Source organism: Rhinatrema bivittatum, chromosome 14, assembly GCF_901001135.1.
Source record: "Rhinatrema bivittatum chromosome 14, aRhiBiv1.1, whole genome shotgun sequence".
In the NCBI taxonomy this organism is placed as follows: domain Eukaryota; kingdom Metazoa; phylum Chordata; class Amphibia; order Gymnophiona; family Rhinatrematidae; genus Rhinatrema; species Rhinatrema bivittatum.
The window spans coordinates 29276249-29420427 of record NC_042628.1 but is presented as its reverse complement, the minus strand read 5'-3'; positions in this window follow the sequence as shown (position 1 = coordinate 29420427).

Below are 144179 nucleotides of genomic sequence, written 5' to 3'. Positions count from 1 at the left end.
TTATTCACATACGCTCACCTTTTTTTTTTTTTTTTTTTTTAATCAGTCTGATGGTTAATTCTACTTTTGCATACATTTGACAGCCACATAGTACTAAGCTCTGCAAAAATGAGACCCAATTATGGAAGCTACAAAGACATGCAAGGGTAAGCAAAAAAAAAAAAAAAGGATTAAAGATCAAAAATAGTTATTCTGGAGAAGCAACATTAGGAGACATCAGGGAAGAACAACACATAAAAGACAATAAATTTCAGGAACAAAGTCTTTTAAAGCTTTTCTGAGCCAGAGAAAAGGAAATTATTTTTTTTTTTACATTCAGCGCTTCACTCGTAAATGAATTAAAATAAAACAGCGCATTTCATTTATGACTGGCAAATTAGCTGTTATTTTGTTTACTTATTTTAATTAAGAAAGCTACCTACGCTGGTTAAAATTCAGCCCTTGTTCATACACTTTCTGTATCTAGAGCTTATTTAGTAAAATACGGATTGTCCCTAAATCTGTGTGCGTACAGGTGTGTCCACATGTGTTTTGCCTTTAATATTCTGAAGCTAAGGTCCTCATTTTCTAAAGATTCGCAGACGTGCAATACTTTAGAAGATGAGGAGCGGGGGGCGGAAACGGGGGGCGGGCCTGCGCTAGCCGGCAGCGATCGCACCGTCGCGGTGCGATCGCTGCCGGTTTCGCACCCAATAGCGCCACCATAGGAGGTGTAGCTATTGGGAGCGACATAGGCAGCGAAAAGGCACCTAAGTTTTCGCTGTCTGCGGCATCGGCGCAGAGTCGGCCCCGGTGACGCCCCGACTCCTCCTCTTCCGGGGCCGACTCTGGCCCGACTCCGCCCCCATCCTGGTGTCGCACGCGATAAAGGACTTTTCGCGTGCGAGCGACTTGGAAAATGAGGCCCTAAGTTTGATAATTTCTTTCGGGGAGCCTAATTTTCAAACCTATCCACAGGACAACATTTGCATACATAAGTGGATAGATGGTGATTTCCTTTTATAACTATGCGGCAGGAACTGCACAGTTTATAAAATACTGCATTGTTCGGCACTAAAACTATGTTGCGTATGTGTTTCAGTCTGCACAAATATTTCAATGAAAGAAAGCACATATTTTTTCTACCTGGTTTATAACTGTATGCATGTACATTTTAGGCGAGTACAAAAATATAACATATATATGTAATAACCCCAATTTTATATGCAGAGGCCTATGCGTGCAAATGCCTCTTCTATCGCGTAAGTAGGGGGATTTTAATAGACGCGCCAATGCCATTACCAGTTTTCCCAGTTTGCCCAAGTAAGGGATAGGACTTCCAAATCCCTCTAGTTTAAAAACCTCCCCTGTCAGGCCCCGAACCTTTAACAACCCTGCTGATCTATTTGTCTTTATTTTATTACTTACACGGGATCCATAGCAGAAGTAAAGTTGCATGGCAGGGGACCCTGGTGGGAGTCTGTGCACTAATTTGAAGTTAAAAGCCCCTTTTTTTTTTGGAACTTTTCATTTGTGCATGCGGCAGGAGATAGGCGTGCAGTGGGGCAGCTTTTAAAAACCACTCAGCGTGTGCCGGCCTGACACATTCACATATCTCCCGATTTTGGTGCACATCGAGCTTTTAGAATGCACTTTTAGGCGTGTACTCTCGATGCTTATAAAGTAGTGTATCTGCAAGTTCATGTTACTTACACGCGTATATACTATTTTTAGGTGAAAACCCTTCGAATCCTTTCTCTTAAGTGATTCTGTATGTTCCATGAAGATGTGATTTGTATGCTAGTTGGTCTAACTGGTTGATTTTGCCTTCTTGCAGTGTGTTCATCTTTCCGTAAGCAATGCACATCAGATGAAAAATGTTTGTCTGCTCATTTTCTGAATGTGCAGTCAAAATCTAACCTCTATGAATGTTGATGAACTTGTATCAGCTGCGAAGAAATTAGTGGTGAAGGAAAACAAAATCTCCTTTAATCAGAATGTCTCTCTCTCATCTCCAGTGATTTTTTTTTCTTTTTTTAAATTCTTAATCCTAATTACCAGGGTAAAATCCGTTGTCCAGAAAACTCAACATCTCACATCAGTGGCTTTTAGTATACAGCCAACATTTGTAGTTACATTGTTTGTTTAATTGTAGTTGCCATCCAGCACAGAAAAGTTCTGACCATTTTTTGAATGCTCATTTTCACAGTAATAATATACATTCAATTTTACTGTGAAATGCTGCCCTCCCCCAATGTAGTGGGATTATTAGGGGGGGGGGCAGACCAAAGCTTGGAGCTGCTTTATAGTCAAGTGTCACTTTGTGGGCTAGGGGAGGTCCTCCTTGATAAATTGCCATCTTCTGAGGGAGAGGGGTCTAGTCCCTGTCCAAATCCCTCCTTTGCAAGATTCATTTGCCCTGCATGCTTCACAGTGATGGATTTAGGTTTTGCTACCCTAAGCACTGGTTGTGCTGTTGCATCCCCTCCCCTCCCCCACAAACAACCCCAAATAAAATCAGACAGCAGGGTGCAGAAGGTCTAATGCACAGCCCCCCCCCCCAGTTTTCAGCAGAGATACATTCTGGACAAAAATTAGAAAGTTCTGAAGATATTACAATTATTTCCACCTTTTATATTTCGTTAGGAAAATGAAATAGTTTTCCGGCCTTGCTTGTGTCTGTGTAATGATTTTTTTTTAAATTAGGTGAGGAAAAGAGATCTTGAGCCCCAGTAGATAGAGGAGAACTCAGGGCTGGGAACAGGAGGAGGGGGGTGAGAGGAACATAATGGAGAAAGAAGGGAAGAGGACTAGGAATGGGTTAAGGAGGAAGTGAGAGAATTGTGAATAGGGAAGAAGAGTGGGAGAATTAGAGGGCTGGTGACGGGGAGGGATCCGAGGATGGGAGATGGGCAAGTTCGCGGAAGGTGGAAAGATCAGGAATCTGGAATGGGGGAGGGAGAGGGAGCTTCTGGGATGGAGCAAGAAGGAGGGGAGGTTGGAGGTTGGGTTCCAGGATCTAGGGAGAAGAGACAATTAGGAAGAAAGGGAGGATGCAGTAGCTGGGGGTAATAATCCAAGATCAAGAGAGAGAGAGAATCTGAATTGCATTGCAGGGGATCCTTACTGTGCTTCGGTCCTGCTCCCCCTTGTATCCACTGTTTAGCTTCCCACCCAATCCTGCACACACACGCGTACACAATGCCCATTTCCCTTCTCTCTCATACGCAAGCGTCCCCCAGACTTTTTCTTCCCTCTCCCCCATGACACCCCAATCAGCCTCTCCTAACCTACCCAAGACCTTCTTTGCTCTGCACCAGGCTTTACCCCCTCCCATCCTGTTCCCTGCATGCAGCCTGGGAGGGGAGGAGCTGGAGCAGGACGCAGAGGGCTGTAATCTGCTGAGATTCAGCACAACCGGAAGGCAGCAAATCTCCATCCAGCCCACTGCCCCCAGATTTTTGCGACTCTAGACAAAGGCCTAGTGTACTTGTTTTCCACAGATGGTTCTATAAGCATTTTACATACACCCAACCTGCTGTGCTCACTTTGTTTGATAGGACTTGCTGACCCCCCTGCCCTAGACATTGGTGTCTTATATGTTGTCCCCTAAACCCTAAAGCAGTTCTTCTTTTAAAGTCTGTCCCTCTACTGTGGTGCTTTTTATTTTTTCTATCTGTCTGGGAGAAAGGAATTTTATGTCATAGTTACATGCTAACTGTCTCATGGTTGACCAGACTACTGCCACAGGGACAAGCAAAAGGGGTCAGATAAAGGAGCAAATGGCATTAGTATCATTGTTAATTGAGCAGTACAGACGAGAGTCAAAGATGACAGTGGCCAAGGAATACTAGGCTGGCAGCAGTGGCAATATTAGAGGAGGAAATACTTGCAACTGAAGAAGGCCCGCAGGAAAGAGATAGGCCTGAGGCAGGAAGCAGAGGAACATGAGTCAAAGACCCTCAGGGCAGACTGGGCGTGGGGGACATGTCCTGGCAGAAAGTGAAAGCATGTATTTTCATTTTCTTTTCTGTTTTAATGGGACAAAGCAAAACAAACATTAGCATACGGGACTTCTAGAAGCTCTCTCTTAGTGCTATTTTTAAATGAACATGATTTTTGTGCATTTTAGAAACTTTTTATTTTATACTGTTAATAAATTTCATGCCTCAGAAATGTATAAGCAAAACATACCATTTAAAGTATGTTTAAATAGAAATTAAAGCTCTTTTTTTTTTTTAATCAATAATTACATGTGATAGAGCTTGAAGCTAGGCCCTGTTTCACTAACCTTGGATTCAAAGTAGGGTAGTCCCTTGATCTCTTGTCTGGGGTTTGGCAAATGATTGAAAATTACTGAATACTTGATAGCTTCATGGTAAGGAACTGATAAGACAGTTACTTTGAACAGTCACCAGGTGGCATACAATATGGGAGAAGAACATGGTATTTGTTAACTAATTGGAAGGTTTTACAAGTTGGTATATTGTGGGGTTTGTAATGTGACTCCTTTAAGAAACTATGCAAGAGAATACTTTAGAGCAGTGCTTCTTAACCCAGTCAGGTTTTCAGGATATCTGCACTGAATATGCATGAGGGAGCTTTGCATGCACTGCCAAACTATATGCATATTCATCTCATACATGTTCATTGTAGATATCCTGAAAACCCAACTGGCTGGGGGTTATCCAGGATATCGCTGGTCGAGGGGTTAAAGGGGCACTTAGGGAACATAAGGCCATTGAGGAAAGATTAAATGATTTCTTTTCTTTGGTGTTTACTGAAGAGGATGCTGGGGAGATACCGCTTCCGGAGACGGTTTTCAAGGGTGATGATTCAGATGAACTGAACCAAATCATGGTGAACCTGGAAGATGTAGTAGACCAGATTGACAAACTGAAGAGTAGTAAATCATGTGGACTAGACTGCATACACCCCAGGGTTCTGAAATAACTAAAAAATGAAATTTCAGACCTATTTCAATTAATTTTTAACCTATTGTTAAAATCATCCATTGTACCTGAAGATTGGAAGTTAGGCAATGTAACCCCGATATTTAAAAAGGGCTCCAGGGGTAATCCAGGAAACTATAGACTTGTGAGCATGACTTCAGTCCTGGAAAAAAACATAGAAACCATTATAAAGAATAAAATCACAAAACATTTAGCTAGACATGGTTTAATGGGACACAGCCAGCATGGATTTACCCAAGGGAAGTCTTGCCTTACAAATCTCCTGCATTTTTTTGAAGGGTGAATAAACATGTGGACAAAGTTGAACCAGTAGATGTGTATTTGGATTTTCAGAAGGCGTTCGACAAAGTGTCACATGAGAGGCTTCTAAGAAAACTAAAAAGTCATGGGATAGAAAGTGATGTCATTTTGTGGATTGCAAACTGGTTAAAAGACAGGAAACAGAGAGTAAGATGAAATGGTCTGTTTTCACAGTGGAAAAAAGTAAACAGTGGAGTGCCTCAGGGATCTGTACTTGAACGTGTGCTTTTTAATTTATTTATAAATGTTCAGCAAAGGGTTATGATGAGTGAGGTGATCAAATTTATGGATGACACAAAATTATTCAGTAGTTAAATCTCAAGTGGATTGTGATAAATTGCAGGAGGACCTTGCGAGACTGGAAGATTGGGCTTCCAAATGGCAGATGAAATTTAACTTGGACAAGTGCAAAGTGATGTATATAAGGAAAAATAACCCTTGCTGTAGTTATACATTGTTAGGTTCTATCTTAAGAGTTAGCACCCAGGAAAGAGATCTAAGCGTCATAGTGGATGGATAATTCATTGAAATTGTCAGCTCAGTGAGAGGAACAGGAATGGTACTGTGGTGATCAAAAAAGCAAACAGAATGTTAGGAATCATTAAGAAGGGAATGGCAAATAAAATGATGGATGTCATAATGCCTCTGTATTGCTCCATGGTGAGACCGCATCTTGAATATTGTATGCAATTCTGGTCGCCGCATCTCAAAAAAGATATAGTTGCCCTGAAGAAAGTGCAGAGAAGGGCAAACAAAATGATAAGTGGCATGGAACGGCTGCCCTATGAGATAAGGCTAAGGAAGTTAGGGCTGTTCAGTTTGGAGAAGAGATGACTGAGGGGGGGGATGTGATAGAGGTCTACAAAATCATGAAAGGACTTGAAAAGGTTAATGTAAATAGTTTATTTACTCTCTCAGATAATAGAAGGACTAGGGGGCACTCCATGAAGTTAGCAAGTAGCTCATTTAAAATGAAGAAAATTCTTTTTCACTCAGCGCATAGGTAAGCTCTGGAATTCATTGCTAGAATATATGGTTACAGCATAGTGTAACTGGGTTTAAAAAAGGTTTGGATAAGTTCCTAGAGGAAAAATCCATAAACTGCTGTTAATTAATAAGCAATAGTAGCTTGAGATTTATTTAATGTTTGGGTACTTGCCAGGAACTTGTAACTTGAATTGGCCACCGTTGGAAACAGGATACTGGGCTTTATTGACCCTTGGTCTGACCCAGTTTGGCAATTCATATGTTCTTATGCTCTTATGGAAAATCCCAGAGAGTCTTAGTGTCCTTGGTCCTATAGCAGGGGGAAATCAGGGAACCCCTGCAGTTGGCTTAGGAAATGTTCCTGTGACCTCCAGGGAAGCTACTGAGTGGTCACAGGGTGGTAAGGAAGTCATGGTACATGTAAGAGAAATGTGATAATGTGACTATGCTTAAAAAGTATTTTGGGAGGAATGTGAGGTAACCTATCTTCCGAACATGAGAGTCGGGAGCTCTTTTTCCCTAATAACTTCACGACGTGAAAAAAGAAAGTTTTGTAGTTGTCTTTGTTGTTGCTACTCTTGCTTCAGCCTGTTATACAACCCAGTGATCACTGATCAAACCAGTGTCTTTTAAGGTTTTATGAACTTGACTCCTGCTTAATAGGGATGTGAATCGTTTTTCAACGATTAAAATTATCGTCCGATAATTTTAATATCGTCTTAAATCGTTATAGAACACAATACAATAGAAATTCTAACGATTTATCGTTAAAAATTGTTAAATCGTGTTAGTGCGCACTAACGGGAGTTAGTGCGCACTAACTCCCATTAGTGCGCACTAACAGAAAATGATACAAATTGACACTTTACAGGTCAGTAAAGGTCAGTTACGAATGAATATGTATTCCTATTGGCTGGCTGCCCTCTTATCTATTGATGTTACCCAGGTTCCCACTGAGGTGATGGTTGGGGGGATGGGAAATGGAAATGGAAACTCAGGAACACTAACAGAAAATGATACAAATTATTGACACTTTCCAGGTCAGTAAAGGTCAGTTAGGAATGAATATGTATTCCTATTGGCTGGCTTCCCTCTTATCTATTGATGTTACCAAGGTTCCAACTGAGGTGATGGTTGGGGGGATGGGAAATGGAAACTGTTGGTAGTTGACAAAAAAAGTAATGTGATCAGTCAATATGACTAGAACTTGTGCCCTATTTCTGATACCAGGGGGTGTTGTGATCTTCCTGCACTCAGTGTCCTATCCCTGATATCAGGGTTTTGTGATCTTCCTGCACACAGTGCCCTAACCCTGACACCAGGGGTGTTGTGATCTTCCAGCACACAGTGCCCTAACCCTGATACCAGGGGTGTTGTGATCTTCCTGCATGCAGTGCCCTATCCCGCCTGCATTACTAGTGAGAGGCTGGCTTCACAGACAGGGGGGAGCTGCCTGACCCTCACTCCTGACTTCCCCCATGTCCCAGCCAGTGAATGGTGTGTGGGTGAGGGGGGGGAGGATGGTGAAGTCTGAGACAGCTCCCTCCCTGCATTACTAGTGAGAGGCTGGCTTCACAGACAGGGGGGAGCTGCCTGACCCTCACTCCTGACTTCCCCCATGTCCCAGCCAGTGAATTGTGTGTGGGTGAGGGGGGAGGAGGATGGTGAAGTCTGAGACAGCTCCCTCCCTGCATTACTAGTGAGAGGCTGGCTTCACAGACAGGGGGGAGCTGCCTGACCCTCACTCCTCCGGGGTATTGTGATCTTCCTGCACACAGTGCCCTATCCCTGATACCAGGGGTGTTGTGATCTTCCTGCATGCAGTGCCCTATCCCTAATACCAGGGGTGTTGTGATCTTCCTGCACACAGTGCCCTATTCCTGATACCAGGAGTGTTGTGATCTTCCTGCATGCAGTGCCCTATCCCTGATACCGGGATGTGTGCAAGAAGATCACAACACCCCCGGTATCAGGAATAGGGCACTGTGTGCAAGAAGATCACAACACCCCCGGTATCAGGAATAGGGCACTGTGTGCAGGAAGATCACAACACCCCTGGTATTAGGGACAGGGCACTGTGTGCAGGAAGATCACAACACTCCTGGTATTAATAGGGATTGGGCACTGTGTACATGAAGATCACAACACCCCCGGTATCAGGAATAGGGCACTGTGTGCAGGAAGATCACAACACCCCTGGTATTAGGGACAGGGCACTGTGTGCAGGAAGATCACAACACTCCTGGTATTAATAGGGATTGGGCACTGTGTACATGAAGATCACAACACCCCTGGTGCCAGGGTTAGGGCACTGTGTGCAAGAAGATCACAACACTCCTGGTATTAATAGGGATAGGGCACTGTGTACATGAAGATCACAACACCCCTGGTGCCAGGGTTAGGGCACTGTGTGCAGGAAGATCACAACACCCCTGGTATCAGGGTTAGGGCACAAGTTCTAGTCACATTGACTGATCACATTACTTTTTTTGTCAAGCTACCAACTGTTTCCATTTCCCATCCCCCATATATTGTCAGAGGGAACCTTGGTAACATGAATAAATAAGAGGGCAGCCAATAGGAATACATATTCATTCCTAAACTGACCTTAACTGACCTGAAAAGTGTCTTGTCAAGCTACCAACTGTTTCCATTTCCCATCCCCCATATATTGTCAGAGGGAACCTTGGTAACATGAATAAATAAGAGGGCAGCCAATAGGAATACATATTCATTCCTAAACTGACCTTAACTGACCTGAAAAGTGTCAAATTGTATCATTTTCTGTTAGTGCGCACTAATCGGAAAAAACGATTTTTAACGATTTTTTAACTAAAAAATCGTGCCTAACACGATTTTCTTCTCCTGCCAGACGATTTCTATCGTTAAGACGATATGGCACACAATTCACATCCCTACTGCTTAAGCCCTAGAATTTATAATAAACATTTTTGCTCTTCAAAGTAAGTCTGGAGTAAATTTCCCTTATTAATTGGGGTAACATAGTAATGACAGCAGAAAAGGACTAAATGATCCATCGAGTCCACCCAGCAAGCTTCCCATGGTAGTATCTGCTGTGCAGGTTACCTGCATAGTTCTCTTAAGGGTTGTAACTGCTGCTCCGTGCAGTTCTCCCCAAGCCTTATGATAAGGGCAGAAATATTTACATTCAAAACCAAGCAACTGTCAAACCCATAAAAAATTACTGCTAGCAGGAGCCTTCTTAAAAATTCAGACCATGCTGCTTGAACATGCTTTGCTTTAGGACTTGGCCATAGAAGCAGTCCTGTGCTTTTCCCCTTACATCTGCATATCAGCACCCCAGACAGTATAAAAGTCTGGGCCTGTGTTGGTTGTCCTCTGAATCCAATTTCTCTTCTCCCCCCCCCCCCCCCCCCCATCATTGAAGTGTGCAGTCCTAGAGGTCACAGAGGAGAATAACTGTAGAAAAGGGGTTTCCTATTTCACCTGACATAATACAGCCCATGCCTCTGATATCCACCACCATCTGCTTGACCAGTATATTGTTTTATTTTGTGAACTATTCAGAGAACTAGTTTTTGCACTGAGTCATCCAAATTCTTTCTCTACTTTGTTTTACATTTGCTACTTTCAGCGAGTGTCCCCCTAGTTTTAGTATTTTTAAAAAAGGTAAATAACTCTCTCCTGTCCACCCCACGCCACCTCTATCATATCTTCTCTCAGCAGTTACCTCTTCTCCAGGCTGAAGAACCTTAACCTGTTTAACCTTCCTTCAGAAAGAGAACCATTCTGTTCCCTTTATCATTTTTGTTGCCTTTCTCTGTACCTTTTCAAGAATCTTTTGTGTTTGTTCCAAAGTATTTGATCATCTTAATTTCAAATGTTTTGCCTTCTTCTGTAGTTCAGAAAATTCCTTTAAATATCCTGATTGTGAGATCATTAAGGGAGTAGTCTTCCCTTGGGAAATATTTGTCTACTGAAATGTCACTTTGTTCTTCTTTGGAATGTGTTATTTTATGTCTGTGAAGGTTTATTCTTGTCCTTAATTACTGGCTTTATTTTCTTGATGCATCATACCTCTTCACATTTTTTGCACCATGACATAAAGAGTTCACATTCCTGCTCCTCAATGAATGCAGGCTGTATGATCTGGTGCATGGAACACAAAGCGGATGCCACACTGGGGAGAGATTATTTTAATGTAATTTAATATATTGCATGTATATAGCACTTTTACAGTGTGCCTGACCAAGGTGGCTTACAGACATCAGTATAAGCACACAGCTTATCAATTGCTGTTCACTGTTTTGGACTAAGTCCCTCCAACAGAGTGAGCTGGGAATTTTGATCAGATTGTATAACGTGAATAGAATAGATTCATATATAACATACTGTGACTTCTGATGTGTTAAATGGGGAGATTGGTTGGACTGTTTTATTTATTTTTTAACATTTCTTGAGTTGGTACTTTGCTTTATTTAAATCGTATTCCCACTTTTACTGCAGGGGTGGGATATAGCTGAAATACTTTTGAATGGATGATGTGTCTTTCCATTAGTTAATGATTGTTTCATTTGCCCCACGATAAAAAAAAATCATGCTGTGACATCGGCACGATATTTTGTCGCAGAAAGGCTAAATATCACGGGGACTCACGCCACGATGTTTTGCGCCTCCCATGATAAAATAACGCGGCGTAGTAACTGATCCTTTCCGTTAGTTACCTTGGCTACCACGTGTGCTGCCAGAGTTCCTTTACTGCTGCAGCTCCCAGCACTCACAGTGAGTCACATCTAGTGCTCAGTAAGCACTCTCTGTAGGTCTCCATCTCTCTCAGCCTGGAATAAGACAGAATCTAGAAAGTCCCGAAGGTGGATGCTCAGGAGGGAGACATGGAGGAGGTGCCACACACAGCAGGGTCAGCTATGCCGTGCATGTTGTTCATTAATGCCCACGCTCCAGAGCTCACGCTGTAGCTAGGAAGCAGAGGCATGTGTGCTCGGAAAGGAACTCCTGCATGTTTGAGTCATCACTGGTGTCTTTTGTTGCTGCAAGGTGCTGAGAGCAGAGTCCAGGTGATGGTCTGAAGCTGAGCATGAGGCAGTGGGGACTTTTCCATAGCAAAACCTAATCAGCTCTAATGCTACATCAGTGTGCCATGGCGCACTGGTTGGGAAATACTGATATATAAGGTGGTTTAGTTCCCGGGTTTGTATAAGACTTAGCAGCAGAGACATGGAGTTCAGAATAATTTGTTTCGTATTGCAGCAAAAATAGATTATGAGGAGTTTTGAAGGTACACCCCCGAGCCAGGTTCATGAATTCCAAAACTCTGCAAGTGTTGAGTTTATGCTGGTGGAGGTTTTTATGTTTATGTTTTAATGGTATAAAGATTATACCAAGTACTCATGCGCTAGAAAGCTATGTAACATGCTAGCACAAACTTAAATGATGCCAATATAGGAAATTTTCTAGTATAGTCTTTGAATAGATTAGGAAAGAAGATTATTAAATCATGGAAAATTTGGATTTTTGTAGACTGCTTGATGTGGTAGATACATATTGTTGTTTTTCTTTCATTCACTTTTTTATATTGAAATTACTGTATTATTGCCAACTTTATATTTTGCACAGGTACGGTAACTTTCAAACCGTTGTGCATTCACACATTTGCATGCATATGTCGGCCCGCGCCCAGGGAAATGACTGTTTTATAATATATGCAACACACCAGATCAATTAACAGATCATCAATGAAGGTTCAAAATATTCAATAAGTCAAATAAATGAACCTCGTATAAACTGATTTATAAATTTCACAGGGCAATTCCTTCTTTAAAATTATGTAAAGTGGAAAGTGGAGGTTTCATATATTATTTTGGTAGGAACCATCCAGGTTGTCCCATCCTTTTGTTTTAATCATCAACCAACCCTCCTTCCACCACTTTTTTTTTAGTGAATAGCGGGAAACACTGTGAAATGTATACGTTGTTAAAGGACACTTATAACGTGACAAAAATCTATTATTTTTTTCAATATTAAAAAACTGCCCAAAAGACTTTTCAATTTCTGTATACAGACCGCCGGAACAGAAACTTAGCTGGATTAAGATGCACTATTAATGCCGCTGCTTCATCAACCCCGACTTGCGCAAGTTTCGAAATCAATCCTTCTTCAGGAGTCAATGTTCTTATAACAAAACTTGTTCCCGTTTGAATCATCAAACTTCTTCCACTTCATCACTCCCTCAATTCCTATTCGGTCTGACTATCCGCCATCTTTCTCCACGTTATAAAGTCAGTTATTCAGACCGCCCCTGAATATGTTTGGTGAGGAGGCTTTTCTGCCCAAATAGGAACTGAGGGAGTGATGAAGTGGAAGAAGTTTGATGATTCAAATGGGAACAAGTTTTGTTATAAGAGCATTGACTCCTGAAGAAGGATTGATTTCGAAACTTGCGCAAGTCGGGGTTGATGAAGCAGCGGCATTAATAGTGCATCTTAATCCAGCTAAGTTTCTGTTCCGGCGGTCTGTATATAGAAATTGAAAAGTCTTTTGGGCAGTTTTTTAATATTGAAAAAAATAATAGATTTTTGTCACGTTATAAGTGTCCTTTAACAACGTATAAATTTCACAGTGTTTCCCGCTATTCACTAAAAAAAAAAGTGGTGGAAGGAGGGTTGGTTGATGATTAAAACAAAAGGATGGGACAACCTGGATGGTTCCTGCCAAAATAATATATGAAACCTCCACTTTCCACTTTACATAATTTTAAAGAAGGAATTGCCCTGTGAAATTTATAAATCAGTTTATACGAGGTTCCTTTTTTTAGACTTATAATATATGCATGCATGTTATAAAATAGCCTGGCCATGAGCACATGTGCCAAATTTTAAGTGGATGTGCACGTGCGCCCATATACTGCTTCTACCGCATAAAATTGGGGATTTTAAAAGAGGTGCATGCCGATGCTATTCCCAGTTTTACCAGTTCATCCCCAGTTCACCTAGTTAAGAGACAGTTCCTCCAAACCCTCCTAGTTTAATAGCCTTCATTCCCCATAGGTAGCACTAACCCTTAAAACCCCACATATCTCTCTAGCTTGTTTTCTTTCTTAATTTACATGTCATCCATAGAATAAGTTACGTGGCAGGGGGCTTCAGCATGAACCAGGTCTCGTCAGTATTAATGTGCACATTGTAGGTTCACACCCACGCGCCACCCATTTTTGAAAGCTTTCAAGATGTGCACGCTGTGGGGAGATACATACCTATCTCGGCGGCTTTTAAAATCTGCTCAGCATGCGCAAGCATGACTTCCTCGCACATCCTCTAATTAATACGTGCATCGAGCTTTTAAAATTCACCTCTAAATATTTACAATTTTAATCCCATTTTTATGATTTTTTTAATCTTTATAGAGGGTGAGGGAGTGGTCTGCTTTCTGGTCACACCTCTCCCTTTCTCAGTCTTCCCGGTCACTTTTGTCAGTAGCAGTGGTAGCTGAACATGCAGTTGCATCCAGCATGAACTGTCACATAGATGAAGAGTTCTGAGGGAAGCACTAGAGGATTTTGTAGGCATGTGCTTTTGTTGTTCCATTTGATTCGTTTTGGTGGTATGCACATATCTAACAAATAGATATTGCACACGCAGAAAGGAATAGTGTACATGTATGTATACACCGTTTGTTTCTGCGGGCACCTACTGTATGATATCAGTGTGTAAGTGTATGTGTATTTTTGTATGTGTAAATCAAATGTACCAGTGTATCCAGCATTCTCTTAATTGGTCAGGGACTATGATAGTCATAAACAAGTACTTTATAATTCAAAAATATTAACATGTAGCCTTCTTGCTACTTTACATAGCTAGAGTTAGATGTCTAAGAGATACGGTAATTGGCAGTGGTAGCAGCTGCAGCAGGCATTCATTGGTGATGCAAATGCATAAAAAAGAGGTTTTGCACAAAATGACAGTGTCAGCTGTGGGCAGGCAGGAGGTCAAGTCAGATGCAGGTATCAAATTTAGCATTTGGATGGCCATAAGCAATGGGTGGGGGGAGGGGAGCCTGCCCACCAGAAATTATCAGAGCAGTCCCTCTTCCCTCCTCCCAGATGGTTTCTACTCATAACCTCAACTCTCCCCTTGACCTCTTCCAGCTTCCCTCCTCACCTCAGAGTGCCTGAGCAGATGGTCTCTTGAGTGAGTCTGCAACAGTAACAATTCCTCAGTGAAAACTCAGCCCTTAGCTTGCAAGGCCATACACACTCACAGACCCTGCGGTGGTCATGCCTCGTTCTCTTGCGTGAGAGTCTATTCAAGGGGCAGGGATGCTGCAGACACTGTGAACATGCAGGGTCTTACAGGCCCCATGCTGAGTTATCTTCAACTTTTCAAGATGGCATTGAGACTGTGCCAGTCCTGGATGGTGGCATGGCATATGTGCCCTGGCACCAATGAAAATGTAGTATTGGAGGCAGTTGCCTGTGTCTAAATCTGGAACTGGTCAGTTGCAGTGCAAAATTGCAAAAGTTTGTAATTTGCAAAATTACAATCACATTATACTTTTAGCTATTAACCTATTTCTAATCTATTTATTTCTCCCCTATAAATCCATTCAGCATATATGCACTGTTTAAGACACACTGAACAAGTCTATGTTATTACAGACCAGGCAATTCAGAAATATAAGCAAATAAATGAATATTGCTATTTTTAGTACCTGTTGAGATTTTTCCTTCTCTTTATTCCTTTAAATATTGTGTGATAACTAAAGAAATTGTTTTTGTGCATCAAGTTATATATTGAGCTGCATAGTGACAAAATTTGCTTTCAAAGCCACACGATCTTCTAATTTTCCTAGGAAACACTCCAGAAAGTCTGCATAAAACTTGCTATGCCTTTATAATCTGAGTCTTCATTGTTCTTCAAAAATAGGATTACCCATACTCTGCTGAACACAATGCAATTCCTCATATGTGAAATATCTGATTACATTTCCTATACAGGGAAAACACTTTTAGAACTGGAAAAGCCCAAGAGAAATATGGAAATTTAAAAAAAAATATGATAACATTTTAAATATAAGAGAAAAAGCATTCAGAAGACAAGTGAGTATTCTGTAGGGACTAGAATTATACAGGCCATTGCAATTGAAAATCTCAATGATGTTGGCCATATATCTGACACTGCTTTGTTCTAAAAGATGCAGTGTGCCATACAGAAGCTTTTATCAATCTCAAAGTTGTTGGAGCAGATTTCTGCATAGCACTGACTTCAGTTCAAGGGACTCACTATGGGCCTGATTGTAAAAAGCATTTACATGCTTAAAGGTGAATTTTAAAATCTGGACATGTGCCAAAATTGGGCACACATCTAGGACATGTGTATGTCCACCCAATTTTATAAGCTGCCCATGTGCATGCACAAGTACTGATGTGTGAATATCTCACATCAGGAAAAAAGGTGGGGCCAAGAGATATGTGTGCAAGTAGCTATGTGCCTGGGTGTGTGCCCAGGTAGATCTCAGCTCAAAGTTACTTCTGCTTTGGGTTAACTGAGGGGAGTGCAGGCTAAAGAACCAGGGGGGTTTGGAGGATCTCGCTCTAGACTGGGCAAACTGGTGGAAGAACTTGTGAAACTGGTCGTGGCCTGGACATGCATCTGTTACAAAATTCCCTCACTTGTATGTCCCAAAGCCGGCTTATGCTGTGTGCGCACAATCTTACAATTAGGTGCACACATACATGCATAAGTATGTCACGCAGAATATAAAATTGCTGCGTATCTGGCCGGGCACCCATATACACATGTATATGTGCGCTCAATGCCCGTTTTAAATTTACCATCTTAAAATTGTATTTTGTGCTTGTAAATGCAATTTATGTGAATAAATGGCATATTAAAATTGCTACAATAGTATGTTACAGTTACACATGTGACTTCTTTCGAAATGACCTCCCCTGTTTAGGCTAGGGACCTTGGACACAGTCTTCAGAAGGAAAGTGAGGCTTGAAGGGATAGAGAATAAGACAGATGGTTTCCCACATATTTTCCCTTCAGCTCTTTCATATCTCATCTAACTATTAATTCATCTGTTTGGATGGATACATTTACACATGGGCCCAAGATGAATAATAATGAGATTTTTAATAATTCACTACATTTGCATTCCTACTAACTCTTTACATTGTTCTACCTGATTAAAATTGATCATTTCTGTAATTAACATATGGTTATAATGTTGGCTTTAATATGCTGATTATCTGAATACTGTTGTCTAGTCAATTGTATTCAAACTGTAACAAGTGGGAATAGTTTATTCCTATGAGGTCCAGTAAATATTTAGTATGGGGCATGATTAAAAATAGTATAACTGTCTAAGCATTTTTTTTAAATACTAGCTATGACCTTTTTGAGTCATCTTGAAAGAGTGTGTTCATCAACTCCAAAGCATTTACAGGACCCTGTCATCAGTTAGTTACAGTAGATATGTTTAATGATTAGCCCATGTAAAACAAAGCATTGATCTGATTATTAGAATCCCATTTCCTCATGTCTAATTGTTTTCTTTCATTCATTGAACTGAAGCAGAAAGTAATATTGAACATCTATTGATAAAACAATTGGCGCTATTTTAGATGCTCTTGATGTTTAACAGTCATTTAATGCATTCATTTTATTCGTACAGGTTCTCTGTACTTTCTTATGGCTCTGGCTACCATTTCAAAGAGTCAGGATATAAGAGATATATTTGTTTCTAACCCAGCTAACCAGTGCAACATTGATTGCTTAACACAGATGATATTAATGCCGTAAGGTAATTTATTTTCAATCTTACCATCCTCTGATTAGCTAACTTATATAACATGAAAGTATATTTGGAATTTGGGTAGTAAGTAGAGTCCTATACATTGACATTAAGCTTTTGGATACCAAAGCTTTCTGAACATTCATGAATATTTGACACAAGATTTCTGTTAATTGCAGCACTGTTGTCCACAATTAATCTGTGGTAGGCGTGATTAATTGTAAAGCGTCCTGACATTTATGCATAAAAGGCTTGAGGTCAAACTGAAATGGAGAAGAATGGTTGCTACCCCGTTGGTGAATGGAATACTAATGAAATTGGTCCCAATCTGAGAACAATGAAATCTTTGCATCAGAAGGGAAGGACTCTTGTTGCATAGGCTTAGCTCAATTGATTGGATCCTGGTCTTATTTCTTTGTTATTTTTTTTTTTGTAATCTCAATAATGGCAGCTGCTTTCAAGAAAATTATTAGCACTGCTTTAAAAATTGATCTTAGAAAATCAAAAGCATTTCTTTCTTCTTTTTTTTTTTTTTTTTACATGACAGTTTCTTCCTACTCTTCCAGCTTAGTTGGAATCATGGCTGACTTCTGTTGCTATGAGCATTCATTCACAAATATGTGTGGAAATTTGCCCTTTATTTTCTATCCCCTTCCAACTATTCAGTCACTGCTGCCACAGTCCTTTTCGGCAACTTCCAGAATCTTGGGCTTTATATCCAGCCACCAGGTATGGCTGTTGCACAGGGACTCCCTCCTCCACCTGGGGTCATGGATACTTGCTTAGCATCATCTCAATCTTGGCCCACCCTAGGGGGCAGAAGACTTGATCTGGGAATAAAATGCAGTTCCTTCCGTGTGGCCATTCACAGCCACTGAGCCACCAGCTCGGCCCTTCTAAAGCTATGCGGAAACCTGCACTAACAGCAAACCGTTTAGTTTAGAATTTAATAGGCATGTTAATTAGGTAAGATCATTATGAATTTGCTTTGCTCTTTCATTAATCAACCGTAACATAAATGTCTTAGTGTCTGTGTCCTGAAGAAGTGGACAGCATGACTGCATGGTCTCCAGTTTACCATATACAATTATAAAACACAAGTTTAGCATGTAGAGGAGTAGGACAAAGTGGCCAGAATTTGAGGGATGAAGTGTCTCCGTGACTTGAAAGCCATGCCGGTTATTTTAACATTTAATTAACTTGATCCTATATGCATATAAAACCACCCATGCAGTCTGATATTTCTAGATGAAAGGGTACACTTTATTGCTGTTGCATTAAAAATTTAAAATCTCTTAGAGTTTTATCCAGGGCGCACCCTGTTACATAATGGCTTTCTTTCATATGAGAACAAATATAGAAAACCTAAACGTAAATGAATACCTGAGCGCTTTCGATTGTACCTGCTAGAGAAACTTAGTACAAACCGGAACCCGAAGACTGTGCTCCATTTAATGCTTATCATTAAATAACACCAAAGAGAATGAGACAGAAACTCTGAAGCTCAGGATCAGTATGCATAGTGTGCAGCTTTAAAGAAATTATTCAACGGAGGTATGAAGGGGCAGTAACCGTCCTCGCCTTCCTTTTTTTTTTTTTTTTATTTATGATGCCATTAAAAAAAGGTTTTTAAGTGCTTATTGTATAACGAATAAATAATGCATGCTAAAATTTTCACCACGGCTGTAGCCACCACAATGGATGGTTTCTTCAAATGTTGCTCTACTGAATTACAGTGTATGTCTGGATAAGAATAATACGAGGAACATACACAGAGGCAGGATGCAGAGAGAGTGAGAGAGCGTGTAGGATTTACTTTCTACTTTAGACATAGCAACAGCAGTAATCGAAGGGTTTTCCAAGGTTATAGTAACATTTTACCTGCAAAAATGGGCACTTGATTGCCTACCCTGTATGGTAAAAGTATATTTTTTTTTTCAGCAACTTGCATACTTTTCCTGCATAGGGCATTCCTGGGGGCTGGGGGCAGGTGTTGGCTAGAAATTGGAGCAGCATGTGGAATTTTGATTATACCAAAGAAAGGAACCTGTCTCTAAAAGGTTTTCTCCCATTTTGTATCTATGGGAAAAATGATTAGTAAATAGGACCCTGAGGGGGTGATTTTCAAAAGGATTTACACGTAACTACCATAGTAGCAATTTTTAAGGGTCATTTACCCGTGTAAGGTGCACTTACACAGGTAAATCCTATGGACAATTCAATGGCCTATATTGTAGCAATTTTCAAAAGCCCACTTATACGGGTAAAGCACATTTACACATATAAAGCCCATCTTCAAGCGTGTAAATGCTCTTGAAAACCAGGCCCCTAAGTGTGTGGTTTTGTTTAAAAAAAAATTAGCTGCAAAGAAAACAGAAGCAAATCTTTGCAGGTAATTTTTTGTTGTAAGGCAATAATCAAAGCAAAACTGCCAGCATAGTTTTACTGTGATTATTCATGCGAATCCCACAGGTAAAAAGTACCAATGGCATTGCATCAATGCAGGCATGTTCAGTGCAAACTCCATATGTATGCGGATACATATGAATACTGTATAAGTATGTATACCCATAACATACACAATAGTTAGCATTGCAATCCAATGGCATGCCCATAAATAACACAAAAAGAAAATAATTTAGTATTAATTCCTAGGGTTATCTTTACTGTCGCCTAGTCTTAATTTAAATATGTTTTCAAAATGCTTGAGTACTTGATCACGCCAACTATCCATCTTTAAGAAAATAGGATTTTCATTAATTTGACTTTTCCAGAAACATGCAGTCAAGCTCTGTGTGTAAATGTTGTAAAGTTAATGCAAAAGAAAGGACTTCTTGATTGGAATACACAGGACACAATGAAATCTTTTTTTTTTCTTCAGACAAGGTGTTTCTTCCCCTTTGATTGTCCGTCTCAGTTGGAACGTTCCCTAGATAGGGCTGCAGCTCTGTGAGCCTTCCTTCACAGTTATCTATTTCCCTGTCCACCACCCATCATGTTTCACTCCATGTTCTTCAGTCAGATAGTGGACGAGCAATGCTTGGGATGCCTCTACACCATCCCTGACCTCTGCTGGGCTGGAAAATTCATTCTAACCTGGGTCTCCTACGCAGCAACGCGTGACGGCACGCCTACACTATCAGGCCAGCCCTACTAAATCTTTTAATGAATTTAAGAACCCAAATCATCATTAAAGTCCACTGTTTTTTAGAAGCCTGCTTCACATTATCTTTATTTCTATGAGACATGGGGAGGGAAAGACTTATCTGTGCTGGTCAGTCTGAGAGATGCTAGGAAAGTGAAATCCCATTGGCAGTGAAAGTGGTATAAATATTTTTTTTTTGCAGGGGTGGCCAACTCCAGTCCTCAAGAGTCACAAACCGGCCTGGTTTTCAGGATATCCACAAGGAATAAAATTGAGGTAGATTTGCATGCACCTCCTTCATCGTATGCAGATCTATCTCCTGCATATTCAACGTGGATTATCCTAGAAACATGGCCTGCTTGTGGTTCTTGGAGACTGGAGCTGGCCACCCCTGATTTATTGCTTTAATTTAGCATTTTAAAAATCTATTATATTATATAAATATTTGGGTTTCTTTCTTCTTCTGGTTCTTTTTTTTGTATGTCTAGGTTTTTTTCCCCAATACCTCCTTGTTTCATAATCTTGCCACCGTTCTTTGCCCTAGAATAAATTATCTCTTATCTGTTGTGCTGCATTTTCATGTAGAAACCAGCATAAGCAGTGGCTTGTCATCATGGATACAAGGGTCTGGAAGATGTTTGGTCATTTAGAAAATGCTATTAAAACAAACTGTGAGCAGCAGCTTTGAAAGGGGCTTCTGGGAGTGAATTAGAAAGTGAAATATGTTCTAACAGAGAATACTCTTCTTCACAGTTTTGCCTCTTGTAGGTGAAGGGGTCTCACTAACTGATGCAGCATTCTCTTAAGGCAGAATGGATAGTATTAATCTCCAGTTCCTTTGTAATAAATGCTGGACTGTGAACAAGAGATGGCCAAAAGTGAATGCCTGGGCAAACCTTAATCTTTAATAAGGTGCAGTGCTAGTCTATAACTGTCAAGGAATGACAGAAGAGCAGTGCTTTCTGCCTGCCTGGAATAGAAATAGGACCCTTTTGTAGCCAAGGAAGGCTACTTTGTTCTGTACTGGTTTGGAGGAGAGTGGCTTAAGTAATATGACTGTACTATTTAGTTACCTTAATGGATACAAAAAAGCATCTACTATAAATATTACATTCGTAATATTAACTGCTGTTTGGTCTAAGGATTGTCCTCTGATCGTTAAGATATATTTAGCAAATATGAACCATAATTGAGCTAAATATGTTAAATCCTAATTTACAAAGGCTCTTTGTGATAAAAGGCTGTTCATTTACTAGTTTTGCTCATAAAAGCACTTTAACACAATGCTCATGGACCCTGATTACTAAAGTATCCCCATATAGGTGTAAATCTTTGCTTACGTCCCAAGAGCACGTGTAATATGCTATCATCTCAACTAAGGCTGCAACAGGATAAAAATATGTTGCAGCCTTGTAAGCAAGGGTTATATATATTTTTTTTTTTACAGAGTAAATTGGAACTAATCAGAACAATTCAACATCGGATGAATAAAAATCAGCCAATTTCTCACCCTCCCATTTCTAGTTCAAACTCATTTGAGGGAAAAGTTGAATGAAGGCCTTACTTAAAACATGATTATAATCCTTTCATCATGGATGTAGAGTAGTGGAATACTAAGCCAGAGTTCTATTACATATTGAATGTTTTGGATGCTTCAGAGGACTATTATCCTACTGGTAAGGACATCTAAAGCACACAAAGTTAATAAATAACAATACGTTTCAGCTCCATTTTGATGTAAAATTCTGTTGAAAGCTTTATAACAGTTATAGTGTGCTCTTAGTTTAGGAATTTCTTGACACTAGTCTTTAATGATCTAGAAGAATAAAGATTCTAGGCTTTACCTCTCACTTCAGCATTTTCTGTCAGGAGACACCCTCCTTGTCATCCATTATTACTTAATTTTGTAGCTGGTAGACCTCAAGAACTCTGAGATATGTGTAGTGGTTCATTTTGAGAGCAATGTTTCCACTGTACAAGGAAACTTTTAGTACATGCACCTTGTAAGCACTGAACATTTCCTCAACTTTAGCCAGCTAAATGAATATTTGGGTACCTATCTGTCTAAATTCTGCTAATAAGTTAGGAGGCTAGAATTTAGCTAGATAAGTTAGAGGCATTCTGGGGGCATAACTGGGAGAAATTGAGTTAGCTGGCCAAGTTAACCAGCTAACTCTGATTTTCAGAGTTAACTGAATGTCTTAGCTGGCTAGGTCTGGTTGAGCCAAAGAGCTGTCCTAAAGTTAGCCAGCTATAGTTAGACAGCTAACTTTAAGACAGTGGCTATATTTAATTGTACAGCTGCACTATTGAAAATACCTCTAAAGTTAGCCCGATAAGTTTATCCAGCTAACTTTGGTATCCGGACTGTGTGTGAATATTTACCTCTAGGAATCTGAGCCAAGGGCAGAGTATTTTTGGAAAACTGGCCCCACAGGAGATTTCTTTTATAATAGCCTATATAAGTTAGGCAGCAGCAGTAGCCAAGAAAGCAAACAGAATGCTAGGAATTATCAGGAAAGGAATGGAGACTAAAACAGAGACTAACATAATGCCTCTATATCGCTCCATGGTGTGACTTCATCTTGAATAATGTATGCAGTTCTGGTTACCACATCTCAAAAAGATATATCAGAATTAGAAAAGGTTCAGAGAAGGGCAACCATAATGATAAAGGGGATGGAACGATTCCCATGTGAGGAAAGGCTAAAGAGGTTAGGACTCTTTAGCTTTCAGAAGAGATGGCTGAGGGGAGTTATGATAGAGGTCTATAAAATAATGAGTGGAATGGAACGAGTAAACGTTAATCAGTTGTTTACTCTTACAAAGAATACAAAGACCAGGGGACACACAATGAAGTTACTAGGTGATAGATTTAAAGCTAATAAGAGAAAATATTTTTTTATTCCATGCATAATTAAGCTCTGGAATTTCTTGCCAATGGATGTGGTGAAAGCTATTATTGTAGCTACTTTTAGAAAAAGGGTTTGGACAAGCTTCTGGAGAAAAAGTCAATAAAAAATTATGGACTTGGGGAAATGCACTGCTTATCCCTGGGATAAATAGCATGGAATCTATCTACCTCTTGGGATCCTGCCAAATACTTGTGACCTGGATTGGCCGCTGTTGGAAACAGGATACAGGGCTTGATGGACCTTTGATCTTACTCAGTGTGGCAAGTCTTATGTTTTTATGTTTTTAAATACATGCATAAGTAACACCAATTTTTCAACATGAACTTAATGCATATGAGTCCTTGTTGAAAATTACCCCACCAAATTTACTCACATACAATTGCACCTACTCTATGTGCTCAGAACATTTTCTTGATATTTTAAGTGCATATTTTTGAAAATACCAAAACTTGCATACAAGTGAAAACCCATCCCCAACTGTGTCCCCGGGAATGGCTTTGCTCAGTTCGGGTAAACTTACATTCATACATGACGTACACACGTAAGTTTACCTGCTTATCGATTGGGCATGTCATAATAGGTCATTTCTGTGGGTAACACACCATTTTACTAATACAAATGCCTTTGAAAATTATCCTCCCTACTATGATAAGCATTTGAATGAACATATCTGTTGAATTTGTATTTCTTGACTGGCCCATAGACCCATGCTTGTAGAATATTTAGCATTGCTCAGAATTTGTTAATCCATCCTAAATTACACCGTTTCTTTAATTGGTTCTTATTTCATGATTAGGGAACATTGTTTCAAATAAAGTCTTTCAATACTGAATAAGTTGGGGTCATTTACTATCATGTTAGAGATGTGTGTTTGTGGTTGGAACAACTTAGTAGACAACCTAATAGACGACCAAGCATGCTTTGCATTGCTAATGTATTATTATTAGTCACCCCCATACATTTAAAGTTTTGTAACAGTTATTTCAATCACTCATTCATTTGGGGGATTACAGCTTTTATTTGTAAATCAATCATTTATGAGGGTGAGGGACGTATGCAGTTATTAGCAAAGCAAGAATTCTAGAACCTTACAAAATAAGAGCTTTAGCAGAAAGGACTGTGGAATGCATCCACCATGATGGCAACCACTTAAATGTTTATTAAAGCTATGTGTGAGATTATTAAAGATATTGAGGCCAATATTTTAAATCCCCCCCCAAATAAACCTACTCCAATAACTTTAAAAGCTTTGTAGCCCATTGCCCATTCCCTGCCCAGTGAAACCAATGTTGGCCCTGCTGGACTGGAGAGCTCTTCCCATTTTTCCACTCTTGGAGGATCTGTATATCTGAATGCAAACTTAACTTCTCATGTTACTATTATAATGAAATAAACTGCTGCATAGCTGTTGTAGTTTCTAGGGATGTGAATCGTTTTAGGACGATTAAAATTATCGTCCGATAATTTTAATATCGTCTTAAACCATTATGGAACACAATACAATAGAGATTCTAACGATTTATCGTTATAAATCGTTAGAATCGTGAGCCGGCACACTAAAACCCGCTAAAACCCATCCCCGACCCTTTAAATTAAATCCCCCACCCTCCCGAACCCCCCCCCCCCAAATGACTTAAAGTACCTGGGGGTCCGGAACGGCAGCGGTCCGGAACGGGCTCCTGCTACTGAATCTTGTTGTCTTCGGCCGGCGCCATTTTCCAAAATGGCGCCGAAAAATGGCGGCGGCCATAGACCAACAGGATTCGACGGCAGGAGGTCCTTCCGGACCCCCGCTGGACTTTTGGCAAGTCTTGTGGGGGTCAGGAGGCCCCCCCCCAAGCTGGCCAAAAGTTCCTGGAGGTCCAGCGGGGGTCAGGGAGCGATTTCCCACCGCGAATCGTTTTCCGTATGGAAAATGGCGCCTGCAGGAGATCGACTGCAGGAGGTCGTTCAGCGAGGCGCCGGAACCTTCGCTGAACGACCTCCTGCAGTCGATCTCCTGCCGGCGCCATTTTCCGTACGGAAAACGATTCGCGGCGGGAAATCGCTCCCTGACCCCCGCTGGACCTCCAGGAACTTTTGGCCAGCTTGGGGGGGGGCCTCCTGACCCCCACAAGACTTGCCAAAAGTCCAGCGGGGGTCCGGAAGGACCTCCTGCCGTCGAATTCTGTTGGTCTATGGCCGCCGCCATTTTTCGGCGCCATTTTGGAAAATGGTGCCGGCCGAAGACAACAAGATTCAGTAGCAGGAGCCCGTTCCGGACCGCTGCCGTTCTGGACCGCCGCTGGACCACCAGGTAATTTAAGTCATTTGGGGGGGGTTCGGGAGGGTGGGGGATTTAATTTAAAGGGTCGGGGGTGGGTTTTAGCGGGTTTTAACGATTTTAACGATATATCACGATATTTTACCCCCCCAAACGGCAACAATACGATTCCCTCCCCCTCCCAGCCGAAATCGATCGTTAAGACAATCGAGGACACGATTCACATCTCTAGTAGTTTCTTCCTCTTCCCTGATTTTTATTCACCAAAACAATGTTATCATCAGTACTTGTCTGTTCGATCCTTACTATAAGTTTCAGGTGTGCTGATAGAAATATATTGCTGATATAACAATGTGAATGCCATTTTATTTGCTTGCTTTGAGTAAACAGTGAATAGTGTACAACTAGTTTATTCCTGTCCAAGTCGTGGATGTAGACTAACATCATAACCACACATCATTATTCTAAACCGAATGTATAGCCTTGTTAGACCGTATGAATGAAGACTTCATCCAGAGTTTCCTGCATTCCCTACCTGACAAGCATTGATAACCTTTGAACCATTCACGGCAGCTCGAACAGAACACAGCTGGAATGTGGATTATCATCTGCACAGAAAACAAGGCCATTCCAAAATTTCAAAAGAAGCCATGTAGAAAGATAATTAAAAACATCCTGAAGTTACCAATCCAAATCTGTAGCCAGCGTGAGATAGTCCAGTGATAATATTATTAAATCATATCTTCCTCACGATGAAGCAGTAATTGGAACACCTCCTACCAGCTGCATGTCTCGCAATTAAATGCTTTTCATTATCGTTCTAGCTACCTTTCTGTGCACTGCAGCCTTATTTTGGGGGTGGGTTTTAGCGGGTTTTAACGATTTTAACGATATTTTACCCCCCCAAACGGCAACAATACGATTCCCTCCCCCTCCCAGCCGAAATCGATCGTTAAGACGATCGAGGACACGATTCACATCTCTAGTAGTTTCTTCCTCTTCCCTGATTTTTATTCACCAAAACAATGTTATCATCAGTACTTGTCTGTTCGATCCTTACTATAAGTTTCAGGTGTGCTGATAGAAATATATTGCTGATATAACAATGTGAATGCCATTTTATTTGCTTGCTTTGAGTAAACAGTGAATAGTGTACAACTAGTTTATTCCTGTCCAAGTCGTGGATGTAGACTAACATCATAACCACACATCATTATTCTAAACCGAATGTATAGCCTTGTTAGACCGTATGAATGAAGACTTCATCCAGAGTTTCCTGCATTCCCTACCTGACAAGCATTGATAACCTTTGAACCATTCACGGCAGCTCGAACAGAACACAGCTGGAATGTGGATTATCATCTGCACAGAAAACAAGGCCATTCCAAAATTTCAAAAGAAGCCATGTAGAAAGATAATTAAAAACATCCTGAAGTTACCAATCCAAATCTGTAGCCAGCGTGAGATAGTCCAGTGATAATATTATTAAAATCATATCTTCCTCACGATGAAGCAGTAATTGGAACACCTCCTACCAGCTGCATGTCTCGCAATTAAATGCTTTTTATTATCATTCTAGCTACCTTTCTGTGCACTGCAGCCTTATTTTGGAGTTCTGGGGGTTCCTTCCTTTCTCTGTAGCTCAATCCTTTGAGTAAGGATTCTTCAGAGTACAGAGGCTTGAGCCAAATACATAAATTGTGCTGTGCAGAATGCAGGTATATGCAACATGAATTTGATTTCCAGACCCTGTTTTCTACTTGTGTATTGCACAAGGCATGATTAAAAGGGGAAGCGTAAGGAACAGCTGCTCAAGGACACCTGCTTGCTAGGGATCCTGCCACATGTTAAAATGGTAAATACCAATTTGGGGACAATTTTCAAGCTCCTCACAGTGCTGGAAAGTTCCCAGGTTCTTTTTCCCCAGCAGTTTTGGCACCAGCTTTTAAAGGGGCAGAACTTGATGGCTTTTGCTTTGAAAGGTGGGGATGAGCAAGGAATGCCCACAGATATTTGTACATGCTTTTCTGTGATACTTTTTCCATGGAAGGTAATGTGCATAGATTTGAAAATGCAATCTATGAAGGAAAGTTTCAAAGGAGTTGCATGTATAAAAGTAGCATATATGCATGTAAGTAGCTTGTACTCACGTACATGCTATTTTATAAGCATAAATTATCTGAACATATTTTTGGTTTTGCACATACATTTACCTGTGCAGAAAAGGCGCGGCATAGCACCATTCGAGGGTAGGTCTAAGAGAGAAGCTTAGAAATTGCTATTTTCTGAGATTTACTCGAAATCAGGCAAATGTGTGTATGGCCAGGGTATTTTATAAAATGTACACAAGTTATAAAATTGCCACGTCCCTGGGCATGCTCCAAAGCCGCTGATGTGCACACATCAATGTGTGTCCATGAACTGAGATTGTAGCAGATAAGAACAGGGGAATTTCAATGTGGTGCATTAGAATATTGGATTTCATGGATACATTTTGATTTCATTTGTTCAGTAAAGATGTTGTTTTAGATAATCTGCACCCAGTTCTGTCACAGACACATAAGAACATAAGATATGCCATATTGGGTCAGACCAAGGGACCATCAAGCCCGCATCCTGTTTTCAACAGTGGCCAATCCAGGACACAAGTACCTGGCAAGTACCCAAACATCAAATAGATTTGACGCTACTAATGCTGGCAGCAAACAGTGGCTATTACCCATTCATTAATGGCTTATTTTAAAAGGCCAGTGCACACCAATACTGGGAGATACACACGAGGCCGGGCCGCACACATTTTCAAAAGCACTAGGTGCTGTCCCGCTGAAGTGCCTTCCAGCAGCCAGCTGACCCGTGCAACTTACTGCTGTTCTGAAGAACAGATAAGTTGAAAAACAAAAAAAAGGATAGTTAAGGGGGGTTTTAGGGGTCAAGGAAGATAGGAGAAAAAGCAAGCAGGGTAGGTAGGGGGTTTAGGAAGTTCCCTGGGGAAAGGCCCTATCGCGTCACTGCGCGCTTCTTAAAAAATTCCCCCACCCGCACGCTCATGCGCACACTGATATAAAATCGAGCACGCATGTGTGTGCAGGTAGTGGATTTTATAAAATACATGCGTCAGCGCACGCATGTTGTAGAATCGGTATGGCCATAATAGCATTTATGGAGTTCTCCAGGAACTTAGTCAAACCTTTTTTAAACCCAGCTACACTAACTACCTTAACCACATCCTCTGGCAATAAATTCCAGAGTTTAATTGTGCATTGAGTGTAAAAGAATTTTCTCCAATTTGTTTTAAATGTGCTGCTTGTTAACTTCATGCCTCAGAGTCAATCCAGGCCCCTCACCCTGTTGTATTAAGCCTAAAAAGAGGTTTCTGCAGACTTATACATCATCAGGAGCAGCAGTAAATATACGCAGCTAACAAGCCACTGTGTGCTGTGACCACTAGTTCTACAATATGGATTTATGCATGTAACTGTTGGGCCTGCCCCAAAATTCTCCCAATATGCCCTAGCTCTGCCCCATTTTTGTAACTTGTGCTTGCATTTATAAACATGTAATTTCCAACTTTTAAAATGCGTGTTGCTTTCATGCAGCCCAGATATTCGCTTCCAATTAGGTCTTTTAGCATGAGCAACATTTTCAAATGAAACAGCTTGTTTTGTTGTTTTTCATTTCTTTTGAAAATAAATGCACATCCCTATTAAAAATGTAGCTAGTTGTGAGATCATTAGGGCAGATTTGAGAATCCCTGCAATATCTGGAGTAGATTATTATCTTAAGAGCATCAGAGAAATTATATTTGCATTTCTATAGTTCCCTAGATTAGGGCACCTTTCATTCAATTACATATAGGGTACAATGAGTTTGTAAAGGGCATCTAAACTAATCAGAGATAAAGTGACTTGCCCATAGTCCCAATGAAGTCCACATTCAAACCACCACTGAGCAGACAAAATAAATGGATAATTTTAGCTAGATATCTTTTAGGACAATTTTCAGCCTAATTAACCAGGTTTTTGATAAAGATTCCCCTAAATTTAGATGGATAAAACTTAGTGGCCTCGATTTAGGGAATTCAGTTATAGTTGCCTGAATTTAGCTGGCTAGTGCTGAAAATCACTTCTGGTTGGCTCTCCAGGAAGCCTTCTTGACTGCCCTGATCTCGCCATCCCTCTCAATGTGTCTGCTTATTCAACCAAAGTTGCCCTTTCTGAAACTCCTCTAGAGCCCTTCCCTACCAATCAATAGAAATACAAAGTAATGCTGCCCTAATCTCCTTCCTACAATGTTACAGCCAGGTCCTTTCAGCCTTTCTTCTTTTCTGAACCATCCCAGACTCCCTTCCTTTTAGTAGAGATGCCCTCCAGACTCCTGAAGGCCCTTGCCACGTTTCTCCAACCGCAAGGATACTTAACATTTCATCAATGCATCAAACAGACAATTCTCATTCAGCAAAGGGTGGAAGGGGAGAGGCATTAGGGAAGATCAGGGCAGTACCACTTTTTTTTAATCTTAGGATAGGAGGGGGGAGAGTGGAGGGGAGATCGGGGCAACACAATTTTGTATTAATATGGAGACCGGGTGGGAGGGAGATCTTAGGCTGCCAGGAGGGGTGGTGAGCTCAGGTCAGCCAAACATAGGACTTTTATTGCAGCGCCTAGATTCAACAGCCCAAATTAGGTGAAAGACACTGAAAATCAGCACTAGACATCTAACTTTCTTTTTGCTGCCATAATGCTGCCCCTAATCTCGCCTCAAATTTGACCTGTTTAATTTAGCTGCCTTGTGAAACTTAGGAAAAAATTTAGATGCTTAGTCAGATCGATTTTCAAAGGCTTTGGTCTAGCCAACTAAGTCCTTGCTTAGCCGGTTAGATCCTTTTGAATATTGACCTCAGTGAGCGTCTGTGACAGAAACAGGATCTTAACTCAGGACTTCTGGTTCTCACTTAACTCCTGGGTCAGAAACTGTCTTCTGCCTGTCATACACTGTCTCTGCTTGCAGTGGAAGAAATAGGACTGATACTGTCTGGTTTTGATTATCATCTGTTAACTCTTTTATTTCCTGAAGCAGGCAGCCAGATTTTGTAAACTCCTGATCAGTTGCTGAAATTCAAATAACAAGGTTAATTTGGCTTCTCACAGCATTAGAGCCAAAATTCATTCTTTAGCTCTTCAGCCTCATAAGCAACAGCTGGAAAGAGTTTTTGTTGTTTAATTGCACCAACATAAATGTAACATCTGGAATAAAAGATACAGTTTATGGCTCATTTGTTATTTTTCATCATAGAAAGATGAAACCATACAAGCTAAAGTATAATTTGATACATTCATAGAAAGCGATGCATTTCAGTATGGCTGGACTAATTACCTTCTTCTCTCTCTTAAGTGATAAAGGCCAATATATCATACTTAGTCACAATGAGAATTCCATTTCAGTAAACTAATTAAACTAATCCTGTCCCTTTTCATTATTCTCTATTTCAGCACACTAGATAGAATTTATATATTGGAATGTGCTATACTGCAGCAAAATAGCCACTGAAAGTAAAATATGAATTTGCCAAGATTTATTTGGAAATGTTTAAATTCCATAATTTAGGTCTTTTCCAACAAGTAATCTATCTTAATTTTTTTTATTAATTACTTTGAATGATATACAATTTTCATTAAAAAGGAGTGTTTTGCATGCTTGTTAACACATATTAAATGCTGGCAATCTTCCTCAAATAATATAATGTTAGGAAATGCAAGCTACATTTTCACTTGGTTAGTTTTGTGTTTAGTCTAAATCTGTTGTCTAACTTTGCAAAGTACAGTCCTAATTAATGTAGTTTCTAGTGAGAACATTTATCCTGCTGAATTTCTTAATTTGCTTCAAGTAGTGTGGCTGCCATTTAGTTCACTCGATATATAGAAATAAGGATCAACAAATGACTTGTAGGTGATACCTTTTTATTTGAGTTGCTACAAACCTTGTAGAAGGTTATTTGTATTGGAGAAAGTTTTATATGTGGAACAAATCCTTTTGCTTTTCAAGTTTTTCTTCAAAATTATCCACTTCAATTAAAATGACCATAAGAGATATTTGTGGATTTCTGCTTTAACAACCTACCCTTCTCCTTCCTTGATATTGCCTGTATACCTACGGTGTTTACTCCCAGCTCTTGTGGACTGCCAATAGGTCAGGTTATCAGGATATCTCTAATGAATATGTATGAGATAGATTTATATGCACCTACCTCCACTGTATGCAGATCTGTCTCATGGATATTCATTAAGGGCATCCTGATAACCCAACCCTCAAAGGCTGGGAGTGAATTGGCAGCCCTCATGGGCTGGGAGCAATTACTACTATACTAATAGCAGGCTCTGGTTTATGTATGTATGCCATTTTAGGGAACTTGCCTTTGATGTGGAGAGGTATCAGATTAAAGCATAGAACATGTGGTTTTGCTGATAGTTAAGACAAAAATGTCAGTTGTACTTCAGAAATGAACAAAATATCACTGGATGTTTGAGACTGAATGGGCTACATGCATAAACACAACTATAAATATTCCAGGAGGTTATTTTGTAACATTGTGCATAAGTTAATTGGCAAATGTGCACATAGGCTCCTCCAGTTTTTAAAGTTGATTTATGCACGTATGTCAACTTTGAAAATTATCCTGGATAAATTATGCATACAGTATTACACCTGCAGTTTGATGTGCATAGTTTTGCCAAAACAATTGACATATATATTTTTTAAAGTCAAAAAGTAGGTACATAAATCCCAGCCTCTTAGAAATTTCCTTATGGGCTGTTGCAAAAGTCCCTGGTTTGTGTGTAAATTATCAGCACAGACAGCAGCAGGCTGATAGCACAGAAACAAAGTGAAAGTGCATAGTCCTTATAGCTGGTCCTCATCATCTGCCCTTCTTCCTTTTGCCCCATATAACTCCTTCTTAAACAAAAAGATCATGCTGAGGAGAGGAGGATCAATTACATGGTCTGAAAGAATCCACTTTTATTATTTCCCTATACAGCTAACTTGCTGCCTTGTTCTATCTGCTGCTGGCTAGGATGACATCTATGCCCAGGAACCTTGTGTTCCATGTGCTGAGATCCATCACACCCAAGAACAGAAGTGAGTGTGCAGGACACCTCCTGACCTGCAACCCACACTTTTAGGAGATCTCACTAAGCTGGGCATCAACTCAAATGATGCTACTGTAACTTTCCAGTTAGAGTGGATAGTGGAAGGGTCATATAATGGAAGGCGTAGGTGGTAGTGGAGAAGGCAGTGGGAAGTGGGGGGAAGGAGGCAGGGAGTAAAGGGGCAGCAAGGGAGATCCAGAGGATCAGCTAATGGAAGGTAACCCAACAATTAATGCAAGTAATTAGGAGCAGTGAGGGAAAGTAAAATGAGTGGCCTGCATTTCATTGGCTGGTTTGAAAAGGCATTTACTAGGGATGTGCGTTCATTTAAACAAATGGGTGCTCAAAACAAATACAAGGGGTCCCACAAATTAAATAAACCCTATTTGTCCCATTCAATTAATTCCCAATTCATTTCTATGATCCATTAAAGTTTATGGGCCTTAGAAATCAATGGGGACCAGGTGTCAGTTAGTAATTTTAACTATATAGCAAGTTAGCAGCCAGTCCTACCCAGTGAATCATGTTTGAGACTGTGAGCTGTTTTCAATACACTTCAGAACAGAGAGAATATATCACAATGACCCAGTCTATCACTGCTCTCCGGATCCAGTGATGCTGATTTTGAAGAATAAGCATGAGATGCACTGTAAATTTCCTCTGTAGTCATTGTCTTGGGAGGATGCTGTTGCCTGTCATGCTCCTTATTCTACCATAGGGGACTTCCTGCCTCATGACTACCTGCCATACCCTTAATACCACCATAGGAGATTTGCTGCCACATGCCTATCTGCCATACCCCTAATATAATCATTTGGGTGGGGCTTGCCATCTCCTTCTACCATTTTCTATCATGGGGATTGCTTCTTCATGCCCATTATTCCACAAAAGGGGAATTTCTACCTCATGCCTGCCATATCCCTAATACTACTATAAGGGACATGTTGCCAAATGCCTATCTGCCTTAACCCAGAAAATCAAGAAGTGTAAGCCTGAGTTCAGTTACAAAATATGGAAAAAGCCCACAAAAATCCTCAGTTAGAAGGAAGAAATACAAGCACCCAAGAAAAGATGCCGAGGAGAAACCATTTTGAAGTTCAAAAAGTGGTAAAAGCTTCAATAGAGGGAGAAAACTCATTCAAAATCATAAACTCAAGAAATGGAATAATCTGAATTCAGCTACAGAATATGGGAAAAGTTTTCTAAGTAAAGCAAACCTCACAACTTATTAGGAAAACCATACTAATTAGAAAATGAAACAATATGCATTTTCTGAATGTGCTAAAAGTTTCATTTGAAAAGCCCATTTCACAAGAAACCTATAATTCCACCCAGTAAAAAGATCAAGCTCAAGTAGGGAATGAAATAAAAGCTCATGTCTCAAATAATACACTACAATAAAGTGCACACACGCAACCATGAAGGAATCAATACTTAAAAAATGGGAATCAGTATCAGAGTAAATGTGCTCTTATTAATGTAATCTACAGGCTCTTGCCCATATATATGAGCACTATGTTCACGTCATTTACTTCTTCCCAACCCTACAAAGTTCTCTTTTATTTTTCCATATAAAGTCCTCACAATTATCAAAAGTACTTATCTTCTATGAAATTACTTATATTTTTATTGCTCTAACATCAACTTGATATCTTCAGTGCCCTGCTTCTTCTATTACCCACTGTGGTACCTATATTCCAAAACCTGACGTTGCCAATGTTTCTTCAGGGGAACAATAAAACTAATCAAAAAAAAGAACACAGAGACAAAATTCAACCAAAATGTTTTTAACCTTATTTTTTAAAACAAACTAACACTGTGGAACATACCCTCATTCATGGCCAAACCAGCTCAATATCGCCAGTTTGCTTTGCACTAAGGGGGTCATTTTCCAAAGTGATTGCACGCGAAAAGGCACTTTTCACACATGATCACGAAATGGGGGCGGAGTTGGGGTGGCGTCAAGACTGGAACAGGAGGAGTTGGAGTGGCACCGGGACGGACGCCACGAAGACATCGTGAACAGCGAAAAGGTGAGAACCCTTTTCACTGCCAATTTCGCGCCCAATAGCACCACCTTTTATGATGGCACTATTGGGTGCAAAAACAGGCAGCGATTGCACCGCAGAGGTGCGATCGCTGCCGGCTTTCGCAGGCCCGCCCCCCTGTACCGTGCGATTCAAAGAGCCTGGCGGTATTAGAGAATCTAGGCCTAAATATGACAAGTGGCAAGAATTTCCACAGAAAGAAAAACATCTCCCAATGTACCCTGCCTTATTGTTATACCCCTCGTGCTATACCTTGAGAATCTCTATGCCACTCAGCCTTGCTGTCATACCCAGATTTTATACCTTGGGGTTCCTTCGATCACTCAGCCTTGCTGAGATGTCCCAGACTCTATGCCTAGAGATGTTTCCGCCACTTTATGAAGGCTACTTTGCACCTCTCATGTTGCTTTGGTGTGTTGATGCCACTCTGCATGCTGTTTTGCCCCTTTATCAGTGCCATAGGATTTTCCAGCCACCTTTTCTGCTTTGTTTTCCCGTTCATGGTGCATTTACTTTACTTTATTCCAAATTTGTTAATCACTTATGCCATAGCGCAAGGCAATTTACAATAAAACATACTTAAAACAATATAGATCAAATTAAAAATAAAATAAACTTGTTATAAAATCAGACATTTATTTGCAAAATAATATAAACATGACTTGAAAACATCATATAAAAACTAGAATATAAAATAAGAAAAAAATAGAGACCTGCCTTAAATACTGCCTAGTAAAATGCCTGCCTAAATAATACTGTTTTAAAAGAAGCCTGAAAGGATTTCGGGCATACCATCAGATGCATCTCAGCTAATAAGGAACTCCATAACTTTAGAGCTGCTACTTAAAAAAAATCTTTCCCCCCTTTCCATTAGTCTTGCATGCGTCACAGAAGGGACATCCAAATAGCCTCTCTGCTGTGAGTGTAATGATCAGGTGGGGTTATATATTTTAAACAGCACATGGAAGATTCTAATCTCAAAAGAGAATGTGTTAACAACAACATTTTATAATGAATTCAGAACTGAATTGGAAGCCATTGCAAGTCAGCTGTTGAGGGAGGGATGTGTTATCTTAATGATTTTCCAGAGATTAGATGTGCTGTTGAATTCTGCAATAATTCTGGAACCTTAATTGAGGTAGCAGGGAGGCCTAAATACACAGTATTGCACTAATCAATTAATAGAAGGATCAAGGCTGGAACAACCGATCTAAAATCGGAATGATTTTAAAAAGGTTTCAAGGATGCTGATGCGACGCTTGGTGCCACTTTTACTTCTTATGCTGTCTTCAAAGGTTTAGGTCACTGTTGTTGATGCCCTCTTTTGGAGCCTTGGGGTGTTCTTCCCCCTTTTGCTTTTTCTTTGCTCTTCTTATGATGCCTTGGAGAGCTCCTGCCACTGATGGTACCCCTTTGCCCCTTTACAGAGCCTTAGGCTATTCATGCCACACTTGGTGCCATTTTGCCACAGTCTAGGTACCTTGGCATTTTTTCCTCCTTTTGATGATTCCTTCCCACGAGTTTCCTGAGAAGTGATAAGAAAACATCTACATATTAAACACAGCATTATAATTCATTACCGGAAATAGCAGAAAGAGGTGAAAAGTAGTAGTATGTATGAAAAAAAAATGTTTTTTTTTTTTTATTTTGTGTTATTTTATTTACTTATTTTAGATTGTTTCATTCATTTATTTAATTTAATGTGCAATATCTGTAAAAGCATTCAGTGTGTGCTATGTGTAAATAGTGTGCATAAAATTTAAATCATTTTTCTCCCGTTATTTCATTTCAAAACAACATGAGACAACAGAAGAAATAATATTTTCTCTGTTATTTCAAATCATCCATAATGAAAGCTTTGAATAACTCAAATTGTAAGTAGTAGCAAATAACATTTTTTAAAGTATTTTGTTTTAAATGTATTATGGTGCAGAAAGTCCCCTTAACACAACTTAAATAGCTTATCTTAAACAAAGATCCTGACTCACTAAGGTGTTTTTGCTATTCTGTGTCTAATAGGAAAACGTATAGTGAATCCGGCCCAAAGACCTTGTATATCTGCTAGTAAATATGCATCTTCTTTCTGCCTAAGCTCCAGATTCAGAGGGCATAGTATCTGCTAATAGAAGCACTGTGGGGAATATATCAAGAAAAAATGCAGGAGTACCACTTCAGCCTGAATTGCAGCCCACTCACCGACCTGTAATGTAATTAAATCAAGTAGCTGTAAGCCTCCTAAATCTGGTGTTTGTGCTTCAGATAATGTGCTCTAGCAAAGAACCCTCCTGGCTGATAAAACAAAGGAGGCATTGGCAACGTATAACTGATTGGAAGGAATTTGTGCAATATTTTCATTTGTTCATGTGTCATTGAATATTTTAGTATCACATTGCTATATTTTAAATTCCATTAGGTTGCTGCCCTGAAATCTTTTTGGCCAGGTTTAGAAAAATATATCAGAATCTGTTGCAAGCTCCTTCTGATTGTTCCGTATTGCTTCTGATGACACTGTCCCAAATATGAATGTCCTCAAAATGTCAGATAAATGGAAGAGATGCATCTTCTTGAAGAATTTCAGAAATACTAAACACAGCATTTTCTAAATTGATACAAGGTGTGCATTAGCACTTGTCATCTGCTGAAAAAGCTGAACATAGTGGGTACCATTTTCTCTTAGGTAAGGTAAACAATAGGCTGAGAAATCACAAATCATCATCATGCTAATGAACCCCCGCTCAGTAAAAAGCCTCAAATTATGGTCAGATTTAATGTAACGTAAGTTTGCAAGTGGGCATGTTAGCCATGCAAAGTCAGGTTTGAGTCGTGCAGGTTCAGAATTTTATAACAGGTGCACCATAACCAGTTTCACCAGTTTATCTACCAGTTTTCCCAGCCTAGGGCTAAATCCTTCAAACCTCCCAGGTTCTTTGGCCTGTATTCCCCCCCTAAGTTAACCCAGATCCCTTAAACCCCTTACTCATGTCTTTTTCTGTACAAAACCCATGCTTGGAGGTGATTTAGAAGATGCGTGTGCGCCAAAGTCAGGAGATGGGAGATGCACGCGTCCACCCAATTTTATAAAGTGGGCGGCGACGCGCGCATGTGCCAATGCTCAGACATCTCGCATCGGAGAAAAAAGGTGCGTGATGTGGGCGGGGCAAGGGCATTCTGAGATATGGCCAAGAGATGTGCACATAAGTACGGGCACACCTGAGTGCGTGCCCAGGTCCAGTGCCGCATCAGTTTACTTCTGCTATGGAGGAGGTGTAAATTAAAGAAAAAAAAAACTAGACATCCCTAAGGGGTTTCAGGGGTCTGGGGGAAATACAGGCTAAAGAACCTGGGAAATGAGAAATATGCCTGATCAGACAACCAACATTGAGAAGGAAAATACCCAGACGCCTCTGCTGTTCTGTGGCTTGTCAGAGCTGAATGAACTCTGAGTGCCTTTCTGAGCATGACTTGCAAAATGTCTCTGAGCAGGTAGACATACTGGCACCAACAAGGGAGGCCTATTCAATGGGTCACACAGAAGAAACCAACGGCGGGAGCTTCAGGCACTATCCTGTTGAAACCTCACTGGACAAGATCATTAACAGGACAAAAGGATTATCTGGAGTGTGGGGGCAAATGAGCTACATCTGGGAAAACTTGTCAGGGCAGTTCAGGGATAGGTTGTCATGACAACAGCATGATGTGTCTCTGTAAATGAGTCTTTGGGCAGTCACGTAATTCTAGAAGGTTCGGCAATACTGTATGTTTAACTATAAAAGAAGGGTCACTTCCTGTATTCAAGGAGATGCTGGTCGTTTTGAAAGACAAAGGGCACCCAGTATCCAGCATCTCCCAGGAACACTTATAATGCCAAATAAAATTTTCTTTATACCTTTTACTGAGTCTAAGTGTTCTTGTGTCCCTGGCCCTAAGCATGTACTATTATTATGTACAGAGATTTGGAGGATTTAGCTCTAGACTGGGAAAACTGGTAGACGAACTGGTGAAATTGGTTATGATGCACCTGTTATGACATTCCTCACTTGCACAGCTCAAACCTGACTTGCGTGGCTACGCGTGCCCACTTGCAAAATTAGGAGCATACCTACACCCGCCTAGGCTATTTTATAATATACATGCCTATGTGCGTGTTTGTTATAAAATTGCTGCATCCCTGGGCGCATGCCGATGCATACATGTACATGTACGCCTGCACACGCTTTTGAAAATTACCATCCCTATGATCTTGTATCTTAATTTGTCATCTATTCAATGCATGTCTTATTGAGAGCTGCTGGCGATTCACTAATTATAATGTGGAAGGTACATGTAAATAAATTTAGTAATAGGACAATCTGGTCTGCTAATGTATTCGGAGCAGCACATATGTATTTATTTATTTTATTTATTTAGATTTATATTCCGCTTTTCACACTTTTTTCAGCGTTTCAAAGTGGATTACATTCAGTTTTTTATTTATTCAGTTGGTGAACCCTAATTAATTATGTGAAAAATACTGACAGGAGAATTTTAAGATATTTTATTCCGAGTTGTTTGGGTCACTGGCTGTTAGCACTAGAATTGTCTTCTTATCCCAATATTATGCTTGCCAACTTTATTCTGCCAATTTTAATTAATGAGACTATTGCACAGAGTGCGGGCATCTAGTGCTTATTAGTAAATACTTTTTACTTTGAAAATAGGACCCTAAATATATTTTTGCAGCTTGCATTAGTCTAAGAAATATTGTAGATTAGGAAGAATGTAAATTATCTATTTTATGCCTCTTTTTTTGCAATGTTTTTGTCAAAACTACTATAGTGGGGCTGTTTTCAAAGCCTTTAATGTACACAAAACTGTTTTTAATGTCCATAAATGGCTGATGGAAAATAGCCCAGGGCTCTGTGGGCCGGATTTTAAAAGGGTTACGCGTGTAACCCTTCTAAAACGGCCCTGTGTGCGCTGAGCCTATATTGCATAGGCTTCCGGCGCGTGCAAAGCCCCGGGATGGGCATAAGTCCCGGGAATTTCTTGGGGGTGGGCGTGTCGGGAGCATGACGCAGTCAGCGCTTCATCCGGGGGCGTGTCGGGGGCGTGGCGCGGTCGGTGCATCATCTGGGGGATGGTGCCGTGGGCGTGCTTTTGGCCCGGGGGCGTTCCGGGGGCATGGCCGCGGCCTCCGGACCAGCCCCCAGACTGGAACATGGCATGCGGCAGCCGGCCTAGCGTGCGCAAAGTTTCGCCTGCCTCTAGCAGGCGTAACTTGTGCGACAGAGGTAGGGTGGGGGTTAGATAGGGCCAGGGGGGTGGGTTAGGTAGGGGAAGGGAGGGGAAGATAGGGGGAGGCGGAGGGAACGGGCAGTGCGTGCAGGGCTCGGTGCACGCAAGTTGCACAAACGTGCACCCCTTTGCATGCGCTGACCCCAGATTTTATAAGATACCCGCGGCTACGTGCGTATCTTATAAAATCCAACGTACTTTTGTTCGCACCTGGTGCAAACCCTTATTTTAAGGGCTTGGTTTTCAAAGCAACTTACAAGCATGAAACTCTGTTTCATGTGTGAAGGTGGTACATTGAAAATCAATTAGGGTGTTACAAATCTCCATTTCGCATCTTTGTTTACCCACACTAAGAAGAGACATTACTGGGGATTGGGTTGAAGCAGAGAGTGCATTTATATGCATACTTTTGATTTTGGAATATCTGGGTGCAAAAATGTACCTACAGAAAATTGTAGCTGCTCGGGAGCAGGTGTATCTTTTCTCATGCATGTGTACTCACATAGCTGGACAACCTGCAAATTTTAAAAGTAGACTTAATGCGCATTATTCAGCTTTGAAAATTTGGGTTAAAACCTAGCTTGATGTTACCCAGGTAGAGAGTCCATCAAGCTCGGTTGAAAGAACATTGTACAAATCTCATCTTTGGGTGAGTTTCCTTACTCCGAAGGACATCAAATCTTCACAAGAGTGTACTGTCCTGTTCGCACGTCTCACTCTGAATGTCAAAGTGGCCCCTAACTCCTACACTAATACCTAATCCTCACCTCGAGTAACTAGGTGGGCCTCCTATACACTACTATGAGGGCCATATAGTCTCTCTCTCTCTCTCTCTCTATCTCTCTCTCTCTCATGTCACACAGCTTAATAAAAAAAGGTGTAGTTATTTGCCACATTAAAACTGTGCGATATGGCTTCCCACTGTTTTTTTTGTTGTTGTTTTTTTTTTTAACTTTTATTCTTCAAGTTATTTCAGGGCCTGACCTGAAGTAACTTGCGCGTGCTGGCAGAGTGATGAATGGCACTGTCCGGGCCTACCCCGGCCCGCCCTGCCCCAGGGACCACCCATCCCTGCCACTCGGCTTTCCCATTTATCAGGGCCCTGCACTTATGTGTGTAAGTGGTGATTTCTACACGCATGGTCATAATAAAGACATTGAGTGGTCTGGTTTTTTTAGGCTCACTTCCATCAATTTCCACCCCAAACATCAACACTTGCAGAGAGGAAAATAAAGTATATCATTCATATGAGACCTTTTTCTGCATGTTTTGTTTTGTTTTTTCAAAATTTCACTCTACATATGATACTCGCTTCATTCCTTTCTAATATTCTTAATTAGTTACTTGTAATTATACATGTATTATAGCCAAAACTGAAATTTGAGCAATTTCTCCAATGAGGGATACACAGGCCAATACAGAACGGTGTGCTCGGCCGAGCGCACCATTAGCCCCTGTTTGGACGCGCGTTTCTGATGCGCTATTATTTCCCCTTATACAATAAGGTGTAATAGCGTGTGGAAAACGCACAGCCAACCCCCCTCCCCCGAAACTAATAGCGCTCATCAATTCAAATGCATATTGATGAGCCTATTAGGTATTCACCCGCAATACAGAAAGCAAAATGTGCAGCCAAGCCGCACATTTTACTCTCAGAAATTAACTCCTGCCAAAGGGCCCGGCACACATAAGTGCCAGGCCCTGATAAATGGGGAAGCCGAGGGGCGGGGATGGGTGGTCTCTGGGGCAGAGCAGGGCAGGCCGGGGGCAGGCCCGGACAGTGCCAAAGGCAGGAGTTAAATTTCAGACAGTACCGGGCAAGTGTACAGAAAAGCAGAAAAAAACTATTTTTCCGTACACCCTCCGACTTAATATCATAGCGATATTAAGTCGGAGGCCCCAAAAATAAAAAAAATAAAAATCTTCTTAAAAAAAAAAAAAAAAAAAATCTGCCAGCGGCCCGCGGGTTGGAAAACGGACGCTCAATTTTTGCCGGCATCCGTGTTCTGAACCCGTGGCTCTCAGCGGGTTCGACAACTGACACCGGTAAAATTAAGTGTCGGCTGTCAGACCCGCTGACAGCTGCCGCTTCTACCAATAAGGAGGCGCTAGGGACGTGCTAGTCTCCCTAGTGCCTCCTTATTAGTGTGGGCCCTAATTTAAACATTGAATTGTGCACCCAGGAAAGGTGCCTGGGTGCGCGTTGGGAGAGTGGACACTCGCCTCATAGAGCCGGCTCTCCCGCTCAGTTTTCTGTATGGGCCTGATAGTAAGTAAAGTGTGGGCAACTATTTTTGGCTTCTTGTCCTTAGTTTATGTTGACATCACAGCCTGAGCATGCACAGGTGGCTTTCTCTGCCCAATTCCAGGTGTACTGACATCAAAAGAGCAAATTTGCATTTCTGAAAATGGATAGTGAGCCTCATATGCTATTGTTAAACATAACATAAAAGCAAGAATCGAGTCAAAAAATCCTAATAATGAGTGTTTAAGTTTTTCTGAGATATGTAGGGCCTCAGAGTTATATGTTTTAAACAAGGAATGGTATTAATTATATTCAGCAAAGTCGATACATGTTTTTCTTCCTGAAATTTTTCTGTGTTCCAAATTTAGCTGAAGAGAGCTCTTTACCTTGTTGCTAGAATTCCAGTATCTTTTCTGAGTAAACATATCTGTAGAATACAGAATCCAGCCACTTCACTTGCTTGCTTCAAAATTTTGCAGCTCACCTTCTCACTAATACATTACCCCGTCTTGTTTTCTTTGCATTGGTTTCCTATTACTTACCAAATAGATTATACATTTGCAAACATTATATACAACCTCCTCAACCAGGTTCCATCTGCCTGGATTACTGCCACCCTGAAGATCTACACACCTGCACGGACTCTCCAGTCCTCAAACCAGCGGCTCTTTGAGATTCCATCTCATAAGCATGGCCCATCTAGATGAGACATGCGAGTGCAACTTCCTGGTTGCCAGACCTAATCTATGGAACTCCCTACCAGCCAAGCTGTGATGCATGAGGAGCCAAAACAGTTTAAGAAGGTGACCTTATCTGAAACTTTTTAATTCTTTACTTCATTATGTTATGTTGTTTTAATTTCCGTGGATGTTTTCTTGTATCCCGCCCTCAGGGCCGGCGCGTCCATTAGGCGAACTTCGGCAGTCGCCTAGGGTGCCGAGCCGTAGGGGGCGCTGAAGAGCAGCCACGTGGTGCCGCAAGCGGGGCCTATCCCGTTCGCGGCAAACAGAAATAGAGACTGTGTGCTTCTCAGGGCGCCCCCTACGGCTCGGCGCCCTGAGAAGCACACAGTCAGCGCCGAAACAGTTATGGGGGGGGGCGCAACCGGGGAGGGGGGTCAGCGCAAGGGTTGCCTAGTGCTCCCAATACCCTTCCACCGGCCCTCCCGCCCTGAATTTCAGAAAGCCAGGTAACAAATGTTTGAAATAAATAACATGAGCGCTCCAGTACCCTCTAGATGTCTTTCAAATAGAACTGACCTTATCAATATGTGTACTGTCCTGAAGATTTTTGATAGAACCTGGAACTGGGTGGCCCTGGCAAGGGCACTATCTGACAGTGCTAACGAGGTTAGTTGTCATGGCTCCATTTCCTGTGAGTTGTGGAAAGCTACATGCTTTTATTTTCTGGGTTGCCTTGTAACTTGTGTCAGTGACAATAGGGTTAGCCTCTGAAATGATGAAATATGTTTCTAAAGGGAATATTTCAAGCATGGCATTCTTGTCATAATCATCCATCTTTCCCTGTGAGCATTTTGCACAATATCTAAGTGTCCTTATTTATATTTGTTAGGGCAATGCTAACCTTAATTAACTAAGAACAATACAACAGTTACTTAGGGCTGTCCTCAGTCATTGCAGATGATCAATAATAGCACTCTGTATTTGGAATATTTAGTCCTCATCTCACAGGTTTTTCTCTGTTTTGATGGGAGTGATCGAACTGCAGCACAGCAAACTGAATTATGTAAGCCAATTCACTCGGAGAATTGCAAGTCAAACCATCCTTCTCAGCTTTGTAACTCTGTTTATAGCAGTGACAATATAATTGTATCAACAGTTTTATTCATCCTTCCATAACATTTTTTAAACCAATTTGATAATAGTCACAAAAATAAAACCGCTTATTGATTAAGGCAACTTTTCTGCCTGCTCTTACGTCCGTGCTGGATCTGTAAAGAGAAGTGCTGACCATGGCATAATTCATGATCGTGTGTGGGGGAGGGGGTGTGAGAGTATAGTCTGTACAACTATGCTCTGATTCATGCTGTTCAGCCAGCTGAATAGTAAAGGCTATGCAAAAATACTATTTTCTCTGCCAACAGCAGCCATGGACCTGTCACCTGATTGAAGCAAGAATGCCCAACCCTATTGCTTTTTCTGGGAACGCAAAACAGATGATTGAAATAATTTCTTATTGTTAATTTCCCTTTTAACAGAGATAAACTGCTTTGTTCAGCTGTAAAGGAAGCACTAGGGTATTAGCTGTCAAGCCAGAAGTATTGGGGGTAGCTGAGATTTTATCTGTTGTGGTAACGGTTTGGGCAATAAATTGTTCTTGTTGGACAGAATAGTAATCTCCAGAGGTGCAAAAGATGCAAAGCTCTCTAAGCATGTGATTAAAGCAGCCAAAAAAATGGAACAAGGATTATTGCTTTTGTTGAGAGGGAAGATGGAAAGGTTCCTTGTGAATGTATAGCGCTGACAAACATTATACATGAAGGTATGGGAGACAGTCACTTGACAGCATTGCTATGCTTCTTTAGAGGGGTGTATATGAATATGTAGAAGATATAGTAGTAGATAATTGTTTCCTTGTGGGTAAAATGTTGCATTCATTTTGAAACATTTTCAATTTAATAATTGCTTAAAGTTATGAAAGAGCTTATAAAATCACAAAATGAAGAAACTTAATTATCCAAAAATGTGTTGCGCTAGTTGGGATTTTTAAAATCATTTACTCTTGCAAGTGGGTTTTTGAAAATTGCTACAATATATGCCATTGAATTGTCCATAGAATTTACTCCCGTAAGTGCACTTTACTCGCGTAAATGACTTTTGAAAATTGCTGCGATAATGTTACATTTATGCACGTAACTCCTTTGAAGATGTACCTGTTTGTGCATAATTTGGGTTCTTAAAATATTGGCAATATAGATCAACAGGCTGTGTCAGAGAAGGCATTTGCATTGCTTCAAATTACTGTTCTCTGGTTTTGGAAACCCCAGCTCAGTAGTGAGGTGTTTGCCTTAATGAAGGAGCGAACTCAGGGATCAGAATCAATAAGAAGAGAAGAGAGAGGGTTAATCAAACAGTGCCACAGTGGGCTGTGTTACTTGCATATATTTATATAATTGGGGCAAGTGGCTAACATCCCATATTCTACAGGTTCTCAGTCTCAGCCAAAAGACCCTTCTCAGCTCTTGGCTTGGAGCTTACAATTGACCTTGGTCAAAACAGCTTGACCTGGGCTGAGCCACTTTGCTGCATTAAGGTTGAGATGGCAGAAATATCTGCATTTCCCTTCAGGAATGCCTGAATCATAGTGATTTAATAGATTAGAGTAAAAGAAGCTCATTGGTCATTATTTCTTATTGCCTTAAATTCTCTATTAGAACAATGAGCAAACAAAGATGATTAACGGCAGACAAATAAAACCTGTTAAGAGAGAAATAGCATATATCTAATAGGGCCACTGGAAGAAAAAAAGCTGAAAATACTTTAGCATTAGTCTTTATTTCTTTAAAATTTTTGGCACATGTGCCATGTTCAGTGACTCAAACACCTTAAAGATTTTCTCAGTAATTTTAATACCCTTCCAAGTACTAGCTCAACCGTAACTTTGTCCAGTGTTGTCAATATCTGTGTTAATTCATTCGGTGTACCATATTAACAATAGTTCTGGGAATACCGTCCTCTTTCTGTTGAAATATTTGTACAAAATGGAGAATTTACACTTAGTAGTATTATTATTAGGCTATTTTACTACATATAGAGAAGGCAATTTCAGTGATTTATCTGTGTAAAATGGCTGTCTTAAAATTGCCCTTCCTCAATTTGGCTGAAACTATGTGCAGTATCCCACAACACTTGTAACCCTAGCCGTATTTGGAAGATATATTCCCACATCCGCACAGTGGGCCAGATTTTATAACATGCGCATGGGCATCTATTTGTTTGCGCAACCTCGCGCGAACAAATCTATGCCCGATTTTATAACATGCACGTGCAGCCGTGCGCATGTTATAAAATCCAGGGTCAGCGCGCGCAAGGGGGTGCACAATTGTGCAACTTGTGTGCACCGAGCCGAGCAGCCTTCCTCTGTTCCCTCCGAGGCCACTCCGAAATCAAAACGGCCTCGGAGGGAACTTTCCTTCGCCCCCCCCCCCTGCATATTTCCCTCCTTTCCCCTATCTAACCCGCACCCAGCCCTAACTAAAACCCACCTCTGACCTTTGTTGGAGAAGTTACGCCTGCACTAACGTGCACTGGCTCTCCATTCCCTGGCCCGGTGGCTGTTCCGGAGGCCTCGGTCCCGCCCCCAGAACGCCCATTTTTTTCAAACCCCTGGACTTACGCGCGTCCAGGCGCTTGCGTCCGCCGCCGAGCCTATGCAAGATAGGCTCGGTGCGTGCAAGGGGAGGCAGGGGTAGGTTTTCCGGGGTTGCGCGTGTATCTTAAGCACGCAACCCTTTGAAAATCTACCCCTTTGCATATATAGAAGACAGCTTTCAAATAAATGCACCCAGTGGAATATACAGTAGGTCCATATATGATTATATGGCTGTGAACAGATCTGCACTAGTATTTTATAACCTGTGTGTATGATATACACACATTTTATAAAATACACATATCTTTACCTCACATCATGTGCTCATATGTAGGCTTACATGCCAATGTATAGAATGCATTGAAAGAACATATATCAATGAATTGAACACAGATACTCTGCCTAGCTATTTAAAAAATATATGCATGTGTATTTTACGTGCAAAAATTAAGTAGGACTTACTCATGCTTATTGGAATTAACGAGTGTTTAAGTCGATATATGTTAAAACAGAACCGTGTCAATGAAACTACCAATTTTACCAATTAGACCACCGGTGTTCCTACTCATTCTCCAGGTCATCAAGATTTTCCTGGTTCTTCAGCCTGAATGCCCCAGTTCATCCAAACCTCTCACCCAGTCAGTACTTCACAAAAAACACATTTAATATCACTTACGCCGGATAACGTACAGGTATAAAATTACGCAAGTAGGTTGGCAAATCTACATGTATAAGTGTCTTTTAAAATAGCAACTTGCATACATATATGTTGGCCCCACTCTGGAACGCCTCAGACTGCCTCTTTTTTTATGCATGTAGCTGTGTGCTTGAAAGCGAAAATATGCACATATTTTATACTTTTATAACATACAAAATACATGCTTACTTATGTATGCATACGGTATTTTTTATAGGTGAAATATTGTGAAAATTTACCCTGTAGATTGTAGTTTCAAATCTATGTGCATTATTTTCCATACAATAAAAAGGCACAAACAATCCACAACTACTTTGTAACCCTGACAATTTTCAAAGGAAAAGTACATGTGTACTTTGGGTTAAAAGTACCCATAAACTTGGAATCAAGTCTGAAAATTGCCCTCAAGTAAGTTTGAGATGCTAGGTTATGTTCTTTTGAGCCTTAAATGAATACCAGTGACGTGCTAATGCCAACAAAAATAATGTGTGCACAGTAGTACAGAAATTTTGCACAAGCTTTCTGCCAGGGTTGGCAAAGGTACTTTAATGCAGCTTGTATTATCCCTGAAATTGACATCTTCCAGGCATGCAGATACCAACCAGACACTGCTAATTCATCAATAGGCATGACCTATGATGGCTGCAGGATTTTTTTTCAAATGCTGGAACTAAATGGGGGAAAAATCGTAGGCCTGATGCCTATCTGTGAACTCAAATCTTCAGCGTCTCTTTTCCCCTCTTTCTTCTGTATACACACACACAGACATTTCACATTCACTAAGTAAAAATAGCAATTGCTAACTCTGACTCTGACCCTTTCCCTGTAGTTGAATTAGTTTGATATGCCTACCTCTTAAAGTTGGTGATCCCTAGCTAAATCTAGACACCTGTACTGTCTTGCCAATGACAAGTTGGACATCTACGCTGTTGTTTGCCTACATGCTCTGCATTGTATACTGGTCCAGTGTAACAGTTGTGCAGTGATGTGTATAAAAGCGTAAAGATCCTATCCCATGATGACCACTGTTGTTCATGTCATGGGACTGTACATTTTTCTTACTCTCTCTTTACCTTTACATTTCAGGCATATATGTTTTAACCATGCCTATAAAATCATATTTATTGTGCACTAAATTAGAGAGGTTAAGTTGTTAATGTAAAGCGAAAGAGAGAAGCATTGTTCTACAATATAATTTTGCATTTTGTTGCTGCATAGTTTCACATATTGAGGTGATTCATTAAGGACGGTCTGCTCAACCTAAACTAATGAGTACTTGAAATATCCCTGAGCAGGACCTCAAAAGGAATGCTGACCTTTAAACTTTTACATAATCAGTTTGTTCATTAGTCTTCAGTTAAACTGGCTAATGTTACCTCAAATGCTGGTTCTCATATTACCTGTTTCCTAGTTAGAACTACAGAATGGATGTGTTATGTCTAAGGTGTATATCAATAGGAACTTCTTCTTATGCACAGATTTTAATATATTGATTAACGATGTGGAGTCTGACAGATACTAGTATTTTAATATTTAAAGAATCGGTTTATATTGGCTTGTTATGATCTAAACTAGATCAATGTTAGTGGCATTTATTTTTAATATATTGATTTGATACACGATCTTACGAGATCAGATACTGTGGTTCACTGAAGCTCACAGTGAGACAGTGCAGCAGGGATTACTTAGTGTTAATGAATGTTGAGGTACATCTGCCATTCATGTTAACAATCGGAAATGAATTAGTGAAAATTTTTGCATGCAGGCTGTCATAACATGCTGGCATGATTGAGATTCTCCTGCTTTCTTTATGTATCTGAACAGTTTTATTAATACCTTTTACGTTGTGCTGCTTGAAAATACTTTATGTTTTGTGGCTGCTGCAGGTAACTTGGGCCCCCAGATCCTTGAGGACCAAGCAAAGCCCAACCTGCTTGGAGGAGGAGGAAGGAGCCTGACCCGAGTGATAGAGGGGCCACTCTTGCTCTTTCCTTGCAGTCTAAAAATGCACAGTTGTAGACTTTGCCATGATTGGGTGATGATGGTGAGGAATGGGAAAGGCAGGAGAAGAGGATTTGTGAGCGAGGAGTCACAAGGTTTGTTACTTCAGTCAACAGGAACCTTTCTTCCCTCCTGCTCACCCAACCCAGTGAATTGTAAGTGCGCAGTTCTGGTCAAAGCATACGTGGGAGAGAGGGGGGGGGGGGTGGCATGATTCACCCGAGCTGTTAAGAATTGCTACAGAAGTTAGGATTGTTTGTTTGGTGTGGTGTTGGGTAGGCTACTGCATTGCTAGAGATGAGAAGTTTGGCGATTTGTGTCAAGGGAGGAACCCTTGGAATGCTGGGTCATGGCACCAGGGTCACATCAGGGCAAGCAACTGCTGGAGGGTGACTCAGTTCCTACCAGGTTTGAGGGTCCCTGCAACTGGGTCGTGATGAAGAGGCTGCCCAGCACCATGGTGCCAGGGGATTGGAAAATAAGTTACTGGTATTGTGATGGTTTTGGCTTGATTCCAATAAATCTGTGCCCTTTGTTAACCAACAAATGCATCTGGTGTAATTTGGGTGTGCTGCTTGTAACAGGTGAACGAGGAGCAAATGGGCTCTGGGATGCCCATGTTAAATGGTCACATTTAAAATTGGTACCTCAGATCCCACCACTTTATTTCTGCTAATGATCTCCAAATTATTGTGAACCTTGTATTGATTGATTATTATACTGAAAGCAAAATAAAGATGGAAAGAGTAGCACTGTTCCTTTGCTGATGATTGTAGTTCATTCCTGAATATTCCAATGATATGTTACAAAGGAATAAGAAGTTATTTATTTCTTTATTTAGCACTTTTATATACCGATTTTCCAGTAACAGAATTACTAATCAAGTCGGTTTACATTATAAACAATAACCATGACCAAATGTTGTCTTACAATAAACAGGAAGATTGAACTTGGATGCAAATAACTGGGAATAATAACATAAAGTAAAAGTTGTGGAGCCTAATGTAGGCTGGAGTTAAGAAACAGAAGTTAAAATTAAGGCAAGGTTTTTAAGATTAGACTGCTTACTTAAAATAAAGTTATTTTAAGCTTTATTTTAACTTCATACTGTGGAGCTTAGTAACCTGGCACTGTTGGTATTTTGAGTCTAAACCTAATGTCATGGTTGAATTGCCCATAAAAAGAAAGCATCTTGTAAAACTGAGACTGAGATGCCTGGGTTTCCTCTTTCACACACAAATCACTGCTGTATGACATCTGTAGCATATCAGGTCTTCTTGTCCTGATCACGCCCAGTGCAACCGAGTGTGCATACTGTGCATTTGCACAAGGTGGTACACCTGGGGGAGGTGGCGAGCCGGTGGCAGGAGGAGAGGCTATGGGGTTGCTGGCAGCTGAAGGAGAAAAGATGCAAGCCACCGGCACTCAAGCTGTCGGCAGCCAACGGAGAGGCTCGTGTTTTGTTTGCGTGTGCGCACGCACACGGCTTCCATTCTCCACCCCTCAATCAGGAAGGCCAGTGGACTGTGGTGGAGCTCCATCTCACCACGGCCCGAAGATATCAGGAGGCCCGTGGGGCCATGGTGGAGCTCAACAGAAGGCCATGTGTGTGAGTGACAAAAAAGCATGTGTGTGTCTGAAAGCCTGTGTGTTTGTTGTGCATGTGTGTGTGTCTGAGCGGGTTGAAATGGAGACCAGTTAGTCTGACTTTGGTGGTGAGGAAACTTAATAGAGACTACTCTTCTTTCACCTTTCATCACTCCAAATCACATAAAACCTTCACTGATGGCAACTATGCTGTTCATACCTGAAAGATCAGGGGTCATATGTATGAACATAGGTATGCCCCCTGAAAGATACCTACCCCCCCCAAACCTCACCCCAAGTTACTAGTGCCCCCCTCTTACAGTGGTATAAATAGTTAACTTATATGTGAGCCTCTACAGAAGCTCTCTCTCTCTCATTCATAACTGTCTGAATTTGGTTGGTAGCGTGCCTGTGGTGGAAATAACATGAGGTCCAATAGATGCAATATTTATAGCAATTTGATAAATCTAGGTCTTAGTTTGGTTCAGAGAAAATGGCCCTTGGCCTAGGTCAGATTTTTGGCCTATTGTACCTATAGGCCACAGGAGGCCAGATGTTCAGGCAACGGCCATCCTAGTATTAGTATCTAAGAGGATTCTTACATAGCTTTATGGTTAGAAATGAGAAGGGAGAGTTACTAGGTGTGAAATAAATAGGGAATCTTGCATGCTCAGCTCCCCAGGAGGGTGGCCTTTGGCCTCTAGTCTAAGTGATGTAGTTTGGCCCCAGCTGGAGTCTTCAGAAGCCCTTGCATCCAAACAAGGTTTCTGATTTAACTATGGATCCATTCTAAATGGTGTTTTAGAAAAGGAGAAACATTTATATGCTTCTCCTCCTTTCTGTCTTTGGAATTATTTCCCATGTTTTTGTATTCAAAATCTTTGTGGTGCTATAGTCATGGGTGATAGGAAAACAAGGAAAATCCATCAGTGGTACATACAGCAGCAGAGATATAATCCTCAAATAATCCAGTCCATTAAAAATTGATTTTTGTTCTAGGCAGCATGGTGGTAATGTAGTGGGAATACAGTGTATGCATTACGAACAGAGCTCACATCGGTTAAGTGATATTTAGGTGATCTTCTATCATGGGAGAAAGCAATGCAGTTGATGGTCTTTGCTGCCGAAGAAGCCAAATTGAAGTGTCAGATACCTGAATTGCATTTTATTTCTAATACGTTGGGCTGGCAGCTAGGGGAACTATGCGAAGTCTGTGACTATAAAGGCACAAAAGAGCTAAATCTTGCAGAAACCAACTAGTTTAAAAAAGATTAAACTAAAACACAACCTTAAGAACTCTCCAGAAAAATGCATTTAAACACATTGGATCTTGTAGTCTACTGATGTGTGAAGGGTGGCGAGAAAGTTGCCTCTCTAACACATTTTTAAGAGCAATAGGGAATGATATTTATTGGTTCTTCATTTCAAAACTTGATGGGAAGCAAGATAACGTGTGAATATTTCATGATACTTAGTTTTCTTCTTTGGCACAGAAACTTGCAAAGGGTTATGACTACTAACCAAGGAAACAACTTTCTAAATGCTCAATAACACCACAATGTGTGCTGACCTCACTGAATTGATCTGAACTGGTCTGTTTCCTTTAGGGAAAGAAAAAACTAATCAGCAATTCTAAGGGTCATGGGCATGAAAGGCACATGAAAAGTATGAGCAAGGGGGTTATTATTGAGCACTCTACTATCTATGGCAGAAATTTGAATGAAAACTTGTGAATGTTGAAAACAACTGCTGAGGGGAGGGATATATGTGTTAGGAGGAAGAGACAGACACAGAGACATTTTGATTTTACAAGGCCAGCTTTTCTTTGTAGGAAACTAGGATAAAAAAGGAACATATGCAAATAACATCTTCCTGAATAACATTTTAAAATCATCTATGCTTTATAAAATTTGGAGAAGAGCTAGGAAAAAAATTCACCTGGTTTGGATTTTCCTTTATTTCAAAGTTTTTATAACAGATATAAAGAGGTCTAGTCAGTGTAAATTGCAACCAATGTTGTATCACATGAAAATGACTGTTTTCTTGCAATAAACATATTCAATATGGGTTTATTGCAAGAAATAGTATACAATAATACCAACGAAAATTATTTTGATGATAAAATCTGTGGTATAGAATTAAGTATGCAAAATGGTTATTTTCTTAAATTTTTTTTAATATCAATCAAGATTTGTTTTATGTGAAATGCAAATTATATACTAATGACATAAGAAGGTGACAACAAGCATTCAGAAGCTGTTCATTAAACTGAGATATGTGGAAAAAGCCATATCTGACAGCACCATAATTTCAATACCAGTTTCAGTCTGGAGGACAAGGCTGCTAAAATAAGGATTTGTTAGTCTGGTAGCAGGCTATGTTCCTTCACATTTATAATTTTGATTTTATGACTAAAGAATTTCTATTTTTACTTGCATATTTAATATTATTATGAATGATTCTTACAAAGAGCTCATAAGTCTAGGTTTCCTGGAGATTTATAGACTTGTTCAAGTTTTCTCAGTATGTAAAGAGCAAATCTGATTTTTTTTTTTTTTGTATCGCTTGGGTTTATTGTCTTTTGTTATTTTTACCAGAAATTATGATAGTCTGTTTTATTGTATGGCTGCTTGGGTAACATGTATTAGCAAGCGGAATATTAAGTTTTAATAAATTGAAATGAAATGAAATCTGAACTGGGGTCTTTGTTGATCTAATCAGAAAGCTGGTCTAGCAGACACCCAAAAAACAACGTTCTATTTTGTAAAACCTTAAAGGTGAATTTTAAAAGCCGGGAGTACGTAAAAATCGTGAGAAGCACAAGCGTGAGGGACATGTGGGCGCGATTTGGATTTTAAAAGCTGCCTTCGTACGCACTCATCTCCCAGGATGCAAGAATCTCAATCTGATTCTGAAAGGGATGTGGTATGGGCGTGGTTTGGGGTGGACATGGGCGTTCCAGGTGGGGGCCAAGAGATGTGCGTGCAAATACTTACACGCCTGGGCATTCACTCAGGTCCAATGTCGCTTAACTTTACTTCTGCTATGGAGGAGGTGTGACACAAAAATCAAAACACAAATATAAGCCATTTCTGAAGGGTTTAAAAGGTCTAGGGTAATGGGGGGGGGGGGGTGTGGAACTGCACGCTATTAAATCAGGAGGGGGTTTGGAGGACATAGCTCTACACTGGGCGAACTGGCGGATGAACCGGTGAAACTGGACTTGGCATGGACGTGCCCCAGTTAAAAAGAAATTCCCCTTACTAACACGGCTCAGACCAGGAAGTGCGTGGCTGTTCTTGCCCAGCTGCAAAAGAGGATGTACACATAAGCACGGCCAGGCCATTTTATAACATGTGTGCGTACGTTGATGTATGTTTTAAAATAGCTGCGTTCCTGGGTGCGCGCTGAGGCACAGTCATCAACGTGCGCCCGTGCTCCCTTTTAAAATTTTCCATCTGTATGTCTGTGCTAAGGCATCTGCTAACACTTTAGGAAGCAAAGAGTAAACCGCAGAGTTTAGGACCTTCATAATAAGTGGGGAGAGTCATTTTCAATGCTTTTTGCATGAGTAAATAGTTGTTTAGGTGTATAACAAGCCCTGCTGCAAATTGCCCTTCCCCCTCAGTAGGTAAATGCTCATGGCCTTTTTTTACTGTGTGGGTAAAATAGGCAAAATATGTGGAGACTGGGTGACGAGGGTAAGGGGGAGACAGAGCATATATGGGGCTTTCATCTTGAAAGCTATTTTTGCCATATACATTTACACCTGTTTCAAAAGGGTTGCAAAGGTTTTCACACACAAAATGCAACAGAAAAATAGGAGAAGTGTTGTGAGCCATCAAGTTTAGAGTACAAACTATGGAGGTAAAATAACATAGGGCTGGATGTTCAAAGGGTAACGCATGCCGGGCCTAAAGCCCCGGGCTTTACTAAAGGGGTGGGGCCAGAGGCTTCCGACAGAGCGGCCATTGCCGCTGTGTTGAAGGATCGTGTGCCGGCAGGCTGCCGGCGTGCGCAACTTGCACCCACCCGGAGGCAGGCGAAAAAGATAAGAGAAAGGACAGGGGGGTGGGGTTTAGAATAGGGCTAGGTGGGGGAAAGGTTAGGGGAAGGGTTGGGAAGGTCAGGCTAGGGGGAAGAGAACGGGGGAAGGCAGCGTGGCTCGGCACGTGCGGGGTGCACGATTGTGCACCCCCTTACGCACACCGACCCCTGATTTTATAACTTGCGTTCGTCTGCATGTGCAAGTTATAAAATCGGGTGTACATGTGTGCGCATCAGGTAGCACGCTCACATGTTATGCCCGCATGGACCCTTTTAAAATGTACCCCATAATGTAACAGCAGTGGTTGGGTTCTAGACAAGTTTCAATCATTGAGATCCATATACTAATACTTGGCCATTTTCCCATGAAAGTTTGCTGTCCATGTGAAAGAACTGGGTAAAAAATGTTTGCATGAAATTTTGTTTAATTAATGAACTGCTTTACATGATATTGCATTATGGCAGCTCATTAATTTTGAACTTGAATTTAATTTTATCCCTGTGTGAGACCAAATCTTACTAATGGTGAAGGCAAAACCTGACAAAACCTTTTGCAAATGGAGCTTTGCTTGCAAATAAGTGCATACCCTGTAATTTGGGGGCTTTCACACATTTTTACACGCACGCCCCATTGGTGATTGGCCTTATTAATATTTGAAATACTGGCTGGGAGAAAAATGTCTTGTCGTCTGTCCACGTATGGTAAAGGAAATGGATTCTAAACAAAGCTGCATGTTATCAGACTCACTTGTCATGCAGTACATATAACTTTAAAAGATCTCTGCATTGTCCCATATAAGCGTGTATATGAGCAAGTAGAGATCTACTATAGTATTTTATGAAATGCATGCATCTGGTCTGCCCAGATTATAAAATACACAGATTTCCATCACGCTTGTTGCAATGCATGTCAATATTTGCATTGCATTGAAAGCATGTAATTGTTCTACTTATTTTAGAAACACATATATTTTACGTGTAAAAAAAAATATAACTTGCATGCATAAAACCCTGACTTAAACATGAAAATAGATTTTAAAATATGTGCATGCACGTGAAACCACAGTCTGCCGATATCTCCACCAGGTCACCCAATCCAGCTACAGTTTGCTGAGAGCCGCCTCCTTCTTCCTGAGCTTCTTCCCCCAGTTCCACCAGATCTCCCACCCAAAAACAGCAGATAAGACATGAGTCTGCTATCAATTATGCTAGTTTATTATCAGGTGTAAAATTGAGTGAATAAGTTATTTATTTATTTATTTATTTAAAGTATTCGTGGGTACATCATATCGGTTTACAGAGAACTAAATGGACTACATAGAACAGTGTGGGAGGAACGGGGAAAACAGTGAAGAACCATGGAAATGTAATAGGGAACTTTATGAAAGGTAACAAGCAATAAACATATGGCATAAAGAAACAGAAACTAATATACACTATAAATGGGGAAAATGGTTACTTTAAGGAGGTTAACAAGCGATAAAAATATGGCATACCAAACAGTGACTAATATATACTATAAATGGTACAGAGTAACAAAAGCTCAAATTTGAACTACGAGGAAAAATTTGTACATTATACAGGTAGCGGGGGTAAAGTGTAAGAGCAAGAAGGTATTAGAATATGCAGGAGAGGGAGTACATGAAAACAGGTAAATCACTTAGAAAATAGCAACCTATGTGTGTACCATTTGACCATGCCCCAGAATGCGCTAATTTTGTGCAGGTAAATATGCAAAATTGAAAATGCACAGATACGTTTGAGGTTTATAAAATAGCATGTACATGAATAGAAGCTACTTTTGCACATATATGGTAATTGTATGTGTGTAACTCCTTTGAAAATTAACTTGCTAGCCCTTTGTCTTCATGTATTTCCCTCAGGAGCAAGACCAGTTTGTTCAGAGATAAGAAACATAAGAAATGCCATACTGGGCCAGACCAAAGGTCCATCAAGCCCAGCAGCCTGTCTCTGAGAGTGGCCCATCCAGGCCACAAGTTCCTGGCAGAATCCGGAAGAATAGATCTAATCTTTCCTGCTCATTGATCTTGATAAGCAGTGGCTTTCCCAAGTCTACATGACCAATAATGGTTTATGAACAGTTCCTTCAGGAACTTGTCTAAACTCTTTTAAAACCCAGTTATGCTAATTGCTTTTACCTCAAGTCTTTGGCAACAAGTTTAATTGTGTGCTGAGTGAAAAAATACTTTCTCTGATGTTTTTTAAATGTGTTACCTATTAGCTACATGGAGTTGAGCCATAGTCCTAGTACTATTTATGATAAATAAACTTTCCCTGTTTAAACATTCCACCTTGCTCAAGATACAGCCTCCTTGCCACACACATACAAAAACAAAAAACCTTTATAGAACCTACTCCATATTTAGAAACACTGCAGTGATAAAGATTGCAATAACAACAATCTTCTGCCCTTAAGAACTTCAAATCTGAGTTAATGCTCTGGGAAGTTATGTGATTCACTTAATATCCCACACTAGAGATGAACATGGGAATAAAGCTTTACACTTGTGTGCTCTAACCACTCATTTATTCATTCAGTATAAAGAATCTTGTGTATGAACTATGAAGCAGATTTCCCATTGGCTCAAAATGACAAAATAATAACTTTAGCACATGTGGCTCATAATTTGCAAGTTTTTTATTCTTCAATTTCAGGAGCATGCTTAGATCCACTAATGGACTGATGTTGAAATTCTCAGCTCAGTGAGTGATGGGGATCAAACAAAAAGCAAACATAATGTTAGGAATGATCTGAAAAGGAATACAAATAAATATTGCCTCTGTATCGAGCCATGGTACGACCACACCTTGCGTATTGTGTGCAGTTCCGGTTGCCCCATCTTAAAAAAAAGACAATGCAACTAGGAAAGGTGCAGAAGAGGGCTTCAAAAATGATGAAGGGGATGGACGATCTCTCCTATGATGAGAGGCTATACAGGTTAAGGCCCTTCTGCTTGCAAAAGAGATGAGTGCATGGGGAAATGATAGAAGTTGATAAAACCATGAGTGAGATGGAATATGTTATTTACCCTTTCAAATAACACTAAAACAAAGGGGACACTCCATGAAACTAACAACCAGCAGATTGAAAACAAATCTTAGAAAGTACTTTTCTATTCAGTGCACTATCAAGCTGTGGGATCTGTTACCAGAGGACAGGATCAAGGTGACTAGCACAGCGGGATTTAAAAGAGGTTGGGGCAAGCTCCCAGAGGAAAAGACTAAGAGAGCTATTGCTATCCCTGGGAGGGAGTAACTGGAGCTAGATCTATTTTATGGGATCTTCCAGGTACTTGGGAGCTGGATTGGTCACTGTCGGAGACAGATGCTAGGCTTGATGGACCTTGGTCTAATTCCGCATGCCAATTCTTATGTTCTTATGTTTTAATCAGGTTGAGACCCTTAAGAAGTCACCCAGCACCTGGAGATCAGTGAAGGAATGTAGAGTTAGTAGTAACCCCCCCAAATATTGCTGTCAAAAATGCAGCCACTCCATGGCTCCACTATCACACTTCCATGCAGTTACTTCCAATAAGTAGAGTTTGTACGTGATGTGCAGTCATCGATGCCCGTCCAGGGCAAGCACCCCTAGATGAGTGCCTGATCTTCCTAATTGGACATCCAGGCATGTAAATAATTATATTTGGCCGGTTACTGCTGGGCAAAGTGAGGAACCAGGAAGTAATTTTCCTTTGAGATTTGCTGGTCATAATTTGAAGTCACGAGTATGAGAAGCTCTCCCAGCTCATTACTATACTTCTGGAGTTCATTACTCTAATCACTGACTGAGTTGCATCTTCTCTCTTTGCAATCACAGCATCCAGGTGCAGAATGATAATGGACAAATGCTTTGTCTATAAATGGTTTGTTCTTGCTAGGCTAGATATGTCAGCACAAATGTATTTTATATATTTCCAAATATTTTCCATCCATTTTATACTTAAGAGTGATAAAAGGATTGTTCATGTGTTTAACAGTTTTTGGTCGTATTTTCTTTAAACATAGAGTAATATATATGGCAAAATGGGCATGCTCAGTTAAGGAGCATTTGCACAATTTCACTTCATTAATTTATGACCTTCCTCCAAGAGAAAATAGGCATCAAGCGGTTTGGTAAGTTTATCGTTGGGGGCTAAGAGGCTTCTGGGTTTAGTGTTTTGGGAATAAAAAAGGTTTCTTAGATTCAAAAAGTCTTCAGCATGAGTTCAGTACAAGTGGCTTACTGTGATAAGTATGTTAGGCTCCTCTCTGATAATTACAGTATTTCAAAAGAGACTAATTTGACAGCCACTGGCATATAATATGCTAAATACTTCATATATTATTACTTAGAGAAGAAGGGTCTGTGTGTCCCCCCCCCCCCCCCCCCTGTGAATACCTTCTGATAGGACATTATAATTTAACAGCTCTGCACCAAAAGCAGATATTATCTAATTACCTGGTGGTCCCTTGTTTATTTTGACTGATTGCACTTCACTAATGACTAAATGAAAAAGAGTTTTCCAAGTCATTGATGAAGATGCAAGCACAGTGGCTTCTTAGATTAAAAAAAAATGATTTGGGGGTCAAACTGTTTGTACCACAATCCATACATAACATTGTAAACAATTTTATACATCTATCTGAGCAGCTTTAGAGGCAAGTCTGCCTCAGAGTTGCTGGACATGACACATGCAAGCAACATGTACAATTCTGGGCTACAGTATTCCCCCGGCCTGCCTGACTTTGTGATCCCTTCTCTGGCCATATTCAAATCTAGTCTAAAAACTCACCTTTTGGTGGCTGATTTCAAATCCTAATCACTTCTGTAGAATAAATACACTTCTCATAGACATATATGTTTGTCCTGACTATAAACTCCATGGTATGGGGACTGCCTCTTATATATATCTGTACAGCATTGCACAAGTCTAGTAGCATCGTAGAAATGATAAATAGTAGTAGTTATTATTGTAGTCTTAACACATTAAATCCCAAGCAACACCTAACCCCATAATGTCTCTCAGACTTCACTGAGTTCTCCATACTCTGGTTTATCACAATTGAGTGGATTTTTGCTAAATTTATTTATCAGATTTCTACACATCAGGATTTCTTAGTACTGAAACTTCCATCTGGACCTTAAATGTGTATGGTTTTGCTTTGAGCTTCTCATTGTAGAAGGAGATGGATTTAGACATAGAAATGTTTCTAAAATACAACTTAAACAATTTAAAAACTTACACTATCTAAGCTACATGCAGCAAACATCTCTCTCTCTCTCAAACAATGATGATAAAACAATAAATACAAATGTAACAGCAACCGGACTTAAAAACCAAGAAAATAAATAAGCCTAGAATTTTTAAACAATTTAGAAAGACGTCACATCTAAATAATTAAAGCTAAAAAGAGCCAAGTACACAACAGAAGATCAGATTACAAATACAACTATTCCAAACTGTAATACAGAGATCCTTCTCAACCCTTGAGCAAGAATATTTTACACTGATGGCTGCAGTTTGGAAATCAAAACCCTTCATTCCTTTGGGATGAGATCCCAGGTCATTGTTGAAATATTTAGTATTACATTTAGTAAGCATAAAGTAATGCATAAAGAGAGACGTGGTGCCATACAAAAAAGTTGCTTTTGAAATGAATCCAAGGGTTTGTTTTTTTTACACGGCGATAAAGGGCTCGCTTTACAGTGACCGGGACTGCACTGTACCATTCCTTTAATGTCATTTTACCCACATTCCAGCAGGTGCTGCCAAAGAACATTTTTGCCTCACCAGTGTTAGCAGTGCGTGTTCAAAACTGCCGTAAGCATTCACGTTACCATAAATGCAATTGAATCCCTGCAAACGGACTGGAAATTTCAATCCTGTATTGTAAAGCGCTCATCTTTGAATGCTATCGGTGTATTTCTTTAACACTTTATAGGTGTTTTATAAGCAATGCAGAGGATGTGGTTTATGTTTAAAAAATCTGATTTTTCTCTCTTCCTGCTTCTGTTTGCTTTTTATTTTATCCTTCGTGTCCTCTGTGGTTCGGTCTGCCTGCAGCTCTCTGCACCTTTCTATACGGATACACAATAGAACTCTTGGTTGACAGTGAGTTCTGATGCAGTGCAATTTGCTTTGGCTCCTGCCAATTGATTTTAACAGTGTACATCAGAAGCAGAAGCCCCTGGACCACAGTTACCCTGAGGGCACCGTAAATTTGGGGCTGGCACTGTCCCTCTCTGGTCCTCCACTTCCTTGGCTCCTGGAAAATTAATCCCCAGTGGGGAAGGAGGGAGAGTGATGGGCGTTTGGATGTGGAGGAGGAGCCAGCAGGTAGGGAATAAGGGACAGTGAGCAGCAACCATGTTGTCCTGTCAGCTGAGCCGTAGTGGGGTACATCAAGTGTCTGGTTGAAAAATGGCAGGTCTGAGATGACACGAATGTTTTTCCGATAGTGTGTGTTTCGTAGTATCATGTTTAACAACACTGCAGCCTTGATATTTCCATCTTCCTTTCTGGTATGGTCTACTTTCTTGTGTCCTAGGGAGGGTGACCTGTGAGCCAGGGGTATTATGGCTGCTTGAGTTAAATGCTAACTAGAAGGAAAGGAAAATTTGAGTGCAAGTGCTTTGTCTACTGCAGCAGTATATCCAGAATTTGTTTCTCATGCTAACAGGCAAATTTGTCTTCTTCCTGTACTAAAGACCTTTTTCATTGCTAAACAGATTCAGATCCATAGTCATGCGCCTTTACTAGAGTCTGATAAGAAACTCACCACTCCTGTGCTGACCAGGCCTTTCCTCTTGCCTCCGAAATGTGGTTCAGGTCTCTTCAGAAAGAGTGAAAGCCATAGTTTTGCCCAAAAAAAGCTTTTTTTTTTTTTTGCTTTTACAAAAACAGAAAAATCTGTAAAGCTTTGGTCTGTCTAGTGGCATTTATATCTGCCACTGTAAAAAAAACGAGTGAGACACGAGTGATATCAGTATAAGAGCCAGAAATTCCCTTTCTTGGATCTTCTCTCCCCTGGGTCTGGGAAGACACAGTAGTCAGTATGGGTCTGGCACCCTGCTCTCTCTCCCTCTCCCCCCCCCCCCTCCCATACAGAGGTTTCACTCTTCTTCCTCACTTTCCTCCTCTCTCTGCCTACAGAAGCCTCTCATTACATTCCCTTTCTCTGTCTCAATCTTCCCATCCATCCCCCCACCCAAAACGACAGCACAGTTTCTCTTTGACCCTTTTTCTGTATTAGGGCCAATATGGAGGGGGAAAATCTGAGAACACGGGCAGTTTGCTCCCTGTTCCCATGACTGATCCACTCCTCCCTTCAAACTTGTGGACTTCCTGTATAGAAGAGAAACTACTTTATACAAAACCGCCAAAGACTGTTCACAGACTGCAGTGTTGATCTTAACCATATCAAAACAGTCAACCATATCATAACAGTCAAAATTCAAATATTGTATCTATAACTTGGTTTATTAAACTCATTTACAGCTACCCACTGGGTCACTATACCATAACATTTATTTCTTTAAATATCCAAATTCTATCCTAATGTTAGCTCACCCTACCCCATTTCAATAAAATCTGAAAAAGAAAGAAAAGAAGGAAGAGAAGAAAACAAAAATAGCACAAAAGAATCATAAAAGTACACAATGTCACAAAAAAAAATGAATATTATATCAAAAACAATCATATTACTAGAAATGTCCGAATGTAAATAAGGTTGAATTCTGAAAGTCTCGAGCAGGAGTACCCAATATCTCCGGTTTCAACAATGGCAAGGATACTTTATAAAATCCATCAAGACCCTGCAATCAATGTAAGCCAATTAGCAGTTATATCATTAATACTGTGGCAACCAGAGGACTCAATTCCTATAGTTACTCACTTATATTGAGATTAGTTCTGAGCAGAACGGTGGCAACTGTTTAAATTTTGGCTTGCACTTATCTTGGCTGGTGCTAAAATCCACACTGCTTGCTTGACTGCAAACCACGGAAATAAATGTTATCCTCGAGTCACGAAGACACCAATGGGAAATTGAACCAGGCAGCGCTGTAGCAACTGCCCATCACCGCTATGTTGCTTGTGCTGAAACACGAGACTCCAAAGGGATTTAAACCATCAGCACTATGACATCTTCTCATGCCCGCTATATTACTTGTGTTTAAACCCGACGCTGCCGCATTTCAGCAAAATAACTGCCTGCATCAGGGGAATAGTATCAGCATTCCAAAAATGAAATGTTCTATTACAATTACAATTTTTAACAAAGAATTATCCTACTGATTTACTTACACAAGGCGTTTTCAGCGTCCTGCTTGATGTTGGTCAGCACGCATTAGCTGTCCATTACCTGTCCTTTTAAGCTACCGTGAGCCAATCATAATACAAGTCTCGGCACACAACCCCGTGTCAAAAACAGGGAAAGACCAACCCTTTTAATAATCCCTTTAAAAGGACCTTGCTTATATGCATGGCACTGTCTGAAAGGCACATTAGAAACGACCCCATTCGACTTCTTTGTTCAAACCATTAGGGATAACAGTATTCTACTGGAAAATATATCTTTGTCCTCTCTGGAGTAAAAACTTCTTGAAATCGCCCCCGGCTTCCTCTATAGAACAGAAATGGGTGACAGAAGGAGCAGATCAACCATGAGGACTGAGAGCACGTTACCTAAGTCCCGGTGCTGCTGCTGCTGCTGCCATCACCATTGCTCTGCTTGTACTGTCATAGCTCCAGGAGAAAATAGGAAAGGAGCACAGTAACAGTAAATGACGGCAGAGAAAGACCAACATGAGCCATCCAATCTGCTTCGCAATTTTATTTAACTGCCGCTCCATGCAAGCTACCCCCAAGCAAAACTGTAAGCTTTAGGCATAATAGAAAATGTTACCCTATTTCTTCTTTTCCATTCTATAGCCAGGGATCCTCTGTGTTTATCCGACAACCTCTTCAATTTCCTTGCCATTCTTGTCTTCACCACTTCTTCCAGGAGGGCATTCCAGGCATCCACCACCCTTTCCATGAAGAAATGTTTCCTTTCCCTTTGGAGTTTCATACTGCGGCTCCTATACAACTTCCTTCCCATCGGAAAAGATCTGAATTTTGAAGATCCTTAATTTCTTTCCTGTATTTGAAGGTCTGTATCACATCCCCCCTGCCTCCTCTCTCCTCCAGGCTACACACATTAAGGTCCTTCAGTCTCATCTCATATGGCTTTACATACAGCGGCATTTATTTAAAAGAAGACTAAAGACCTGGTTGTTCAACCAAGCATTCTCTTAATTTCAAACTTAATACCTAAGCTTTGATCTCCAGGAAGGTCCACTACTTTGTATATAATTACCCTTAAGTTATTATTTTTATTTTCTCCAAGTTCTATTTATCCTGTTCATTGTAAGACATTATTCTAAATACTGTCAATCTATTGTTGTAATGTAAACCGAAGTGATTAGTAACTTTGTTACCAGAACTTCGGTATATAAAACTGTTAAATAAATAAATAAATTTATTTCTGCAGAAGGAGGAGAGGAACCCAATGGGGAAGAAGAATGGCGTGAAGAGGGGTATGGGACTAGGAGGCAAGAGAGAAATTAAGGGAGTGTAAAGAGGGAGAAATAGAGGAACAGAGAAGGGGGAGGAGACAAACCATAGATCATCATTTATTTTGTGTGATGCCACTAATCTACTGTAGAAAGAATGTTTGTTGGTCATCTGTTAGATAAATGTTTAAATTCTTGTTGATTATAAATGAAGGTCAAGTAAAAAAAAAAAAAAGTATGGAAACAGATTTCACAGTAAGCGCTCAGAGAGAATAATTTTGTGTGTTCTATTTGATTATGGATATCTTACCCACTGGCTTGGTTGCCTATACATGTGTGAAATAAATAAATAAATACCTCCTTACATTCCCATTCTTTGAGATGTTGCCTTTGTGACACTGATAAGTACATTGGGGTGACACATAGAGGCTGAGGTGGGGGGGAGCTGTGTTGCCACTTGATAGACTGCTCCTATTTCTGGGGAGGGGGGTGTTCCCCCCACCCCCAACAGAATCCTTTGAATCTGGTGGATGAATTACTTCAAACGATGAAGTAGGTGTTTCCCACTCTGAAAGACTCCTACCTCCCAGAATTATGCCACAGGCTCCAATCCACCAAAACACCATCTGATCCCTCCCTAGATCCCATCTGATCCATCTTCTTTCTGTAAACTCGATGACAGTGGTGTCTGAAGCAATCATTTCCTGCTTACATAATAACATAGTAAATGAAGGTGAAAAGTGACCTAATTGGCCTACCTTGTCTTTACAGTTGAGATTATTCCATGAGGTAGATGAGTACGCAAATTCTCATATTTAATCCAACATCGACTTCCCCCGCCATCCACTCCCCATGCTCCCACCTCCACCTTTTGTCTGAACTCTCAACCCTTTTCCCATCTCTGCCCTTCATATCCGTTGAGAGGCCACTTTTGACTTTGTCATCTCTTGTATGATTCTCAAGAGACCAACACTAAATCAAACATCCAGATCCCTTACCATGGTTTTTTTTAACCAATTTTTTTTTTTTTTTTTTACAACCCACATAACTTTTGATACTAGCAGTGCCATAAATTATGTGGAAATGAAAAGTCTGAAGCCTACATGGATGGGGGGGGGGGGGGGGAGAATCCAGGCCATCATGCCGGGAGATGAAATGTTTTCCAGATGTTGCTGACCCCAGAGCTATATTGCACTGTATATACTGTATATTGTGGTTGCGCGGGAACAGCCAGGAGTACAAAAAAGAAGCCAAACTCTGGCTGGTTCCACACAAACAAACTCTTTATTCACAAGCAAAACCAAAGTATGGTGTAAAGGTTGCTTTTCTTAGCAATCTCACAACACTCAAATATATATCTAAGTATATGCAATACTTACTTAGGCTGTCTTTCGTCCTTCTGATGGGGCTTCCCCAGCCTTCTTATCCAAAGCTGCAGGAATCCTCTCTGGACCAGTATCCCTTGCTGGATTGACTCTTAAGGAGGACTGGGTCAGATAGTGGTGGCCGGTCCTTTAAGGTGTGTTCTGAGGGAGTTTCTTATATACTCCCTCACTATATTTACATACCCAGTGCATATGCCTTACTAATGAGACCAGAACATTTCAAGATGTCGAAATACAATTTTAGGCACATACTGTAATGCTAGCCCAGAATTTCATCCTCTTAAGAAAAGATCTGTTATCCTTTCTCTAAAGTACCACAATCAGAAAGCTGACTACTAGGATCACTAAGAATTGATACTTGTTACTCCTTGGATAATCCAACCATTTTTCTGCTGAAGTAATTAAAAAAAATATTAATTAGAAAGAACTGAGTTCCCTAAATCTCAGTGGCTGATCATGTATTTAACAAATCATGTCCTTGCTCACTAGAGACTGGATCATGGATATACCATATTGATTTTTCCATAAATCACTAAAGATCTCATAAATATATAATCTGAACTAGTGGCTCAGAGAGGGCAACATAGAGAGTTATTTAGAGTAAATGGCATTTTTAACCATTCATTGACAAAATTGTTTTGATTTTTTTAGACTCATGGATGAACAGAAAGGTCTATCAGTTTTAAAACATTAGAGAAATTGATAATTAAGAGGCAATCTATCAATTAGTACATTGTCAAAACATCAGCAAAATCTGACAATGCTATAATCTCAGTCTTTTTATTATTGTTAAATTGGACAGAGGTCCATATTCAAAAGCATTTAGCCAGCTAACTCAGAAGTTAGCTGGCTAAATGAACATTTGGGTACTTATCTCGCTAAATTCCAGCCGGCTAATAAGGTAACTGGTTAGTGAAAGTTTGGGATATTCTAGAGGCTAACTCCTATATTCAGAGTTAGCTGGATGACTTAGCCGGCTAAGTCTAGTCAAGCCAAATAGTTGTCCTAAAGTTATGCGGCTATAATTAGCCAGCTAACTTTCAGAAAGCTGGCTATATTCAATAGTGCGGTTTCACTATTGAATATAACTCCAAAGTTAGCAGGATAAGTTTTTCTGGCTACCTTTGCTAGCCAGACCATGTCCGAATATAGACCTCAGAACTATTTTGATACAATAAAAATAGACATCTGTCTGGAACTTTAAAACAAAAAAAGAGCATCCCAGAAAGGAATTCAATTGTCAGTGACTGATCTCATTGCTGTTAGGGCTGTGATTACAGTTGGTGTTGACATCTAGTGGGCAGGCTGGAAGCCAGAGGGAGAGCTGAAATGTCCAGAAAATGTTTGGATTTTTGTCTTCCAATCCAGCTGCAGTCCACCTAGCCTAAAATCCTCCTCCTGCCCAGCACCGGTGTCTTCCACTAAGTGACACTGTTCCTACTGCTAAGGTTGGCACGGCACCTCTTCTCTTGCTCTGGTGGCACAGGTCAAACGTCAGCAGCTTGAACTGGAGAAGACCTCCGTAGCCCATGTGGGACAGACAGATGGTGTTTGACCTACACAGCCACTGCGACAGAAGAGGTGCGCACCGACCTTTGCAGAGAGGTGGTGTTCACGGCACTGCAACCCAGGTAAAGACGAAGAAGTGCCTCAGGAACAGCGAGCTGGCAGGAAGCCCAGGCTCTGCCAGGCAAAGACATGTTCCAGCCAGGAGCAGCGGGCAGCCCGGAGCCCAAGCACTGCTGACAAAAGAAGCAGATGCACCCCGGGAACAGCAAACTGGCATGGAACTCAAGCTCTGCCAGCAGAAGGCGATGCATCCCATAAGTAGAGAGCCGGTAGGGAATCTAAGCCCTGTCAGCCAAATGTATGAGCAGAAAAGGGGGTGGGGCCTTCAGCATCTTCCTTCCCATCTGCGGCAATAAAAAGAGGCCCAATGAGTTTGAGAGAACCTGTTGAGAGGGGTGTGGGGAGAGCAGTCTGTGTGTATGTGAGGGGGAGAAAGCCAGTGAGTGTGATAGCCTGTGAATGTGTGTGTATATGAGAGAGAGAGAGTCAGTGAGAAAGAGAGAGTTTGTGTGTGAGAGTCTGTGGGTGTGTGTATATGTGAGTGTATGCAGGTGAGTGTGTGTGTGTGTGAGAGAGAGAGTTGGGGAGAGAGCCAGTGAGTGTGAAAGATCCTGTGTGGGTGGGGGAAGGGAAAGAGAGTCTGTGTATAGTGTGTGGGTAGGGGAGGAGGAAGAGAGCCTGGGTTTAGGTGGGAGAAAGGATAGAGCGCCTGTATGGGTGTCTGTATATGTGTAGGTGGGAGAGAGCCAGTGACTGTGAGTGAGTCTGTATGTTTGTGTCAGTGTGAGAGAGAAGTGTGCATGAGAATCAATATGTGAGAGAGAATGAATACGTATGTTAGGGAGTTTGTGTATATATATGAGAGAGAGAGGATAAAGTGTGCAATCTCCCTTTCCCCCACTAATCTATGACAATCTCAGAGTGACTGGAAATCAAAGATTCCCAGGAATGGAGAGCTGGGGTTAATTTTTACCCCATTTGTTTTAACTATTGGACTTTATTTGATGTGACTGCTGTTTCGAAATATTTTATTGATGTTTGGTAAATTTTAAAAATGTTAATGTGAGTTATTAATTATTGGATATTAGTCAATTCATCAACTTTTTTGAAATATGTATTCTTTTTATTTGTATGGTTTCACTATTATATTTCTTGATTTTATTGTTTGATGTTTTATGAGGAATGAAGATGTTTATTTTTTACATTTTGCACAATAAACAGTCTGGATTGTTGCAATTTTCAGTTCAATTTTTGCATGCTTTTGTTTTTATTTTATGGTCTCTTTATTCTGCATTTGGTGAGGGTTGTCTCTGTTCTGCAGGTGTGACCGAGGTGAGGTATTGTACTGGCACATAGTTTCTGTGTACAGATTTATAGCAGCTTGGCTTGTTCTGCTCACCAACTAGGAGGTGTATTGGTATTTAATGGCCTGGTATAATATTTGCAGTGTTGCTTTTTCTTAGGTAGGGTTTTTATTTATTTATTGAGTGCTAGCAGTTAGTGTGGAGGTGTACTAATTGTAATTGTTATTTAGTTTACTTATGGCTTTCTGGTGGCCAAGCCCACATCCAACACACATTACAATAGGCCTAATACATTTGGGTTCCAAGTGTCTTTTTTGTAGTTTATTGGTTGTACCACAGCAGTGCATGGAAATATAATATGCATGTTGTGAGTGATATTTTTACCTCAGAAGACTGTTCTTTGAATGTAGTTTTCCATGTAAAATCTGTTACAATAATTGCATAACTGTTCTAATGGGATGTTGTTGGTATTTTTATATTTTGGATCATTTGGTTGCACCTCGCTTTGTGTACAGTTTTCTAGTAATAAGACAAGTAATAAAAGGTTTTTTTTAAAGAAATAGTCGTGTGGAAGGCCATAGGTGAAAATTTTACTCTATGCGTCCAAGTGTTTAGAATTTTTACAGATGGAAGTCGGCAACCCTAGCCATGTCCCCAAAAGGCAGTATTCTTTCCCCTTAAGAGAGATGCAGGTCCTTTGCAGTAGGTATATAATTAGCCACAGCTGTGCTCCCAATTATAATTGCATCCTTCTGTGGCCAGTACTTTTGTCCTAATTGGTTTTCCGCCAAGACTCTCCAAGCTACATTTCTCAGGAGCCCGGTGTTTCCGGTTTCTTGGGGCTACCATCTCCTAACCAACAATTCCCACTTTAAGGCAGTGTTCCCTCTGGAACTCCCTCTATCTTCTGAACAATCTAACTGTTCTGTTTTCTTCAGGCTACTTCTACTTGAGTGAAATGCCTTTTTCATCACAATGTTTTTTAGTGACGTATTTGGAGGAGTTTATAGAAAGCCCCCTTATGTTTTTTTGACTTGGCAGGTTCCTCTTGTCCCTTTGGGCTTCCAGGCCAATCAGAATCATGCCTGGGATCTAGAATCATGAATCTTTATTCACAGATGTCCAGGGATTTCCCCCCTTATTTTAAATTCTAGGCTACTTTACTTTAATCCAGTCACTGCAACGACAGTCCTCAACTGGGAGTCATCAAGCTTGCAATAATGACCCCTAAATCTGGCCACTAGGTGTCACCATTGCCCAATGATTGAGACTCCCTCCCTTCCTCTCCCCAGAGGCTGTAAATAGTGCCTCAATGGCCTCCTCAGTTCTGGAAGATACAGATACTGGGTTGGCTGCTTTTAAGGACAGAGATGTAGCAATGGATGGGCATTGGGGGGCCTCTGTTACCTCACTTGTGGCTAAAGCCCTCACCTCTAGCAGCCTCTTCAAAGTCATTTTATTTGAATTGATTTATTGCTTTTACCATTTTAAGATGTTGTATGTGTTTGTTTAGGTTTTATTTATTACGAATGTGTCCTTGTCATCTGCCCTGAACCAATACTGGGAAAGACACAGAATATAAATATTTGTAAATAATAAACAAGTAAATAAAGTTCAGGAATGCCTACTTTTCAGCAGGCTGAGAGCTTCACACTTGTATAAAGCAGCTGCCTTAATCACAGAGGGCTTTATAAGAAACAGAAGAGACAGGGATGAAACAGATACATAGTTTTGCCATAAACAAAGGGTTTTACAGCTACTGCCATAAGATTCATATAGGATGGGGCAAGGGATTGGGGTAGAGCTGGGGGCTGGCCACATTGCCCAGCCATGTTTATCTTGGTTCCCCCCCCCCCCAAAAAAAAAAAAAAAATTCAATTTTGGCTGTGCCCCTATTTCAGAACACAATAAACTAAAATTGCTGCCGTCCTGCCCCTTACAGAGTCTGATGAGGCCTGGAGATTCAGGCATAGCATAGCAGTGCTGGTGAGAAAGTGCTGGAAGGCTAGGGGAAGGAAGTGCTCCTTTCAGCATGGCAAGTGTTTGGAAGAAGACCCCCACACATACACACTCTTTTCCCCATCCCTACTCCTCGGACTAGGGCCCACTTTCAAAAAAGTAAATTAACCAGGCACTGTGATCAGCTGTTCAGAGCCAAAGCACTTCACGGCGCAAGGTAAAGCAAGATTGAGCAGTTGCTTGATGGCCTCTTATCAAAATGAGTTTAATGTAAATTGTCTGATCTGCTTGTAGCTTTATTCTGAAGCCTTCCCTAATAGTTCAGTGAAGCAGAAAGAGCTCCGTGAATTGATATTATAAACCTGCATGCTTCCTGTTTTAATTGAAGAGGCAATGCAGAGGTATTTATTTTTTCCTTCCTTCAGTTTGAAAGAGAAATTGATCTAAAAAGCCAAATGTGGGGGTGAGAAGAATGCGTTTTAAGCTCAGTTCTAGTTAATAGATAATGCAAAATTTGCTTAATTGCAGTATGGCATTTGGAAGATTGATAATCCAAAAGTAGATTAGATTGAGATAAATAAATATACAGTGAATCTATTATACCGCTGATAACATCTGATAGGCACAAGGGTTAGCTTTGCAATTGTGATTTCTCTCAAACCTTCCCCATTGACAGTGAGCTAGCATTTTGCACCTTTTTGGCCATGTCAATGGTTTGCCATGGTTCATATTGCATGGTCTAGCTGTAATTTCTATATATGGTGCAACAAAGTTAGATTGGAGCTTACAAATGCACATGCACATACTATATTAAACCATGCAGCATGCCCGTTTCATTGTCTCAGGCTTTCAGAAAAGAATTAGGAGGTAACTAAATTCTCTGTTGGTATAGAAAACCTCTTCCAGCGGGTAATTTTCTAACAGAGAACCTCATCAAGGGGGTAAATTTTTAACAGCGTGCATCAATTTGTCAGCATTAATTAGACAAGTTTTCAAAGCAAACTACTGAGTGTAAATTAGCTTTGAAAATTATACCACCAAATTCACCTGCACACAATTACCCCTGCTATTGTGTGCACAGAAAATGTTAATAAAATGTTATGCGCATATTTTTTAAAATGTTAAAATATGCATATAAGTGCAAAGCCCCTTCCCAACCCTGCACCCAGGAATGACTCTATTCACTCTGGGTAAACTTATGCACATACATGACACATCCATGCACGTTTACCCACGGATTGGCTGGACAATTTTACAGTGGGCTATTTCCACGGGGAAAGCATGCTCTTAACCCATGGAAATTCCTTTGAAAATCACCCTCCCCATGGAGTACAGAGGTGCTTTCATTTGAAATGAAACAAGCAGTTTCAATTAAATGCCTTGCTTCATTTCATTTCATTAAAAAAAAAAAATAAAGCAAATGAAAATAACGAATGAAATGTTGTATCTTTTTCTTTAATTTTGAAAAACGAGGAAGTAGCAGCCAGCCCCAGAATCCCCTTCCCCTGCTGTGAAAATTGAGATGGTAAAAAATGAAACAGGCTTCATCAGGCCTTTTCCCCATCCCCTCCTACTTACCTAGACCACCCATCCTCCCCCCCCCCCCCCCCTGCAAATCCACCAGCTTACCGGCAGTTTTAAGCATCTTGAACAGTCCCCAAATGCTCCTGCCCTGCCGGAGCTCTATTCGCAATAATAAGCCCTGAGGCAGGCACCATTTTGTTGTACAGTGGCACCTCTGCATGGAGCTACAAGTATAGCACTGGCGGGTCAGGAGCCCTTTAAGAGTGTGAGGGTAAGCAGGGGAGGGCTCTGCATGGTGGGAGGGAATGGGAAAAACCGGTGTGAAGGGCTTTTGTTTCATTTTTGTAAATCATGATTTTTGTAGTGGGGGAGTGTGACCCTAGGGCTGGCTGCTATATATAAATTTTTTTTTTAAACAAATGTTTTTTTTTAAAGTGCAAGCTAAAACAAAAATGTTTAAAAATTGAAAAACAAAATTCTACCAACAAGAAAAAAGAAAAATGAAACAAGCACAGAAAACGAAACCTTCGTAAACCCCTGCTGAGAAGGGTTCTTTTTTTTTTATGATGCGCCATTCAATTTGCTTTGAATTCAAACCAGGCAGGTTTCATTCTGATTTAAAATTGAAATAATCGTGCAATACATGGGAAAAATCCACGAGATAGTATACCGCAAGTTTTGGAAAAACCCATGGGAATCTGTGACAGATTTTGAGTGAATCCATCAGTTGATTTCTGTGGATCTGGCTCAGATTTTTCTCAAGACTGGCCCCATTCTGCCTCATCAAAGGTTTGGGAACCATCTAGAAGCTGGCTTTCCACCCTTGTTCTATCGACCCCAGAATCAGTTGGGTTTTCAGGGTAATCCCAGTGAATATGCATGAGATAAATTTGCATACATTGCTGAATCATTATCTGCAATGTATTTCATGCTTGTTCATTGTGGTGATCCCGAGAACCCAAATGATTGTGGGGCGACTGAGACATGTTTGGGAAGCCCAAATTCAAAACAAACTCAAGGATTTTCCATAGATGTCTCAAACTGATTCACAAGCTTCCTTTAAGAAACAACTTGTATAAAGGTCCTGCAGAACTTTTGTGCCTATTTGAGCTGGCACAATATGGGGTAGTTTTTTTAAAAAAGTACGCTGGATTTTATAAGATACGCGCGTAGCCTATAAAATCCTGGATCGGCGCGTGCAAGGCTGCCGATTTTGGGCAGCCGGCGTTCACCGAGCCGCGCAGCCTGCCTCGGAGGGAACTTTCTTTCACCCCCCCCCCCCCCCCACCTTTATCCATGGATTTACACCTCCCGGAGGGAGAAGTAAATCCACGCGCGCCAGCGGGCTGCTGGCGCGCCGAGACCCAACCCGGGGGCAGTTCTGGAGGGCGCGGCCATGCCCCCGGAATGCCCTGGGCCGAAACCACGCCCCCGGGCCCACCCCCGAAATGCTGCATCCCGCCCCCAAAATGCCGCGTCGTTCGGCCCCGCCCCCTAAAAAAAACCCCGGGACTTACGCGCGTCCTGGGGCTCTGCGCGCACCAGCGGCCTATGCAAAATAGGCGCGCCGGCGCGCGAAGGCCCTGCTCGCGTAAATCCGGGTGGATTTACGCGAGCAGGGCTTTTAAAATCCGCCCGTATTTTTGTACAAACTGAAATCTTGTGCCAAACTTTTTCTTGTCAAAAACTTGATCTTTTTCAACTTTGCACAGCTATGGATTTTTTTTTTTCCAGATTTTTTTAATGCAGTTTCCCACTGCATAGTTAAACCTGGGAAGCATGGCTAAGCGACCTATAGTTCAAATGTTACTGCTTCTGGATGCACATAGTGCTGTCCAATTTTATTGTGTTATTTATTTATAAATCACTTTTCAGGCTTCACAATAAAATCTTCCACTAAATCCCCTGCCCCAAAAAGCTTGCAGTCAAAGTGGATATCTGAGGCAATGGCTGATAGTGATTTGCCCCAGGTCACAAGGAGTGCTTTGAATGCTGGTTTTCCTGCCCCTTGCTATAACCACTAGGTCACATCTCCTCTTGAACTTGAATTTTAACATACTTTGGGGTCCATTGATTTTTAAAGCAAACTTATGCGCATAAAAATCCTAACCTACCCCCAGGATTCATTATTCTGCTATAAATATAGCAGAACTTTGGCCCGTGGGAACAAAAGGGGCGGGGAGGAAGGGGGCGAAAGTATGCAGCCGGCCGCGTCATGGCGGTGCATTTTCACTGGCTGTGGCCGGGCCGCACACCTTCGCCCCCGTAGCGCCATGGGGAAAAAGTGATGTTATTTCTCGCAGGACTGCCTGTGATGATGTGGAAAACACGGTCACCTGCAGTGCTGCTGAGCCATAACCCCGCCCACGTCCCTCCCCCTTCCCCTGGTTTAAATTCTACCGCCGCGATAATGGCACATCGCAGTTTAAAGAATGACCCCGTCAATTGGCTAGGAATATGCTGAATGACGCACACAGATTTACATCTGCTGCAAGCGGGACATAAACTCTTGCGTGTAAACTTATGCGCATTCTTTTGAAAATAAAGTTTATGCACGGTATCTCCTATCCCTGCCCCCATGCCATTCCTCAGAATGCCTCCTGTAAGTTTGCATAAAGGTCAGTAGAAAACATAACATGCTATTTTCAAAGAGTGAGTTTTAGGCATGTAAATGCTTTTAAAAATCAGGCCCTTGACATCTGTGTCGACAGCTCCTTATTATAGCAATGCAAAAGCACTAAAATTAGCATTTACCCCTAAGTGAATGAGGGAGTGTTATATGCAGATAAGGCTTTACTATGGACATAGGAAGCAGTGTTGTGGGGGTGTGAAAAGCATGCTATTTTCCAGCAGCTTGATCAAGGCAGGAGAGTTAATGCCTCCCTCTGGCTGAGTGATATTTTTAACTTTTTATCAGACTTGCAGCCTAAGGAAAGCTCCCCTGCTGAATGGCACTAAATAAAAAAGATTCTGCAGAGGCATTTCCACCGTTTCCTATCTTCTCACCACTTTCCTTGAAGGTCGGCAAAACCTTCCCCCCCCCCCCCCCCCCACGCCCATCCAACAGCAGCACCCGCCCTCTATCCCTAAGCACTAAGTCTCCCCTCATGGACAGTGTAGCCATCCACCCACCCCCTCCTCTACCCTGTCTCCCATTGACAGAAACCCTGCCTCTGCCATGTGCTGACCATGTGCTGACAGAGCCTCTGTTCCCTACCTCTGAGTGACAACTTAACACACACCTTGCGTGACAGCACAACCCCACCCTCCGAGTGATACAGCACCTCAGATCTCTTCCCAAACCCTTCCCAGCATCCTGACCACCTGACCCTACTTTCTCCCCTCTGGAATTAAAGCTTACTATATGTTAGATGATTCTGATGTGCAAACACAGGAGTGTGCCTGCCCTCCACCACTTTTGGCCAATAAACGATGCTGCTAGGGACACCTCACTGTAGTCACTTGACAGAGATAAGGTTCTCCTAGTAGCATCATTCAGTGGTCAGCAGCATTGCAGGCAGGAGAGCTCACAAGTTACTCTTGCCTGTGAAGATCAGGACCCTCCAGAACAGTAAGCCTTCCTTCTGAAGGGCTGGTAGGGTGTTGGAGGGGGTGGAGCTTTCTACTATGGAGGTTCAGAAGAGGTTTGGGTGGACAGGTTTGTATCTCTGAGGGGCAGTCAGGAGCAGGCCCAGATTTAGGCATAGACAACTGCCAAGGGCACCACATTTAGAATATGCACTCCAAAGAAGAGCCTGCCTCTGCTTTCTTTAGGTCCATGTGCTGACAGAGCTTCAAAGAGACACTGCTATGGCACTCTGCTACGGGTGACAAAAACTTAAATCCAGTCCTTGTGAGGAGGGGCACAGGGGATGTTGTGACTCTTTAGGGGCGGATTATGTCACATGGGGACAACAGGTTGCGCTGTCACTTGGAGGGGCAGAGCTGTGCTGTTATTTGAGGGAGGGAAAGGAAATCTACCTGCTAACTGGTCCTTTCAATTCAGGATTGCTAACTTGGGGAATTCCCTGAGACAGGAATGAGCTTGCTATATTTGTGTGTGGATTATATGCATGGTCCACACTGGGGACAATAATCAATAGTTTTTACATGGGAAATCATGTGTTTACCCATGTAAGAACACAGCTCGATTATTGCACCTGTAGATCAATGTATGAGCATTGAAATTTTACCTGCCTAAAGAAGTGGGGTGAATCAGGCTGGGGGACTGCAATTAAGTGAGGAGATTTCATTTGCAAATCTCTATGGGCCAAATTTTAAAAGGTGCGTGTGGGTGTAGATTTGTTCGCGCAAACAAATCTACGCCCTATTTTATAACATGCGCGTGCTGCCGCGCGCATGTTATAAAATCCAGGGTTGGCGCGAGCAAGGGGGTGCACAATTGTGCAACTTGCGTGTGCCGAGCAGCGCAGCCTTCCTCCGTTCCCTCCAAGGCCGCTCTGAAATTGGAGCGGCCTCGGAGGGAACTTTCCTTCCACCTCCCCCCACCTTCCCCTCCCTTCCTCTACCTAACCCGCCCCCCCCCCCCCCAGCCCTACCTAGAACCGTCCCCCTTACCTTCGTCGGCCGGCCTGCGATCCCGAGCACAGTGGCAAATGGCCACGCCCCTCCACACCCCCGGCTGCCCCAGACTGCCCATGCCCCTCCCCTTTTTGCAAGCCCTGGGACATGTGCGCATCCCGGGGCTTGCGCCCACCGCCGAGCCTATGCAAAATAGGCTCAGCGCGCGCAGGGGCAGATTTTCTCGGGTTACGCGCATATGTTACACGCGTAACCTTTGAAAATCTGCCCCTATATGTACTGTTGCATGCATATGTTTCACCTGCTGCCAAGCCAGGTGCAAAGTAAATAGGTACTTTTCTACCTGTATTATCCGCCCTGGCAGCATTTTCAAAGAAAAGCTCTGCAAGGAGTTTTCTTTTGAAAATGAGCTTTCAGTAGCATGAGTTGCCTTCCCCATGTCCACAGTACTTTATTGTAGACTAACAGAATTTATTGCGTAGCCTATTAATTGCTGTTTTACCATGCACATTAAATTTTAGTGCATTGGATGCTAAAAAAAAAAAAAGTTTTTACAAGGACATCATTGCATTTGCTATGCTCTTTCGGTATTAGTTATATAAACATCATGGCCACTGGGTGGCAGTGATAATAACTGGGAAGGAGAATAAAGTTAGTTTTATTTTCCAACTCAGCATGATATTCTTGTCTCTTAGTTAATATCACAGCTTTTTCTGCACTTTTAAAAAAAAATGGTACAGGTTGATAAGAACTTAAAATATGCCATGATGGGTCCACTGAGCCCAGCAACCTTTCTCTGACAGTGGTCAGTCTGGATCACATGGACCCATCAGATCCAGAAAGTATATCTACTTCTTGTTATTCCCTAAACTGCCTAGGTAGTTATGTTTTATGGACTTTCCCTCAAGGAATTTACCTTGTCCAAACTCCTTTAAACCCTGCTGTACCAGTTGTCTTTACCACATCCTCTTGCAGTAGATTCCACAGCTTGATTGTGCATTGAGTGAAAAAAGTGCTTTCTATGAGTTGTTTTAAATCTGCTGGTTGTTAGTTTCATGGAGTGTCTGCTTGTTTTTATGTTATTTCCCATCCCCTTTATTTTGTTTTTTTCCTTCTCTGTACTTTTATGACTTTTAGGAAATAGGGCAGCCAGAGCTTCAGATCATCCCTAACTTCAGATTATTCCTCAGAGCTCATTTTCAGATTATTCCTAATGTTCTATTAGCTTTTTTTTTTTTTTTTTTACCACTGCTATACTCTGAGCTGAAGATTTCAATGTGTCTACAAGGACTCCAAGGTCATTTTTCTTGGTCGTGACTCATAAACAAAACCTTGCATTGTGTACCTATAGTTGGGATTGTTTTTCTATATGTACATCATATTGCACTTTTCTACAATAAATTTCACTTGCCATTAAGATGCCCAGTCTCCTAGTTTCACAAGGGCCTTCTGCAGTTCCTCACAACGTGCTGCTGTTTTGTGTCAACTGTAAATATGATCACTTCGCTTGCTGTTCCAGATCATTTGAAAATATGTTAAACAGCACAGTTCACATCCCAGTACAGATCCCTGTGGTATTCCACTAATAACCTTTCATCATTTTGGAAAACAGACCATTTAGTTATATCCTCTGTTTACTGTCTTTTAACCAGTTGCCAAACCACAACAGGACACCTCCTCTATCCCATAGCTTTTTAATTTCTTGATGAGTCTCTCATAGGAAACTTCGTTCAATGCCTTCTGAAAATTGAAATACACCAGCTCACCTTTTAGCTACATGTTTATATACACCTTCAAAAATATCTAATAGATTTGTAAGACAAGACTTCCAGTTTACTAAAACCATGCTATATCTACCCCAGTGGTCCCCAAACCTGTCCTGGACGGCCACCAGCCAGTCGGGTTTTTGGGATATCCACAATGAATATACATGAGAGAAAATTTGCATATTATGGAGGCAGTGCATGCAAATTATCTCTCATGCATATTCATTGAGGATATCCCAAAAACCCGACTGGCTGGTGGCCCTCCAGGACAGGTTTGGGGACCACTGATCTACCCCATTAAGCCAGTAATTTACTATTAAGAATAGCTTCTACTGTTTTGTCCAGCATCAATGCCAGACTCACCTGTCTATAGTTTTCTAGATCACTCCTGGTGCTCTTTTAAAAATTAGCACTACATCGGCTTATCTCCAGTCTTTAGCTATTGTGACTGTGTTAAATGATAGGTTATAAATTGCTAGTAATAGGTATGCTATTTCATGTTTGACTTATTTTAGGACTCTGGGATGGATACCTTCCAGTCCCGATGATTTGTTACTTTTTAATTTCTCAGTTTGAGCTAGTACATCTTCCATTATCACAGAGATTTACTTTAGTTGCTCAGAATTATTACCATCAATGAATGTTTTCGGTATGGGTATGTTCCCAACATCCTCCTCAGTAAAGACCAAAGCAAAGAATTAATTCAATTTTTCTGCTGCTACTTTATCCTCCATGAGCATACTCTTAACCCTTCAGTCATCTGACAGTCTAACTCCTTCACAAACCTTTTGCTTCAACTTGAAGAAGTTTATAATATTAGTTTTTGCCTCAACAGCAACCTGTTTCTTAAATTATCAATTGGACTGTCTTACTGCTGTTTTACATCTAACTTGCCAGTACTTATATTGTTGCCTATTTTCTTCATTTGATTTCACTTTCCAATCTTTAAATGATGTCCTTTTGGCTTTAACTTCCTCTTTCACCTCACCATTATACTATGCTGGAAGTCATTTGCTCTTCCTTTTTTAATGCATGGAATACATTTTAACTGGACTACCAAGATCAGATTTTTTAAACAATGTCCATACCTCACGAAAACTTTTATCTTTGGCAACTGTTCCTTTTAATTTGTTAATAACTAACTTCCTTATTCTTTCATAGTCTCCATTTTTGTTATATGCTACTGCAGAAGTTTTACTTAATATCCTCCCTCCAGTGATATTGTCAAATTTCATTGCACTATGATCGCTATTGCTAAGCAATGCCACCACAGTAATCCCTTGCACCAAATTCTGCATTGCACTGAGATCTAGATCTAAAGTAGATCCCAAGCGATCCTTTTTGGCATCTAGAATATTATCCTTTCTATAACATGTCCTGATGAGACACTGACCCAATCAATCATGAGGTAATTAAAGTCTCCCATCATTACTGTATTTCCAAATGTATTTGCCTGCCTCAGTTCTGCTAGCATTTCACAGTTTGTTTCTTCATCTTAGTCAGGTAGATGGTAGTATACACCCACTGCTATACTTTTACCATCAACATTGAATTTCTATATATAAGAATTCTATGGTGCATTTTGTTTCCTGCAGGTCTTTTATTCTGCTTGACTCTATGCCATTCTTTACATATATTGTCACCCTCTCCATTGATTTGATCTACCCTGTTATGTGAATATAATGTATACCCTGTTATCAGAGTGTCTCTTTGGTTATCCTCCTCCTGTCACATCTCTGAGATACCTATTATGTCTATATCCTAATCCTTGCATAATGCCACAACATGGGCAGGGGATAGACCCTGATTGCCCTTCCAACATTCTACCCTCCCCCTCCCCTCTCCCCCCTCCTGCAAATAAACCACAGAGTCTAGGTGTAATTCAAATGCTATTTATGGACAGATTTTGACCACAGCATACAAAATTACAGCATAGAAAATGACAATGCAATTACATGAAACCATTATGTACAATAAAACTGCAACATCATATCAATGAACATCGTAAACGTCTCTCCCCCAGGTGACCAGTTCCCTTTGGTTATCCTCCTCCTGCCATATCTCTAAGATACCTATTATGTCTATATCCTAATCCTTGTATAATGCAATACACTCTACAGTCTTTCTTGTTCAGATTTCTGGCAATCACATACAAACATTTTAAAGCTTTTTAAAAAAATGTGTATTTCTAATTGTATTTGTAGTCACAAACTGCTTATTAGCAGATGATACAGGCAGTTAAGTCATTCACATCTGTGTGCTCCTTATGCACATCTATCTAGGCTAATTCAGCCTTAATTACAGCTTCTCTAGTAGAATATTCTAACTCCCTATTTTGCTCGTATCCTTGGAAGATGCCTCCCTCCAAACCATGTGCTTTTGTTTGACACTCAACTTTCTCCCATGGTCTAGGTTAAAAGCTGCTCTAACTCCTTTATAAAGTTTAGCACCAGCAGCCAGATTCCATCCTGGTTAAGGTAGAGCCCATCCTGTCAGAATAAACTCCCTCTTCCTCAGAATATTCCCCAGTTCCTAACAAATTTAAAGCCCTCTTCCTGTTACTTGTCTCATTCGTATAGTGAGACTCTGGACCTCAGCCCTCCTGCACCTTCTTATGTCACTGATACCGATATGCACCACAACAGCCAGCTCCTTCCCAGAACTCTCTAAAATCCTATCTGCTACCTTTACACTCGGCGGGCAACATAGCAAGTGATCCTCATGCCCTCCAGTCACCCAGCCTTCTACATTCTGAATGATCAAATCATCAACTACAATGACAGTCCTAACCCTTTATTTTTCCAGGGTGATGGTCTCCTTCCAGGTGAGCTGGCACCTCCAAAGCAGAAAAGGGCTTGCTAGATTGGATCACTCTACTATATCCCTGAAGGTCTCCTCTATGCATCTCCCTCTGTCTGCCTCAGCTCCTCCAAGTCTGCCACTCTGGCATCCAGAGATCAGATTCATTCTCTGAAAGCAGGAGCTCTTTGCACAGGCTGCACACATAGCGCTTTCATACATACATGTAACACTCGGTACAAAAGACTGCATCTTAATTTTGTCAAGCTGTTAAAGGTTTGCAGAAGTGTTTAAAGAGTGGGTATATTTAATCAAAATTTAAAAACCTTGACTTTATTAGGTGTGTTTTATGTCCATGAACAGCAATAGGACTAACATTTGTCAATTACTAAAATTAGGGTTAATTGCACATCGCTCTAAATTCCTAATTATTATTTTAAAGACTTTCCTCCTAATGGGGACAGCAGTCTCTATTGCAACTACAGGATTTTTTTATTTGGGGGCTATAGCTTTTTAATGCAGTGGGGCAATATCATTCTACCTCCAGATAGTCTTAATTTTGTGGGATATGGATTTCAATTTATTTTCAGCTTTACCCAGTTCTTTAATCTGGCTCTATTTGGCTCATATATCAACCATGTACGATGAGTTATAGACCAGAAAAGTCCACTCCAGTTGGTCAGTTTGAACCTTTTTGTTATGTAAATCTGCCTGTGTGACCAAACTCCTATCCTGAATCAAGTTCATAGAACAGGGATAACAAATTTACTCCTGGAGTGCCACAAACCAGTCTGATTTTCAGGGCATGAGACAATAGACATAAGTGCATATAATGGAGGTGGTGCATGCAAATATACAGAATGCATTTTCATTGTGGATACCCTGTAAACCAGACCTGGTTGTTGACGCCAGGGCTGGAGCTGCCTACCCCATCATAGAACATAAATTGTAGAAGAAGATTATGCTGAATATTTCATGATCACTTTAGTGCACAGTACAGGAAAATATAAATCTGACATATGTGTGTTTACAGTTCTTTTGTATCTGCATGTCTTCACTCTTTACTACCTGCCTACTTTCAGTGAGGCATTAGATTAAGCTGGAGAAATTCACAAGACTATGTTGTGTTTGGTTTTTGTTTTTTTTTGCTGGCAGGCATGCTACACTGAAGTGTGAGAGCATATAATCTTTCTTTAGTCCTACTGCTTTGATATAATACTTGCTTAGCAATCTAAAAAAAAAGTTACACATGTGGAGAAACCTGATAAAACTGCAGTATCTTAAATGAGAGTCCCAACATGAAATTGAGTTTATGATAATGAAGCCTTCTGGTAGGGGGGTGCATTCATTCCCTATAAATTGGCAATCCACAACATATAGGGACATATTTGTTGTATTCGTGGGGAAGCGAAACGTATTGCGATTCCCCATGAATACAATGACTCTTCGCCAAATTATTCAGCTGTCTAAAGGAGCCAATTTAAACAAACCCCCCACCCTCCTGATCCCCCCAATACTTACCAAAACTCCCTGGTGGTCCACCGAAGGGTCCGGGAGCCATCTCCTGCACTCACACCCTCGGCTGCCGGTTTCAAAATGGCGCCGATAGCCTTTGACCTACTATGTCACAGGGGTTACCGGTGCCATTGGTCATCCCCTGTCACATGGTAGGAGCAATGGATGGCTGGTGCCATCTTTTGCTCCTACCATGTGACAGACTACCATGTGACAGACTACCATGTGACAGACTATGTTATTAGCCCAATAAGGGCTAATAACATAGTCTGGGTAAAACAAATAAGCATGGGTGCAGCTTGCTTATTGCGGCGGCTACTACCCCTAACGAATCAAGCTAGATATTTCACTTGGATGCAGCTCCATCACTGCTCTCTACATTAAAGGTGGGGGTGGAAGGGAAATAGAACCAAGAGCTAAGAGAAACAGATAAGTATGAGAGAAAATATGTGTGAAGCTTGCTGGGCAGACTAGATGGGCCATTTGGTCTTCTTCTGCCGTCATTTCTATGTTTCTATGTTTCTATGTTTCTATGTAACATATAAACGTATCGGGGGCCCCCTTGCCGAATGCAACGTATCTGCCCCCCTGATGAATACGAATCCCGAATGCAATGTATGGCGTCCCTCTGCACATCCCTTCCTTCTGGAGTCATGTCAATTCTTATTCTGAAACATTCACTCCAATGTTATTTATTAAAATAGTTAATGAACCTTCAGAGCAACTTTATAGCTCTTCTTCTGAAGATGCAAAAGTTCATTTTCTGACTTTATTAATTTTCAACGCTATTTATCCAGGTGAATAGGTGTTTACCTGGGCAAATGGCCTAGCTCAACATTGTTCTCCTTATTTTAAAATTATGCAGTGGATTTCCACAGCACATACATTTAGGTGGTTTAAAAAGAGGCATTAATTCCTTGGATGTATTTAGTTTGAGGGATTAAGCAACATGCAAATGTGCACATGCTGTATCCCCCTCCCCAAGCATAGTTCATCCACAGAAATTGGAGGTGCAAGGTATGTGCACCATTTGTACATATATACTTTAACATGGATCATTTTAAAGGCTAGCTACTTGGGTAGTTTCTCTTTTACAATTAACTGCCAAGAACATACACGGAAAGTCCATGTAACTAAGTGAGCTGCTTAGATTTGCCCCCTTACTGCACTTTTATGCATTCCTGAGCTCCAAATTATATAAACTACCTGCTTAAAATGTTTTCACCACATCCTATGGGTGCCAAAAAGAGAAATAGGGCTGTCCATTTGTGTTTAAATGAAATGAAAAATGTGAAGAGCACATTTCATTTCAAAATGAAAACCTAGCAGATGCTAACTCCACCCCACCCATACCTGCTGCCTCCACTCCCTGCCTCCACGACCCATGCTTGCTCCTTCCGAGGGGTTCTCTGATGTGGAAAGGAGCAGGAGTAATCCCCCGTTACTCCTGCCTCCCCAGCTCCTAATTGGAAAATAGCACCAGCCCACCGGGGCCAGCTAGTGCCACTTTATAATGAGAACCTGCAGGGCAGGAGCGACTGGGGATTTACTGCTGCACCTTTCTACATCAGAGTTCATCACGGAAGTATTAAGTTTGGTCTGGAGATGTGGGGGAACCATTTTGATTTCTTTTTTTTTTTTTTAATTTAATGTTCCTTTCGGTTCAGCAAACAAAATGAGCCAAAATAAACATTAAATGAAACAAAACTTGAATAATATCCCTCCAGAAATGAAAACAACAAAGCAAAACAAAAAGGGTTTTTTTGTGCATGACCCTAAGAGAAATCTGTAAAATTAACGCATACAATTATGCATTATGGCTGCAGATTATTCATGCATTGTTATACTCATCGGGTTTGTAGTAACAACTGTGTTAAAATTAAACCAAGCCAAGTATGATGTAAATTTTGTTTATCTGGTATTCTTTGACATAGTCATGACTACCCTGCCAGTTATACTGCAAATACATTACAGATGTGAAAAACGTCAAACTTTTAATTCTGCAAATAGTTTTGGCAATGGTTGTCAAAAGCTGGCATCAGCACCATGTATGTTAATGAGAGATATTCCATACAATACTTGGGAAAATGGGGAAACTTGACAGTGGGTTGCTATTTTTTTTAATGATTCTAAGGAAGTTTAGACAGGTACTGAAAAAAGAACATTTTGCCATTTTTTACCCATTTTTCAAAATTTTTCTCCCATGAAGTTCTTTGGGGGAGAAAGTAATCATTAGACATAAGCATTCTTCACAAATTTTGTTGCAAAAGAACTTGAGGTTAGTGTACTAAATGGGGGTTAAGCTCACAAATGTGAGTCCACACATAAAGTGTAAGACTAACGGGTGGAAACTAGGATTTTGCTTGCTTTTTGCTTTAAAATACATACTTCAGCTGTTGTAAGTTTACATATAAAACCCAGGCTACTGAGGTAATGAGATGCCTGCTTATGCAAAACACCTCATTACTTATTAGCCAGCGATAAAGGGCCTATGCAAAACTACTTCGCAAACACTTTATTGTGAGAACATGCTGGGGTAGATTTTATAAATTTCCGCGCGCGCGTACTTTTGTTCGTGCACCAGGCGCGAACAAAAGAACGCTGGATTTTATAAGATACGCGCGTAGCCACGCGTATCTTATAAAATCCAAGGTTGGCGCACACAAGGGGGTGCACATTTGTGCAACCTGCGCGCGCCTAGCCCGGCGCACGCTGCCTGTTCCCTCTGAGGCCGCTCCGAAATCGGAGCGGCCTCAGAGGGAACTTTCTTTCCACCCCCCCGCACCTTCCCCTCACTACCCCCCCCTATCTTTGTTGGCAGATTTACGCCGGCGGGCTGCTGGCGCGCCATCACCCGACCCGGGGGCTGGTCCGGAGGCCTCGACCACGCCCCCGGGCCGGTGCCACGCCCCCAGGCCCGCCCCCAAAATGCCATGTCACTCACGCCCCGCCCCCGACATTCCCCCGACACGCCCCTCCATGCAAGCCCCGGGACTTAAGCGCGTCCCGGGGCTTGCGTGCGCCGCTGAGCCTATGCAAAATAGGCTCGGCGCACGCAGGGGGGTTTGGGGTAGGTTTTCGGGGGGTATGCGCGTACCCCTTTGAAAATCTACCCCTTACTGCAATCAAGTCCATAACTGAAGTGCACGCATACTTTACCACCCGAGCTCATTTTCATGTCGTTAGAATCACCCATTTATGCACCTATTCAGGTGATGTTACGTGCCCTGTACTGCATTTGCATTCCTTTTTTTTTCTTTATAGATTTCCCTACAAATAAATTTGAGCATCTTTAAATACCACTACTAAGACTAAGTGTCTGAGTTAGCAACATTTTCTGGCAACTCTTAGGTCTAGAATATTTATCATTCAAGCAAAGCTGCCTATAATCGTATTCATCAGCCCATGGGGACTAATTTTGAATGACTATACTTCTACGCCATCTGTACTAAACAAGTTCATTGATACAATAATAATAATAATAATCTTGTACAGAGTAAGAAGGGGATGAGTCTTTGTGAAAGTGTCAACAAGTAAGCTTTATTATTCCTTGTGACTTCATAGGCCATTACTATAGAAAACTATTGCCATTAAAAAAAAAACCTACTAAATTTATGAAAGGGCATGTCCTAGGTAGCACTGACATTGCCTTAAAGTTATTCAGTCAATACAACTGCTAATAGATATCTGATTGCAATTCCAACTCTGTACAGCTGGCTTACTGCTTGATTTCTTGTGGTATTGTATGTCTTTATAACCAAGGCCTCACATTGTATGACTGAGTGTTGGTATGATAGCAAATCTAAAGCTTAAAGCAAGGTGATCTCTTAGTAAATTATTTTTAAAAAGTACAGCATTGCATTTTAGAACATAAGGCTGTGAAAATCATCACATTTTGGTCTGGATTTTGAAATAGTGTGTTCTGGTTTCAGATGCAAATTTAGGGAGCAATTTACTTAGCTGTGTCAGGCATTTACTGCTTGGAAAACACCTTAACGTGTATCATGCATGGTATTTTAGATACCATGGTTCATTTCACTCCAGTAGAATGGCATGATCCCCCAATATTGTAGGTATCTTAACAAGCTGCTTTGCATGCAAATGCTTTGCAAATGCATGCAAAGCGACTCATTACTCGGCAGTAGGGATGTGAATCGTGTCCTCGATCGTCTTAACGATCGATTTCGGCTGGGAGGGGGAGGGAATCGTATTGTTGCCGTTTGGGGGGTAAAATATCGTGAAAAATCGTGAAAAATCTAAAAATCTAAAAATCGCAAAACCGGCACATTAAAACCCCCTAAAACCCACCCCCGACCCTTTAAATTAAATCCCCCACCCTCCCGAACCCCCCCAAATGAGTTAAATAACCTACGGGTCCAGCGGCGGTCCGGAACGGCAGCGGTCCGGAACGGGCTCCTGCTCCTGAATCTTGTTGTCTTCAGCCGGCGCCATTTTCCAAAATGGCGCCGAAAAATGGCGGCGGCCATAGACGAACACGATTGGACGGCAGGAGGTCCTTCCGGACCCCCGCTGGACTTTTGGCAAGTCTCGTGGGGGTCAGGAGGCCCCCCACAAGCTGGCCAAAAGTTCCTGGAGGTCCAGCGGGGGTCAGGGAGCGATTTCCCGCCACGAATCGTTTTCGTACGGAAAATGGCGCCGGCAGGAGATCGACTGCAGGAGGTCGTTCAGCGAGGGTTCCGGCGCCTCGCTGAACAACCTCCTGCAGTCGATCTCCTGCCGGCGCCATTTTCCGTACGAAAACGATTCGCGGCGGGAAATCGCTCCCTGACCCCCGCTGGACCTCCAGGAACTTTTGGCCAGCTTGTGGGGGGCCTCCTGACCCCCACGAGACTTGCCAAAAGTCCAGCGGGGGTCCGGAAGGACCTCCTGCCGTCCAATCGTGTTCGTCTATGGCCGCCGCCATTTTTCGGCGCCATTTTGGAAAATGGCGCCGGCTGAAGACAACAAGATTCAGGAGCAGGAGCCCGTTCCGGACCGCTGCCGTTCCGGACCGCCGCTGGACCCGCAGGTTATTTAACTCATTTGGGGGGGGTTCGGGAGGGTGGGGGATTTAATTTAAAGGGTCGGGGGTGGGTTTTAGGGGGTTTTAGTGTGCCGGCTCACGATTCTAACGATTTATAACGATAAATCGTTAGAATCTCTATTGTATTGTGTTCCATAACGGTTTAAGACGATATTAAAATTATCGGACGATAATTTTAATCGTCCTAAAACGATTCACATCCCTACTCGGCAGTTTCATGTTAATAAAATAATACGGCTTGCCTGAAAATGAACAGGCCTCATTATTTTCATGAAAATTAGTTAAAACTCAGGAGTTGTACCTAACTTTCTCTGAGAGCATTCGAACAATAACAGAGGACCCGAAGCTTCAGGTATCATGAATATCGGGATGATTGGCCCAGAGTAACATCACAACAAGTATTGCAAAACTCCTAAGGGTCTCTCAGTACTTACTGTCTCACCCTTCCATTGCCCTTTGAGGTAACCAGTGCTCAACATGAACCTTAAAGAACATTAAATTGTGGTGCAGGCCCCACTCCAAAACCCTCAAACCAGTTTCCTTTTATAAAATACCTCACCGGAAGCCAGCGCACTGATCTGTCACCATAGCCCATTCTTCCAATGCTCCTTGGACTTACCAAACTTGTCCTGGTAGTCTAGTGGAAGCCTGGAACACCCCCTAGGGTTTAGACTCAGAAGTGACCATTTTCCAAAATGGGGCCGGCTGGCCTATAGCTTGCTTTTACCCCATCACATGATAGAGGCAGCCGGCCCCATTTTGTAAAATGGATGCTACTGGATCCAGAACCTAGTGGGCATTCTGGACCTCCACTATAGTAACAGGGCAAGTGTATTAAGTCCAGGAGAGGTCAGGAGGGTGGGCTAAGGTGTGAGGTGAGCCTCTGTGGGGAGAGAATTTTGAAAAAAGGGAGAGGTTTGGGGTGGGACCTGCATCACATTTAATGACCTTTAACGGATATATTGAAGACTTAGGCCATCTCAAGGGAGTTGCAGGGGACTGAAACATGGGCTCCTGAGAGACCCCCCAGGGTCTTTTGCCATACTTGGTGGGATTTACTCAGGGTAGATTGGCCCCTTTAATTCATGGTGGCTCCACAGCCCTGGGGGTCACCATGCAGCTAAACTGCAGTATCTTTCTTGGCAGTATTTTACAACCTGGGAAAATACCGTGGGCTTTCTAAGCCTCAATACCAAATACCTTCTGAGGAGAATACTATGGCTTAGCAAATGGGCTCCTTTGACTGGAGACAGGGAAATATCTACAAAACCAAAATGTAACTGACTTTGAGCTACCAATGAAAAGGCATGAGCTAAATACAAAAATAACTTAAACTAGCTCTCAATGAAAGGAGAACAGTGGTAATAAAATAAATAAATAAATAAACTAATTTAATAATAGCAAACTGATTTATCACAAAGCCATAAATATGTAAATATAAGATTGAAACCTGACATGGCTATGCTCCAGCACCTCTGGTTGCATCAGGGATATAAAAAAGTCCAGATCACTCATAACTAAAAGAGAAATACACAACTATATAAATGTGTGGTGGAGATGTCTAAATACTCCCAAATGAAACTTGCCCAGTTTGGCTCACAATGGAATGGCCACGGAGGCAATCAACAATTCCACTGTGTCTCGCATAACAGCCTGTTTGAATGGCTAAAATTCTTCCAGTCACACTTGTAAGCAGAAAAGACATTTTATGGCAATGAGTCACTCTCTTGCTTTTCCTGGCAGTGGGTCAGCATTCAAAACACTTATTGGATGCCTGTCTGGCCATTCCATTGATGATTTGTCAGGTGTACTCTGCAGGTTCCATTTGGGAATAGAAGTCTCCATCCTGCATTTACATTGATTGTCTATGATCCATAGGGGTTCTGTTGGTGATTATAGTGCATGTTTCTCTTACACATATGAATGAGCTGATCTTTTTTATATCTCTGTTGCAGACAGATATGCCATAATGTGTCTGATTAGAATTGATATTATATTAACATGTAACCTCCCCCCTCCCATTATGGGGTACCCTGGATAAAAAGGGTCACACAGTTCCCTCCTCAATATGCCGGACCTCTCTTCCTCACACATTGTCCATGCCAGAGTTCATCCAGCAGGAGGGGGGCTTCAGCCCCCTGGGCCCTCGATGTAGTAGTGGGCCGCACAGTCTTGAATTCACACCTCAGCTCTCGTTCTCTCAGTCACTACGAAAGCTGTGGTTTCCTTGGCCATTGTGCCTCCTCTATTTACTCCCACCAAACCAGTTTCCAAAATCCCTTCCCATGTAGGGTGGGATAAGTCTCTTCAGCAACCTGCATTAAACCAGGGGTAAGATGGAATCCCCCCCCCCCCCCCCCCCGTTCCAAAAATGAGATATCTTCAAAATAATCTCCAAGAAATCCTTACCCGAAATCAGCAGCCTCGCCCACTGTTCACTGCTCGTGGGATAAAACTGCCAACTTCCAATTACTACAGCAAGGTGATACTGACCTTCCTGCAAAAATGATCTAAAAAGTCTCCAGTTCCCAATCTCCACTCCCAGAGTCTATACCTTGCTGTTTATCGGGTGCAGGCAAAACCTTAGATCTCATTCAGGACTGAATGACATTCAGTCCTCCCAGCAGAACCTGGACAATCCAAAGATCTTCAAAACCTCACCCCTTCAGATCAATCCATCAGGGAGCAGAAAGTCCTCTCAAACCATCCTCTGAAGCAGAAGACAGACCCTTTGCACATGCTCACGGAGCAATATACACCCCAAGACCCATCCCAAAGTGGGTTGATCAAAAGAAGGGGAGCATGCCCCAAAATGCAAAACCCCATAATGGATGAAAAACAGGAATAAAATTAGTGGGACAGTTAAAGTTCTGCTACATACATATTTATGGGTTTGTAATAAATCTTTTTGCTATTATTAAGTTGGTTTATTTGTTTATTATTGCCTATTTTCACTAGCACTGCTCCTCATTTTTGGTTTATACACCTTTATCATGGTTTGCCTCTGTTTTCCTTTTCTAAAGATGCCCAGTGACCACCACTCTGGAGAGGAGCATTGGATCTTAGGGGCACGTCTTAATCTTGCTTTGAAATGCACTGGATAGAACATAAGAAATTGCCCTGCTGTGTCAGACCAAGGGTCCATCAAGCCCAGCATCCTGTTTATAACAGCAGAGAACAAGGGCTATGCTTTTTCGTGCAACATGAGGGACTGGGTATAGAGTAAAGGGAAAAGTATGCAGAGTGCTGAGAGCTTTACTTTGTCTGACAATGCTGTTAAGTGCACTGCAAAACTAATTGCTTAACAGGCAGACCCTCCACGTTTGCCAAGGGTGTCTGTGGCTTTGTAGCTTGATGATGTGAACGTAGCTTCAGAAATAATTCCATAAAGTCCTTTGGAGACTGTTGTGGCCGGAGAATAAACGTGGGAAGTTACTGCGGTACCTTTGTCAAAACTGGAAAAGTAACGTAAGGGACAGAAAAGCAGGATTCCATGTCCAGCTGTTATCTCCCAATCTATCTCTAGGACAAAAATCCTTAATAATGAGCCATACTTGTGCTTTGTGAGATACAGCAGGCACATTTTTCAAGTCTTTTGTAAAATTTAAAAAAAAAATAAAATAGAAATACACTCTCAAAACAAGTAGCATGCATAATATCAAGATTGCACAGTAGTACTTTGCAATATTTAGGTGCATTTATATAATTCTAGATGTATCTATAAAGTTCTCATCTGCATTCCTGAGCAGATTAGTTTTCCTAATATTAAAACCACTGCCACTTGGTGAGGATTTAATTTACTGCCTCAAAACACTTTTTTATTTTTTTGGAAATCCCTTGTGAACCGAGAATGGAAAGCATACAATTCTACATTCAGGAATAAGTAGCACGAATAGAATGCGCATCCCAAAAAAAAAAAAACTAGAGGAGGGCTATGCAATCCACACATCACAATCTGCTAACCTGCCAAGATTCAACCAGGGGATCACAATGACCCCTAGAGAAACTGCAGCTATGAATCCAATGTTCTTATGTCTCCCCTCAACCTATGCAGTATTTCCTGCCAGATACCCCCACCCTCACATGGTTCAGGGGAATCCTCAATGGCTGATTCCTGGTCGGTAATCGCAGTTCATTTGGGTTGACTGCGGTGACCCAGATTGATCCCAGATACCTGCCAGCACACTCTCTCAGCTGGTGACCCAGAGATTGCTCAGCTCATTGTCGCTAAACAGCTGCACATTTCTGGGAGAACCAGCAGGTAGCTGCGAATAGTCTAAAGATGGTTTCTTGCACAGTACTGGAGCTGCCTGTGGGAGCCCGAGGGACTGTACAGCTGTTTACCGATCTGCACTGAATGTTCTGAATCCGTGAAGATCTGCTTTCATTCTCACGCGCACCTTTTTCCCTCTTTAATCCTACCTTGCCCGAGGAAGTGACCTGAGAGCTTTCATTCTCACGCGCACCTTTTTCCCTCTTTAATCCTACCTTGCCCGAGGAAGTGGCCTGAGAGCTTGCATCTCTAAGCTTTAGTTAGCCTAATAAAGGAATCAATTCTAGCCAACTGCTTTATGGCTATTCTAGTATATTTTTTTTTTTTTATTTATTCAACAAATTTGAATCCTCCTGACACAATTGTTCACACTCTGTGCTCTGTGGCACTGTAATATTTGCCCAGTGATGAGCTGCATTCAGCAGCAGTTTGTTAACTGAAATAGGAAGTGACAGACTCACTAAGAGAAAATCTCCGCTCCAGAGAAATAGATATTACTCCTTTTTTTCACAGATTACTGTGTGGTCAGGCTCTACACATGGCAAGCCTGTAGCCACATCAAAGTGGCCTATTGATCAATATCAGGCTAATATGATAAGAATAGAGACTTTCATATCACATTGTATCACTGTGTAATATCAAGTAGATATGGCAAGGGGCCAGATCTTCTCTTTCACTTCTATTTGGTATGAAAAAAAAAGGTGATTTAAAATATACTGCATACTGCTTTCAGTTCTACTGAGGCTCTCTTTTACTTGGCTTCGTGAAAATGACTCTGATTTAATCACTGAAATGTCTATGCCAGGCCAGTGCAATATGTGCTATTCCTCCTACCCTATGAGCTATGACGGTAACTGTCCAAGCAGCGTGCGGGTGCCCATGTGCCCGCGTTTGCCGGCTCGTGCCCAGGGATGTGCCTGTTTTATAACATTTGTGCATACATGTGCGTGCTTTATAAAATAGCCTGACCCGCATGCATCCATGTGCTCAATTATAAGTGGGCGCGCATATCTGGATGCAAATTCCGCGTATACCACATAAGTGGGGGATTTTAAAAGACACACGTGCCGACATTGCCTGTTTTCCCAGTTTGTTTCCAGTTCACCCAGTTAAGGGATAGGACCTCCAAACTGCCCTAGTTTAATAGCCTGCCTTCCCTCCCGTTAACCCCGACCCTTGAAACTCCACTGATCTGTTCAGTTACTTTTGTTTTATGACTTACACGCCATCCACAGCAGACGTAAAGTTACGTGGCAGGGCACGCCAGCATGCACCTGGGCATGTAAGTATTTCTGCGCTAGTTTGAAGTTGAAATCAAGGAATGCTCATGCCCGCCTAGGCCACACCCCCACCCCGCCCCTTTTTGTAAGTTTTCATTTCCGCATGCAGCGGGAGATACGCGCACACTCGGGCGGCTTTTGCAATCCGCACAATGCATACCGGCCCAACTCATTCGCGCAGAGAAAGCAGAACCAGGTGCAAAGTGTTGCTCTAGTCCAACCAGCAGTGGAATTGATTGGGGGAGTAGGGAGAAGGAGAGAAGCCACTCTTAGAGGAAAGGAGGAGGCACAAAGCATACTGGCAGAGAAAGGGGGTGAACAAAAAAAAAAAAACATGCAAAAAATGGCCCAGTAAAAAACAGCAATAAAATTGTGCTCCTGGTTATCAGCAATAGGAAAAAAGAGGTAAAATGACCTCAGATACCTGAAAGGTTTTAATGATGCACATTCAACAAATCTTCTCTGTTGGAAAGAAATCCGTGGAACTAGGGGTCATGAAATGAAACTCCAGGGAGGAAGACTCAGAACCAGCGTCAGGAAATATTTCTTCACAGAGAGGATGGGGGATGCCTGGAGGATGCCCTTCCGGAGGAGGTGGTGAAAAGAAAAACGTTGAAAGATTTCAAAGGGGTAATGGGATAAGCACTGTGGATCCCTAAAGGCTAGAGGATGGAAATGAGGAAAAGAGCACATGGGGGGTAACTTGCTGGTGTGTCGGTTACTACTCTTAACCAATAAGCCTTCATACTGTTGATGCAACTCATTATTGCTCTCTACTTTAACGGCAGGGGGAAAGGGGGAATTAGTTTGGACAGCAATCAACAAGGACATTGAATTTTACGGTCTGGGAAAAATAAGCATGGGGGTAAATTTCTGATGCAACTGTTTTACCCTTAACCAATACTCCTTATACTTGTGATGCAACTCCAACATTGCTCTCTGCTTCAATGGCAAGAGATAAAGGGGAATTGGACTCAGACAGTATCCAACTTTAATGGTTTGGGAAACTAGGTATGCGGGTAACTTGTACGGCTCGGCAGATGCCACCCCCTGATGCTACCATTATAGGGGAGACCTGTATGGCATGGCTGATACTACCATAAGCTTGCTGGGCAAACTAGATGGACCATTTGGTCCTTATCTACCGTCACTTCTATGTTTCTATGTATATGTTTCTTTATAAAGGACACTAGTGAGATTAATCTCTCCTTCCCCACCCCCCACTGCCTCAAGTACTTAGTTCAGTTCTGGAGGCCATACCTTTGTAAAGGCAATGAAAATATGTAAGCCTTTAATAGAATGGCTACCAAAATGGTACGAAGTCTTCATAAATGCTACGCAGAGAGGCTTAAGGAACTCAAAATATATTCACTAGAGGAAAGAAGATAAAAGGGAAATATGATGGAAATATTAAAATATTTATTCACCTTCAATAAAGTTTATCCACAGACAAAGAAATTCAAGAATGGGAGGGAGGCTAAAAAAGCATGAGGCTATATATATATATATATATATATATATATATATATATATATATATATATATATATATATATATATTTTTTTTTTTTTTTTTTTTTTTTTTTTTTTTTTTACAGAGAGATGCCTGGAATAGCCTACCAATATAGGTAGTGAAAACCAGCACTGTGACAGAATTTAAGCATGCCTGAGACTCATACAGAAGATATTAGTTAGAAGAGGGATGGCCTGAGTTTTGCTTTCAGTAGGAAAAATTATTTGCTTTTCTACCCAGAATAGTGGAGGATCAAAAAGGGGCAAGATTATAAAATTAGTATCTGATTCACTAAGGGGCAGATTTTCAAATGGGTACGCGCATAAGATACACGTGTACCCCCAGAAAACCTGCCCCAAGCTCCCCCTGCACGCGCCGAGCCTATGTTTCATAGGCTGCCGGCGTGCGCAAAGCCTCGGGACGTGCGTGTCGCAGTGGCATATCATCAGGGGGCGTTCTGGGGGCAGGGCCACGGGCATGGTTCCAGCCCGGGGGCATTTCGGGGGCATGGCCGAGGCCTCCGAAACTGCTCCTGGGCCGGGGAATCACGCGCCAGCAGCCGTGCATGAGTTATGCCTGCCTTGGGCAGGCGTAACTTTTATAATAAAGGTAGGGGGGTTTAAGATAGGGCTGGAGGGGTGGGTTAGGTAGGGGAAGGTGGGGGTGCCGGAAAGAAGTTCCCTCAGAGGCCATTCTAATTTTGGAGCGGCCTCGGAGGGAACGGAGACAGGCTGCGCGGCTCGGCGCACGCGGGCTGCCAATTTTGCGCAGCCTTGCGCGCGCTGACCCCAGATTTTAAAAGATACGCGCGGCTACGCACGTATCTATTAAAATCCAGCATACTCTTGTTTGCGCCAGGTGCACGAACAAAAGTACGTGCTCGCGTACTTTTTAAAAATCTGCCCCTAAGGGTTTTTCCCATAGACACAAAATGGGAGAAAAGCCTTCATGAATCTGGCCCTTAGTATGGATTAGGAGCAATATGCTGCAGTTGGTTAAACTTGTGCAGCTAAAAACTGGGTGAAATTATTTGCCAGTGTAGTGTAATCAAGGACAACCAGGTATTTTGAATGGACTAATAGGCCCTTATCTACAACATCTATCATACTACTATATTACTCTTAAATTATTGCAGAACAACAAGATTGCTGATACTAGATATCCATGCAAACTTAAAAAGGCAGTATGGTCAATATCATCTTAAGAAAATGAAACCAGTATGAACAGTATCATTAAGAATCACCTTTTGTTTTTGATTTGTAATTACCTTCTAAGGAAAAATAAGTATTTGGCTTTAAAAGTTCTTTCTGCTTAACCACTGCTATAATTATAGACATTAAGGAAGAGGCTGCATGAGTGAACATGATAATTCTGGGCTACCATCTACTCTATCTGAATCCTAACTATAGCATTGCCAGCTAACGGGTGACTATAGGGAAGGAGTCTTTGAGAAATGAAAATGAGTTATAGATAAAGGCAAACCAATCAATAAAATCAGGGATAACAAACTTCTTCAATGACCAAGGTGAAAACACACACCTTTTCTTAAACCCGCAGTTGGGTTACACTGAATCCTAAGACTGAAAGAGATGAAGAGGCAGATTTGGGCCAAGTAGAGTGTTGGGATGATTATGTTTAAGCTATGTCCTGGCAAAGGATAGGAAGAGAGATGGTTTCTGGATACAATAGGCTAGATTTTAAAAGGCCCGCACACGTAAAAACTGGGGTTTACGCGCTTGGCTGAGCTTGTTTTAAAATGTGCGCAGCGCGCGCAAGGCCCAGCCACACGCCCGATACACACACAAGTGCCGGGCTTCTCTGAAGTGGTGAGGTGGGGTGCAGGGGCAGGTTGGGACAGCGCCATTCTACACTGTCCCGGGGAAGCGTGTGCCAGCAGCCGGCCGACACGCACAGATTTCTTCTGCTCCAGAGGAGCAGTAAATAATAAAACAAAAAATAAATTAGTACATAGGAAGGATTTAGGGGGTGGGGAGGAGAGGGGAAGAGGGAGGAAATATAGATAAGGGGATATAGAAGTTCCCTCCCAGTCCACTCCTTAATTGAAGTGGCCTGGGAGGGAAGTGGGGGAGCCGTGGTTGCATCGCCGCACATATTAATGGAAAATTTGACACCCCCCACACGTGCTGCCCACACATGCGCATGCAGATTTCAAAATCTGGCATGCATGTGCACGCAGCCATCAGATTTTATAACATGCATGCACCGGGAACCGTGTGCACATGGATGGCTGCACATTCCTTTTAAAATCCACCTCAATGAGTGCGGACATGGAAAGGAAATTCTGGATTATGGTATACCAGGTTGGGTCAAGGAGAGCTGGTTCTGCCTGCTGGAAGAAAAAAAGTAGCTTCATGGCATGATAAAGATGGATTCACCATCATGAGTGCAGAGGACAAGGAGTCTGAAGAGGGGTGGTGGCAGCTCCCAATAACTGAGTATTTTTTCCCCAATACTGACTTAATCTATGAATTATAGCGAGAACTGAAGGGGAAGAGAAATTACAGAGAAGAATGTAAACAGAGAGATGGAATCCTAAGGCTGGAGGAGATGGAGAGATAGATTTGGGCCAAGTAGAGTGTCCCGAGGTTCCAATAATAAGAAAAGTAGTCCAACTGCCTATTACTAAAAACTCACCTGAGCTAAAAGATTCCAATGTATCCCTGTCAACTGAAAAGTAGAATGTAAATACAAATAAAAAATACACTTTGAAATGTTTGTATGCTAATGCCAGAAGTTTAAGAAGTAAGATGGGAAAATTAGAATGTATAGCAGTGAATGATGACATAATTGGCATCTCAGTGACATAGTGGAAAAAAAGATAACCAATGGGATAGTTTATACCGAGGTTCAAATTATATCGCAATGACAGAGAGGAGCATTTTGGTGGCAGGGTGGTGCTTTACATCCAGGATGGCATAGAGTTCAATAGGATAAAGATCCTGCATGAAACTAAATGCACAATCAAATCTTTTTAGGTAGAAATCCCTTGTGTGTTGGGGAAGAGAATAGTGTTAGGAGTATACTACCATCCACCTGGCCAAAATGGTGAGATGATCTGTGAAATGCTAAGAGAAATTAGGGAAGCTAACCAAATTTAGTAGTACAGTAATAATGGGAGATTTCAATTACCCCAATATTGACTGGGTAAGTGAAACATCAGGGCATGATAGAGAGATAAAGTTCCTGCATGGAATAAAAGGCAGTTTTATGGAGCAATTGGTACAGGAACCAATGAGATAGGGAACAATTTTAGATCTAATTCTCAATGGAACTCAGGATTTCATGAGAGAGGTAAAGGTAGTGGGGCTGCTTGGCAATAATGATCAGATGATTAAATTTGAATTAATGACTGGAAAGGCGACTAAGTAAATCCATGTCTCTAGCGCTAAACTTTCAAAAGGGAAACTTTGATAAAATGAGAAAAATAGTTAGAAAAGATAAGTACACTTCATGGAGATGAAGACTTTTGTGTGCACCAGTTTTCATGAAATTCAAAATTAATGAACTCCTTTGCATATTTCTGAGTTGCAGCAGATTATGAATTTTGAATTCAAATAAACTTTTGAGTGTAGCAGACTGCACATGAAAGTTTACTATTTGTGGCGTGGCAAACCTGCAAATTGTTTTGCAACTGGAGCTTCATGTGAAAAAAAAACAAAAACAAACGTAAAACCACACAATTTTGGCTTTTTTTTTTTTTTGTGTGTGTGCATATTTTAGAGCATTTTTGCATATTTCATTTTTGTTCAAAGTCTCGTTTGCCCCCAAAATTTACAAGTTAATACATAGGCCTTCTGGGGAGGTTTCAAAGGTCTAGTACCAATCTTGGTTGGCTTTTGAGGGTGGAAAATGGCTGGCAGGCACCGCAGGCCAATTGGGACAAACACTGAATGGGAGGTGAGAGGCAGAAAGCTGGTTTTGGAGACATAGCTCTGGATTCAAAGCAACTACACTACAGATCTACAGTCATTGACAGTACTAGGGAGTGTGCTCTTTTAATGCATCCTTGGGAGTCAAATGGACTTCTTGTGCTTCTGAAGTCTGAAGTGATGATCAATGCAGAAGTAGGGAACTCCATTATCTGGGGAAATAATGTATATAGCCTAGGGGAGGACAACACAAAAGCTGTATGCGTTTATTCACAGCTCTTCTGGCATTGGGTATCCTGAGGTGGCTGTTCACCTGCTGAGCAACCCGTGCTCTGTGGTTAATAGAGCCCAGCGAGGGTCACTTTGAGCCATCTGCAGCCAATCGCAGGTCATCCTCCTCCAAGCATCCTGATCTCAGTAAATCTGCAGATTTTTGTGGAATTGAGCTAGGCTCAAAGCCAGCTGATTCAATTTCGTTTCAAACAAGTTCACACATTGTTACTACTTTCTGCTTCATTGTACAGCAGGTTGCTTTACTCTCTTTTCCATCTTGCCTTTCCCACAGTGCATTATGGAACTAAGGAGCATAAACCTATCTGGTTAGCCATAGCAAGGTTAGGAATTTATTGCGCCAATAAATCTTTGCATTTATACATCAAGATTAAATTACTTATGAGATATTTATAGTAATTTTAGCCCCATGGTTTAAGTCAGGGGTTCTCATTTCAGTCATTGGGGCACATCCACCCAGTCTGGTTTTCAGGATATCCACAAAAAATATGCATAAGAGACATTTGCATTCAATTTTGTACATATTCATTGTGGATATTAGGGATGTGCAGGGGAACATTTTTGATTTTGGTACTTTTTTTTTTTCATTTCAAGTGGGATTTATTCAGGTTTCAATTTATTTAGTATTTATTTTGGTTTGGTTCATTTGCTGAACCAGAATAAACATTACATTTTTTTTTTTTTGTTTTTTTAGAAATGATCAAAACGGGGCCTATTTCTATGCAGAAGGCCCTGATGGAAGGGGTAAGTGGGGATTGGGGAGGCCCTGGCACCAGCTTATTTGGAGAGGTCGGTGAGCAGAAGGGCCCAGGGAAGTGCCAGCTGGCCCCTGGCCCTGAATTATTGTCGGCAGTTGGGTAGAGAGTGAAAGAGCCCAGGGAGGCTCCCAGAACTGAGAAAGCAGCAGGAGGCCAGGGATGGGGACAGGGTCAGTCCTTTTCTTACATTTAGGCTTTAATTGTTTCTTAACAAACCAAACATATCAAAAAAAAATTTTGAATATTTTTGGACAAGTCTATTTTTAGTTCATTCCAATTGAAACAAAAGTAAACTAGACAATTTTGTTATGATAAAGTACATTCACTGAAAAAAAGGGCACATCTCTAGAAAATATCCAGAAAACCCGACTAGCTGCTGGCATCCTGAGAACTGGGTTGAGAAAACTTGGTCTAGAACACACAATAGCAAAAGCTACAAAATTATTTTTTGTCTAGTATGGCATGATGATATTGTCTTCAGTGAAGAGGCCAGTGCATCTGTTTTCTGATCATCCTGTTTTAGAAAATAAACTAACCAAACCATTTGTCTACAAAATGCTACATCAGTTTCATATCCACCACGAAACGGAAATCATTTCCGATCTATATCTTTGTTTTAACAACAAGTTCATTTTCTATTGATGCACTGTTTGGCTGATCTTACCCTAATTGGGGGTAATTTTCAAAGGAGTTACGCATGTAAATGTGACATACTATTGTAGCAATTTTCAAAAGCTATTTACTCGAGTAAAGTGCACTTACTTGAGTAAATCCTATGGACAATTCAATGGCATATATTGTAGCAATTTTCAAAAGCCCACTTACTCAAGTAAAGTGCATTAACTCGAGTAAAACCCTGTTTTACTCGAGTAAATGCTTTTTAAAATCAGGCCCTATGTATAGAACTTTATATCAGTTATTGTCTACATGCGCTCTTTAAAAATGAGTTCAAGAAGGCCATTTTTTGTTTAAATGGTAAACCAGCGCATGCAGCAGAAGGACAGGAAGGGTTAGAATGAAACAAAAGGATATATTTCAGTTGATTGTACCTTCTTGCTGTGTAGTGCCATCATCTCTTGCTTGTTGAATCTTTCCTGCAATTATGGCCCAGCAGGTTAAAAGGTTGCATGTAGCTTTCTTTTTTTTTTTTTTTTATTTCTTAAGGATGGTACACTTTGTCTACAACTCATTTATTAGTCTTACTGTCAAATTTATATTAAAGACATAACGGGATGTTACTGTACCATAAATTGCCTTTTATTATACTCTGCTTGCAAAGGTCATCATCACCTCACATACAAATTGAATTGAGAACAGCCAGTATCTGTTTAGCTTTTTTCTTTTTTTTTTTTTTGGGGGGGGGCAGTTCTTGTGGGGCTTGCTTAGTGTGGGGGTGGGGGTTGAAGGTTGTTCCAGAATTAAGAAGCACCCTGTTTGTGAACCTTAGTAAAATCTATCCCCCAAGCTCCCCTTTCCCCCATGCCTATACACACTTAATTCAGCACCTTTGTGTGGGCAGATTGTTATTCTGCCTTGTCACAGTTGCAATTGCTTTTGTTTTGTCTGCCATTTGAATAATACATTTGATTACCATGGCAAATGTTACAGGGTATGCATGCCTGACTGTAGTGCCTAATTAACTGATGATAACAAGGCAGGATTGCCCTCTTCCCTTTCACCAGCAATCATATACATGACAGTTCTTTTATCTTTCTTCAAAATTGACTTGCTCTCCTGACCCTTAAGCAGCTCCTGTTTTGTATGTTTACCTCTGATGTCTTTGCAAGACTGTTAATTTTCTATGGCATATCCTATCTGGTTGTAATTAACACATCGAAGACTGTAGAAATAGTTCTGCTTGCAGATGCCTAATGGGGGGGAATGCTTTCTTTCAGTAATTATATGGCTTTATTTTAGTGATCTGCATTGACCTAAGAGGATATATTTTGTTTATTTAAGATACCTATTTTTAGCTTGTCTTTGACATCACCCACCAGATTGGTCTGAATTAAGTCAATTAATATTTGCTCTATGGCTTGAAGCATGCGTTTCTGTATCTTAACATGTGGCTATTTAGACTGAAGTCTATTCATGTGCCTATCAATCACAAAAATAGCAAGGTAGCATTGGCAGATTCTAATGAAAGATCAGTTAGGTTTTTATTTTGTTTCTTAGTTCGTATTTTTTTTTTCCCAATTTGGGTTTTAGTGTTCACGTATTTGATCTTGAATTTCCATTGTGCTACCTGATGTTCCTTTGTGGGAGCACTGGGGTGTCAGTGCACTCTGTGGCTTCTTTCCGAGCCATAGTCTTGGGATTCTGAGCTTGACTCTCCCATATACATAAAAATGGGACTTTCTAATAAAACATTGTATTCTTAGACTTAAGGTTTAAGCCCCAAACTGAATATCATTTCAAATGTATGAGGTATAAGAGGAAGGCTGGTAGTTACTGCAATAAAAACAGGGGCAAAAAGAACAGCTTTTGTGAAGGACTCGGGCTAGAATAATAATGATAGAATTGTCTAAATCGATATATCCCTTGTCAGCCTTATGTCTGATGTTTGAATCAGCCCAAGTCTTTTCTGCAAGAGCTTTCCTCAGGAATACTGAATTATTTATTATTTGTATCTGGGAGGTTTTTTTTTTTTTTTTTTTCTCCTTCCTTTCTCTGGTGATTTTTTTCTTTTTTTTTTTTTGTGATTTAGTAAAATATGTTTTTTATGCTGCCAGGTTGAATGCTGTCTGCTGTTTGATAAATAGCAGTGATTGGATGCGTAGCAGGTCGGGTAAAAATGTATGACTTCAATTATATCTGCAACCATTTTTTTCATATTGATCTCCTCCTGTTCCCCCTCCCACCTCACTCCCTTATAAAATCCACACTCCGTTGCCTGCAGCACACACACTTTTTAAAGGTATTCTTCTGTGTACATATGTTGGCATGCACTTTTGAACCTGCATGACTTCTTGCAAATGGGATGTAGCTGTACCAGAAAAGCACTAGCAGTAGAAAATTAGTTCTAGAGATAATGAGCTAATATGTTCATATCTTGCCATGGGTAAGATTCCAGTAGCACGTTTGCATCATGCTAGATTTAGTCATCCAACTTCTACTTAGTTGCCATTAATTCATTATTATTTGTTACATGCCATCAGTATACATATGTAGCTGGTCTAGATTGATGGGTTAAATAAACAAGACACTTTCTTCCATGATTAGCATTGAAGAGATGAACAAACACAGGAAGCTGTAGAATTCTGCCCCAAAGGACATAGAATGCAATCTGCAACAATGTAAGAGATGGCAAAGATATTCCTTGTTTTAACCATTTGGTGCTTATGGTCTGATTTGCTGAAAGTGCAAAGGGCCTCATGTATTAAGCATTTTTCCCCATAAAAACAAAATGTGCATGTATGTGTGTAGTTGACGCAGGGGGAAGCCTGTGGCTCATCTCATCTCTAAATGCTTTAAAAATGGTCATAGTTCCAATTCTGCAAGCTCTCCAGTTTAATACATATTGTGTACCATGAAAGTTGGAGTCAAATCCTTTCCCCTCAACATGGTATTAATTTGGCTTGTGCTGAATTTTGTTTAGCTATTATCTGAAATATCATTGAGATGGCAAGACATTTGTATGGGAATGACTTTCATATTTATCATTGCATTAACTGAACAGACCTTATATGGGCTTGAAAGCTTCTTTTTATTACACTATTGAGAACTATAATTTGTGTTTTATGTAAAATCACTTGATAAGGAATTGCTAATACGCTAGAATGTAATGGACACTGACTGTGAAAGGAAAGAAAAATATGTTCATACAATCAAGTATTTCAACTGCATTCCTAATTTCTATCAATATAATTTAAGAAACTGCAGTTGGAAACTGAAGATGGAAAATCTACTGTTGTAAAATATCTGCTAAACATGGGGACGGAAACTTTCAAACTGGCACGAATGGGCACAAGTGCGCTGGCCCGCACCCAGGGACACGGCTATTTTATAACTCGCGTGCATGTAATAAAATAGCCTGTGGGCATGCATGTGTGTGTGTGCAAATGCCACTTGTATTGCATAAATCAGGGAGTTTTAAAAGGGGCGCATGTCAACGCTATTCCCAGTTTTACCAATTTATCCCCAGTTTAGTACCCATAAGGTCCTCCAGTCTCCCTAGTTTAATACCTTCACACCCCTCAGTTATCCCCGACCCTTAAAACCACGCAGATCTGTCTATTTTTTGTAATTTTTTTTAACTTACACGTCATCCATCCCACGAGTAAAAGTTACGTGGTAGAGGTCCTTGCTGCATGCCAGATCACGTTAAGTATTTATGTGCACATCTCAGGTTCATGCCCCGAAACACCTATGCCCCACCCAGACTGCAACCCCACCCCACTCCACCCCTTTTTTTGAAAACTTTCTAGATGTGCACGCTCTAGAAGCTTTATTCGCATATCTCAGTGGCTTTTAAAATTCTCTCGGCACGCGCAAGCCCGACATATTCACGCATCCCCTTATTAATGAGTGCGTCAGACTTTCAAAATTCACCTTATAGTATATTCTTGGATCGAGGTACAATGGATTAGTGTGTTAAATAATTTTTTCTGCTTTATTTTTATTCAGATATAATAAACATGATTGTTATGTAAAGGTCTGACAGGTAAATAGTACAGTTTGGGAGGCGCTGTGTATCTCTATTCTTACTTCATGGAGACCATGTGTTTATAATTTACAAAGCTACTGTTGTTACAGAATGTGCTGAATATTTCCTTTTGGGCTGATATAATGAGTTTGCAGAGACTATTAAGATAAGATGCACTACACACATAGACTTTCTTGCTCAGTTCTGCATTTATTTTGAGTAGAACTGGAGTAAACTATAATTTGTGATCTACAGGTCATGATCCATGCGCCTTCGGACTACCGATCTGCAAATCATTGGGGGTTTGCAATCTCTCCCTCTGGCTCACATGTTGTGATTGATGGGTTATGGTTTATTGCTTTGTGGATCACAGTTCATGATTCAGAAATCATTTTTGGGGAGCTACTGTGTGACTGATTCACTGGCGCATGCTATTTGGACCTACTTAAAGGTGATGATAACATACAAGGCAGGGATGCTGAAGTATAAATCACTCTGACTCTTTCTGGAAAGTTGTTTGAATATTCAGGAAAGACAAATTAGAATTTCTAACTCAAAATGATGAATCTGTGAACTAGTGATCCACAGTTTGCTTTGCTTTCTGAGATCACACCCTGTAATAGAAAGGTCATACATTGTGATTTGTGGCTTGAGCTCGGAGAAGGAGGAGGAATGTTCTGATTAACACTCTGTGGTTTGGTCAATGTCAGATTTTCATCTAAATAACATATAAGTAAGCATGCATGAATATATATGTTTGCTTAAAAAAAACAAAAAAAAAAAAACCCCAACTAATTTACTCCATAATAGCTTATGGGACAGGAGTCTTATATTTGTTCTGCTTTAGATTTTCCTTGAACAATTTTAAACATTAGCATAGCTGTTTGGTTTCCAGGCCCTGAGCAAGCTTTTAAAATCAGCAGCAAGTATTTTGAAGCTTCTCCATCCAAGGAGCCCCTTTTATGGTGAATTTTCTGAGACAAGCTAATGGTTTCTGAAATCCTAACTCCTTCCAGTTCTGTGCTATGCTGATTAAGTCTCTCTTTTTTACAGTGGCTCATTGCTGACTAGCACAGAGTATGTTAATAGATACATCACTTACAATTCAACTTTCTGGTCTGCAGTGTAACTGCATTAAAAAAAAAAATGTTTATAAGGATACCATACAAAGGTTGAACAAAAGCTATTTAAATACATATGAATGCAAAGATATATATCCATATTTTAAATGTATCTGGTATGTTTTAGAAGCAGCTTAAAGGAGAACTGTTGTTTTGTTGCCATAGATATTGGCAAAGAATTTGTTTTAATGAAAATACAGGAACAGACCAAGAGGTTTGCATGTTGTAAATCCTGCCCCGAAAAATGAATGCTTGTGTTACTTTGAAGGAAAAAGAAAGGCAGGCTGTATAATCAAGTCTCTATTGTTTTGGGGATGTACATAAAATGGTTGAATTACAAGAGCTCGTGTGCATGTGGGAGTCGAGATTCAGTGGCTTAGAAGGACAAAAAGAAGTTGGTTGCGCTTTTAGCACAAAGTCTAGTTTAAGCTTCACTAGCACTATGTGTGTTTTTTTTTTCCCCCCTTGTAGCATTTTGACAAAATTGCCTTTTCTACCAGCAGCCTGTTAGGTGCCTTGCACAGAAACAAAACCCTATTGTTTTAGATTTTTCTTTCATATCATGTAGGTGTCTATGCCATACCACCCACACAGTAAAGCAAGTGAGCTGTGAAATATATTCATTGTTAGAGTACAGGGGAAATGGAGGCGAGCAATCGGCAGTAATAATGTACGACAGCGAGGGGAGGCTGCCAACATTACCTGCATTATTTCGGTTGCCTTTTTCATTATAGGTTCGGGGAAATAGGCAGCAATTCGATTATGCCATGATTTGGGGGTGGAATTGCTTGCCATTCACTGACCCTGTCACAGGGGGATCAAATGAGAAGTCAACTCAAATAAAGTTTATAGTGCATTAACCGGACCAAACACTGCCTAGCCCGGGAGCATGATTTTTCATCTTCCAGGGCTTTGCAACTGCTTCACTGATATATTTGTACCTCAAGGCAAAAGTAGGATTGGCTGAGATGTATAGGAATGAGCACCGTCGGCCAATGGTGAGCTCTCCACTCCCCTCCCATGTACAAATCTCAGCTCCTCTCTAGCTAGTGAGAAGCAGCATGATTAATAACACTGAAGAAACCTGCCTGTTGGATTATTAATTTCCCATCCCTTTTCCCTTCTCGTGTGCATACCCCTGACGCTTTGGCTTTTGGGGTGGGGTTTTTTTTTTTGTATGTGTTGTTGTTGTCTAAAGAAAAGCTTTTTTTTTTTTTTTTTGCATGGAGCTAACCACTAGTCCCTAATACTGTCTCGTGGCTATCCAACCTCGCAAAGGCTTGCTTCACAGTGGGGTGAGTTTGTATATGAAAAAAGAATCTGAAATTCTGCAAGGAAGCACCCAACAATAAAATTAAAAAGGAAAGATTTGTATGATGCTCGATCAAGGTTACTTGTAACTACAACTGCCGAAGGTACAGTTAAGGATCACCTGCAGAGCAAAAGGAATTTTGAAAGTAGCAGTGTAAATCTATTGGTTATAGAGAGTTCTATATTGCCTATACAAAGAAAAGAAAAAAAATTGCATTTCTCTTTTTCTGACTAATTAAAATTGGTTCTTTAGAAACCTTGATTGCATGGAGGAGGTTCAGCTTGATAGAAGATAAGAATTGATGATAGGTAATTGCACAGGCTGTGATTGTATTTTTTTTTTCCTAAAAACCTAAGACTCATTATGCTAGAAATAATTTGGAATTTTCTTTCACCTTGCAATCACAATTATATCACTGTTTATGTTTGTGGCTGGACTGAAATAATAGTTTAACATTTATATTATTAACAGCTTGATTGTGTTTGAAGTGGGTTGTTTAGAGCTAAGAATGTTTCATGTTTCAGTGGCATTTGCTTTGAAGGTGCTGATAATGTATTTTTTTTTTCCTGTGCATGTGATTTCTGGGGATTCTCTCTTCTGATTCGTTGACCAGGTCATGTGTCCAGCCAGTATAGAGGAAGTTGAGAAAGTGGGATGTGTCCTTGAAATGCAATTAGCCCACTGTTTGACCAGAAATATTGTATATACCTTTATTTTCATTGGATGGACTAGATTAAAAAATATATTGCTTAGAATTATATGCTTCTATAATTCATTTTCTTGTAGATATTAATAATAGTAATAACCATAAAAAATGATGCACCAAAATATAAAGAACTTTGGTGGGTTCTTAAGCAGCATGATATTGTCATAGTGAGCTGTAAGCAGAATGGTGGATAATTTCCATATTGTCCAAGTAATCAAAAAGTAAAATAAAAACACTATTAAAATGACCACTTTTAGTTTTTGAATTCTGGAAGTATTTGTGTTTGAATAGACACCTTTGAGTTCAAGCTTCTCGTCAGTATTTTTGTGTGTGCAAACATTATTTTATAAATCATTCTCATGGAATAAATTGATCCAGCTGTTTTCAGTATGTACCGTAATTATGTGACCTGAACTGCTGGGAATTATGCCATAAAAATTATAAACATGGGACGGTATTCACGCAGAGAGCAGAAACAGCAAAAAAAAATCTGCTATAGCTACTAAAGAAAGTTTTACTTATTACCTATTTGTACTGTTTTCCATGTGATATTAAAGATCTGAAGACATTTTTTATTATCATATGCATTAAGAATCAAATAATTCATGTATTGTACTGATGGTGCACAATGTCTTTTAAAAAAAAAAATTCATTCATTTTCCTCTACAAAATCCTTTCTTTTACTCTGCTTTAGATCCTTTGCAGATTCAAAGAAATCACCTGTAATTTTATTACAAGGATACCTCTCTTGTTTTTCCAATTCAAACTGTACAAAGAATAGGGGGGGGGGGGAAACACCATAGGCAAGTTGCTGTGTGCATTTTTATTGTGCTTGAGAGATGATGAGACCTGTACAATGGTAGGAAGGCTTGACAGTGATTGATTTCTCAGGCCCAATTTACTACTCATTTTTTTCTTCTGAGTGAACATTAATGGTAAGAAGTTTTGATATGCACAAACAGTATCCAGAGCAGAGCAATAAAAAAAAACCCAGCCAAATTTCCAAAGGTTATCGCTGAGAGCAGGGCATAGATTGCACTGGGAGGTTTAATGCTCAGACAAGAGACATGCCTCATACTTTCATGATTTAATTGCTCCCTGAAAACATAGTTCAATCCGAGAAGCAAAGAACACACTTCTGGGTCCACTCTCATTCTGCCGTCAGTTGTTTGTTTTTTTTTCTTTGTCTTCTGCAAGTGACAAGCAAGGGACATTCTTTTGACAATTAGCTACCAAATGTGTTTGAAAAAGAGTGAAAGCTGGAAAGTAGAGGTTCTATTTTAGCCCAAGTGCATTTGTTCATTTCTGTTTTAATGCTATAAATTAGGTCATGGTACAAAAACAAAAAAAAACCAACAAATGGGCAAAGGCGAGCTTTGATTGCTTGTTCTAAGCAGCTTGCTCAAAACTCGGTGAATTAAGGAGAAATGAAAGGGAATCTTACCTTCTCATTGTGGCTAATTTTCACAATTCCTCGCGCACAGTGCTCAAAGGGAATCTACCACAGCCACCGCACGCCGAGACATTGAATAGGTCGATGCAAATAAAGGGAGATCCCAATACCTGGAAAGAAAATTCAGATCATGAGAAGGTTTAATTGCTCTCTATGAGAAAATGAGCTTCCAGCCGGAAGGGTTGCCAGATTGCCTCCTCACTTTTCGAGGGACATAATGTTTGTCATTGTGTGCCGGCGCTCTGAGGTTCGGAGCTGTACAGTTTCTCTTCTCAAATATTGCTCAGTGCCCCGTAAGGCTGCTAGGCTGCTTTTTTTTTTTTTTTATAGGCAGGGATAATGTGGGAAAGTAATGAGTAGGACAGTGCACTCTGAATGCACAGTATCGACCAAGGACGGGGCGCGCATCTTAAAATAAGGTTGCTATGTGTGACTTAGTGGCAACTGAGCCACCATACATACAGAACAGTTCAGCGGAAAAGGAACATCTGTTAAACAGCATGTATGCCTCTTCAATATCTGTGTTAAAAATAATAATAATAATAAAGCAACCCTCATACATTTCTTTATTTGTACAAATCTTTTTCTTGAGTTTCACATTCATACTTATTTCAAATTGCTTTTGTGAGTTTGCCAGTTGATTCTATTTTTGTCTTTCAATATAATGGTACTTCTATATGATATTACAAGGTTTCATTATCTAGAACACAGTAACCCTGAGCTTATTTACTGATAAGGTAGGTGCATTATTATAGTGCATCTCATTTGGCAAAAGCTGCACAATATGCATGCTGAAGGCAGAGCCTTTGCTAATAGCATTTTACATTTTCTTTACCAAGTGAATATACTAATATGATGAAGAAAGGTTTTGTACTGCTGCCATACCCATGCTGTGTCCACACTTTAAAGACTACTACACAGTTAGCAGTTCCTAAAGCTCTTAAGGAAGTGATTACAGAGTCATGATTGCTCACAAATTGAGTCTTTTTTCTGCTTGACACTGATCCTGTGATAGTCTCCCCACTTAATCCTCACTAGCAATTTGCCTATAGTTGCAGCTAACAGGAGGTGATTAGAGGGGAGTTGCCTGTTGGCTTTGTACTTTTGTTGTACTGGCATGTTAGACAGAGGCTAGTGAATCAAAGCTGTTTTCCTATTAACTCAACACCTCCTAGCACATTAGACCCACTGTTATCTAATAACAGTTCACAGCCATTAAAACTCCATATTTTAATGTAATCTGGTGTACTTTGGGGGGAAAAAAAAGTGCTCCAGTGAGCATGCAAATGCTACAGCTTGTAAGTAGCCGTTTCTAAAATTATAAAAGTGCTAAAGGCTGGAAACATAATACTGTGAATAAATAATTTTACCAATTAAAAAGCTGGCGACAGATATGGATGCAATATATTTAAAAATCAACACACAATGTGAAGTGAAAAACAGTCTCACTGGGCCCTTCTTCAGATGTCTTTGAAACAATACAGAGAAGGTAGTTGAGGGGTGGGAGTTGTATTTCGGGGGGGGGGGGGGGGGGGTAAATGAAAGCTATCACAACCCCAAAGTATCTATTTTATTTTTTCTGGGATCAAAATAGAAACAAATCTTCTAATCCTCCAACAAATGGGCAAAGTGGGTTTGGGGGGAAGAGAAGTGAAATAAAGGGAAAGAGCAGATAAGAGGATTACAAATATGGCGGACGTTGAAGGGCAGAAGAACAGGGGCAGAAAATATGGTGATGTGGCAGAAGAGTGGGTCGACTGCTTTGGAAAGTATTATTATTATTATTATTATTATTAAAATCTGTAAAGTGATTCATAAATTTTATTAAATAACTAAAATAGGAGAAATCAATATGGAGACCTGTGAAGGGAAAAACAGGAGGAGCAAGATTGTGAGATACAGTGGGAGAGCCATGTACTGAGTGTCTAAACAGTGGCCTCTGAATGGCCTGCATATTTTTGCATGACAGATGTGGAGAAAATACTGACAAATATATTTTGTGTGTGGAAGAGTAAAATTCCAGCCTACAGATTTCCCCTGATATTCACCCATGGGCACCTCCCCGATTTGGTAGCATCAAGTCCCATGTCATTTTTCTACTATTACAATGCAGTTTAAACAGATACGTCTATCTAAATGTTATATCTAGTATTACAGTTAAAGGTAGTAAACTAGAATACATGTTGCATCAATACAGCAGAGCCAGTTTGTTAATCTATAACAATGAACCTTTAAAAAAATCGAATGAATGGTATAATTATAGAACTGGAAAACGATGTTTAATACAATCTTATATCTAACTTTTTCGAGCACTTGAAATTAGATTCGAAGTAATATTAATGCATTCTAAAGCATTGGAAAATGCTATACATTTATACCATTTTATAATCATTTTTTAGACTTCTTTGTTGAAGGAAGTTAAACAAAGACTGTTTTGCCTTTTCTAAATATAGAAACAAGCACTCGCCAATAATTCATATAATTTAGAGTCAGAGCCAAATGCCTTTTGTAGCCATTCATTGGACCTTTATTGACTGGAACAGTCTGAATCAGCCAGTCTGGTAGAGCAGTCATCAAATAAGGTGATAATGTGCAGCCACACAAAATGTTTGAATTGGCCCCTTACTAGTATTGGGCTCATTGTTTCATTGACTTCTTAGAAACAAAAGGGGAAATGTTCACATGGATCTAGCCAGCTACCTAAGGGGTCGATTTTAAAAGCAGCACATGGTTGTCCATGTGATTGCGGTTCCCAGCGCGCACACATGGATGCGCTGATTTTATAACATGCGTGCGCCGGCGCACGCGTTATAAAATCTGATGGCTGTGGGCACATGCACACCAGATTTTAAAATCCGCATTCATGGGGGGGGGGGGGATTTTCACTAAATATGTACGTTGACGCAATAGGGCCTCCCCCAGTTCCCTCCCAATCCTCTCCTCCCTACTCCCTAAACCTAAGCTAACTATCACCAGTTTTGTTTTTTTATTTTACCACTTACTGCTCCTCTGGAGCACAAGTAGTTTCTGTGCACCGACCTGCTGCCAGCGCACGCTTTCCCAGGACAGTGGCTAATGGCCGCTGTCCTGGCTGGCCTCCATCCCGCCCTGCCCCTCCATGCCCAGACCATGCCCCGGCCCACCCCATTTTCAATGCCCAGCACTTTTGTGCGTAACAGGGGGTTACGTGTGTGGCCGGGCCCTTCCGAAAATGCGTGCAGCACGCATGGCTGTTTGAAAATTTGCTTTGTAAGGATTTAGCTGAATAAATCCATTGGGGTGAAAACCTATCCCTGCTAAATATAGCAGCTCAGAAAATAGGCATTCCAGGAGGTGCAGTTGTGTCAGGGAGATGGGAGGGGGAGAAGCTTAACTGGCTAGCCTGGAAACTCAGCATTAGCCAGTTAAATTATATGGCTATCCCTGTGTGCAGGAATAGCAGGGAAATATCTAGCTGGCTAATGGCTATTTTATAGACGAGTAGATTTAAGTAAGTTTTCACCTTTAATGGTTAGGTTAAGAGTAAAAGTGTGCTTAAACTTAGCCAGCTATAACATTGCCAACTGTAGCTTCTCAGTGACCCCCAGGATGCATTGACATGTAGCTTTTCCTATTTCTTTTTGTGTTTCCATCAAAAATTAATAGACATGCCTGGAAGCATATATCTTTTCTGCTGAGACACTACAAACTAATTTACAGTTCTGCAGAGAGTTCACCATCTTGTCATTGCTTCAAATTGTTTTCATGTTATTGACCTTGTATGTTTTTAGCTAGGATTCACTTTACTGTACAAACTCAGGTTGTGGCCCATTCACACAAATGCAATCCTAATGAGGCAAATAACCGATGCAGGTATGATTCACCCTATCTTCGCATTCTTCGACTTTGATTGTGCTCAATTCAACCTCACATTTAGACTTGGATTGGTAGCTGTTGAAAAGGAAATCGCTTCAGGGTTTTGTTTTGTTTTTTTTTGGGGGGAGGAGTTTTGAGTGGTCATAAAATAGTCTGCTTTGGGAGGTATTCAGGGTGGGATTTAATATAGTCACCACTGTTTAGACACACAAATTTGTGGCAAATCGGAGATGGAGCCACTATAGATGCTTTGTTAGCTTTCTCTCCTCCATGAACCAGAGCAAATGAAGCTTTTTTTACCCACATATTTTTTTTCACTTCCTGGAGCACTCAGCCCTAAAAATATTTACTCCAGCTCAGGACAAGAATATGTTTATCTCAAGCCTCAGAGCATAGCTCCAAAGGAAGCCAGTGCAGTAAAAGGAGAAAAACTTCAAAAAGTCAGTTTTTTGTGCTGAAATGGGAAATCATGCATATTAAGGGTATGTAGCCTCCAAAATTTAATTTTTTTTTCTTTTTCAAGGGGAGGGGGGTTTGTTTTCAGTTTGTTTAATGTTTATTTCAGTTCAGTTCATTTGCTGAACCGAAATAAACATTAACAAACCCCCTCCCAAACAAAAGAAAAACCTTTCCAAAATGGAACTTCCTTGGGCCTCCTTCGCACCCACTGAAAAAGTTGCCAGAGCTGGGGTCTACCCTGGCTCAACTTACCTCTGCTTTAAAGGCTCTGGCTAGTGAATGAGGAAGGAAGGATGCCCACTTGCATACTACCACTCTGAAATTGCTTGAAAATGACACCATCTTGTTGAATGGCCATATTGTTGAACATGTGCTACTTACAAGAAAAAAGCCCAAAAGCGGAGTGACATTGTAAAAATGCTGCCTAAAAACCAGTCCACTTTTTATATTAATACTCTGCAATATTACCACTATTGAGTAATAATACACCAGGACCATCAGAAAATTCAACAGAAGTTATAAACTCCCAAGTGAATGTTTTTCAATCATCAGTACCAACTTTGTGCTTTATTTTTTCTTTTGTGCTTATTTTCTTAATATCATGCTTACAAAAGGGTATCCAGTCATAAAACTGAAAGTAAATATTTCTTTCCTTTTTCTTTATTTCTTTTGCTAAAATCTTATGAACACTCTCGATGTACTTTTCTGTATGGAACACATCGATAATGCAATTCATATAATTCAAATAATTGAGGTGCTTATCATATGGTGATCATGTTTCCATCCTCCTTCCAACATGCTTTTTCTAATTCTTCTATCTTGAAAAAAAGTGAAAAACAACCTCGATGTAGCATCAAATTTGTATGTCACTGCTTCAGAGGAATTATTGTCATTGTCTTTAGGCGATTTCACAACTTTCTGCAGAAGAATGCTTGGCTTTTCTTTCATTCCATTTTGTAAACAAAATGAAATGAATTAGGACATTTCCTATTTCGTTTCAAATGAATGGAAAGTCCTCACTCCTTGGAGCTTACATTCTAATCAAGACAGATAGACAAGTCGTACAGCAAAAACAAATAAGAGCCATTGAGCTAAATCAGCAAGCCTATGACTGAGGTTATAGGTGGGATTCAATTGAGGATATTGAGTATCATGAAATATGATGTTGGGGTCTCTATATTTATCTATATCTCTATATATATGCTGAATATATTTACCAGTCAGTCATTTCTGATTTATTTAGGCATGGAATAACCATCCTGGTTTTATATATATATATATATTGAAAAATGGACTCCCAGTCAAATAACAGAAAAAGACCAATTGGTCTATCTAGTCTACTCAATTACTCCTATCCACATTGTAAGAATATATCCCAGCTGTCAACCATCCTGTATAATATAGCATAAATACTTGTAAGATATCTAATCCAGTACAGATTTTGTCATTGTTCTCATTTGTACACTATCATGTTGTGCAGCTGTATATACAGATTCCCCACCTAGTTCATATCCAGCTTCTCTCTCTTTCTATGTCTAACAATAAAGCTTTGCAATAATCTAAACAACTAAGGCCTAGATTTATCAAAATGTAGTAAATATTGCATGTTTTATGGTAATAGCCTATTTATCATGTGTGTTATCTTAGTGCTTTGCATAGGTATTAGTGTGTTAACCTTTTACCCTAATTCCTACACTTTCCTACTTGGAGAGAGACTGAGAGAGAGAGAGAGACTCTATAAGGCCCTTCTAGTAGTTAGCTATTTATGCTAGGGATGTGAATCCTTTTCCATATCGTCTTAACGATAGAAATCGTGTGGCAGGGCAAGAAAATCGTCTTAGGCACGATTTTTTAGTTAAAAAATCGTTAAAAATCGTTTTTTCCGATTAGTGCGCACTAACTCGAGTTAGTGCGCACTAACGGGAGTTAGTGCGCACTAACGGAGAGTTAGTGCGCACTAACTGAAAATGATACAATTTGACACTTTTCAGGTCAGTTAAGGTCAGTTTAGGAATGAATATGTATTCCTATTGGCTGCCCTCTTATTTATTCATGTTACCAAGTTTCCTACTGACAGTATATGGGGGATGGGAAATGGAAACAGTTGGTAGCTTGACAAAACAAGTAATGTGATCAGTCAATGTGACTAGAACTTGTGCCCTAACCCTGATACCAGGGGTATTGTGATCTTCCTGCACACAGTGCCCTATCCCTATTAATACCAGGAGTGTTGTGATCTTCCTGCACACAGTGCCCTATCCCTAATACCAGGGGTGTTGTGATCTTCCTGCACACAGTGCCCTATTCCTGATACTGGGGGTGTTGTGATCTTCCTGCACACAGTGCCCTATTCCTGATACCGAGGGTGTTGTGATCTTCTTGCACACATCCCGATATCAGGGATAGGGCACTGCATGCAGGAAGATCACAACACTCCTGGTATTAATAGGGATAGGGCACTGCATGCAGGAAGATCACAACACTCCTGGTATTAATAGGGATAGGGCACTGCATGCAGGAAGATCACAACACCCCTGGTATCAGGGATAGGGAACTGTGTGCAGGAAGATCACAATACCCCGGAGGAGTGAGGGTCAGGCAGCTCCCCCCTGTCTGTGAAGCCAGCCTCTCACTAGTAATGCAGGGAGGGAGCTGTCTCAGACTTCACCATCCTCCCCCCCCCCCCCTCACCCACACACCATTCACTAGCTGGGACATGGGGGAAGTCAGGAGTGAGGGTCAGGCAGCTCCCCCCTGTCTGTGAAGCCAGCCTCTCACTAGTAATGCAGGGAGGGAGCTGTCTCAGACTTCACCATCCTCCCCCCCCCCTCACCCACACACCATTCACTAGCTGGGACATGGGGGAAGTCAGGAGTGAGGGTCAGGCAGCTCCCCCCTGTCTGTGAAGCCAGCCTCTCACTAGTAATGCAGGGAGGGAGCTGTCTCAGACTGGTATCAGGGTTAGGGCACTGTGTGCAGGAAGATCACAACACTCCTGATATTAATAGGGATAGGGCACTGTAAGAGATGACTGTAGTAGATTGAATAAAGATCTGATGTTTCTGCTCTCCTCACACCAAACAAAAACAACACACAAGCAGAGAAGCCCTTCTTACAAAGCTGAGCTAGTGAGTTAAGTAGGAGGAAAAGTAAACATACTGGTGCCAGTGTGGCTACTTAAAAATACACTTACCAACAATCAATTACATATATTTGAACTGTGTACAGTTCCAGCCAGGACCACCTTTCTAAAATGCACAGTGATTGGCAAATTCAACATGCACTAGCATTTCAGGTGCCTGCTAACAAAAATAATAAACAAACAAGTTCTAGTCACGTGAGTGCTGATCATTACATTACTTTTTTTGTCAAGCTTCCAACTGTTTCCATTTCACATCCCCCCAACCATATTGGTAACATCAATAGATAAGAGCACAGCCAGCCAATAGGAATACATACATACATATTCATTCCTAAGTGACCTTTACTGACCTGGGAAGTGTGAACACTTTGTTTAATTTTCTGTTGGTGTTCGTTAGTTTCCAGTTCCATTTCCCATCCCCCCAACCATCACCTCAGTGGTAACCTTGGTAATATCAATAGATAAGAGGGCAGCCAGCCAATAGGAACACATATTCATTCCTAACTGACCTTCAGTGACCTGGAAAGTGTTTATTTGTATCATTTTCAGTTAGTGCGCACTAAATCGAGTTAGTGCGCACTAACGGGGAGTTAGTGCGCACTAACACGATTTAACGATTTTTAACGATAAATCGTTAGAATTTCTATTGTATCGTGTTCTATAATGATTTAAGACGATATAAACATTATCGGACGATAATTTTAATCGTTGAAAAACGATTCACATCCCTAATTTATGCTACTATAGGAGGCCCACCTATTAACTCGAGGTGAGGTTTAGGTAGTAGTTTGGGGTTAGGGGCCACTTTTACATGCAACATGAGACGTATGAACAGAACAGTGCACTCTTGTGAAGATTTGATGTCCTTCGTAGTGAGGAAACTCACTCAATGATGAGATTTGGCCAATGTTCTTTAATCTCATCATTGTGTGAGTTTCCTCACTTCGAAGGACATCAAATCTTCACAAGAGAGCACGGTTCTGTTCGTACATCTTACTCTGCATGTAAAAGTGGCCCCTAACCCCTATACTAATACCTAAACCTCACCTCGAGTTAATAGGTGGGCCTCCTATAGTAGCATAAATAGCTGCTTACTATGGTGCCACCCTCCCAGAGGCGCTCTCTTTCTCTCTATCTCCTCTACCCTCCCTTCCCATATCTCAGGCCCTTCCCCAGCCTAAAAATACCCAAAACGGAATTTGCGAAAAAATTGCAAATTGCATTATGGGCATATCGCACAGCTTAATGCTATTGAAAAAGGTGTAGTTATTTTCGGCATTAAAACTATGCAATATCATGCATTATGGCTTCATGAAGCCAGCCCACTTTTACAGAATTCCTGCCCTGAGTCCTTCTCAATCCCTCCCCTTTTAATAATTTGCATTGCACTATGCGTTATGATGCTTTTCGCATGCAAAAATGCCATAACGCGCTTTGATAAATGTCCCTGTAAACTAGTGAGGCTGTTGCTGAAATATCTGTCCTCCTAGGTTACCTGTATAGTCTTCAGTGCTGACCTAGCTACATGAGTATCTGGATTTTTCTAGGACTAATTTTTTTCTGTGCATGTAGCCTGCTAGACTCCGCTGCTAGTTGAATTCTTCCATCCCATTCTAGTGTGCCTGTTGCCTGAACATACAACTTCCTACATTTCCTTCATAGTCTGATGACAGACCTGGCTTGATGAGTACCTGCACGTTAGCTAAGACTTCTAATTATGATGATGACCATAATCTAGTTACAATCTAAACAACTATCAAAAACCTTTTTAAAGGTGTTTTTGAAAAATCTTTATTTCAGAAATGGCTCTAAAGTCAGGGGGCAAATCATTCCAAAGTACTGCTGCAATAATTGAAAAGGCTCTGTTTTGAGTCCTAGGCAAATGGGCCTGTCTTGCTGTTGGATCTAATAGCAATACTTGTCCAGTCTTCTTGAGGGGTTATATGGAGTACATAGGTTTGATAGACTAAATGATGTAATCCCATAAACTTATTTATGGACAAGAATTAAAATGTTGAATTTCGCTCTTTGTTCTATAGGGAGCCAATGTAATGCCCTCAGCAATGGTGTCAGATGATCCCATTGTTGGCCTCCTAACAAAAGTCTGATTGCAGAATTTTGTAATTTATTGTTTGTAGATGCGGTTTAGACCGGCCAACAAAAAGGGAGTTACAATAATCCACTGAGGTTAGGATAAAAGATTGGACTAGGGGTCGAAAATCATTCATAGACAATATATATTTCATATGTCACAGCATTTTCAACGTATAAAAACCTGATCTTAAAACTGAGTGAATTTGTGTCTTAAAGGTCAGCTGTTTTTGATAGAGTTTTTGAAAACCACCGGAGTTGCGTTCAAATCTAGATAATGGTAGTCAGGACATGGAGATCTTGCATACCAGACTGATTCTGTTTTCCCCGGGTGTAAAATAAGATTATTACTACACAACCAGTGAAAAATATTTGTTAAGCATGTTTGTGCCTTCTCCATCCCTTCATTAATATATTTATTAATGGAAAAAAGCAACTGAATATTATCAGCAAAAATCTCAAATGATACTCCATAATAGTCCAGGATCAAACAAAGAGGTTGTAGGTAAATATTGAATAAAATGGGTAATAGGACTGAGCCCTGTGGGACCCCAGCATGCAAAGTATACCTGCATGAAAATCTATCATTTATCTGAATTCTCTGTTCTCTCTCAGCTAAATAAGATTTGAACAATTCTATTACTTGAATGGATAACATTCTCTCTAACATGATTTGATGACTGATAGTATCAAAGGAAGACATGATATCTAAATAGATTACCAGAACTGACAACCCCTGGGTTACTTACTGGAGCTGGTAGGAGAACCAACCAGAGATAGTCACGGAAGTCCCATTACAGCTCTAGTAGACCAGAAAACCATTAGGAGGTGGTGGCACAACAAAGGTGGTGGCCCTATTCCCTCTGGGTACCATGCCTGTCAGGCTATGAGCAGGAATATGATATCTGCAATTTCATATTGTGCAGTGCCACTGTTAGGGTAGCATCAGAGCAAGGGTCTGTTTTTTCGTGTTTGTTTACTTGGCACATCTGAAAGATGTTCAGTGTTTTTTTTTTATTATCACAATGAACATTACAAGAACAGGAAGAGTGAGGGACCTCTGTCACTCTACAAGCTTCAGATTTGTCCATTTTCTTTGTGCCTGTCTAGCTTGACTCTGTCTGATAACATGCAGTATCTCTGTACAAAGCTGAAAAAGTGAGAGGTGAGAAGATCTTTATATCATAAAGGTCACTTGCCCAGTGTGGGTGACGGAGGTGATATGCAAGTTCCCTATGCCCTGCCATTAATGGCATATCTGATGGCAGAGCTCCTTCGATGAATTTAAATATGAAGGTCATGCCCTTTGTGGAGTCCTGCAGGATAGTTGGTACTCATCTGAGCTCCTTCAGTAGGGTAGATGAAGCTGAATTTCCCACTGCCCCATCTTTTTGTTCTGCATTGATGTGTTCAAAGCTGCTATGAAGTGTTAGACTGTAAAAGCAATTGCCAAGGTTCTTTTGTGAAAAGGCTGTGCAGGAGAGAGATCTGTTTTCAAGCTGAGAGGAAAGACAACCGCCATTTAGTGAAGCAGAAAATGGATTACATAGATTGAAAAAGATGATTAATTATATTTTCTCACATGCTGAACTACTATGCCAGCAGTTCATTAGAGATATGCTTTCATTTCATTTAGTTTTGAAAATTAAACAAAAACAAACACAATTTCATTTGTTTTCATTTCGTTTTGTTTTCAAATGGCCACTGCCGCTAACAAAGTCCCCTACAACACCACCCACCCTGGATTCCCCCAGACCTCCCCATCTGCTTCTTCCATCTACAGGTCTAAGGGAAAGAAGTGGTCCCCAGTTGATCCTACCCCACCGGATCTCCTTTTCTCTAAACGGAACCGATGGGATATGAAGCTGGTGCCATTTCATTGTATGGATAATGTATCTGAAGCCCCCTGCACAGGAACATATATACAAAGAATGGCACCAGCCTCAAGGCAGGCCAGAAGGGATTAGGGATTGCACCTGTCTTTTATACCTGAAGATCCAGGGGTAAGTGGTTGGGGGTGACCGGGAGATTTGAGAGGGGCGCTGTGGGCAACTTTGGCAGCAGTTGTCACTTCTCTTTGTAGTTTTCATTTTCAAACAAACAACAAATTAATTGAAAAAGAAAAAAGAAAAGAACTAAATGAAAAGCAAAACAAAAAAAAAAATGTTCCATGCACAACCCTACAGTTCATCATGATTTATATATTGCTAAGTCGTTAACATTTTAGGAATTTTCTATATGTACTTTACTGCTGTTGTTACCCCATTATATGCTGTGGATCTGGACTGTGCATGTGCAGTAGGCCAATGGTAGCATGAGCAAGCATTTTTAGACCTTTGCCTAAACTTTGCAATGACTGACATTGTCTTCAGCATGTTCTGCACTCTTCACTCAATTCCAAACTTTGCTGACATTAGAGTTGCAGCTTCTGATGTCTGAAATGGAAAAATATGATTTGTGAATATTTTAATAAAATGCATTTTGAATTCTACATCTCAAAGAGGAGCCTAGCTAAAATTCCTTATTGTGTGCTCATTTGCATGCTTTATGCCATTTATTTGCCTCCCAATTAGCAATTTTTTGAAACATTGGATGCCATGCTTGATATTTGGTCAACCTACTGAAAGAGTTTTAGGCCCCGTTCTCCTTTTGTGACAACAAAATGGCTGAATCAACCCCCCTCCCCTCTCAAAGTTATTAAAGTACCCCGGGAGGGCACTTTTCAAAGCTTGTTGCATAGCTAAAGAACTATTTCTGCATATAAAAAGTCCCACTGGAAATTGCTTCCCCTGAGTATGACTAAAAGTATCTATGCAGTTAACCGCACAGACACTTTTATCTACATTAAGAATAGGGGAGGGGTTAGGTCGAGGAGGAAAAGAACAAGGCAGGGCTTTCCTTTTAAAAGCCCTGCATGTATTTGCCATGAGTACAAATATATGTGGGTACTAAGAACTTGCTGTTCCCCTGCTAACTGGATTTTCAATGTGAAACCCTGTGCGGGATTTCCTTTGAAAATTTGCTTGCCTTTCCGTGGTTACAATGTACCTGTAGGACTGCAAGTCCTGAGTTAAATTTAAAAAAAAAAAATATTTTGTAAATGCCACTGTGGTTCTCTCTTTATTGTCCTCTTTCATAGTTCTGCACCATCTAGAATGAGGGCAAACATCTGTTAGCCAAGAAAAAAAAATGTTTTTAGAAGCCAGCGTTCAGAGTGGGAAAAGAAGTAGTCGTGTAGGAGGAAGGCAGAAAAAGACAATGTTGAGGCCTATCTAGTCTGTCTCTCCACACCAACTGTTCAGCTTCTATTATCCCTACCACTCTCTCAGAGATCCTCTGTGCTTGTCCCATTCTTTCCTGGATTCAGATACTGTCTTTGTCTATCATAATATCTATTAAAATCTTAGTGCATTTGGAAGCTTTAATAGTTCTTCCCTCTCTTGTTTGTGTTAGAAACCCCCTTAAAACGTGTGACAAAAATAGCAATTTCACTCAAACGTCAGGAGACAACCAAGCAACTCATAAATGCCTTCAAACCTTAATTCTATCACTCCCCCCCCACCCCCCCCAGTGTTTTCTAATGCTGAAAAATGAGAAAGCTTCTGATTGGCAGATGCGCTCCAAACCAGACATGACAGTCAGCTTGCATTTTAGAAACCATCAGCTCACAGCAGTCAGTCTGAGCCGATCTCTGTTGTAGATTTGATTTTTTTCCCTAATGTGTGGCTTCATCCTTGGGGAAACCATTCTGAGCCTTGACCCTTGCGCTGAGAGCCACGAAGATAATCTGATTTTAGGAGGACCGCCTTACCTGATCCCGCAGGTGCTCCAGTAAATGTAATCCATTTCACGATCAAGCAACAAGGCCTGGCATGGAGGACACGTGCTAGTTGATAAAATCCCTGCGGCAGGAGTTTAAAGCCCTCCAGTGAGACTGGAAGATTGTGGCATAAAATGCAAATAAGATATCATGGTATTAGCTCTTAGTAAATAACTGATAGAAGAGGGATTATTGGAATTTTAATCTGAGCTTTTACATCTGTTGCGTTCCACATGAAAAGGGAGAGCTTTATAGCATTGTTATGGCTTGTCACATGCAGATAATACCACAGGAAAAGCCGACTAGAACATTGTTTCCCTTAGCTCACTCTTTGCTCCCTTGTGAGTGTGCTGAAAATCCTTTTTATTATTTTTTTTTTTACCAATTTTGCAATTTGTTTACAAAGCACCTTGGATAAAGATGCCATGAATAAATAACTAGAGCAGAATCCAATGCTTACTCTGTTCTGCTGAGTTATAAAAGCCTTTTGATTTGATAACCAGAAATGTCATTAAGATGGGGTGTTGTATAATATTAACCTAAGATACAAGCCACGGTATTACACTAACGCAGTGGAAATTATGTGAAATTCACTGTTAGAAACAAAGACCAGCAGCATGAGTGGAGAATTATTAACATTAGAAAGAACAAGAAGCAGTTAGCTTAGCAAACTGGCTGATATGCTCTCTTCCCCCTGTTGTTTTTTTTTCCATGCAGTGATGTTATCCATATTAAAAAGGCAGTTGTGCTGTACCACTGTGGGCAAAATGGGGAATGTTTTCCATGAGAATTTTATAGCCAAAACCTTCTTACTGCATGACCTGAATGTGGGTGGGCAGAACTGCTCACTGGAATCTGTCCTCAAAGCTGGTTCAGTACAATGAACAGTTTGTCCTGCAGGGCAGAGTGGTCAATATTCAAAGCTATTTGGGCAGATAACTCACAAGTCATCCATTTAAATGGCAAGCCGCTGAATATTGAGCCATCTACCTGGCTAGATTTTAGTTGGCTAGGTCATTATCCGTCTAAAATCTTTTTGGATAAATAAGAGGAGTTGCCAGGGGCATTTCAGGGAAAGGTTAAGTTATTCAGTAAAATTTCAGTTCTATCCGGCTATGGCCTGGATTTTCTAAGGTTGCAGAACTTAGAGAATCCGGCGGTAATGGGGGCAGGGGGGTGGGGGCGGTCCTGCGCTAGCCGGCAGCGAGCGCACCTCTGTGATAAGGAATCTTACTTTTCGCCGCCAGCGATGTGTCCGCAGCGTCGACCCCGGTGCCACCCCGACTCCTCCTCTTCTGGGGCTGACTCCGCCCCAAGCAAGCTATCGCACACGAAAAGGGACTTTTCGCGTGCGAAGCGTCCCTTTTTGTGTGCGATGGCATTAGAGAATGACCCCCTAAGTTTGTTTCAGAGCAGGTCTAAAATTGCCTGACCTTGTGCTACCAGATAATGTACTTCTTAACCCCCTACCTCATCCCCTCCTAAGTTTAATAAAAATGATCCAGGATCTGCAGGTTGGGCCCCTTTCTCACCTTCTTCCCTGGTTCTATTAATATAGTGGCATTGCGCTGCCACCAGATCCTCCCCACCCACTTGCAGTCCTAAAGTGAGCCAAAAACCCCACCCACGACCCTTCACTCATATCCCCTGAATCATAAAAATCCATGCCCGAAGTGGGATATGAATTTACCCCCTCCTGGTGCTCCAGCCCCTGCTTCTGTCACAAGCAGTGCTGGAAGAGTTAACTACTGGAGCGCCAGGAGTAGGGTAAGTTCATACCTTACTTCCTGGCAGGGATTTTTATGATTCAGAGGGGAAGGTGCAACACGGGACATTAGGACTGCGGGTGGGTGGGAGGGTCCGGCAGCGGCACGCTGTCATTATAATAGCAGCTGCCTTACCCTCTCATTGCTAAAGTTGTATCTCTAGAAAAGTAGATTGAAGCGCTTGACTAGGAGTGCAGGTGATCTTGAGCTGACACTGTTCGGTATTTCATCTGTTTGGTGAGTAGTGGGGAAAATGCAGTTTCTAATGCTCTACGTAGTGCACTTTTCAAAATCACAGAAAGGGAAAGGAATAAAATACGACATTTACAAAAGAGAGTTCTGTGCCACGACAAAGGAAATAGGCCATGTTTGAAGCACCTGAACTTTAGAATATAGCATACTCATAAACATGAGGCCCTGGTAGACTGAGTATCAATAATCCTCCTCTTCAAATATGCAACATCTGGGCTGGAATAAATATGAAAAACTGTAAAAAAAAAAAAAAAAAAAAAAAAAAATCTGCTCCTCAAGCAGACAATGACAGCAAATTTGTGATGTCATCTTGAGGGCGGAGGGAAATTATTTAAGCACACGCAAAAGGACCCTGTCACAGTGTTATTAATGTAAAAAAAAAAAAAAAAATGATTGTTGATGCTCTGTGCAGTGTGTTTTTCTAATTAGAGAAAGGCTAGAGAGTGCCATTTCTGTAATCAACATGGGAACAGAATCCCAGCAAAATTTCATGTGTTTGCAATGAAGCTGCACATCGGCAACATAAAAATGGCTTTTATACCATAAAGGCTGTAATTAGAATAAGTCAAATCAGTTGGAAACGATTAAAGCTGGAACAGGCTAAGCTGCTTTCTAAATATTTGTCTGGAGATTACTGCCACACTCGCAGCGGCCCTTGAGAAGCATTTTTGATTTACTTATAATGCTTGACGTACCAAAGATAATCCCACAGAAGGCAAGTGAACACAAATTTAGATGTGCTGTTAGGTTTGTTTTTTTTTTTTTGGAGGGGGGGGGAAAGGCGGGGGTTGGATTTGACAGGAGGCAGCATATTGTACGCGATGTCGGGAAGGGGAAAAAAAAAATGAGGAGTACCAGGTCACATTAGACAAATTGCTTAAAAAAAAAAAAAGGAAAGGATCATCAGCCGAGGTTTCTCTTAAAATGATCTTGTTCTTTGAAGCTTTTAGAATGCACTTTAGAAGTCCACATGGAATAATGTTCTGCATGTCAATGCGACAGTTGATGCCAGCCTCATTGTATTTAAAATTATAGACCCGAGATGGAATTTGCTGCATGTTGCTTGTCTGACATCAGCTATTAAAATGCAAGCAAATCTTGGCAGGTATAAATTTGAAGAATAAAAGAAATTATGCAAGGGAAGTGGGGGTGATAGTGGCTATCTGCTACAGAAAGCAGAGTTCAGACTATGACGCTTAACCCCCAAATTGTCAAAAGACCCGAAAACACTCTAGATAATTAAAATATTACATTCAGTAGAATCTTTTTTTTTTTTTTCCCCCCCATGGAAGAACAATTTTGTCAAAAAAAAAAGTGGTCACGTAAAAGAATGACAGACGTGTTTTGCATATTGATATCTTTTATTGTCTGGAGCAAGTAATCATATTACCATCTCTTCCCCAGGTGATCCCTGAGAGGCTGACCACTACAGTGCCTGCTTCTCTTAAGAGAGAGCGAGATCTAAAACAAGACTTCTAGCACCTTGCCTGGAGATCCCAAAGCTAGCCAGATTTACAGGATATGCACAATGCATACATTTGCGTATGTTGCAAGCCCCAGTAGATGATAATTTATCTCATGTGCATTCATTGTGAATATCCTAGGCCCTCTTATGCTTGGGCTATTTCCAGTTATTTCTTCCAAGGCTTGCTTCATTTATTTATTTATTAACCAGGAAACCCATGCCTCTGGCTTAACCCAAAGAAATTCCCAACTAAGGCTGTCTCCACACCTCTGTCTTTGCAGTTGGCCATGAAATCCCCTTTTTAGGGAACTGTTTATGTCCATATCTGCTGGAATTCCTTTCCCAGCACCCCAGTATAGGCTGCACAGCTCAGTCCCAGCTCCTGCATTCCTGCTAGCCAGCCCATCCTCTGCGACTTGCTTCACCCGGTCTGTGGTACTGCCTAGGGATGTGCAGAGGGTTGCCATACGTTGCATTCGGGATATGTATTTGTCGGGGGGCAGATACGTTGCATACGTCCGTATGGCATCCCGATACAGTTATAAGTCGAATCCTATTCGTTACCCGGCTAAAATTAAATTTACTACAACCCCCACCCTCCTGACCACCCCAAGACTTACCAAAACTCCCTGGTGGTCCAGCAGGGATCCGGGAGCACTCTCACACCCTCGGTACCAGTTCAAGATGGCACAGATAGCCTTTGCCCTACTATGTCACAGGGGCTACTGGTGCCATTGGTCAGCCCCTGTCACATGGCCATCGGCGCCATCTTGTGCTCCTGCCACGTGACAGGGGCTGACCAATGGCACCGGTAGCCCCTGTGACATAGTAAGGGCAAGGCTATTGGCGCCATTTTGGTTCCTGGCACCCGACAGCACGAGTGCAGATCGCTCCCGGACCCCCGCTGGACCCCCAGGGACTTTTGGCCAGCTTGGGGGGGCCTCCTGACCCCCACAAGACTTGCCAAAAGTCCAGCGAGGGGTCCGGGAGCGACCTCCTGCACTCAGGCCGTATTGCCAGTATTCAAAATGGCGCCGGCGCTACCTTTGCCCTCATTATGTCACAGGGGCCGACCCTCGGCCTCTGTGACATAGTGAGGGCAAAGGCTAGCAGCTGCCAGTACTCAAAATGGTGCCTGCGCTAGCCTTTGCCCTCTCTATGTCACAGGGGCCGACCCTCGGCATCTGTGACATAGTGAGGGCAAAGGCTAGCGCCAGCACCATTTTGAATACTGGCAATATGGCCCGAGTGCAGGAAGTCACTCCCGGACCTCCGCTGGACTTTTGGCAAGTCTTGTGGGGGTCATGAGGCCCCCCAAGCTGGCCAAAAGTCCCTGGGGGTCCAGCGGGGATCCGGGAGCGATCTCCTGCACTCGTGCTGTCGAGTGCCAGAACCAAAATGGTGCCGATAGCCTTGCCCTTATTATGTCACAGGGGCTACCGGTGCCATTGGTCAGCCCCTGTCACATGGTAGGAGCACAAGATGGCACCGATGGCCATGTGACAGGGGCTGACCAATGGCACCGGTAGCCCCTGTGACATAGCAGGTCAAAGGCTATCGGAGCCATTTTGAACTGGTACTGAGGGTATAGAGTGCATGGGATGGCTCCTGGACCCCCCGCTGGACCACCAGGGAGTTTTGGTAAGTCGTGGGGGGGGGGGGATCAGGAGGGTGGGGGGGGTTGTTTAAATTGGCGGCCGCATAATTCGGTGAAAATTTGTTGTATCCGTGGGGAATCGCGATACGTTTCACTTCCCCACGAATACAACGAATATTGTCACATCCGTTGCGGATTGCCAATACGTAGGGACCGAATGCACACCCCTAGTATTGCCTCCATACTCTTCCTTCTGACCCACCATCCTGAAAGAGAGGGAGAGCAGGATCCAAGTGTCCTAAGTTAGAAGCTGCTGTGCTTGCTAAGGCTCAGGTATCCTACCAAAGTACAAAAATGTAAATTTCCTCTGAGGTTTCTAGACCTTTCATTAACAAATCGGCTCCTCTAGCTGTCCCCAGATATGCTTATTGCTTAGCATTGTCCAATGGAAACAGACATCTCAAGCTCTTCCTGCCTCCTTCCCCTAGAGTCATCTTCTCCCAGTGATCCCCCCATGATTCCTTCCAGCAGCCTGGTTCAAATCAGCAACCTCTGTTAGCCTTCAAACTCTCATCCATGCTCAATGTTGCCTCTCAGATAATTGTGTGTTGGGACTCCCTTTAGTCTCTCATACCTGCTCTGGCTTTTCCACAGATGTGACAAAGTGCTATTCACTCCCTGTCTGGGACTGCTGACTGATAGTTCAGTACACAACTGCAGGCAGGTAAACCTAAACAATGGTTTTTATTTCCTAGCCTGTTATGACATAGGCCCAAATTTCTCCAAAAACAGTAGTGTCTTAAGCATCCATCCTTGTACAGGCAGACCACCTATTCCCCATAAGATACTTGACATTACCTCTCTTATTATAACCTGATATGCTGTGGTTTCTATCAGCTTCCTTCCTGCTCCCTGATTTCCCAGGAATGGTGGCTCCATCCTCAACCTGCTCCAAGGCAGGCTAGGACTACAGATGCTACTGGGTTTCTTGAGGTTCCATTGCTTCCTTGTAATGGTGGTGCGCCTCACATCATGGTCCTGTTTGACCAGTCCTAACTTCTTCAGTTACACAGTAGTCCCAAGCAACGCCATCCTGATAGCACTTTGTCTGACTTCCTTGGCAGATGTCCTGTTCAACCTTTTCCAAAGGCTTTAGTTTCTCCTGCAAGCTCTTGTTAAACAAGCAAATCATTACAACTTCCTCCCCTCCCTCCCCACCCCATTTGCTAAATCTGTGTCCCATCCTTCTGGGATTACACTTCCCAGAAATCTCCTGTGCTTTCTGCTTGCACTTTCTCCATCAATAATCTTACCATCTCTTTCCACACAGTACCATCTGCAGCTCTGTATGGCCACTCTTTTTATATCTTTGGATTGCTTCCAGTGATGACAGTTCCTTTCATCACAATATATAATATTGTCATAATACTGCAGGTTATATATCTGTAGGCTTACCTGGCACTTTTATCTATTGATAAAATTGAACCAGAAGTTATGCTTCTGTTAAGACAACCCATGCTATGCAATGTTTATTAACGCTAATAAAAGTTAGTGTATGATATTAATATGCTGGAGAGGGATGTTCAATCTTTTTTTTTTTTTCAGTTCCGTTCATGCTTTTTGTTTTAGCTTGATTTGCTTCTTGAATTTTTGGTTTGACTTTTTTCCCTTTGGATTTTTTGAGGCATTTGTTTTGGCAAATAGTCCACACTATTTGAAAATAGTATATGCTGTTTGCCAAAGTGAATGATCCAATGAATTTCAGGAGTTTTTGCAATGAGTTAAGTTTCAGCTTGGTTGCAACAATTTGAATGTAAAATTAACTAATTTGTTGCATTTTTACCATTCGGATCATCCAAATACACATCCCTAATGCTGGAACTAAGGCAGCAAGACAATATCGTTGCCTTATCAGAAAATCAGAAATGTTCACTGCCAAGGGCATAGGATGTAATATTTTGCCAAGACTCTTGGGACACACTTGTTCCAGTTTTATTTTCCCTTTAATGTTGGTTATTGAATATTTGTACATTGAAATGAAACAGTCCATTGCAGTTATGGTCCTTTATTGCTTAATTCTTTCAGTAAAATCACAACTCAGAGTTCAGCACAATATCCCAGTTCACCGTGTTGAAAACAAAAGGAGTGTTATACGTGTTAGCTTGAGACAGTAGTAGGGAAATCAGACAGGTGATGAAAAGTGAAATTACAGAAAGCTATATCTGTGATACCTAATGGACAAAAATAGGATGAGGTTTCAAAAGTTATATTTAGAGCAAGAGAAGATGATGTAATTTCTTATTGATCTGTATATTAACATCCTTACACATGAAATATATTTTCTATTCTGTCACATATCTTAACAAATGGATGGGTGAACCAATCTGTGTTAAATAAACTCTATCCAGAAGTTAGAATTAAAGTGAGATATGCTTTGACTGGGTCTAAATTGACATGTCATTTGTAGCTTGACTCAGATAAATCTGGAAAACTTCCAGCTCAACTGGAATCTCCGTACTCACTCAATGTGGATTTTATTTATTTTCAACAGTTTGAATTCTAATATTTGCAGATTCATTTATATTTTCAAGATTTCCATTATCAATGCTGTGAATATTCACATATGTTTGAACCAATCCAAGTAAATCCAAACCTAAAAAAGAAAGGTCATATTCCAACTGGATTCAAGCTAAGATATTCCAAATACATCTAAATTAGATATTTGTTGATGCAACAATGAAATAGTACTATATTGCAAGGGGGGATTTGTCAGTCTCCTCTGGTGGTTCCAGAGTGATCTATAATAGGTTTTAACGTTGACTGCCCTTTCTTTTGTTATTTTTGTATTTATTACATTTCAAGCAAAAATTACAACTGAAAAAAATAATTTACACCTGGCAGGGTGATAATGCATCAGAAAACAGTTTTCTGATGCATTATCTTTTTCTTTAATAGCTAGACATTTCTTGTTTCCCTCATATAAAACAGTGCTGCCCCTCCCCAATGAACACACACATGTGCGCTTTACAAACTTTCCCTGTCTTTTTGTGTTTAGCCACTGAAAATCTAATCAGTCTAATGCATTCTCTTATTGAATTTTAAACCAGCCCATTAAAACTCTTTTAACATGCTAAAGTAAGCTTCAGAGAAGGTTTCCATTTCATCTATATTGAGCTGAGGCTATAGCCCTTTTTTTTCCTTTGCACCACAGTAAGAGGTTGTCAATAATTCAGTAGCCATGGCCTTGATGGGCCGAAGCCTAACTTAGACTTTAAACAGAGCCATGCAGCTTGTCAAAGTGTGATGTGCTGTCAATGTTTGACTGATCTATACTGCATGAATTCCCCCTTCGGCTCTTGATGAATCCCTGGGAATAAAAAGAAAGCAATTTTAGAAGTAGACCCAGTGTGAAACACCTGTTTGTTTGGAATGTCTAATCAGGGGAGGCTGCGACAGTAATGAAGTTCAGTGAAGTCGCCGTGCAGTGCTCGATCGACCTAACATTACAGGACCATTAAATAGCAGTGGTAAAAAGGCCTTAGCCAAAATGTGTGCAATTCCATTCTGTGGTGACTCCATGGAGCAAATTCAGAAAACAGGGAACTATGCCCATGAAAGATTGAACCACAAGTAAGTTGCTTCTTTTTTGTGTTCTTGATGAAAGCTTGCAGATGTTCCTATATTATATACCTAAAAAACAAGAAAAATGATACACAAATGATGTGAAGTCATGTTCCTAGTAATGATAGCTTTCAGTTTTTCCTTCTAAGTTGCTATTTTTTTTTTTTTAATAAAATATTTTATGGAATGTATGTAATATGAGTTGCATGGCACTTGGAAGACAAAAATTAGATTTTAGTGTCTTGTTTGTTTATATTTTACTTTACAAAGAAATCTTATTTCTGGATGCTACGCTGATGTTATATTTGATTGCACTGAAGGGCCTTATTCTAAAGATGTTTACTCATTCTGTTCTTTTGGGAAAAAAATGTGTACTAAAGCCTTAAATCTTCTCGGCTTTTTTGTGTCTGCAGAGATACAATGCTCCAAATACTTCCCTCTTTTTTGGCAAGATAGGAAAAAAAAAACTGCAACAAGATTATCAAAAACGTATATTGAAGGCTATAGCAAGACCTTTTGCTGCCTGGGATAGGATGCTAACTTGATAACCCTACTCAGTCATCAATAAAAATATATTTGCCCTCATTTAGCCCTTGGTTTATAGAAGCACACTGGGCTGGTGCACTTCTGTCCCACCCTTTACTACCATCTTGTTTGTGCTATTCCCTTAAAGAAAAAAACAAAGCAAAAGAACAAGAATTGTGTGTCAAGTATGGTTCTACTTCCTTTGCAACAGATTTATTTCAGGCAACGTGCATAAAGTATTCAATGTTATGTTTAAATCATTTTATTAATTTTAAATCACAAAAAAAACACAGTGCATATCGGTCCTTATTTCATCCCATGCGTTTATCAGTGAAATGCATTAACTAGGTCAAAAAAAAGAAAAAAAAAAAAGAAATCTACCATTAAGTGCACTATTGTCAGATAAAATCTAACACTACATTTCAAAATATGGACTGTTATAATCAAAGTCAAAGCATCTCTTGTTTTGTGAAAATCTATTCTGTAACGTGTCCAATAGGTGTTAGATATGAGCTGTCATCATCATTAAGTGGACAACTATGGTGCACCAGTTTTTTCTGCATTATTTGTAGATATGACACAAAACTGTCAAATCTACTGGCTGAAAAGCTTCTTTGAGATATTTTAAGTATATGAATTATGTTATGAAGTTAATATATAAATATATATCTATATTTAAAAGTTCTTACCTGAAAGCAGTACAGTACATTTTGCAGGATCTACCACTTCACCAAAGACTTAGCAAGCAGATAATGGGCCTGCTGGAATTCAATCCATTTGGGTAACCTGCATTATTTTCCATTTCGTCTTTAATTCAGTACTCAGCCAGTGTAAACTGTAAAAACGAACAGAACTTTATTAGCCTAGGCAGGCGTAAGGAGCTACATTTGTAGAATGCTGTATAACTTGAGCTTGAAAACAGGCTTACCTGTTGTACAAAATCATTAGAAGCCCTGCATCTGGGAAACACAAGAAATTCGAATGGCCTAGGTGAAAGTGAATAAAAATGAGGAGACTCGTAAACTGCTTTTGCTCCAGGGCTGGTTTTAATGAGCCTGTCCCTAATGAGTTGTCCCTGCAACTAGCTTCAGGCCTAAACAGATGAGGCAGGGGTTCTGATAAATTTTTGATGGGATTTGCACTGGTTTTATGAGCAAGCAAGCAGTCGAGAGTGCAAAGTTGGTGTCATGAATCTTTTACAAGACCGGATTGTTGTCCATCTTGTCAATGGAGACTGTAAGAAATGGCTGTTAATAAAGAATATGGCACAAGCATGTTGTACTGACAAACTTGAATAAATAGGGTAGCAATCATTTGGTAGAAGCATTTTATTTGTCAGAAGCAGGACAAGCAGAACCGTTTATGAGTATTCATTCTAGGACAATGACAAATTGATGAACAGGGCTCTTGCCAGTAACCAGCTGAAGCCATAATGCATGTCAAAAAAAATGGCTGACTAAACTCAGATGCTGCTTTTTAAGGTTCTATGTTGCAGGTGTGCATTCATTTGTAAAATTAAATTTCTGTAATGCTGCTTTAGCACTTGGGACCTGATGTCATCAAGGGTTTTCCCTATTTTGTGTCTATGAGAAAAATGCTCAGGGCATCTGGCCCTCAAGTGTGTTATTTATGTTGTTCTTGCAATGCTGTTGTTCCTTATTGACTTATTAAAATGCATTCATTTGGCTAATGTGCAAAGATGACATTTAAAGGTAGTTAAAATATCACCTTGGTACTCTTCTAGACATATCAGTTCTTTTTGCTATTTTAGCATGACGATTACCAGTGCTTTTAAATATTCATATTTGTAAAAAAAAACAAAACCAAACAAGAAGCACAGAAGACTGAGTGTTAAAACAAGTATTTCTTAGATTTCTTTCTTTTAGCACAATGGACTTGTTATAGTGACAGAAAATTCAGGAAAATTCAAGTTCAGTCAACTGACTTGTAACTTCTGATAACTAAAAATCTTTAGCTAAGGTAGTGGCATTAATCTTATACACATGACAGCAAAGGTGGCATATTGACTCTTTTTATGATGTATTCTCTGTAAATGATCAATGACTTGACCAAAAGATTAACTACTATACATGCTTATCATTTTAGTTTTTAGTTTTTACTCTTGCATGCTAAGTTCAGTTTTAAGCCCCACTTGAAATAATGGTCTCATTAAAATTAATGGGCCCAGCTCAAATATGTGTCTACACATCATTAGTATAGAAAAACTTTGCATGCAAGAAAATATAAAAAATGTCCAGTTTTGGATTTTCCTGTATCTAAAGGGAAGGTCTCAAATATTTATTTTTCATATTCTTTAAATAGATTCTAAAGTAGATCTAATTTCTCTTGACATTTCCTACATTTTGCTATTCTGTTTTGATCTGTTTTGATTTTCTCCTAAATTAAGCTTGATTTTTTAAAAAACAGTAGCATTTATATAGGGCTTCAGGATAATAACATCAGTTTTTCTGATGCCATAGAGCTAGAGCGATTTTTAATCATGGCATACAGACCCATGCATCCCCATTACCAGACATTTTTGGAGGAATCTCCAGTATCTCTCTCGCTCAGTTGTTGACCTCACCCAGCAATGCTCCTAGACTGCTCTTTTTTATGTACATGTATGGGTGCACAAAAGTGAAAATATGTATATATTGGGGGCATGGCTTGCAGGCATTCAAGATGGCTGCTTGATTTCTTGGCTCTAGCCTACTTGTGCAGATCAAGTGCCCTGATTTCACTCCATCTGTGATATTGGCATTGTAAAGTTAGCTCCTACCTGTGCAACATGTCCAAACCAAGTAGAACACAACTGAAGCTGCTTTTGCGGCCACCGGTGTTAAATGATCAAAACAAGACTAAAATGGTGGCTTTATAAGCTTCTAGCCCCATTTATGGCTGCGTTATTGTTGCGACCGTCGCTGCTCGACATCTTCACTCCACCCTCTTTACCTCTGTGGTGACTCCCTCTGGGTCTGATGGACGGCTGGCTGCCACGGTGTATCCATGCCGTCTCCCTCCGGCGTCCCCGGACCGGCTCGACGCTGCAACTCCGCCATCTTGTCCTGATGACTAGGGCGCGCGTGCACGTTCCGACTCTTGTTCCAGCAAGGGCGCGAACCTCAGGGGCGACCCCCTGAGATGACATCATCTGCTTCCAATATTTAAAGGTCTTTGAAAATGCTAACAAACTGAGTTAGCAAGGGGATTGCTTCAGCTATGCTTCCCAAGCTACTCTGCCTCCTCGGACTTACCAGAGGCCCACGCTCCTCAGGGGCCTCGCTCTTTTCTTTATTTTCAGATTACAGATAGGAACTGGTACTTGCTCCTCGAGGGCCCATGTTCCTGAACACTCTGAAGATTCTCTACTGCCTGGAAGCTATCACTGCTACAAACAAATGTGAGTTACCATCGCTCTCTCAGAGCTTTCCCTGGAACCAGGTACTTGCTCCTCGAGGGCCTAATCCTTTCCATCTCCTGAGCTTACTTGAGACCTTACGTGAGTTTTGTCATCTAGTTCTGTTCATGAACTTTTCCTACTCTGCCTACTCACTTTCTACAGTTCTCAACAGCTCAGCCATCCTGGGATCGTTGTTCCAGTACCTGAGGGTCTACAGCCCTGTCGGGCATATCAGCTCACTACTGCCACCTCTGGTGGTTTCTAATAACCTGTTTAATAAAAGAACTATATGTGTCTGTCTCCATACTCAAGCCTTGCCAGTGGTCCCTCTCGGGGTATCCTCCCGGGGGCGTAGTCATCTGCCACTACTATATCAGATTCATTACAGATTGCTACTCCTTAGCAAGATGATATCTGAGATACTACAAGATTGCTGACTCCTTCCTCTCCAGGAGCCTGCTACACAGAGCCTTCTCTACAGATTGCTCCTCCTATCTGACTGCTCCTCCCATCAAGCATCAGATTGCTAACTCTGCAGTCCAACATCAGAGATATAACAGATTGCTAACTCGAGCAGCAGATCCACAACAGATTGCTAACTCCCTAGCAGATCTCTAACAGTTATTAGCTCTAAAAGAAATTCTACTGCAAATAGTGAGGAACATGATTAAGGGCTTTAAAAAAGAATTAACTATGAATTCCACACAATATGTGGAGTGAAAGTATTTATTCTCTGCATTACGTTGGTATGGTTTTGGTGACTTCCTTTTATCTGAGCATCTCCAGCTCAAGCAAGTCTCCTAGTGAATAATAAACTTTTCTCTAGAATTGCCTTATATAAGGACAAATGACAGGGATGTCCTTTATCTCCCCTTCTCTTTAATTTTGCATTGGAACCACTCTTACTTCTGATTATACAAAATCCTACTATTTTGGGCATTACAGCAGGCACTGAAATGTTTAAACTCTCAGCATATGCTAATGATGTTTTACTGTACATTAATAACCCAGATACTTCTCTACCTGAGCTCGTATCTTTCATTTTGTATTTTTCCAGTATCTACAGATATCTTGTGAATTGGCAGAAATCTGTACTTATGTCATTAAAATATTTGGGTCATTTTGCTAATCTAGATGATTACCAATTTAAGCGAATGCTCAGAGGACTTAAATACTCGAGTATTCCTTTCTATGATGATCTCTCTCAAACTGTTAAATATTATGAAACTCCTCTGATACAAATGCTTCAGGATACATTTCTCCAGTGGTCTCCACTATACTTTACTTGGTGGGGGACACTTGGATACCATTAAGATGGTTATTGTGCTAAGAATTGATTTTATTTTTTCTACGGTATCAATATTATTTTCTCCTGGTTTTTATAAACATATTGATCTGTTACTCTCTGACTTTTTATGGAAAGATAAATCTCCTAAAATTGCACTTTCCAAACTTAAAATTAGTAGAGAAAATGGAGGTGTAAACTTTCCTTAGTTATCACCAATTTTTTTGTGACAGAGCCCAGCGGCGAAACCCGTGGCCGGCTCTCCTTACCCATCTTCCGCGGTCCGGGCGATCCTCTTCCGCTGTGTGCCGTGGTGGGGACGCCTTCACCGCCCTCCTCCAGGACCCATCACATGGCCTTTCCGCCACCGAGCTCAGTTCCTGACGGGGAGTTCCCTAGCGCACGCACGCGTGCCTCTCCCCGAGATTTAAAGGGGCCGCGATGCGCTAGGGCTGGGCTGCCGGGTCTCCCCTGCTGACGTCATTTCCACCCTAGTTGTATTGGCTCCTTGGTAATTGTGTTTCTGTTTCCAGTTCACTTGACCGTTGCCAGAACGTGACCTCTGCCTGTTCTACGACTTAGCTTGACCGCTGCCAGAACCTGACCTCCGCCTGTTCTATGTTTCACTTGACCGCTGCCAGAACCTGACCCCTGCCTTCCTAGTTCCTGAGTTCTGTTGGTTCCTGTGTTCATCTGTTTGTCTCCCTGGTCGTACCCCAGACTGACTTACTGGTAAAGACCTCAGCTTGTTCCTGACCTGCCTGCCTGCCTGCCTGCTGCCTGCCAAAGATCTCAGCTTGCTTCTTGACCTCGTCTGACCTCTGGCTCCGAACCCTTGCTTCATTGCTTCATTGACCATTCCTCGAACCCGATAGCACTCCTCTAGTGTCTGTAGGTACGCTGGCCATATACTCTCCTAGGAGACCCTGCGAGGCCCACCTAAGACCAAGCAGCCCGGGTCCCTACAGACTCCTCCCGGGGTGGACCTCGGGCTTCCAGTGGTGAAGCTCTACACTGCCTCTGTCTCCTTCTGTGCTCCACCCCCTGTGGTCAGTCCCTGTACTTCCACAGGACAGGGGTCCACCCCCGAGCGCAACAGGTTGAAAAGGCCATGGACTCAGTGGTGCAGGCCATTCTGGGTCTGGCCTGTAAGGTCCAAGAACAGCAACGATGTCTTAAAGCTCTGTCCTCCTCTTTGGAACATCTACATACACGACTGGACTCCTATCCTGGGATTATTCAGAAACTCCAGTCAACTCTGGATCAAGTAGTAGTGGATGTGAATCACCTGGGTACTCAACAAGACTTCCTGAGCTGGTTGAACGTTCTGCTACCTTCTTCGGTGACTCTATGTCGATATAGTGAGGGCAAAAGTAGCGCCGGGGTCCGGGAGCAACCTCCTGCACGCCGGCCGTATTGCCAATATTCAAAATGGCGCCGGCAATACGGCCGGCGCTACTTTTGCCCTCACTATGTCGCATAGAGTCACCGAAGAAGGTAGCAGAACGTTCAACCAGCTCAGGAAGTCTCATAGTGAGGGCAAAAGTAGCGCCGGCCGTATTGCCAATATTCAAAATGGCACTTTTGCCCTCACTATGTCGACATAGTGAGGGCCAAAAGCTGGCCAAAAGTCCCTGGGGGTCCAGCGTTGACCATTCCTCGAACCCGATAGCGCTCCTCTGGTGTCTGTAGGTACGATGGACATACTTTCCTAGGAGACCCTGCGAGGTCCATCTAAGTCCAAGCGGCCCAGGTCCCTACGGCTCCTCCCAGGGGGACCTCGGGCTTCCAGTGGTGAAGCTCTACACTGCCTCTGTCTCCTTCCATGCTCCGCCCCCCTGTGGACAGTCCCTGTACTTCCACAGGACAGGGGTCCACCCCCGAGCACAACACTTTTCTTTTGCAACAGGGATATCATTTTTTGCATTCTGCATTGAAGAAAACTAATCATCTTCACTGGTTGTTCATAGATTCTCACTTGCTACAACCTTTCCCCTTAGAAACTATGGGGTAGATTTTCAGACGAGCGCGAACAGCCTACTTTTGTTTGCGCTCCAGGCGCAAACAAAAGTACGCTGGATTTTAGTAGATACGCGCGGAGCCGCGCGTATCCACTAAAATCCTGGATCGGCGCGCGCAAGGCTATCGATTTTGTATAGCCTGCGCGCGCCGAGCCGCGCTACCTCCCCCCGTTCCCTCCAAGGCCGCTCCGAAATCGGAGCGGCCTTGGAGGGAACTTTCCTTTGCCCTCCCCTCACCTTCCCCTCCCTTCCCCTACCTAACCCACCCGCCCGGCCCTGTCTACACCCCCCCCTTACCTTTGTCGGGGGATTTACGCCTCCCGGAGGGAGACGTAAATCCCCGCGCGCCAGTGGGCCTGCTGCGCGCCGGGCCGCGACCTGGGGGCGGGTACGGAGGGCGCGGCCACGCCCCCGGGCCGTAGCCACGCCCCGTACCCGCCCCCAAAACGCTGCCGACACGCCCTCGGAACGCCGCGACGACCGGGCCCGCCCCCCGACACGCCCCCGACACGCCCCCCTCCGAGAACCCCGGGACTTACGCGAGTCCCGGGGCTCTGCGCGCGCCGGGAGGCCTATGTAAAATAGGCTTCCCGGCGCGCAGGGCCCTGCTCGCCTAAATCCGCCCGGTTTTGGGCGGATTTAGGCGAGCAGGGCTCTGAAAATCTACCCCTATATCTAGAATGTCCCTCCCACCTTCTTTAATGGAAAACCCTTTGATTCAATCCCCCTATAGGGATTACTCAGAATATGAACAGTTACAAGGTCCAAACCTTCCAAAATGGAAACTTTCTAAATATGCCTGTCCATGGTATCATCCTCATATTAAAATAGCCAACAGGAGTCTTAATTGGAAATCATGGCAATCATGTGGCATATGGTTTTTAGATCTGATAGTAATTGATGTTCCCTTTGACAATTTGACCTCCAGATTTGCTCTATCTAAATCCCAACTTCATTGTTGGTTACAACTTCATAATTTTCTGAAATGTACAATTTAGACTTGACCTACATGTCCTCTCTCCCTTTACTAGCCGGTTTCTTTAGAGATATGGGCCCTTTAGGACACCTAGCTTCTCATTTGTATAAGGCAATAAAACATATCAAATTCCCTGTGTATGTAGCCCTGTGTAATACTTGGCTTTCCAAACTAAATTGTTCTGATACTGATGTTGACTGGCTCTATTTCTGGAATTCTACCATACGTATTTCACTGTCTTCCACTATCACTCAGTCACTGTTTTTTGTTCTGCACAGAACGGCATTGACGCCATGGAAATTATTCAAGTCTTGTCTTTCTACACACCATTAATGCTGGTCTTGTGCCGATCCAAAAGCATCACTATCTCATATGATTTACTTTTGTCCTTTTGTTTGTAACTTTTGGACTTTGATATGGTGTACAATAACGCACATTTTGGGTTTTGATCGTCCTATTACATATACTATTATTATACTTTGGGCTGCAGCTTTCTTGATATCTTTATCCTTCTTATCTTTATTGGATTTCTTGTTAGCGGTTACCATCAAGATGACCCTTTTTCACTGAAAGTCTACTGACTTTCTTAATAACCATTTTTGGTGAAACTTGGTATGTACGTACTATAGATATGAGAAGGAAATTGCTATTAAACTTCACTGTTTAGCTAAGTGGGCTGTGATGTAGAAGCCATTAGATGATTTAGAGGTTTCATCCCTGTAAGTCATAGTTCATAGATGTGGTCTTTTATTTATTTATTTATTTCCCCTCACCTCCTGATGATAGTTCCGTTTCTTTTTTATTATTTAAGATGGTGTTCACTTCTTGCGGGGGCCCAGGATGGAGGGTGGCCTCCCCGCTCGCTGGCGCCTGATGGTGAGGCACTTTTTAACCGCCGCCGGAGCTCACAGTGACGTCGGGGGAGGGGCGTGGTCACACATCGCAGTCACCCATTTCCCCTCACCTCCTGATGATATTTCCGTTTCTTTTTTATTATTTAAGATGGTGTTCACTTCTAGCGGGGGCCCAGGATGGAGGGTGGCCTCCCCGCTCGCTGGCGCCTGATGGTGAGGCGCTTTTCAACCATATATACCTGTTTATAATGGTTAACATGTAACCATCTCCTTTTAATCTGCTGAATCATTTTTTTCTTCTTTCTTTGTATGTTGTGTAATATTCTTTTGCTAATAAAAATATTTGATCGAAAAAAAACCCAAAATATGTGCATATAGGGGCAGATTTTAAAAGCCCTGCACACGTAAATCCAGTTGGATTTATGCGCGCCTATGTTGCATAGGCAGCCGGTGCGCGCAAAGCCCTGGTACGCGTGTAAGTCCCGGGGCATGTCGGGGGAGTGCCTGGGGCATGTCGGGGGTGGCGCGGCATTCGGGGGCATTCCAGGGGCAGGGCCGTGGGCGTGGTACAAGCCCGGAGGCGCTCCGGGGGCATGGCTGATGCCTCCGGACCAGCCCCTGGGCCAGAGAATGGCGCACTGGCAGCCTGTCGGCACAGGCATAACTTTCTTAACAAAGGTAGGGTGGGGGATTTAGTTAGGGCTGGGGGGTGGGTTAGGTAGGGGAAGGGAGGGGAAGGTGGGAGGGGGCCAGAAAAAAGTTCCCTCCGAGGCCGCTTCGATTTCAGAGCACCTCGGAGGGAACGGAGGCAGGCTGCTCGGCGCGCACAGGTTGCACAATTGTGCACCCCCATATGCTCACCGACCCTGGATTTTATAACATGCTCGTGGCAGCACGCGCATGTTATAAAAACGGGCATAAATTTGTTTGCGCCGGGTTGCGTGAACAAATCTACGCCCACGCATAACTTTAAAAATGTACCCCATATTGTACCTTTATAAAATATGGAATATGTGAGTAGAGGCTACTTATGCATATATGTGCTCATTTTTACACAGGTAACGTTTTGTAAATTCACCTTTAAGAGGATAAGTTTCAAACAACTGCATGTGGTGGCATATATACATATATATGGCTATATGTAGATTTATGATAGTATTTTATAGAGAGGGGAATCGGGTGCCGGAATCAGTTTTGGTATCGTGGACCCGTGAGAAACTTTGTTTCCTGCGGTCTGGATGGGGTTTTTTTTTCGGCTGTCCCGAGCCGAAAAAAAACCCCACCCCGACCCTTTAGATCTAATTATTTACAATCCCCCACCCTCCCAACCCCCCCAAAACTTGCTTAAAGTCCCTGGTGGTCCAGTGGAGGTCCCGGGAGCGATCTCCCACTCTCGGGCCGTCAGCTGCTAGTATCAAAATTGCGCTGGTGGCCCTTTGCCCCTACCATGTGACAGGGACTATCGGTGCCATTGGCCGGCCCCTGTCACATGGTAGGAACAATGGATGTCTGGCACCATCTTAAAAAATGGTGCGGGCCATCCATTGCTCCTACCATGTGACAGGGGCTGGCCAATGGCACTGATAGCCCCTGTCACATGGTAAGGGCAAAGGGCCATGGGTGCCATTTTGATTAGTGGCAGCCGATGGCCCGAGAGGGGGACATCACTCCCGACACCCCTGCTGGACCACCAGGGACTTTAGGCAAGTTTTTGGGGGGTTGGGAGGGTGGCGGATTGTAAATAATTAGATCTAAAGGGTCGGGTGGGTTTGGGGTTTTTTTTCTGTGTGCCCTTTCTCCCCCCCAAAAAATGATAAAATCATATGAAAATTTTGTGGGATTTTCCTATCACCTGATACTTGACGGATTAGAAAATATTGTACGATATTTTCATCTGTCAAAAAATGATGCACATCCCTAGTATTTTATAGCTGGCACATTTCACAAAATACACGTATCTCTACCCTGCAATACATACATACATACAGTGCATTGAAAGCAAATACTTTTCCTACCTATTTAAAAAATATACACATATATATTTTATACACTAAAATAAAGTAGGACTTATTGATGTGAATCCAGATTTACATGCTTAATTCAGTGTATTTTAAAACATGCACACATAAATGAAATTACCAGCTTTAACAATTATTCCATGAGTTTGCCCAGTCCTTCTTCAAGTGCTCGAGACCCTCTTGGTTTTTCAGCCTGAACTCCCTCCAGATTTTGCACCCATCCAATAGTACACAATAAATATATTGGATATCACTTGCGTAATATATTTAGCAGGTATAAAATTACATGGGTAACTTGGCAAATTTACACGTGTCTTTTAAATTAACTTAATACGTGTAAATGTTGGATCTGTCTGGAAATGCCCCTAGTCCACCCCTTTTTTATGTGCTTATATTTATTTTATTTATTTATTATTCTGTCGTTCCATGTTTAGATTGTAATGGTTTACAAAAGTAACATTCATATCTATAAATCAATAAATAGAGACGAGTTACAGAGGTAATATTCATAGTGGGCATTAACATCTATGAAAAGAAATGTTCCAAAAATTTGACTAAAGATCTGGGGCATAGGCATGGGTTACAGACAATGAAGTAAAATAAAATAACAACTTTCACATTTTATTCAGGACATTATATTGAATCTTAAATTCTCTCTCTCTTTAAGTTTATTCCTCATTACTTTAATTAGTATCTCTTGTCCTTGATATTGTAGCTCTCTCCCTTCTGATGTTGTTAGGTTATAAACATTTTTGAATAGCCATGTTTTTAGCTCACATTTAAATCTCTTTCTGTCTGGTATCAAACATAGCTTCTCAGGTAGGGAATTCCAAAGTTTTGGGCCCGCTATGGAAAATACATGATCTCTTAACATTCTTCAGGTGTGTGCTCCTTATTGTGGGGACAGTCAGTAGTCCTTTATTTTGAGGTCTTAGTGTTCACTGTGGTGTGTATGGTTGTAATGACACACCTCTCATATCGGTGTTATTCGAGTGAAGGATTTTGAATATTAACATTAATACTTTAAAATAGATTTGGGATTGTACTGGTAGCCAGTGTAGTGAGATCAGGGAGGGTATAATGTGAAGGAAGAGAACCATCTGAGGACACTCCCTTCCCAATGTTGCATAGCTGATGGCACATAGGGTAAGTTCCACAATGTGAAATACAGCTGTTAAGTCAATTAGCACCAGCAATACGATTCATCCGCATCAAATCCTCATAGCCAATCTTAGATACCTAGCTTATGTACTGAAAATAGGCATGCGGCTTTTTTTAATATCAGCCTGTTGGTTTTTACTATTATAGATTATTTCTGTGGCAAGAGTCACGCATCTATGATGTGGGCTGGAGTCCAAAGTTTAGAGGGAAACTAGATAGAAAAAATATTCAAGGGTTGTCTAATAGTCTTGCAGCCCTGGATTTTTGAATAAGACTGTGGTTTCATACGTCAGATTTTCGTTTTGACTTTTTGATATTTGTAATTCACCAACAGAGATTACAAACATAAGATTTGTACATATAAGAGAACATCCAGCAGGCCCAAGTGAGCATCATTACCTCTATATCTATATATACATTTTAGTTCCCTCCCCCAATCAGTTTACCCTCAATTACTACAACATAACAAAATACTGTTGCTTAACTTAAAATTCAGTTCACTTTTCAAAATGCTTCACTGTTATAAGCCAATTAGCAAGAGTTAAGCAACCATGAATGTGATGTGTGTGGCAGCAAGAAAAAACCTTTGTGCTTTGTAATCAATGTAATTTTGCTTATTTTCATTCATTACACTTGTTTCTATCATTTCTGCTCAACCTTCTGCTCCTTGCTGGCAAATTCACAGTCTTCTCTTTTTGTATTTGTTAGCTCAACAGTGTCTGTGAGACTCTTTTAACTGATTAATGATAGTCCTTAGAAAGTGTATAAAACAATCCAAAACATGATAATGCTTATCTAGTATCAATATGCCATCCTCTGCTTAATGACAAACAATAGCCAAATCACACTAAAGACATACATAAGTGGTGTTACCTGGAAAGAACCCAATTTCTTAGACCTACTGTCAGATTTTCTAAGATCAGGGATTTTGTAAT